General features: G+C 43.1%; 2 protein-coding genes and 1 pseudogene across 2 annotated transcripts; all 3 read right to left on the reverse strand.

The window, feature by feature from the left end:
• Nucleotides 1-7,654: 7,654 nt before the first annotated feature.
• Nucleotides 7,655-31,610, reverse strand: LOC124622809 (luciferin 4-monooxygenase-like). The gene is made up of 4 exons (XM_047148600.1): nt 31,362-31,610; nt 23,410-23,637; nt 11,889-12,054; nt 7,655-7,782 (listed from the first exon to the last, which is right to left on the reverse strand). Exons 1-4 carry the CDS (start codon nt 31,608-31,610, stop codon nt 7,655-7,657), a joined length of 771 nt encoding a protein of 256 aa, XP_047004556.1.
• A 293-nt stretch (nt 31,611-31,903) lies between these two features.
• LOC124622810 (4-coumarate--CoA ligase-like 5) lies at nt 31,904-69,404 on the reverse strand. The gene is made up of 4 exons (XM_047148601.1): nt 69,307-69,404; nt 63,360-63,636; nt 51,141-51,309; nt 31,904-31,978 (listed from the first exon to the last, which is right to left on the reverse strand). Exons 1-4 carry the CDS (start codon nt 69,401-69,403, stop codon nt 31,904-31,906), a joined length of 618 nt encoding a protein of 205 aa, XP_047004557.1. The 5' UTR covers nt 69,404.
• Nucleotides 69,405-86,803: 17,399 nt separating this feature from the next.
• Nucleotides 86,804-86,921, reverse strand: LOC124623393 (annotated as a pseudogene).
• Between the last annotated feature and the right edge of the window lie 36,816 nt (nt 86,922-123,737).

The raw sequence follows: 123,737 nt of genomic DNA on the forward strand, positions 1-123,737 counted from the left end.
ACCCGATACTCCAACTCATTCCACACTCTCTGTAGCATATCACGCGTAACAGTTTGGATAGCTGCTGTTATTTCTCGTTTCAAATCATCAATGGTGGCTGGGAGAGGTGGCCGAAACACCATATCCTTAACATACCCCCATAAGAAAAAATCGCAGGGGGTAAGATCAGGGCTTCTTGGAGGCCAGTGATAAGTGCTCTGTCAAGGGCTGCCTGGCGGCCGATCCATCGCCTCGGGTAGTTGACGTTCAGGTAGTTACGGACAGATAAGTGCCAATGTGGTGGCGCTCCATCCTGCTGAAATATGAATTGTTGTGCTTCTTGTTCGAGCTGAGGGAACAGCCAACTCTCTAGCATCTCCAGGTACTGTAGTCCAGTTACAGTAGCACCTTCGAAGAAAAAGGGACCAAAAACTTTATTGGCTGAAATGGCACAGAAAGCGTTCACCTTAGGCGAGTCACGTTCATACTGAGTTGTTTCCCGCGGATTCTCAGTGCCCCATATACAGACATTGTGGTGGTTGACTTTCCCGTTAGTGTGTAAAGTTGCTTCATCACTAAACACAATCTTTGAAACGAAAGATTCATCTGTTTCCATTTGAGCAAGGATAAAATCACAGAAATCGATTCTTTTAATCTTATCAGCTGCAGACAGTGCTTGAACCAATTTCAGACGATAAGATTTCATAACTAACCTTTTTCGTAGGACTCTCTATACAGTTGATTGTGGAATTTCCAGCTCTCTGCTAGCTCTGCGAGTCGATTTTCCTGGGCTGCGAGCAAATGCTTGCTGGATGCGTGCTACATTTTCATCACTCGTTCTCGGCCGTCCAGAACTTTTCCCTTTGCACAAACACCCATTCTCTGTAAACTGTTTATACCAACGTTTAATATACCACCTATCAGGAGGTTTAACACCATACTTCGTTCGAAATGCACGCTGAACAACTGTCGTCGATTCACTTCTGCCGTACTCAATAACACAAAAAGCTTTCTGTTGAGCGGTCGCCATCTTAGCATCAACTGACGCTGACGCCTAGTCAACAGCGCCTCAAGCGAACAAATGTACAACTAAATGAAACTTTATAGCTCCCTTAATTCGCCGACAGATAGTGCTTAGCTCTGCCTTTTGTAGTTGCAGAGTTTTAAATTCCTAAAGTTGTGGTATTCTTTTTGAATCACCCTGTATTAGTGGCCTTCATTCATTATGTTTAGACTGTAATTTATGGAATTAAGAGATCCTATGATCTGCTTCAGGGGGTAGTCAGACAGAACCAATTCATCATTTTAGCGTTTATTATTTTCCGTTGCGCACATTCATTTTACACCCGCCAGGAGTAGTATCTTGGATATGCCTTATCCCACCACGATCCTATTCAGACTCATCTGACAGTAGTCATAAAGTGGTTTGAAACCTCGGAAATTTTCAAAAAAAAATTTTTCCCATTTAATTTTTAGGTATTATTGATACTAATCACTAGCTTGCGTGTTTAGTTTGCAGTGGTAAAGTCACGTGATAACATTAAAAATAATATTTGTGTACTTTAATGTATTTCTTTTCATAGGCGTTGCGCTTCGGCTCACTGGCTATAATTCATTGATATTCATGTAATGTATTTATCGCTGTTTTTTGCTTTTATTGTAACGACACTGCTCGCTCACGACGTTGCCATTAGTTTAGCTTTTTTGTTGTAGATATTTATCTTACGTGCCGTTACATAATAAATGTGGATATTGTAAATTGACTGTGTTTTAAGAGAGAATTGTTATCAGGGATCAGTCTATGTTAACTAGGGCGAAAGCGCGCTTAGTAGCACAACAGAGCACTAGTTGTAACAGTATAGAAATGGCAGATACACGGGTAGTCAAGAAAGCCTATGGGATGAGAAAGAGTAAGCTATGTTAGCAGCACAAGGCAGTGGTGAGGAGAATACTGATCCAAGGGAATTTTTTGAGGATGATAGAAACAGTCAAGCCCTTGGTGGGCAATCTCATAGCAAAGATGAGAAACAGCGACACACTGAGGCCATCGTAAAGATACGGGAATATAATGTAGGGAGTGAAAGTGACCGCAGAACAAGTAAGAATAGTGGTAGATGGCCGTCAGTGGCATCGACACGAGGCAGCATATCAGGGGCACGCGGTGATGACTTCCTTGAATACCAAGAAATGGAAAGGGTAAAGGGGAGAAGATCATCTGAGAGTACAGGAACAGCAAGTCACAATAGGAGAGAAGATTTAGATAACGCAGGTGTGTTGGATATCCTTACATACCTAAATGAATTGGGTAGCCAAATAAAACAGGGGAATGATGAAGCACGCTCTGAAATGGGATGCAAAGTCCGAGGGTCAGCTCAGAAATGGGAAGTAAAATTCAAAACGTTAGTGCTGAAATTCAGAAGGTCAGCTCAGATATGGGAAGTAAAATTCAAAACCTTAACGTCGAGATTCAGTCGATAAAACATGAAACGAAGGAAGTGAAATATGAGGTAGTGATGCTCCGAACAAAACTAGAACGTGAGATTGCGGAGGTCAGAAGAACCGCGAACGAGGCGCTATTACAAGCGAGGAGGGCAAAACGGATTGCTCTTGAAACATTAGAGAAGACGGCAAACATGACAAAGATAGGTAGAGGTGCATTAACGAGGTTGCAGAAGCGCGTGAAACAAGTAGAAATAACGCAGCAGCAAAAGACAGAAATTGCACCAAATAAGGCATTGACCGCGGAGCTCTCCAAGTTTAAGCAAAACATAGAAAGCGAAATTAAGCAATTATCTCAGGAAGTCATGTCGCAACCTAGTCAAGAAATACATCTCAGAAAAGAAATAGTAGGCGATTTGGAAACATCAGAAACCGAAAGAGCCAATTCAAACTCTACACAATCATGTCCAAGCACAGACGAAATAAGAATGTGCTTGAATGTAAGAGTTCCTCGTCAACTACAGACTGAAAGCGTATCTGCAAAGCAGTGAAATATCGCTGGATATATGGCCCCGCGTCTACACAGGGCAAGACTGGGTCGCAAATTGCGAATAAAGAGAACAGCAATGAAATATTTCATATGCATAATTTTTACCCAACAATGGGCACCAAGGAAAATTTTCCCAGTGATGAAAACTTGACAAGGAATAGAAGAGAGGATGCCCAAATTAACGGTAGACCGGAAACGTTAGCGCCAAGTGAGAATGTGCTAGGCTGAGCGGGAAGAAATTCTAATGCAAATTTCGATTTTAAGCATTTTATCTCCAGTATTACAAAGACGAGGGTAATGTTTTGCACCCAAAAACTTTCATTGGACAATTTGATTTATCATTACCTCCTCACGGGCCTCTGGTGTACAAGCTGGAATTCGTATGTTCACATATTGAGGGAACATCGGCCGCATGCATGCGGAACATCGCAAGAATGTACACGTCATACAAAGAGTTTCGTGACGCATTCTTAAACAAATACTGGTCCAAGGAGACACAGGACAGGATGAAACAAAAAATAATGATGAGCAGAGATTTAGAGATTTCAGGGTTCTGTAGACCAGTGAAGCATTTCGAAAACCTGACCAAGAAAAATCAGTATTTAGACGACCCATGCACACCGGCTGAGATCATAAGATTGTGTTACATGAAGTTGCCAATTTCCTACCAGCAAACGCTCGTCGGCCGATGTGGAAGTGATGTAGAGGGATTCAAGGCTATCCTAAGAGAGTTGGAGTTCGCTTTCAACGAGCATCAGGCGTCAGGAAATCGTAGACAGAGAGACGTGCAAAGTGAAAGAAGGGAGAACAACAGAGGGAATAATAGGGGCCATCATTGGCAAAACAATGTAAATCAGCCGCCTCACCAAAACATGGAACACAGATATCGTAGTGGGAACTATGTACAGTGGAAGAACTATGGCAGAGAATATAGGCAACAAAATGAACGCAGATTTGAGCCACAAAGTAATGGTGCATCATGGGGCGACAATAGAGAAACTCGTCAACTGTCGGACCAAGGATGGGGTGGAACGAATAACACCAGGAAGCAGGAACAATTGATTGAAATTAGACCACCTAACCCTGGGAGAGTACGGCAAAATGACATAGAATAAGTAGGGAGAAATGAAGGGAGCTTTTATGGCAAAAGTATAGTATTGTATGTAGTTAGCAATTAAGTACACTATTGGCGATTAAAATTGCTGCACCAAGAAGAAATGCAGATGATAAACGGATATTCATTGGACAAATATATTATACTAGAACTGACATGTAATTACATTTTCACGCAATTTGGGTGCATAGATCCTGAGAAATCAGTACCCAGAACAACCACATCTGGCCGTAATAACGGCCTTGATACGCCTGGGCATTGAGTCTAACAGAGCTTGGATGGCTTATACGGGTACAGCTGCCCATGCAGCTTCAACACGATACCACAGTTCATCAAGAGTAGTCACTGGAGTATTGTGACAAGCCAGTTGCTCGGCCACCATAGACCAGACGTTTTCAATTGGTGAGAGATCTGGAGAATGTGCTGGCCAGGGCAGCAATAGAACATTTTCTGTATTCAGAAAGGCCCGTACAGGACCTGCAACATGCGGTCGTCCATTATCCTGCTGAAATGTAGGGTTTCGCAGGGATCGAATGAAGGGTAGAGCCACGGGTCGTAACACATCTGAAATGTAACGTCCACTGTCCAAAGTGCCGTCAATGCGTGAGCGACACGTGTAACCAATGGCACCCCATACCATCACGCCGCGTGATACGCCAGTATGGGGATGACGAATACACGCCTCCAATGTGCGTTTACCGCGATGTCGCCAAACACGGATGCGACCATCATTATGTCGCGATACGATAAAAATCAGTCGAGACAGGCTACAATCCGACCTTTATCAAAGTCGGAAACGTGATGGTACGCATTTCCCCTCCTTACACGAGGCATCACAGCAACGTTTCACCAGGCAACGCCGGTCAACTGCTGTTTGTGTATGAGAAATCAGTTGGAAACTTTCCTCATGTCAGCACGTTGTAGGTGTCCCCACCGGTGCCAGCCTTGTGTGAATGCTCTGAAAACCAAATCATTTGCATATCACAGCATCTTATTCCTGACGGTTAAATTTCGCTTGTGTAGCACGTCATCTTCGCGGTGTAGCAATTTTATGGCCAATAGTGTATTACACTGAAGGGATCTGTAGATTTAACTAATTTTCTATAATATTATCATGCTAAAAGAGGCACTACAGTACATGAAAGGGCAGAATGTCGTGAGTAAGAAAATTAGGATATGTTTCTTTGTGTAGGCTATAACTGTGTGCACAGGAAGCTGAGCGTACAATTTTAGAAGATGTTTAGAGTTTACGATGTGCTGTTTATCCGCGAAGGAATAAAGCAAAATTCAGAAACGTGTGGTACTGCAAAAATGTGTAAAGATGTGTGAATAGATTAAAAATTGCTAACCATTTGATGTGGAACGTATTAGCAGAGAACGTCAGTAGTTAAAATTTCAGAAATGAGTGTCTATTTTACATGTTTATCAACGGGATCATAAATGAGTGACTTGCTAGTACGGTATGCGGTGACACGCAGGTGTGTCGTCCAAGTATGATTTGTCTCTATTCAGAGAAACGGGAATTCAATAGGTGACCAGCTACACATGTCTACACGAGAACGCACCGTTATTTCTATGGGAATGTTGTATTTATGCTGTTCAAAGAGATGAAATAATTGTGTACATGGTGGCCAGTTCTGCGCAATTCCGTGTGAGCGCACCGAAATATTATTTGAGTGTTAGAGTGACATAAAATTGAACTTTAATAAGGGGATATAGACACGCAAAATTTAATGAAGGAGAACAAGAACGCTGTACGTTCAAAGCACATGACATAGGGGGTAATACATAAGGGCATGGCAGTCGTGTTCATGAGCAGTGATTTTATATAATGTACTAAATTTATATTTCCAGGTACCACTAGTAAAATAAAACGTACGTTTATTAAGATGAAAAGAAGAGACCACCAGAGAAAGGTAACAGCAGCAAATCCGAAAAAGGGGGACAGCGATAGAGAAGGTAGTACAGAGTAACACCATGAGAAAAAGTACATAAAAATATGACTAAAGAAGCTACCAGTAATTTATACTAAACTTGCTATGTGGTTTATAATTGTCCACAGGAAACAAGCCGGAGCACGAAAAGAAGAAGAGGCCCACCTGATCATTCATTTGTGTATGTTTGTGTGTGCAGACGTGCACTTTATTGTTCACTGATATTCACGACGACATCCTCGACGAAACCAAGAGCCACGAGATCGGATGATCTTGTGATACACAACGACAGAGTAGTTTTCTTTGAACAGTGGCGTAGTTAGTGTTATATAAACATCCTACTGGCCAGTAGTTAACAGTAGTGTAACAAATAGTTAACAAGTAGTTTGCAATTATTAACATTGGGTCTGGTGATGAGTATAATGCTACGGTTGTATGGACAACTAACGAATATGTATATTCTATAGGCATACAGGTGCAGACAGGTATTTAATAATTACACATTGAGGTGTGTTCTTTTATTAGTAACATTAAATTTGTACATAAAATTTTGATCAAAATAATAATAACAAATAAGTGAGCGTCTTGGCTGATCGTACAAATAGGACAATAATAAATATAAAACGTAAATACATAGACAATTGGGAAGTAAAGTCAGAAGCGCTAAAACAGCGGACCAAACAAGAATGGTCTGAGGAGAGAAAAGAGGCCCTCTCCAAGAGAATGAAGGAGTACTGGAAGGACAAGAAGAACAAGCCTTCAAAGTCATAAGCTTAACGATTTCCTTTTAGGGAAAATTCGCCAACAATAAATAAATAAAACGTAAATGACCTCACTAGTGAATACATCATAAAATTTTATGTTTCATAAATTTCAATGATTTTGTGTTATGTATTGTATAGTATTGGTTGTAAATCGGAAACTAATTGTGGGCATTACTGGGCACAGGATGCACAAACAAAACTTTGTGAGACACACTGGAAGCAACAAGGCGAGGTGAGGATGGAATGGACCGGAAGCAAGGGACGCTGTCACTCACAATCAGATTTTGATTTCTCAGATCTACAAAGATGTGCATATCGAACAGACAGCCGTTAATGTGATAATATGCTTTATTCAATGAATTAGGAAGCACGATTTTTACATTTTTTCCCAATGCTTCAAGTAGCTGTTATTAAATGGTAAGTACGTATGGAAAAATGTGATTGTACATATCTAATATGTTTCTTTGATATCAGTTTACAATTAAGCTGTATGAATCTCAAAAATTGAACCATTATTCTGATGAAGTGGATGCTGAAGCTCGCCAGACACTATATTTTATTTGTATTAAAAAGGGATCGATAGTACTCCCAAAACATTTGAACAACAACAATACAAAGAAATAAAATACTTTATTCTTTAGATTTGTACAGAGACAGGTATACTTTTATGTCTTCCACTAGAAATAATTTTTGCGAGAAATAGCCTACATAAAAGTTTTAGTTACAAAACTGTTCTTTCACCACACTTTTTAAGCCACGACTTGACCTGAAAGAAACAATGACTATGATGTATTCAACCATATTTTTCAGATGTTATTCACATTAGGTTTTTCTGTCACACTCCTCTCAGTTTGTTAGCTTATTATTATTATTATTATTCATCCACATCCTTTGTAGCCAGTTCTCTCAGGATCCTCTTAAACGTTTTTCCTGTGGCCGTCCTCGGCAGTTTGTCCAAGAAGATAACTCCTCCGCGGAGCTTTTTGTGATCAGAAACTTCCTCTGTAACACGTGTAATAGACACATTACCCTCTGTAGATAATTTTTTAAATTTTAACTTTAAGTTCTTATTATTGTGAAATGTCTCCATTCTTTTTAATACTTCTGCTGTCCAATGTGTATGTAACACTGTATTTCGAAACATTAAATACCGAATACTGCAGAGGGGATGGCAAGAAAGACTCTACTGCGAACCATTTCCAAGATTTTTGGCGGGATAAATTTCGACCACATTGCTGCATTGTTGGAACAATCTGTTCACCAGGAGAAGACCCTGTATGAAAACTGGTTCATGTAAGTTATCATCTGTAATAGAATGAACAGCAGTAAAAAGAAAAGACACATGGTACTGGACGAAATTTTTCTGAAAATCAAATGTAACATTACAGTTTGCCATCAAAGAAAGAAGAAATACCGGTAAATCACAGTAGCAGTTGTCGTCCTAGATTGAGCATTCGATAGAGTAAAGTCTGTGAAAAAGAAAAGGAAGGCTGTTGAGGTTCTGTTACCGCCGTTGGGATACAGAGTTCCAAAGCGACAATGTTTCATTAGCAGTGGAGTCAATACCCAGATGAGAATTTTCCACTAGTGATGCAATTCTGAATTGATTAATGAGGCCTGTGCCAACTGTGCAAATGAATGCCTCTGTCAAAAAGAGTATTAGTAAAAGAAGTCCGTCCGAAAAGGCTTCCGAATGCCCAACGGCACCGACCGACCGCCGTGTCATCCTCAGATGATAAGGGTCAATGGATGGGGACATGGGGGTGGGGGGTGGGGGAATGGTGCATGCGGTCAGAAACTTGCTCTCCCAGCTGTTGTCAGTTGTCGTGAGCGGAGGCGCTACTTCTTAGTCAATTTGCTCATCAGTTGGCCTCACAAGGGCTGAGTGCACACCACTTGCCAACAGCGCTCGGCAAAATCAGACGGTCACCCATCGAAGTGCTACCTAAGCCCGACAGCGTTTAACTTCGGTGATCTGACGGAAACCGCTCTTACCACTGCGGCTAGGCTGTTGACAACTATTAGTAAATGGGAGGTAAAAAATATGCCAACACCCCAGTCCTTCGAAAAAGGAAGACGAAACACCACACCGAGCGAGGTGGCGAAGTGGTTAGCACACTGGACTCGCATTCGGGAGGACGGCGGTTCAATCCCGTCTCCGGCCATCCTGATTTAGGTTTTCCGTGATTTCCCTAAATCGCTTCAGGCAAATGCCGGGATGGTTCCTTTGAAAGGGCACGGCCGATTTCCTTCCCCATCCTTCCCACACCCGAGCTTGCGCTCCGTCTTTAATGACCTCGTTGTCGACGGGACGTTAAACACTAATTTCCTCCTCCGAAACACCACCAATGGTTGTTCAGCAGCTATCTATTTGACGCTACTTGGGCGACTTGTACGTTTCTTGTAACGAGAGGAAATGACGACAAACTCACCAACAGACAGTCCACAAGAGCAGTAAATCTCCGACATGGCCAGAAATCGAATCCGGAACCATGCGGCCCAGAGTCAGCTACGCTAACCACTATACAACAATATGTGCCCTCTGCCCCCCACCCATCTTCCCTTGTCCTGCAGACGGAACTCTCTACTAGACATCCCTCCCGGAGAAAACATTTGAGTAGAATTTGTTTAGGCAGCTGAAATGGCACCGAGCGGTTTTATGCAACAATAATATTATGGACACTAACGGACAACATCTGAGGGTCGTTTACTGTGGAATCATGAGTTGGGATGTTGGAAGGCTTTGTGAAACTGTGTGGAAGACAACTACCAGAGTAGGAATGCGACACTATTTCAGAACGAAGTTTGGAAACCCCCTTTCAGTTAACGCACGCACCAGAAGGGGAGAAAGCAGCTGAGGTCAGTCGTCACGAAACGAAGTGGCCTGCAAAAGTCCCCGTCATCCTACCGAGAAAAGAGCCACAAATGTGTTTCGCTGACAGTGCAGTAAATTACCCGGCAATAAAAACGCTGCCGACATGGCGTCCTACGTGCGTTGAATGAAGAAGATAGTTGCTTCCTGATGGGTCCAGTGGCAACGATCAAATCTAGGTATAAATAAGTAGTCTGCTTATAATAGGGAAGGGCAGTCCTTAGTTGGTGGTGAAATATTAATGATAATAATGCAGTAACAGTAGCGACAATAATAACACCAGAGATAATCGCTCTTGCGGAGTTAGTGGAAGTTACATAATTGTGACGGTAATAGCAGTAATGAAGTTACTTGTAATTCTAGTACTTGAAAATGGAATAGCTGAAAGGAAGAAAAGTGAGAATATATATATATATATATATATATATATATATATATATATTTATTTATTTATAATGCTTATGTTGGTTGTGATAGATTGTCTTGTGAAATAAAATTTATTGTATCCTTACACTGTACAAGTAATTTAGTTTAGGACTTACATATCGAGGCGTCAAATCAAGTACTCCATAAATATGCGAAACCAAAATTATTCGTAGCATAAAGATTACAGTGACGACAGAATTCAGTTACTGACTTAGTGAAAGTGTCACATTATGATGTCTGTTGTAGTTTTTTCCATTATTTTTCCTCTCCAGTTAGGCATGATCCGTTACTGACCACTGGTTTTGTACTTTCACCTTATTATTACGCACAGAATGTTACCAGAGAAGTATCTATCGTATTGGATTAACAAAGCTCTGTCCTGTTAGTGGGCCATGTGCAGGGCCGTGGAAATGAATGAATCACACGAGTACGGCACCGATCGGGCAATGTCGTCTCTCTGTCTTTGAGTGATTAGTGTCTCCTAGTCCTCCTGTGACGTGTTTGCCGGCGTAAGAAATATTAGTAGATTCATCGTAATTTACTGCAGTTGATGGAGGTGCGGGTTTTGCACATTTTCTGACTGACAAAGAGAGGTCCCCAACGGTGGGATTGACTTTTTAAACCATCTCAGGTATCACACTACAGCCATTCACCCTGGTGGTCCCTCGTTTGTGAGTAATTAGGGGAAAAATTTGCGAATTTTGTGTGAAACTCAAAGTTATTAATAAAGGTCTGTTATACGGCATGGTTGGGTGGTGTAACTGTTTAGATAATACCTTCACTTGCAGCAAATTTTGGCTTCGAATCTAGTCAGATCCAGCAATTTTTTTTTTTTTTACTTTTGTTCTTACATCTTTATCTAAATGACTTTCATGATCACTTTTATTCAGTTAATTGATTTATATGCAATTTGTTATTTCCGTTCCTTCGTCACATAGTTTTAATCATAATATCAACTTCTTCATTTTCTCTCATTTTTCTTCCTGCCATTCTTTTCCCACTTGAAATCTTTGTTCATGAGTTTTAAATTAATTTTATGTATTAATTTCAATTCCCTTTGTTTCATCATCCTGTTTTTTCATACACATTATTACCTTCATTATACCTATTTCTCATTTTGCTCGACTTTCGTTTTACTGATACTCTTATTTCATTTAAATCTTCATCTGCGTTATTTCATCGTTAGTGCAATAATTATTTAGCTTGCGTTTTAAATGTTTGGAAAGATTACCGTGGAAAAAGAATCGCACATCTGGTAACGAAAAATACATTTTCACACCATTTCACCGTGAATATAAATAGATTATCGGGTCTTTTGTTTTTTAATTTACAAATCGGAATTTTTAAGTAATTTAATATTATTGCAGATAGATATAATTAAATTTATATTCACAAAAATTCCGACTGGAAAAAGAATGATATAAAAGATAAATTAAGCAAATGAAAAAATTCAGACGGTGATTAAGATTATCTGAGAAAGGAATAGAAATAAAAAATACGTGTCACTTACGACTTTTTTAATGGTACTGGCCACCACGTAAAATTCTGAAATTTTTTCACCAATTACTCGCAAATGAGGGCCTACCAGGTCGAATGGCTACAGGGTGTGATACCAGTGATCTTAACCCATATCACCGCATATTTGGTTTCCAAAACTCGCCCCCACCGCTTGTGAGTGATGAATAGAGATGAAATGACTGTCTTAGTAGCTGTTTAACAGAAGTAGATGACTGCACATAAAGAAACTACTTGTAAATAAAAGACGGCCATCATGTGTAAGTATACAGGTTTAGAAAATAGCGCTACTCACTGCTGACGAAACTGACTAGTTCTTCGGCAGAGACGTCCACGCCGGGCTTGACGACGACGTACGCTCGGGGCAGCTCCGTAGTCTCAGGGTTGGGAATCCCCACGACGGCAGCCTCCAGCACCGCCGGGTGCTTCAGCAGGGTTGCCTCGAGATGCGCAGACGGCACCTGCCGTAACAAACAGGTGTAGCTTAGCAGAAACTGTTGTTTACATATTTTGTTCTGCACTGCAGCCTAATGTTAGTTATCCTCTGTCATTCTAACTTCAATTGAAAGATGTGATCTCTTTTGTAAGTGGTTCATTTTTCATAACCTTCTCCACATCGTTATACTCGTATATTTAATTGGATACCAATGCAAATGAAAGATCTATTTCTGCAACTAGTTTCGGTATGTGACTACAGTCTGATTGACAAAGGCATTTTCCTTCACTACAGTGCAGTGTGTTACATTATATTTCTGACTGCCAGTCGATATTCGTTGACCAGAAGTAAAAAAATTCTGTCGTAACAATGATAACACTATGTAAAAAACGACGTATACAAAATCTTAGAGTGTTTAAAGGACATAAAAACATATACTTTCTTTCTGGGACAAAAATGTCGCAGTTGCACCGTGTGCCCGCTATCGGCACTCGGATGATATGACGCAGGAAATCCTTTACGCCAACGTTTGCAGTGGTTTTGAACAGCTTCCCATGCAGCACGTTCACAATGGACTCTTATTTGCAACTATGGCGGGAATGTTAACTGTTCATCACCGCTAGCAGCGTCCTCGTGATGGATAAACAATTACATTATTATTATTTTATATGAAATTTTCTACCAGTTTTTACGTCTTATTCATGGTTGATTATGAGGTAACTCCTTACGGGGCCGCATCACATTTTTGCCGTGGATCTCACAGAACATTTAGAAAATTTTGGAAATTTGTGGTAAGTTAATGGGGGACCAAACTGCTGAGGTCATCGGTCCCTAGGCTCACACAATACTTAATCTAACTTGAACTAACTTACACTAAGGACAACACACACACCCATGCTCGAGGGAGGACTAGAGCCTCTAACGGCGGGAGCCGCACGAACCGTGGCAAAGCGCCTAGACCGCGCGGCTACCCCACGCGGCAGAACATTTAGACAATGTTTTCCCCAGTTGTTGAATATTCCGAGAGACGGTCCAGTAGTGTGGACATCGCGTAATCTTGATTGGCGTACAACACACCGGAAGAACTGGTTGTCCGTTTGCCTGAAGATGTCCTCATTGTTTGTGAAAAATCTGGTTGTTTTGAGCACATTAGACATCATAAGTAAGCAGATGCGATTGGGCATTATTATTCAGGATCATCTCCAGAACAACTTCATTACACGGTAGTAGGACCACCGCTTCTGAACATCACTAGCGTCAAAACCTTCATGGATCTTTCTTCCCATAAGGAAGTATCGTGTGATATTTTCTGAACAATCTAAAATTCGCATGCATAGTTTTTTTACGTCCAGTCTGAGATTTATTGGCTGACAATACCCAAGGATAAGAGAATATTGTCCAGTATTTTATGAACGCATCCAAATATTTATGATCGAGTGTTTATGTAAGCAAGAAACTAACAACTGTTACCTTCAGGTCTAATAGGTGCCTGGGAAATGGCAGTCCGTCTCGTAAGATGTCGACGTTATCTGAAACCGGTAATTCCACCCACTTCATACCCTCGATGGAGACAATATTAAATGAATTATTGAGGTAAATATAAATATTCTAAGATTAATGCTGAGTTTGAAGCCAGAAAGTAAACTGAACGTAAGAAAAAGGAAAAAATCTGCAGAATGGGCTGAAGAAGAAATTGAGTTCTGGGAGAGAAACTGATCCATGTTCAAACCTGCGGTGGCTAATGATATTACCATCTTGTAGAGTGGCGAGACTGATAGAGTCATTGAGGCCTGAAGAAAATACGGTCTTGTCTGTCATTAGCAGAAGTAATTGATAATATTCTGAAACGTGTAAGTGAAATAGAGGTAGAGACAGTCATTACAGTGGAATTTTGTAGCAGATAGTAGGAAGACGGAGTGCCATGAGAAACGTAGGACAATAAATTACTTAATAATTGCACAAGGGTTCATAATTAACATCATTATCCACTAAATATTCACTTCTAGGTAAAGGCCACGATCATCACGCGTTAGACAAAGTTATAATGTTACGAGAAGTAGCAGAAATGAGAACAACAAGGAACAGAACAGTGCATCACGAAGTAGGTTAACTTAAGAAATTCTGCTACCTAGGCAGAAAAATAATCCATGACGTACGGAGCAAGGAGGATATAAAAAGCAGACTAGCACCGGCAAAAATGGCATTCCTGACCAAGAGAAGTCTGCTAGTATCAAACATAGGTATTAATTTGAGGAAGTAATTTCTGAGAGGGTATGTTTGGAACACAGCATCGCATGGCAGTGGGACATGGACTGTGAGAAAACGGAACAGAAGAGAATTAAAGCCTTTTAGATGTGGTGCTATAGAAGAATATTGAAAGTTAGATGGACTGATAAGCAAGGAATGATGAGGTTCTCCGTAGAATCGACGAGGAAACAAACATACGGAAAACACTGACGGGAGAGGACGGAATGATAGAACATCCGTCATCCTGTACTTACATAATCCCCAAGCTAATGAAATTAAAAGAGTAAATGGAAACCAACCGATAAATATAGTGAACAGGTGGAAGTGGATTTAGCTTGTAGTAGTTATTCGGAGATGAAGAGGCTTGCAAGAGAGAGGTTAGATTGGAGAGCTGCATCAAACTTACCTTCGGGGTGCAGACCTCCGCTATTGCAACAACAACGACAACAACAGTCTCTCGTATCTCACTTTCTTCACAGACACAATGCACTTTTCTAGGACCTTTTCATCAAAACCAAGTCTTCCATTCACATTTCCTAATAAAGACGGTACGTTGCAAAAAGCCAAACACAAAAATGCGATTTCTCAGGCGGTCGTATCTCAGGTTCTATTGACCACAGAGGTAAGCGATCAAATTATTTGGATAGCCCTTGGCCTAGTTACCATTTGTATACCTATCGCAAAAACGGGCATGCTGCACCATCCTTCAGTGCATGTTCATAATTTAAACATTACGCATTTCCTCTGATCCAGGCAAATTGAGCAAATCCGTTGTTGCTTTCCGACTTAGGCGGCTTATAAAATCACCATTTTTCATGAGCAGTCCCTGAGAAAAAAAAAAAAAAAAAAAAAAAACATGATTCTTGGATACCAAATGTACCAAAGTACCGATTGTGAGGATGGCCACTTCTATAATTTCTATCCATGGAAACTCGTCGAAATTCTTGCCATGTGTTTTAGGCTGATGTTCTCGAGGAACTTCAAGGTTCAAAGTTGCCGTACTTATCCAGAAAGTCGCGAGAACCGGTTTTCAGCCGTTGTTGCAGGGCACACCGGATTATCTAAATAACTAAGCACAGACAATGGCTCAAATTTTAATTATACATTCTTTAGACATTTATCTAGAAGATCCATTTTCAGTTTTCGAAAATATTCATTCGTTATCAAGATGCAGCCGAAACAGTATGATTATTGGATACCATACTCACCAGTTATAGCGATACCTACTTCTGTAATTTCTATTCATTGCATATAATCGAAATTCTACCATTTGTTCTGAAGACCATTTTCTCTGGGAACGCTGAAACGTTTTCCGATATCACTGTCCGCTACAGAGATCCAGGAGTCCAAATTTATCTTACTTACGAAGGTAAAATATGCATATACTATCCAGTCTGAACCGTAAATGTGGTCTTAACTGAAGTACTGAACACATGGCAGGGGTTCTGGGAACTTGATCTCTCAGCACAAGACAGGAGCATGTAGAGGAACTATAACTCAAGTTTAGAAGAATACTTGACAGTGTACCAGATACGTATGTACACAGATTAACAGTTAATAATGATAGGGACCCTCCATAGTAAACAGTCGCCGTAGAGAAACTTCTAAAGATATAGAGACTACTGCACAGTAAGAAAAAAACAAAGCACAGATCTACAAATAGATAGATGCCGAATGAAACGCATTTGCTGTCATGAAAGCAATGCATGAAGTTTTCACTGATTACTGTAGCAGAATGTTGTGAAATGATCTTTCACAAAACCCAGAGAAGTTCTGGTTGTAAGTAAAATCTGTTAGTGTAACTGACGTTAGTGTCCAGCCACTCGCGAATGAGATAAGAACTGAGACTGAGGGTAGAAAAGTAAAAATCTAAATGCTCAACCCCGTTTTGAAACGTTCCTTTACGAAGGAAAACCCGAGAGAATTGCCCCAATGTAATCCTTGTACCACTGAAAAGACGAGTGAAGTCAGTGTGAATGGAGTTGAGGAACAACTGAAATCGTTAAAAGTGAACAAAGATCCAGGGCGCGATGTAATCCCTATCAGATCTTATGTTGAATTCGTTGTTGAGTTAGCCCCTGTGTTAATTATAATCTATTGTAGACCACTCAAACAAAAAACCGCGTCCAGAAGTTGAAGAAAGGGCGAGCTATAATCGTTTACAAGAAGGATCCACAAAACTACAGTCAAATGACATCGATTTTTGAAGAATCTTAGAACGTTTCCTGAGCTCAAATATAAAGAGCGGTATCCAACAAAATTACACCCTCCAGGGCAACCTGCACGGACTCCCTACAGATAAGTGTGCGTGTGTTCACTTCAATCGTTCTCGTCGTATTTTTAATTTACCTGTCTTGCATATGGGGACACCATCCTACATTTTAGCGACTCAGTGAGGTTTACTGCCGGCCAGAGTGGCCGAGCGGTTCTAGGCGCTACCGTCTGGAACCGCGCGACCGCTGCGATCGCAGGTTCGAATCCTGCCTCGGGCATCTATGTGTGTGATGTCCTTAGGTTAGTTAGGTTTAAGTAGTTCTAAGTTCTAGGGGACTGATGACCTCAGAAGTTAAGTCCTATAGTGCTCAGGGCCATTTGAACCTTTTTTTTTTTTTTTTTTTTTTGAGGTTTATGGGCCACAGTTTTTACTCCAGACTGTTGTGGTTGCCACATCTTAGAGACCTGAAAGCCAGATCCCTGAAGGCACTGCCTTAGCCACAGGTCTTGGGGAGCAGACAGGGCTCGCCTCCTCCAGTTTTATACGGCCTTCGTGCGCTCGCAGCTGTATTATGGGTGGACGGCGTATGGGTGAGCGAGGCCATTGCCATGTCACTGTCTGCGCGACCCCTCTCGCCGGAGGTTCGAGTCCTCCCTCGGGCATGGGCGTGCGTGTTACTCTTAGCATAAGTTAGTTTAAGTAGTGTATAAGTCTAGGGACCGATGACCTAAGCAGTTTGGTTCCCCAGAAATTCACACGCATTTGAACATTTTTGAGCGAGGTCCTCTTATTTGCAGATCATTGACGCTGTGCGCCTTGAGGGGATTCGGCTGGCCACGGGCGCTTAGCAGGCCACCCCTAGTCCCAGCCTCTGTGCTGTGGCGGCGGAACCGCCACTTAGCATCTGACGCCAGCACCTCATGGTGCACCACGCGTGTAAGTTCCTTGCAAATCCTACTTCATCTGCACACCATACTGTTGCTCGTCCGCCTCTGTAGGCCTTTTTGCCAAACCGTCCAAAAGCCACAATGCCATCTGGGATACGCGAGCAGCGTGTCCTGGAGTCACTTGGTGTGGAGCCAGTACAGCCCCAAATGCAGGGTTTTAATCGTCTGCCACCCTGATTACTGGAGAGGCCCAGATTGATTTTAGATTTGGCGCGGAACAGGAGAGATAGAACTACCACTTCCGTTTTTTAATGCGATATTTTCTGACATTTTATCTGAGCATCACGACTATGTCGCTGATTTTACGAATGGGTTGAAACATGGAGATTCTACTTGTTGCTCTGTTGCTTCACGGATCGTGTCCTCAAGGTCCGACTGTTACTGTTTTTGGTGAAGAACTGTATGCAGTCTTGTGGGCAGTGGAGCACATTAGACTTTCTTCAAGTGATAAATTTCTTGTCTGTTCCGATTTTCTGGATGTCCTTCTCTCTCTGAAACGTTTGGACCCAGCAGATAAAGTAGTCCAGACTATCCAGGATAGCCTCTTCTGCCCACAACGGCTGGGGAAGGAGGTGTCTGTCTGCTGGGCACCAGGGCACTTGGGAATTGTGGGGAAGGAAGTGGCGGATCTAGCAGCAAAGGAGGCGTGCCTTGATCCTCAGGTATTTCAGTGTGCCATCCCCCTGCGTGCTATGACCTCGCTGTTGAGCTCGTCGGTGGGTGGATGAGTGGCTGGAAGTAACCGACAACAAGATACGTGGAGTAAAGCTCACAACTCGGCCTTGGTGTACCTCCTTCCAGCCAAGTTGGCGAGGCAAGGTCCTCGTCGCACGCCTTCGCGTAGGCCACAGCCCTATGACGCATGGCTTTTTGCTCCGGAGACAGGACGCTCCAGTGTGCGCCACATTTTATTAGACTGCATTTTATTTTCCGACAAGCAGGACGCAGCTGATTTGCCGACGGATCTGCAGTCTATTCTAGATAATGATCAAACGAAAGTGGTTCGAGTTTTGTGAATTGTTCACCGGTTTTATTAAGAATTTATGGTTCTAATATGTTCACTGGGTGATTTGTTCGCCCATATATTAAGTAAGTGGCCAGCCACTGAAATTTTTCTATTCCTTCCTTTAGATTCTTTGTCGTTTTACTTGTGTTTTAATCTCCTGTATAGAATCTTTTATTCTTTCCTGTTGTCTAACAAGTATGGTCACATTTTATTATCTTTCTCCACATTCGTTACTTTTAATATGAATAAGGGCGCTGATAACGTCACCGTTGAGGGCCCGTAGGCACTAAACGCACACACACACACACACACACACACACACACACACTGCACAGATTCCGAAAACATCGATCATGTAAAACCTAACTCACACTTTTTTTTACATGAAAAAAGGCAGTCAAGTAGATGCAGTATTTCTTAATTTTCGCAAGGCACTTGACTCAGTACCACATCTACGCTTATTGTAAGAAACACGATGGTGTTGGGTATCAAGCGGCTGAACTGAGGATTTTATGGTACAGAAGACGCAGCATGTTATCTTGGATGAAGAGTCATCGTCAGACGTAGGGTTAACTTAGTGTTTGCCTCAATGTGGTGTGTTGGAACCCTTGCTGTTCATGGTGTATATTAATATCCCTGCAGAAAATGCAAATAGTAACTTCGGACTTTCGCAGAAGTTACATAAATCTACAATAAGTTTCGAAGTGGTGCAAAGTTTGGCAACTCACTTTAAATGTTCAGAAATGTGAAACTGTGCACTTCACAAAACGAAAGAACGTAGTGTCCAGTGACTATAATATCAGCGAATCACTGTTGGAATCGCTCAACTGACTCTGTAAGGACTTAAATATCTTCAACATTTCGCTGCCCTGTCAGCAACTGTGTAAATATTAATTTTAATTTTAATAATTAACAGCCTCAGTTCCACCGTTTACCTAGAATTTACCTAGGTTTCAGTCGGGATAACCCAACCTTCTTCAGAATAACAGTAACTACTGTTTGTGCTTAGTGGAATTCGTCTAGCTAAAACTACAAATCCATAAATCATCGTCAGACTGTAAAAGTTATCTGGAACCGCCTCGTCCCCACTTCGCGACCGCGATGCGGCAGCTACGAGTGGTGTACTGGAACTGACCGTAGCGTCATGAGGCCCGCCTAGGCGCACACAGTACCTTGTGCCTGCGTACAAACTGTATGATAGTTACTTGTTGGGACAAGACGTGAACTAAACTCCTGACCTTGAACTTACTAGTGAAGTGAAATAAAATGTACAGCTGAGGAAAAGGGCGTATATGTTAACCTGTGCAGAACGTACTTACATCGACTGTCTTCACATTTATGAAGTATTCATTGGTCACGATTTGAGGAAGACATCATGTGCTTACAAGGTACGGCCTAACTAGGAAAATTTATGTGCTTAAGCACGAAGTTTTGTCACCTAAAACGAACTTAGGAGTGGGAAGGATACTATAAAGCCAACATCGTCATTATTACGACTAGGTCTAGAAATTTTTAAGACGTAATTGTTAAGCACTTGCTTAGCTGTGGTTACAACGCATGAACATCCTATTGACGTAGCACACAAATGGTCACGATTGAACTTATGAACAAGCCTGTATCTAATCTGTAACATCCGGCAATACTGGCCATATAAAATAGATGGTCATTATTCAATATTTGTATATTTGACCTTCAATATTAGTATATTTGACCTTTCAGGTAGTTTTAGCTTGACGATGTCCACTGTGGACAAACGGTAGTTACTGTTGTTCTTAAGAACGTTGGGTTATCCCGACTAAAACCTAGGTAAATGCTAGGTAAACGGTGCAACTGAGGCTGTTAATTATTAAAATTAAAATTAAGACTTCGTAAGGACATGAAATGGAATGATCATATAGGCCCAGAATTGTAGAATGCTGGGGAAGTGCAATCAGTCTTCAAAGGAGATCGGTTACAAACCACTCGTGCCCTCATTCTATAATTCTGCTCAAGTGTGTGGGACCCGCACCAGATATGACTAACTGGAGATACTGAGCGTATACAGAGAACGACAGCACGAATGGTAACAAGCTTGTCTGACCAGTGAGAGTTTGTAACAGTGATGCTGAAGGAGCTGAACTGGTTGACTCTCAAAGATAGACGAAAACCATCCCGAGAAAGCCTAATTACAGAGATTCAGGAACCGGCTTCATACGATTACTCTAGGAATATACCACAGTCCCCTAACTATCGCCCACACAGGGATCATGAGGATAAGATTAGACTAACCACAGCACGCAGAGACACATTTAAACAGTTATTCTTACCATACTCCATACGTGAGTAGAAGGGAGAGAGACCGTAGTAAGTGGTACAGTGGGATGTGTGTTCAAGTGTGTGTGAAATCTTACGGGACTTAACTGCTAAGGTCATCAGTCGCTAAGCTTACACACTACTTAACCTAAATTATCCTAAGGACAAACACACACACCCATGCCCGAGGGAGGACTCGAACCTCCGCCGGGACCAGCCGCATAGTCCATGGCTGCAGCGCTACAGACCGCTCGGCTAAACCCGCGCGGCCACATTGGGGTGTGCTCAATGTCATGCGTGTCACTGAGAGTCGAAAAGTGTATAGATGTAGGCCTACATGTCGACGTAGATGAGACGGATTTGCTGAAAAAGAAGGCTTTGCTACAAAAACTGGCTGGATAGAAGTATTTAGAAAGTCCTGTGTTAAAAGAGCACGAATACGTTCGCATGCTACGATTTTTGGTGACGAAGGCGGAATGAGGGTTTAGGCAGCTGGTTGCCCACTTTATTGTCTTTTAAAGTGGAGCATATTTTTGTGTTCCGACAGAAGTGTTTCTAAGCTAGTGATTTCTTAGTTAACACCCTCTACATATTTGCACGATACGAAGTAATCAAGATCATCTTGCAGTGAGATATCATTGGGTTATATACAGAGTGTTTCAAAAATGACCGGTATATTTGAAACGGCAATAAAAACTAAACGAGCAGCGATAGAAATACACCGTTTGTTGCAATATGCTTGGGACAACAGTACATTTTCAGGCGGACAAACTTTCGAAATTATAGTAGTTACAATTTTCAACAACAGATGGCGCTGCAAGTGATGTGAAAGATATAGAAGACAACGCAGTCTGTGGGTGCGCCATTCTGTACGTCGTCTTTCTGCTGTAAGCGTGTGCTGTTCACAACGTGCAAGTGTGCTGTAGACAACATGGTTTATTCCTTAGAACAGAGGATTTTTCTGGTGTTGGAATTCCACCGCCTAGAACACAGTGTTGTTGCAACAAGACGAAGTTTTCAACGGAGGTTTAATGTAACCAAAGGACCGAAAAGCGATACAATAAAGGATCTGTTTGAAAAATTTCAGCGGACTGGGAACGTGACGGATGAACGTGCTGGAAAGGTAGGGCGACCGCGTACGGCAACCACAGAGGGCAACGCGCAGCTAGTGCAGCAGGTGATCCAACAGCGGCCTCGGGTTTCCGTTCGCCGTGTTGCAGCTGCGGTCCAAATGACGCCAACGTCCACGTATCGTCTCATGCGCCAGAGTTTACACCTCTATCCATACAAAATTCAAATGCGGCAACCCCTCAGCCCCGCTACCATTGCTGCACGAGAGACATTCGCTAACGACATAGTGCACAGGATTGATGACGGCGATATGCATGTGGGCAGCATTTGGTTTACTGACGAAGCTTATTTTTACCTGGACGGCTTCGTCAATAAACAGAACTGGCGCATATGGGGAACCGAAAAGCCCCATGTTGCAGTCCCATCGTCCCTGCATCCTCAAAAAGTACTGGTCTGGGCCGCCATTTCTTCCAAAGGAATCATTGGCCCATTTTTCAGATCCGAAACGATTACTGCATCACGCTATCTGGACATTCTTCGTGAATTTGTGGCAGTACAAACTGCCTTAGACGACACTGCGAACACCTCGTGGTTTATGCAAGATGGTGCCCAGCCACATCGCACGGCCGACGCCTTTAATTTCCTGAATGAATATTTCGATGATCGTGTGATTGCTTTGGGCTATCCGAAACATACAGGAGGCGGCGTGGATTGGCCTCCCTATTCGCCAGACATGAACCCCTGTGACTTCTTTCTGTGGGGACACTTGAAAGACCAGGTGTACCGCCAGAATCCAGAAACAATTGAACAGCTGAAGCAGTACATCTCATCTGCATGTGAAGCCATTCCGCCAGACACGTTGTCAAAGGTTTCGGGTAATTTCATTCAGAGACTACGCCATATTATTGCTACGCATGGTGGATATGTGGAAAATATCGTACTATAGAGTTTCCCAGACCGCAGCGCCATCTGTTGTTGAAAATTGAAACTACTGTAATTTCGAAAGTTTGTCTGCCTGAAAATGTACTGTTGTTCCAAGCATATTGCAAGAAACGGTGTATTTCTATCGCTGCTCGTTTAGTGTTTATTGCCGTTTCAAATATACCGGTCATTTTTGAAACACCCTGTATGTGCACAACATCGTACGTGTAACGACGCATCCGTGTGGCCCAGCCGATGTTGAACATTATCTGTCTAATATAGCGTGCTGCGCACTGTTGTTAAATTAATCGCGTACCTGTGTAGGCACTCCGTATGAGCGTATTCTGGTTAGTGGCGACGATGTGGCACCGTGTCGAGAGCTTTTCGGCGATCTAGGAAAACGGAATCTACTTCCTGAAATCGCTCTTACGTAAGAGCATCCACACCCACCACCAATAAAAAAATTCTCATGTGTATGTGAATACCTAAGGGACCCAACTGTTGAGGTCATCGATCCATAGACTTACACACAACTTAAACTTAGGCTAACTTATGCTAGGAACAACACACACACCCACTCCCGAGGGAAGACTCGAGCCACCAGTGGGAGGGGCCGCGCAATCCGTGACATGGCGCCTCCAACCGCGCGGCCACTCCGCGCGGCCCACTGCCAGTACTCACGTGTTCCCCCTTGTACTTGATGAAGTCTTTGATGCGGTCTGTGACGTAGAAGAGACCAGATGCGTCGTAGTAGCCGACGTCGCCGGTGTGGAACCAGCCATCCGCGTCGATGGCGGCAGCGGTGGCGGCGGGGTCGTTGTAATAGCCGCGGGTCACCATCGGACCGCGGAAGCACAGCTCGCCCTCCTTACCCGGTCCCAGCGCCTCACCCGTCTGCGTGTCCACCACCTGTCCTCAAATAAAGCACGATTAGATGTTAGCCTGCTTCATTCAAAAAAATGGTTCAAAATGGCTCTGAGCACTGTGGGACTTAACATCTGTGGTCATCAGTCCCCTAGAACTTAGAACTACTTAAACCTAACTAACCTAAGGACATCACACACATCCATGCCCGAGGCAGGATTCGAACCTGCGACCGTAGCAGTCGCGCGGTTCCGGACTGAGCACCTACAACCGCGAGACCACCGCGGCCGGCTTGCTTCATTCCGTCTGTAGTAGTTACAGGAGTGTATTTTAATATATTTTAGCCTTTCGCCCCGGCGTTTCTTGCGGCTTTGCCCGCGTAAGCACATTCTAAGTTTATCTCTTGCGGGCACCATTCACACTAGGACTCACGTGCATATCAACAAGCATTTGTCTGTCTCTAAGTACGTATAGCCATTTGTCTACTAGAGTAGCTTATCTTTGGGTGGGAACTGCGAGGCGTGTCTTCAGCAAGTCGCCTAAACTTTGGGCTGTGCAGGCTAGTAGATTTGATTGGCAGGCAGAATCAGTTAGCATGTGGGCTCATGCCTAGTGGGCCGGCCGCGGTGGTCTAGCGGTTCTAGGCGCTCAGTCCGGAGCCGCGCGACTGCTACGGTCGCAGGTTCGACTCTTGCCTCGGGCATGGATGTGTGTGATGTCCTTAGGTTAGTTAGGTTTAAGTAGTTCTAAGTTCTAGGGGACTGATGACCATAGTTGTTAAGTCCCATAGTGCTCAGAGTCATTTGAACCATTTGAACCATCATGCCTAGTGGACAAACCGGGACATTCTGCACTACCGCTTGCTGCTGCGAACACACTCGTTCTGCCTGCTGGAACCATGACGTTGTCGTGATCTGTTTCGTATAGACGCTTTGTCTTGTGGTAATTCAATGGTCACTTGTGACGACATCGTTCTGGATTGTGGTGAGACGTGTGTTTGGTTGCACTGCCTCTGCGTAATTGTATTTTGTGGCACATCAGATTTATTTAAACGAGATACTTTGCAACGTATTCAATGCGAGCAGTATCCTTTCTTTGTTTGAGTTCACAGCTTCGCTAAAACACGAAGAAAAATACATTCAACTTAATTCGATCGACCTTATCGAATTGCTTTTCTACCCGTTAAACGGTATTATGGCCGTTAATGTGAATATAGGCTGATTTTCCTTGCCTTTTGAAAAAGTTTTATGGGTGTCCCAGAAACGTTGCAACAAACTTGGAGGGTTTGTAGTGGCGTCTTGAAGAGCGAACGGACGATAGGAACCCGCGCTCGGAAACGTTATTCAACTATGCTACGGAGCGTCGAAATCATAGGCGCAGGTTTCTGCCATTAGGCCACCCCTTCGGCAGCAAAGTTTCCATGGTGGTGACAGTTGCAGACACCTGTCACCAACCCCATTTTATTTTTTTCTGTATACCGAAAACCACTGGGTATGTTAAAGGATTCCAGAAGAAAAATAAACTGCATGTGGAAACCTGTCTCCGAAACCATCAGCCACCAGGGCAACAGAGCGTTGCATTTATAGGACACAAAGCCTGTCTACGCAGCAGCTAGCTCCATCTTCTCCACTGGCGATCGCGGCAATCAGTCGCGATCACTGAATAACAAACAACATTGCCAGATGACATCTTGGGTTGTCGGGTGTTCTGCCGGATATCAGCGTCGTACTTGCACGATATTTCGGTCACGTAGCTCGAGACCTTCATCAGGTGCGACCTGAGACTGCTCCTCGAGTGGATCTGGTCCAGTATTTATGCCTATGGACTTCCCCCTCCACCAACGGCTGCAGGCGCTTCCTCTGTGGTCCGCGCCCATTCCCTGTGACCTGCTGGAGCGTTGCTGCTCCGTTTTCCGTCCGCTGCGATTCTAGGTGTTCCCTCTGCGGTCCGCGCCCACCAAACCCGCTCCTGGGGGTTTCATCTACGGTCTGGGGTACCAGGCGTTCCCCCTGCGGTCCGCGCCCGCTCACCACGACCTGTTGGAGCATTGCCGCTCCGTTTTCCATCTGCTGCGGCTCTGGATGTTCCCTCTGCGGTCCGCGCCCACCAGTCCCACTTCTGGGTGTTCCATCTTCGGTCTGGTGCTCCTGGCAGTCCGTCATGGGCTCGTTTACCATCTCCATGTCTCTGGTTCTTCTGTTTGTGTAGTGTTGCAGCTGGCCCCGTTGCTCCTTTAACAATTCCAGAGCCGGATCCCAGGCTCTGCTTAGCTGGTACCCTGTGTCACGATTCATAAGATCGTCAGCCATTTTAATCTCAATCGATTCTCTTATGACACTGTCCCAAAATCTGGGTGTTTGTGCTAGAATCTTGGTATCCTCATACTTCATGGCATGATCTAGCTCTAGACAGTGTTCAGCAATGGCTGACTTAGTCACCTGTCTTAATCTAGTGTGCCTCTGATGTTCTTTGCACCTGATCTCCACAGTTCTCGTCGTCTGGCCAATGTAGGACATGCCACATTGGCAAGGTATATTGTAAATCCCTGGTTTTCGTAACCCCAGGTCGTCTTTGACACTCCCCAGCAGTCCCCCGATCTTGTTGGACAAATTGAGAGGGCACTCCGACCAGCCACTATACCACAGGTTCCTGAAGAAGACCAAGATGAAGCAAGGAAGGTGGCATATCTGCCCTATGCTGCCTCTATTTCTGCCAGAATCAGTAGGATCCTGCGTAAACACAATATCAAGTGTGTTTTCTGTCCATCCAACAAGATCGGGGGACTGCTGGGGAGTGTCAAGACGACCTGGGGTTACGAAAACCAGGGATTTACAATATACCTTGCCAATGTGGCATGTCCTACATTGGCCAGACGACGAGAACTGTGGAGATCAGGTGCAAAGAACATCAGAGGCACACTAGATTAAGACAGGTGACTAAGTCAGCCATTGCTGAACACTGTCTAGAGCTAGATCATGCCATGAAGTATGAGGATACCAAGATTCTAGCACAAACACCCAGATTTTGGGACAGTGTCATAAGAGAATCGATTGAGATTAAAATGGCTGACGATCTTATGAATCGTGACACAGGGTACCAGCTAAGCAGAGCCTGGGATCCGGCTCTGGAATTGTTAAAGGAGCAACGGGGCCAGCTGCAACACTACACAAACAGAAGAACCAGAGACATGGAGATGGTAAACGAGCCCATGACGGACTGCCAGGAGCACCAGACCGAAGATGGAACACCCAGAAGTGGGACTGGTGGGCGCGGACCGCAGAGGGAACATCCAGAGCCGCAGCAGATGGAAAACGGAGCGGCAATGCTCCAACAGGTCGTGGTGAGCGGGCGCGGACCGCAGGGGGAACGCCTGGTACCCCAGACCGTAGATGAAACCCCCAGGAGCGGGTTTGGTGGGCGCGGACCGCAGAGGGAACACCTAGAATCGCAGCGGACGGAAAACGGAGCAGCAACGCTCCAGCAGGTCACAGGGAATGGGCGCGGACCACAGAGGAAGCGCCTGCAGCCGTTGGTGGAGGGGGAAGTCCATAGGCATAAATACTGGACCAGATCCACTCGAGGAGCAGTCTCAGGTCGCACCTGATGAAGGTCTCGAGCTACGTGACCGAAATATCGTGCAAGTACGACGCTGATATCCGGCAGAACACCCGACAACCCAAGATGTCATTAGATCGCCGGGAAAGCCTGAAGAGTTACAACATTGCCAGATGTTCCGCCTACGTTCCGTCAACGCACAAAATGGTTCAAATGGCTCTGAGCACTATGGGACTTAACATCTGTGGTCATCAGTCCGCTAGAACTTAGAACCACTTAAACCTAACTAACCTAAGGACATCACACACATCCATGCCCGAGGCAGGATTCGAACCTGCGACCGTAGCGGTCACGCGGTTCCAAACTGAAGCGCCTAGAACCGCACGGCCACACCGGCCGGCGTCAACACAGAAAGCCGCGTTTGCTGTCAATGGGATAGACTACTGGCGGGCGCCAGCGCCTATAATTTCGACGCACTGTAGCGTCGTTGGATGAAGTTTGCAGACACGGGGTCTTGCAGCTCTCCCACCCCCACCCCACCCCACCCCCTCCTTTCTTTCAGGAGTGCTAGTTCTGCATGGTTCGCAGAAGAGCTTCTGTAAAGTTTGGAAGGTAGGAGACGAGATACTGGCAGAAGTAAAGCTGTGGGTACCGGACGTGAGTCGTGCTTCGGTAGCTCAGTTGGTAGAGCACTTGCCCGCGAAAGGCAAAGGTCCCGAGTTCGAGTCTCGGTCGGGCACACAGTTTTAACCTGCCAGGAAGTTTCAATACTGGATTTCTTTGCACCCAGTATCGAGGACAGTAACCAGTCTGCCGTGGAGCGGTCGTCATGTACCCAATTGGCTGTAGCCCCCTGACAACACAGGGAGTGCACTGCTAACGCCTGAGCTGGAAACTCCGCAAGGAGTAGATGCCCATTTTGGGGCATCAGGACTACCAGTAAAGTAGCCTGCCAGGTGGCCTATGCTGCGGCTGTGTGGCACCTGTGGGAAGAGCCCCTGGACGTAGGGGGTGGCATCAAGCAGATGACAGAAGCAGACCAAGTCATCTTCTGCTGGTGACCTAATAGCCCCAGCAGACTCTAAGAATGGAAAGGTAGACTTCAGTACTGAGAAGCATGAACCCAAATCGTTCCCTTCCCTAGCTTTACATGGGAGGAACGTAGGGTTACAGAAAAGAGAGTGCCACATTCGTCTCAGTATTTTTTAGGCAGTAGAACCTATGGGGACTCCTTTCTGGCTACAAACAATATGTTTTTTGTTGAAAACCTGGAGGACAATTTTGGGGAAATGGTTCCACTGTCCAAAATGCGAAATGGGTCAGCCCTGATGCAGACAGCACCCCCAGTCCAGTCACAAGCATTGCTCGCCTCGATAAGAAGGGTGATATTCCCGTTTTGGTCAAACGTCCTACTGCAGTCTGACGACAAGATATGAGCTAATTTGGAACGACAGGGTGTTCACGTCGTCCGACGCGTTTATAGGGGACCTAAAGATAACAGGGTTGCCCTTTGAGGGTGATTCGTTACCTGAAAATGCCAAGGTGATGGTATACAAATGTGACGTAAAATCATACATCCCTCCCCCCATGTCGTGCTTTAAGTGATGGAAATTTGGGCACATGACTTCCGAGTGCAGTTCCATTATCATGTAGGGACTGCGGACGACCACTGCACCCAAATACTCCATGTGCTGCAATTGTGTAAACTGTGGAGAGAACCACTTCCCCCGTTTGTCAGACTGTGCTGTCCTCCAAAAGGAGACGAAAATTATGGAGTACAACTCGAGACACGTTTACTTACTAATAGGCTAAAAAGAAATATGTCAGGTAGAACCTCATTCGCTTGAAAGCTTCCTGTAGTGTAGCTACAACGACACTGCCCTCGCTCATTTCATTGTGGCACATGGCACATGCTCTGCCAATGATCTCTCAATTTGCTGCTTGGCCTTCTACCGTCTATCCACTGGCGAGCTTACGACGATTTGTGTGGAAGTGACCACTTTCCGCTCTTCCTGTCCCTCTCCCAGCGTCACTCATAAGGACGCTGGCTCTTACCAAGGCTGATTGGGACACTTTCGCCTCTGCTACCACCGTTGGATTTCCATTGCTCAGTAACATCAATATAGCGATCCAGGATGTTACTACAAACATTGTTTCTGCAGCTGAAGCGGCAATTCCATGTTCCTCAGGTTGCCCCTAATGGAAGACAGTGCCTTGGTCGTCCTTGTAAATCACTGCTGCCATTACGGATCGTAGGCGGGCCCCACAATGTATCATTGTGGAGGTCCTCCATGCGAGCCTGTAGCAAGGACTCTACTGTCCTTTGCCAGCTTCACATCAACCATACTTGGTTAACTTACGGCCACCTCCTATGCTGCGAGGACGCACCTCAGTATGGTGTGCTTGAAGCTTGACGGTGGACTTTCAACCTTCCTCACTCTCTACCTATACTGTTATGTAACAACTACACATGAGCTGGATTTTAGTTTTATTCGAGAGGGGTTTTTTATCACCCAATCTAAGGGTGGGTGTCTGGACTTCCCTATCAGGTCTTCGCCCTACCTACATTTTAACTCTTTCTCGGTCCTTCTGGTGCTGTCTTTTCTTCTTTCCACCATCGTTTCTGTTCCTTTTACGTATGGAAGGGGTTGGGTTTTACAGACGTCTGAAAAACGTTGCCTGTCATAGTGTAGTGTCAACACAGGTGATGTTTTGTATAAGGGCATGTTCCGTGGTTAGAGTTTGGACCCTTATTGTGCTTAATAATCCGGTAATCGCGGAAGTATATGAGCACATTTCACACCACTGTGTACTGTGTACAGTATACAAACAGAGTGTACCGGCATTGCAGTGCATCCCATCCGATAATTACCATTTATGAGGAAATGGTTTGTGGACAATAACATTCCTGCAATGAACTGGCCTGCTTGGACCACAAGTCAGTGAAAGACTTGGGATGAATTGTAATATCGACGTCATTCCAGACCCCAGAATCTAACCTCTGTTTTCCACTCTTCAGGAAGAATGGAGTGCCATACCTCTGCCAACACTCAGACACCTCAGTAGATTACGTCTCTCGGAGTTAAGTTGTAGGAATGTACACTGAGGTGACAAAGTCAAGGGACAGCGATATTAGCACATACAGGTCGTCTACATAAGCTATAGAAGGGTAGTGCAATGTCGTAGTTGACATTTGTACTCAGGTGATTTGTGTGAAAAGGTGTCCGACGTGATTGTGGTTCCGCGACGGGGATTAACATACTTTGATCGCAGAATGGTAGTTGAAGCTAGTTGCATGGGGTATTCCATTTCAGATCTCGGTAGGGAATTCGACATTCCGAGATCCACAGTATCAAGAGCGTACCGAGGATACCAAATTTTAGTAATTACCTGTCACTATCGAAAACGCACTGTCTCACGCCTTCACTTAAAGACCGAGAGCAGTGGAGTCTGTTTAGAGCTGTCAGTGCTAAGAGACAAGCAACATTACATGAAATAAACGCAGAAATAAATGTGGGACGTATGACGAACGTATCCGTTAGGACAGTGCGGTGAAATATGGCGTCGTGGGGTTATGGCAGCAGACGACCGACGGAAGTGTCTTTCCTAACAGCACGACATCGCCTGCTGCGCCTGTCCTGGGATCGTGACCACGTTGATTGGATCCTAGAAGACTGGAAAATCGAGGCCTCGTGAGACGGATCCCAATTTCAGTTTGTGAGAGTTGAGTCCTCTGATCCAACTAAACCTATAGTTGACTGGAAATGGTTATGTTCGTCTACCGGAAGACCATTTGCAGCCATTCGTGGTTTTCATGTTCCTAAGCAATGGTACAATTTTTATGATTGACAGTAAGCCATGTCACTGGGACACTATTGTTCGAGATTGGTTTGAAGAACGTTCTGGACAGTTCAAGTGAATTATTTGGCCACCCAGATCACCCGACACGAATTCTACTGAACAGTGACGGAACACAGTCGAGAGGTCAGTTCCTGCTCAACATAATGTACCGGCAACACTTCCGCAGTTATGGTTCAGTATTTCTGAAGGGATCTTCCAAGATCTTTTTGGGTCCATGTCACGTCGACTTGGTGATCTACACAGGGCAAAATGAGATCCAACACAATATTAGGCAGTACCCCGTGACGTATGGCACCTTAGTGTATCCTGGAAAACATTTTGTGTGAGACCTCCAACAGTGTTGGTCGACTCACCTTGATCTCCACGGTAGGCTGCGGGCGACCCACGGAACCCAGCGGCGCGGGGTTGTTTCTGGTGTCGCTCAGCGTCATCAGGACTTCCGTCATGCCGTAAACCTGCACCGCCCTCAGCCGGAACTTGGTCTCCAGCTCCAGTAGGGTAGGGCGGTCGATTGGCGACCCTACGAACATGATCGCGCGCAGCGGCTCCAAGTTGGGCTGCGGACTCATCTTGCCGAGCCGCACTCCGGCGTACGGCGACATTAGTGTGCTCAAAACCTGCAGACAGCAGCAGGAACAGCGATTGACAATTGATAAATTGAAAGCTTACTCTTTGCTTATTGTACTTCAGCTCTCCTTGTTAAATGATATTTTTGAAGTTCTCGTTTGAATTGTACAACATGGAAAGAAAGGTTTTCTAGTTTTCTTTACGAGCACCCTTCCGCCCCTACTGTTTCCATTCGCGACTATTGGGTTAAAGCCACTGCTTGTAGTTCACTGTCCCGTGTAGAAACAACCATCTGTACTAAAACCCAACAATTCTCAGTCACTGTTGATTATCCATCTTGAGCTGACTGCAATTTCGGCGAGTAGCATCCATCACAGTCCACAGTACAGTTTGAAATGAACACCTGGAGAGAAGAAACATATTCATATTTTTAAATAATATTTGGGTCTTTTTTACGGGGATTAGTATGTGAAGAACAGCAAGATTTTTTCTGGTAACCTCTGGTAGAAAGGACTCAAAGTGTACATCAGAATGATTCTGATATCATACCCTGTCGTGACGCACCTTTGATGAGGTGTCGTCTATTCACTTCAATGGTGCAACATTTGTTGGACACACAGTAGGGGAGAGCATTATAGCTTGAAATCCTTTTCAAAATTCCCCCTCTAGCCAACTTTGTCTTAGACATTTAGCATATTTTCTTATTCCAATTTTAAATGATATCATTCAGTAATCCTATATTTTCTAATTCCCTTTTTAAATGATAGCATCCACTTTCACTGTTCTCCAGTATTTTTACGAAATTACAAAAATTATTCCGAAAAATGTAAATTTTCTCGAAACGTAATAAAATGTTCCAGGTACAACACCGTCATGTACCTAGATACAATTATTCTATTAATATTTGAAAGCGTTACGATCGAGAAACTCTTGTCACTCCTGTGTTTAATAGTCTATCTGTTACACTACTACTCTACTACACGACAATAATCAGTTAGTGACATAAAATTAAGTAGATATATTATCAAAACCCAGTTACAAGGTAAATACATTTCTAAAATACGCGGGTCATTCTAGAAGTCCTAAGCAGTGCGCATGCGTGACCGTTAATGTGGCGTGATCGAGTTGAAATTCATGTTAATAATTGTGAGTGCGACTGTAGCCGTGACGTACGTGTATGTTTGCTTGTTCACGTAGCTGTGTCGAGAGTAATTCAGTTTTAAAATGGAAGCTGAAACACTGAAACCGAGTCAGGTAGTATTACACGTAGTGACCGACATTCTTACATGAAAATCGAATCTGTAAGTGGAAAGAACCGAAAGGAAATTTACAACGCTTTGAGAGAGGTGTGCAGAAATAGTGTATTGGATCGTAGCACGGTATAACGATGGTTTTCTCGTTTCCGCGATGATCAGGTTAGCGCTGAGGACAAGAAGTGGAGGGCAATAAAACGCAGTGGACTACAGCTCTCAGGTTATCATTAATGACATTTTGAGAGAAGATGAGACCAGAATGTCTGTCACTTCAGTTCAGAGAATCGTAACTGAAAAGGTAAAGATGAGAAAAACTGCTGGTTGCACTTGATCTGCGTGCAGACCGAAAAGCAGATCGCAAAATAATCACGCAAGAATTGCTTCGGTGTTATGGAACGGAGTGAGAACAGTGTCTGAAAAGGACTGTTGCTCTTGATGAAACCTGGATACGAAATTCTGAGCCACAGCTGAGTGTCTCAGTCGTCACAATGGAAAAGTTCCGACTCTCCATGACCGAAAAAATTCCGCAGCCAACGATCAAAGATGAAACTGATGATAATTTATGCAGTCCTGATATGAGCCCATCAGACTTCGATTTCTTTCTCAAATTAAAGGAACAACTTTGTGGAAAACGTTTTGATCCAACTGATGAAGCTTCCAGTGAGGCGCCAGAGTTATCTGAGTGCTCAGTTATGAAGGTGTCCTATCAGGGATGCAGAAGATGCCAAAACGTTGGAAAGCTGTCCTAAGCAAGAATGAAGATTATACGAGTATTAAACGCCTTTAAGGTATTTTATAAAATATTATTTTCTTCAATTCTTTCTTACAGTGTGCAGAACTGTTGAAACGACTCTCGCGGAAGCTATTGAAAACTCAACACAAATTTTCATTTTGAAGACAGGCAAAATTGCTAAGACATTAAGGAAAGTCACTTTAGTTGCAAATGTCGTATGTTCCATGGTAGAGGACCTACCGTTTCAAAGGCCAAGATGGTGCGTTACCGACGAAACATTCCTTGACTGACCACTTGATACGTAACTAGTTTTAAAAATATGTAGCATTTTACTCGCCATAAAATTAATTAACTGAAGAATTAACATCTTACAAATGCTCTTAATATATTAAACAACAGCACTTAAGCGTTTAGATGTCGAAATATTTACAAGTTCTGTACAAAACACAACGTCATGTCTCACAACAATAAGAACAGTCGGAAGTGGAAACTGCGTATGACGAATACTAGTTCACAATCCGTCTCGTGATCCTAAAATCTGTGACTACACTGAAGCTCCGACCAAGGAAATAGCATGTGTTCCTAGGCACATTATGCTCGTGAGACGATACTATCCCTTACATGAATTTAAGGATTGCCTACCCTGATCATTGCGATTCCTCAAAATATCTACTCTGAACATATATGCTTCGGGAAATGTAGTATTAACAATTTCACTTATATCATGACCTAGTAGCAACAACTGATATCCATCATGTTTATATGAAATAAAGAGATTTCATAGCGTATTTCCGGACATACTGTGAGGCAGAAATTCCTAAAATGCCATCCAATCGCGTTGTTAATATGAAACATTCAACTCAAAACCTGTGGCTGTACAGGTATGAGCAGCCCTTAGAGGCTCGCCTTCACACTTTCCTTTTAAATATTTTGTGACTAAAGCCCTTCTGGCCTGTTATTTATTTTATGCGTGAGATGTATGCACTGTCTCAGTCTTGCATTGTTAATCAGTACTTACACTTTTTTTTAAAAAAATTGTTTTCCCATAAACATGAAATTATGTTATACACCACTCTAAATGTCTAAATTTTGATTAAAGCACTCTTAGGAGTGTTGAAACCTGGTTAATAAGACTAAAAAATTGTGACCGAGGGCTCATTTGTTTCAATTTGGTTCTGTTAGGCTTTATCATATAGTTCTGGTTTGGAGACGAGAACGTTGTAAATTTGTTGCCAACGGCAAACCTTTCATAACAAAAGTATATATACTGGTGCAACGCTAGGAAGTCTTCACGTCCAAGTTAAAGAGCTGAAATAAGCAACAGGCCAGTGTGGTGAAAATTGTACCGTGTTGTGGTGACTTGTTTGTGGAGACATGGGCGGAAAGACCAGACGAACTGTGCATGAGGCATAGCATCACGAAATGTTAGTTTAAAATCTTATCCACATGACAGTACAGACAAAAATAGTCTCGTACTATGCTGAAAGGAAGATGTAGGTGTGCACCATAGCTGACATCTGAACCATGCATTGTGCGCACTTATCCAATTGAACCTAATACTTCTGACGTCAGCCTACCAGAACCATCAAGCCCAACAGTGACTGTAGACAATAACATCAGTCAAAAGCATGACTTGGTGGCCTGGTTTATCATTACCAAGAGCGATCCAGTGTAATTGGTAACCGGGGCCTGGTAGTCCAGCGATAGCCGGCACGGTAGGTCACGTTGTTCGGTCAGGGGACTGGCTGACCTCTGTAATTACAATGCTGAATGAAATTATTCTGATCAACTAAATTTGAAAAATGGCATGCGACATTCGCACAGAATTACTTTCGGACAAACGTCTAAGAACGAATCGAAAGAAAGAAGACAAAAAAGGTTGAAAAGCACGTGCCTGGAAATCGAAGGGTCGCTGAATCGAATCCCAGTCGAACCTCTGATTTTTCTTTCTTCATACTAGCCTAACCTACGTCTCTTAACGACAAGAACACTCCAGACAAGACACGTGGTTCAGCTTCCACATTAAACTGGAAGACCCTTTTCCCTAGTTGGATAAGTGGGGTAGATTAGGGACACGCAAGAGGGGTCCAGTACAAAGACTTGCACCAGGCAATTGAGTCACACGAAACCATTATTATTATAGTAACTGCTACAACGGGCAGTTGTCAGATGTCGAAGTTATATGGCTCTTTTAGTAAATTCATGAGGCTATAATGCGATAAATTATACTCGTATTGCAGCGAATACAGGGTGAGCCAAACTCCAAGGAGAGTCTTTGTAGAGTACTTTGGGGTATCCCTGAACAGTCCCGAAATTTTGTATGTAGAGTTTGTGTCCACTCTCAACACAGAGCTTCCTACTTGCATGAGGAACATCGCTTCTTTCGCAGTGTATCCATTTACTAGAGCAATCATAAAGTGGAATATTTCATTTACTGATCTTCCTATAGTAAACACATCTGTGTTTACACTCGAATATAAACTACTGTTAAAGGGCGCATCCAAAGCCACCAAAGCCGTGGAGTGCCGATGTTCCTCGAAGAGAAAGGGACACGCAGGAATTGGATGAGCAATTCCGTTACCCCTTCGCGGTCACTACACAAAACAGTGACAAAACGCACTGTTCTCTGTTGGAGCTTCTCTATTTCCTCTATGTCCTACCCGACGTCTCACACTGAGGAGCAATACTTAGGTGTATACTGAACGGCGGTTTTATGAGCTAACTCATGGGTGCGTGGACTACACTTCCTGAAGATTCTTCCATGGACTTTCACTCAGACACCTGCCTTCCCTGCGATTGGTTTAATGTGGTTATCGCACTATTAGGCGCGCCTATGCATACTCCAGACATTTAATGGATGTGACGATTCCCAGTGACTGTTCGCCAATCTCCTAATCGAGCAGTAACTGGATGCTTCGGTCTATTTTTGTGCAGCACTTTACATTGCAAGTCCCGCAACAGCCGTCGATCCTCTGCATGCCTTTCTATTCTCTCTCCGTCCGAACAGGCCTTGGAAGACCCAACGGTACCGACCGGTGGCCGTGGCATCCTCTCAGCCCAAGGGAGTCACTGGATGCGGATACGGAGGGGTATGTGGTCAGCACACATCTCTCCCGGCCGTTGTCAGTTTTCGTGACCACAGCCGCTACTCGTCAGTCAAGTAGCTCCTCACGGCGTGAGTGGACCCCGCTTGCCGACATCGCTCGGCAGACCGGACGGTCACCAGTCCAAGTACTAGCCCAGCCCGGCAGTGCTTAACTTCTGTGATCTGACGTGAACAGGTGTTACCACTGCGGCAAGGCCGTTGGCGCATGCCTTTCTATATTCCGCTTCAGTTCTCTAGTACTGTGATTTCTGTGTATGCAACAGTGGCATCCACGAACGGCCTCACGCAGCTGTACTCACGAGGCTATTTCTGTACAAGGTGTTTGTTTTAACCTGATACAACTAAATAGCTCGAAAACGACGCAAGAAAAAAATGTTGCAGACGAAAAGTTCAGATTAGCGACGGACATATTTTTCTGCCCTACAGCTGGCCACCTCCTGACAACCCCTCTTGCATGGGCGGGGACAACTTTTATTTTAAAATGGGGTGCCCAGACGCTACGCCAAAAAATACATCCGGTTTACGCAGACAATTGTTTCACACTCTAGTAGTAATCGACAGACATCAAGTGCGCCTGTGTTTGCCCTTAAGAATCGAAGCGTTCGATTCTAAATTTCACTTACGATGTAACTTAAGTCTTTTTGCACTAACAGGTTGATGGTGTTCAAACGGTATCTGAGTGCTGCAAATACACTACAAATAATATTTCTAGACGTCGACATTGCAGACGAATAAGCTACTTGTGTGGTAACGTAGTTTCAAGGCACTAAGAAATTAAAGACATTCTCTGGTAGTAGGCATTGGTTTGTACCTGTGTGACAAGTTGAAAATCTGTGCCTGAGCAGGGTTCAAACACGGGTCTCCTGCTTTTTAGGATACGCGTTGACCACTACGTCATTCAGACGAGCACAAATTTTAAACTGTCCCCATTGACATAAATCAATGCCCAGTGGCAGTTAATGTCTTTAATTCAAAAAAATAGCTCTGAGCACTATGGGACTTAACAGCTGTGGTCATCAGTCCCCTAGAACTTAGAACTACTTAAACCTAACTAACCTAAGGACATCACACACATCCATGCCCGAGGCAGGATTCGAACCTGCGACCGTAGCAGTCGCGCGGTTCCGGACTGCGCGCCTAGAACCGCGACACCACCGCGGCCGGCGATGTCTTTAATTCCTTTGTGTCTTGATTCTTAGTGGCTGCAGGATCAACAAACTGATGTCTGTTCTTCTGGACATGTCCAAAAGAACAGATAACACAGTTTTCCGTTCCCTACGAGGTTGATTGTGACGAGTCCCCAAATCATCAGAATACTTGATTCTGGTGGCCGCTCTCGAATCCCTCCATGAAAGTGTCTGATTTTGGCGTGTGTTTCCATACATCAGCCGTAACTCGCGCAGTGGCCGCTACGCGGCTGTCATTGGAATACAAATCACAACCATTGTTAATAACGTAAAATGGTAATGAAGTGATAGTGACAACACCATCTGACGTGGGTACTCACCAAAATCAAGGATCCTAATCGTGAGAGGCGTGGGAACGCACCGAAAACAACCATTCGAATGGTGAGAGGCAAGAAGACTCACCGATATCAAGCATCCCGCTGGGAATATAAAACTACTACGCCCCGGTTATTCGTAGTTTCTAACCATAGACTAAAATGGCTAACCGTATGGTACTGTAAAACAAAATTGGCAACACTAAAGTAAATTTAGAACTTAAATATCATCCGTTAGAACACAAAAATTTATGACCCTTCCTGACGGGTTAAAACTGTGTGCCGGACCGAGACTCGACCCGCCCTCCAGACCCGCCCTCACAGCCTTAATTCCGGCAGTTCCTCGCCTCCTACCTTTCAGACTTCACAGAAGCTCTCCTGCGTACGCGTGCTTGGCTAGCTCAAATGGTAGAACACTTTCCCGCCAAAGGCAAAGGTCCCGACTTCGAGTCTCGGTCCGGCGCACAGTTTTAATCTGTCAGGAAGTTTCATATCAGAGAACACTGCGTTGCAGAGCGAAAATTTCATTCTGAAAATAAAAATTTGTGTTTCCATCGTAAATGAAATGAAGAATCAAGTACGTTCGGTTCTAATTGCATAAAAAGACACACGAGATATTTTTCGATTACAGTGACATCTGTCACGACTAGGAAACGCTGGTATGACTAAACCGTACGTATTGTTTGGCGTGGAACCAGAATATTCCACAAAAATTGAGTTTTCTCAATTAAAAGTACGAAATTGACCATGCCCATCCAGGGAGGATGGTAAGGTTATGGCCAGTTGTAGTACAGGCAGATGTCCCCTTTACTAATGTTAACTTTTCACTTAGAACATTTTTTTTCGAACGATGCGTCGTTTTCGAGGTATCTAGTCGTCTCAGGTTAAAGTGACACCTTGTACATTGTGAACAGTAATAGTTCTACAAAACTCCTTTGGGAACGCACCAACCTATTGTTAACTTTTTACCGTTTTAGCTCATAGAATAAATAATTTTATATTAAAATATATGCATCAAAAGACCTAGGTCAAGATCGCGAAAAAAATATCTTTACTGATATCTACTTTCAGTTCACTGACGCGCCATCTACAGATATTAAATACAGAAAATTATTTATAAGAGGTGAGCACTAACAAAATACGTTTAATAAATGAACTTCTGTTATACGATACACATAAAATTATTTTTTTGATCGGTATGTATCCAAGCATTACACATCATCATGATCTGTTGAGATGAATCGTTCTGATTAACTCGAGGAATTACATGTACATATTGGAAACTATATTAGATCGTGACAAAAATAAAGACATATAAAAGTATATTCGATAAGTGGTATTACAAGTACAAGATATCTATACGTCATTATACACACTCACGAACCTGTTGCTTGAGATCTGTGTGCTACAAACAGCAATTTATTGAATAGTAAAAACCTTTACTGAAAACCAGGAACTAAACAACAATAATGCTCGTAGACAGAGGGAATATCCTCAAGAATTATTGTTTGTTAGTTCCTGATATTCTGTAAAGATTATTACTGTACACTTAATTGCTAGTTTTAGTATTAAGATCTCCAGCAAATAATTACTAAATATGTTTTATAATGTATAGATATGTTGTATGTTCGTCTATCGTATTACGTTTTACACACATATTGTCCATCATATTTAATCTTAAGAAAAGATTCTCTTATGTGACACACTTAAACTGTAAACTGTTTTACTCGATGCTTCGTTACATATGTATCACATTTACCTTGAACTACAGTGGGATTGCATTTGTTCTCTTTTTCTTGCGTCTCCCGCATATTGGTCGTTGAATACGCTTGACTTCAGGAGAGTGTGTTAGTATGTATCTGTACACGTACGATCAGTTTGTACTTTATTCTGTATTCACTATTTAGATACAAAGCTATTTCTAATTGTAAGTAATATCTAATCGTTCCAGTGTGCCACTTGCGAATTTAGATGTATTATTTATTGGTTTTTTTAACATCTTTCAAATATAGTTGCTGTTTGTACTTGACACTTAGACTTCAGGTTACAACATTATGTATCTTTCAGCAACTCGCTTGTTACATGAAGCATTGAAACTTTGAGTTACCTTTATTGATATGTCATATGTATGTAACATGTAGACCTTAAGCTACTTTTTGATTATGTATGAGAATGTACGTAGCTTCGTAGCGTTTTTGTTTTGCATGTTGCTATTCTGGTTGCTACGGCTTTATTTCTCGATTGTCATTTTTTATTTGCAGTTCATTGTTGCTATTTAAGTTTACATATTTTCACCTTGTCGTTAGTAGATAGTGACTGGAGCTGCGGATGCTGCAAATGGAGTGCCAAGTAGAGAAATCGGAACATTTCCAACATACTCTTCTGTATGAGTTCAATGGAGGCGTAACAGCAGCGGAAGCAGCCAGAAACATTTGCGCAGTATAGGGTGTAATGCCATTGTACAGAACACGGCAAGAAAGTGGTTTTCTCGTTTTAAGGAGGGTCGTTTTGACGTAGTGACTCTCCACGTTCGCGAGGACCGTCGGGGTTTGTTAAGATCGTTTAAATGCATAAATCCACAATTATCCACGTCATACTACTTGAGAACTGGCAGGTGTTATGAACTTCGACCATTCTGATCATTCCATCATCGTGCGACATTTGCATGCAATGGACGAGGATCAAAAATCGGATGTATGGGTGCCGCATGATCTAAGCCAAAATCAGCAGGTAACCATATGCGCATTTCTGCTTCTTGTCGTCAATTATCTCGTGAACAACACCGAGCATTCTTACCTTGTATCGTTTCTGGTGACGAGGAGTGGTGTCTTTATGCTAAATAATGAAAATAAAGAAATAGTTGAGCCAAAATGAAGCAGCAGTTCCCCGCACAAAGATCTGCGTGCATCCACAAAAATATAATATTATGCCTCTGGTGTGCTATGAATTCTTTCCGCAGGGATGTGCCCTTCACTACTGACACTTATTGTCAACACCTGAGACGTCTTGCAGGCAGATTCCAAGAACAATGAGCAGGAAAACTGCATGAAGTGATGTCACTCCACGATAACGTCCTCCCGCATTCTGCTAAACTGCCAAAAAACACTATACGGAAGTTTGGTTGGGGATTCATTTCGCTCCCACCTTATTTGTCTGATTGATTTTACTCCCTCAGATTTTCAGTTCTGCCTCTCCATATGGATCAACTTTCAAGGAACTTCGTTTCCGGAGAAAAATGCGCTCCCACATGTCTCGACGAGTTCTTCGCCTCAAAACCACGCGATTTCTAGGGCCGCAGAATGCAAAAGTTATTCCAGCGTTGGCAGATATTTGTAAATAGTGAAGCAGAATGTGTTACTGAAGACTTAAACGTCTGTATAGGTTATTTTTATTAAACTTACGGAGAAACGCTTCGAACTTTGTATCAACCTAATTCATTTCTGCGTCTTCTGGATCTTCGTCTTTGATTATGAGTGACTTCAAAATACTTGGGCATAAGGTACTATGATTATGTTCATGAATTTCTATTTACATAACCTGTTTTAATGTAACATATGATGGCTCGGTTGTACATATTTCAGATTTTATCCGTTTATATACTGATTTGTAGCGATAGCCACGTACAGCACTGGCTGTATTTGGAATGCAGAACTCGGGTTACAATATATTCAGTATAATACACACATCAAAAAAAGTTTTGCATCACCTCGGTTCCAAGAGTCTCGGAACCTGTACAGAAAATTGGACTAGAGATCAACATAAATATCATTTCTGCCCTGTTTTGTGTAGTGACCGCGAAGGGGTAACGGAATTGCTCATCCAACTCCTCAACGGTGATACGGTATAGATGCCTCAGAGTGATTGGTGGGTCACGTCGTCAATAAACAGCCCTTTTCAGTCCACCCCAGGCATGTTCTATAGGGTTCATGTCTGGAGAAAATGCTGGACACTCAAGTCGAGCGATGTCGTTATCCTGAAGGAAGTCGTTCACATCTTGTGGGGGCGCAAATTGTCGTCAAGACGAATGCCTCGCCAATATGCTGCCGATATGGTTGCGCTATCGGTCGGAGGATGGCATTCTCGTATCTTGCAGCCGTTACGGCGCCTTCCATGCCCACCAGCGACGTACGTCGTGCCCACATGATGCCACTCCAAAACAGCAGGGAATCTCCACATTGCTGTACTCGCTGGACAGTGTATCTAAGGCGTTCAGCCTGACCAGGATGCCTCCAAAGACGTCTCCGACGATTGTCTGGTTGAAGGCATATGCGACACTCATCGCTGAAGAGAACATGATGTCAATCCTGAGCAGTCCACTCGACATGTTGATGGGCCCATCTGTACCGTGCTGCATGGTGTCATGGTTGCAAACATGGACCTAGCCGTGGACGTCGGGAGTGAAGTTGCGCATATGCAGACTATTGCGCACAGTTTGAGTCGAAACACGTCGTCTTGTGTAATTACGTAGGCTTTCCAAGCGTAATAAGTCTTGAAAGTTTCTTCGGGTTTGCTGCCGGATCCTAAAATCAACTTGACTCGATATTTCGGCGATCCAACTGTTCGCCATCTTCAGGAAAACGCTGCTTATGCTGATGAGTCCCGCTGAGAATTGACGCCAGGTTGCAAATCGACGTCCTTTATAGGCCACCGTTCAGTACACGGCGCATGCGCCGCCCATCACGGTTTCTGCCTTCCAAAACAGGGAGGTGGCGCCGCCCTTAGTGAAACACTGCTGGCAACGATATATCGCAATCAAGGCCGCACCGAAGAACGTTCAGTTTTGATGCGAGATAATACAGGATTCCACGTTTTGCTAAGAGGAAACCCATTGTCTCTGTTGATTAAATTATCAGTCAACCTAATTTCAATCGCCTCTCTATACACACTGTTCCAAAAACCGGAAATGTTGGCAACCACAACAGTTTCCTCAAATTTCATTTTGTGCCCCTCATTTAGGCAGTGTTTTGCTACCGCCGATTTTTCCGGCTGTTGTAGCCTCGTATGTCGGCGATGTTCCACACACCTGTCTTGCACTGTGCGAATAGAACGGCCAACGTAAGCTTTCCCACATTGACACGGAATTTTGTACACACCGGGTTTCCTAAGCCCCAAATCATCTTTCACAGAGCCGAGCAGTGCCCTGATCGTAGCTGGCTAGGCGCCCAGCGGGCAGTGCGGCACCATGCTTTGTTAATTTTTTCAAACTGTTGCATCCTTGAGCCCCCGGTTCGCGATGTACGCTCCCCGGTTAATGGCTGTCGCTACAGATCACACTTTATTAATAACTGTAATACAATGTAATATCACCAGTAACAGTTCCATTTTCAGCAAGCACACCAAGTCCTTTCATCCATACATGTATTTTCTCATCATTAGAAACTTTCCTACAAGAACGAGTATACAGAGTAAAAGGCATATTACTATAAACAAAACTAGGTCTACTTTGAGTCTTCGGGTCGATTCCACAGTGCCATGTCTTGTAGGCGATGACATTTCCGTCGGCGAAAGATTCTAATCCAGGTAGCGATGCATTCTCACAGCAGTGCCCTAATCCTAGAAGGTGGACGGAACACACTCTTAATGTTAAAATTCCTTAAAATTCGTCCAGTCTTAAACGATAAGCCTCCAGCATAAGGAAGAAAGGCCACCGGTCTGTGTTCCTCTTCATACACCACCGGAGATGGTTCAAACTTCATAGCTCGACGAATCTGCTTCTCGGAGTATCCATTTTCCTTAAAAACAGCCATCAAATGCTCAAGTTCTTGGGTTAATCCAACTGCGTCGCAAATGGCATATGTTCTCCGTACCAAAGTCCTAAGAATGCCACTGCGTTGGTGTGGTGGATGACAGCTCTTAGTATACAGATACCAATCTGGGTGCGTCGGCTTTCGGTGAACACTGTGTCCCAAAGTGCCATCTGGTTTTTTATAAACCATAACGTCTAAAAATGGAGGCATCCATCGTTTTCAACTTCCATTGTAAATTTGATACGGGGATGAAGACAGTTGAAGTGGTCCAAAAATCTATTAAGAGCATCACGTCCATGCGGGCAGACGAAAAAGGTATCATCCACGTATCTTCAGAAGCACGCTGGTTGCAAAGCTGAAGTCCTCAGTGCCATATCCTCGAAGTCCTCCATAAATAAATTGGCAACTATGGGTGATAAAGGACTACCCATAGCCACTCCGTCATTCTGTTCAAAAATGTTACCGTTAAATAAAAAATACGTGGATGTCAGCACATGACGACAAAGCTTCACCAGCTCTTCACCCACTTTTTCACTGATCAAACTAAGGGACTCTTCCAGAAGAACTCGTGTAAAAAGGGATACCACATCGAAACTCACTAAGACCTGAAGGACTCAACTTCAAAGATCCCAATCGTCGAATAAAATCCATCGAACTGGAGATATGGTGTTCACACTTGCCAACAAATGGACAGAGAACAGATGATAAACACTTTGCCAGGTTATAAGTGGGTGCACCCAAATTACTAACAATAGGGCGTAGAGGAACCCCTTCCTTATGCAACTTAGGCAGACCATACAACCTAGGCGGAACGGCAGCACCAGGATGAAGTTTCTTACGTAAATCTTCCGACAACGAACTCTTTTTCAACAGTGAAAGTGTCTTACGCTTGATGCTTTCTGTGGGGTCACTAGATAGTCTTCTGTACGCCGGGTCGTTGAGTAGTAACTCCATTTTTAGGACATAATCATCCCGCGTCATTACAACCGTGACATTCACCTTGTCTGCTGGTAAAACTACTACTTCATCATCATTCCTAAGGGAACGAATGGCTGCTCACTCTGCCGAAGAGATGTTATCCCGCGGTGGTCGAGCCCGACGTAATGTGTGCGACACATCTTGCCTTATTTCCTCTGCTTGATCCTCGGGTAGGCTGTGTACTGCTTGTTCTGCAGGGCATACGAACTCTGTGACAGAAAGTCTCTTGGGAGCGGGTTGAAAAATTTAAACCTTTCTCCAATATCGACACTGTGGGCCCATCCAACGCCTTGTTAGAAAGATTAATCACAGTGCGCCGACGTTTGTCCGCTTCTGATGCTGTAGAACGAGAAAGAAGCCGTTCAAATTTCAAGGACTGTCTGGTAACGGCGCTCCTGTGTGCCCAATCTGATAGCGCCCATGTGGAATCATCAACCCACTGCCAAACATCCCTTGAAAACTGCGATGACAAGTACAAATGGAAGTAAAATAAAACTTTGGAAACAATATCCAGCTGTCTGCGTGTAAAACGAATGCGTTCTCTTATAAGTGCTTGTCTTGCACGTTCCTTAATCCTATTACCTCTCTTACTATTAATAAAATGAACAAATCTGGCGAAATTAGGAATAACACCTTCGTCATAGCATCTCAGCAAGAAGGCGAGTGTACTCGACAGCTTTCCTTTTTTCCTCCGAAGTTTATTTAACTTCTGTCCAACTTTCAACATTTCCTCCCCGTAGAGGTACTTGGTGTGATTACGTATGCTTTCCCGACGTAATAAGTCTTGATGGCTCTTCGGGTTTGCTGCAGGATCCAAAAATCAACATCATATTACGGCGATCCAACTGGTCGCCATCTTCAGGAAAATGCTGCTTCCGCTGATGAGTCTCGCTGAGAACTGACGCCAGGCTGTCTATAAAGAGGCGATTGAAATTAGGTTGGCTGATAATTTAATCAACGGAGACAATGGGTTTCCTCTAGCAAGACGTGGAATCCTGTATTATCTTTCATCAAAATTGAACGTTCTTCGGTGCGGCCCTGAGTGCGATATATCGTTGCCAGCAGTGTCCCACTAAGGGCGGCGCCACCTCCCTGTCTTGGAGGGCAGAAACCGTGATGGGCGGAGCATGCGCCGTGTACTGAACGGTGACCTATGTAGGACGCCGATTTGCAGCCTGGCGTTAGTTCTGAGCTGGACTCATCAGCAGAAGCAGCATTTTCCTGAAGATCGCCGAAGTTGATTTTAGGATCCGGCAGCAAACTCGAAGAGACTTTCACGACGTCCTGTGGCTGCACGAAGAGCATTATTCAACATGGTGGCGTTGCTGTTAGGATACCTTCGAGCCATAATCCGCAGGTAGAGGTCATCCACTGCAGTAGTAGGCCTTGGGCGGCCTGAGCGAGGTATATCATCGACAGTTCCTGTCTTTCTGTATCTCCTCCATGTCCGAACAACATCACTTTTGTTCACTCCGAGACGCCTGGACACTTCCCTTGCTGAGAGCTCTTCCTGGCACAAAGTAACCGATTGAACCTCGGTATTCACCGCATGGGCATGGTTCAACTGCAGACAACACCAGCCGAGTAACTCCTTCCTGGTGGAATGACTGGAACTAATCAGCTGTCTGACCCCCTCCGTCTAATAGACGCTGCTCGTGCATGGCTCTTTACATCTTTGGGCGGGTATAGTGACATCTCTGAACAGTCAAAGGGAGTGTGTCTATGATAAAATATCCACAGTCAACGCCTATCTTCAGGAGTTCTGGGGACCGGGGTGATGCAAAACCTTTTTTGATGTGTGTAGATACACTGTTCTTTTATCATTAGAACTGTTTATAATTTTTCTGCATCAAAAATTATTATATTGTTTCAATTGCGACTTTGTACTGTTTTCCTTTTCATTCAGTAGTATAAATAGAATTTGTTGATATACCTTATTTGGTATTAAAAATACATAGCCATAAGGCGGCTTGTATTTCTATTTAACATCAAATGGTTCCAATGTGCCACTTACATGGTTGTCTTTATTATTAATTGGTTTTTAGAGTAGCGTACGTCAATCTGTAAAAATGTAATCCGGATCGGATCACTTTGTTGTCCATCTCTTTGTCTGACCGTCTGTTTGTCTGTCCGACTGTTAAAGCTCACTTTTCTCAGGAGCGGGTTGAGGTATCAAGTTGAAATTTATATCACATACTAAGGTCAAAAACCCCTTCATAACATAATAAATGCAAGCTTGTAAGTCAATATAGGCAAAAGATGCGGCTATTTATGTCACAAATTTTGATATTCGCAAACTCCCTCGTCAAAACGTGTAGGGTACTTTCCGTTGACTTAGAATCATAAAATTTTGCGAGCTGCACGGTTTAACACTAAAAGTAAATGAGAAAACCGAAAGGTGTTAATTCATAATTATAACACACAAAAAAATATTTCTTTTGTCTTTTGCTGTCCGACTGTCTGTCCGTTCGTCCGTCTGTTAATCCTTTCGTCCCTGTAGCCGTATGGCAACGCTACTTTTTTATTGGCCATTCTTGGAAGCTTTCACCTCAAATCTTTTTCCTGCAGTTGCCTTACGCCTACACATACACGTTTTAACAAATAAACAACAGGTGGCAGAAGTATGCACACCAGGGAGTCTTGAAAACAATCATTCGTATGAGTAGCCATTTTGAGTTTTTGATCAGCCGTTGCGGCCCAGTTGTTGGTGTATTTTTGTACTGCTATCACCACGAATATTTATAAGGTAACTTTTGCATAATATTGATAAAACGACAGTGCTTTATTTATTAAAAAAAATAACGCATATGTAATAATTTACCTTCAGAACATTTACTGAAACATGACTGTTATTTGACAACTATGGGGATTCATGTCTTATACTGAGGTATCCTCGGAAACTGCTTCCTGTTTTACAGTTTCCTGGGACTTCAATTTCGCCAAAAAGAGTCTTACTGATGAGGAAATGCCATATCTGCTGCAGATTCCAAATGGCGGTATTTAAGAGTTTAGCTTTTCATCTGTTGCAGAAAATAATGAGTGACATTATTCAATAAGACTCCAACAGCATCTTAGGATGCCCACAAAATAATCGTATTAAAATACACATCCAAGGGGAGGGTTATAGTACTGAATATAAAGATGTCTTTAAACCACAAACATCAAACATAGAAATTAATAGTGTTCAACTTTTCTCCAGTAACGTAAGTTTTAAAACTTTTCAGTTTGAAAAATCATTCCATATTGTTAACTCAAAAATGCACTTACCAAATTGTTTATGCATTCATAATGTTACAGAAAGCAACTCAGCCTGCAGAAAGAGGAAGAAAAACTGCACATGGAAGAAAAATGATTTCATTCCACCACATACAACATGGGGAGGTGACATATCTCCACTACCATCTGAGGAAGACCTAACTGAAATGAAATATTATCAGATGTTCATTGTTAACGAAATATGCGAATCCATTCGCATTGAAACATATAATTACACAGACGTCAAAGATTGGGTTGTCATTGAAGTTTGTTCTAACGAAATAAAACAGTATATTGGTATTTTAATTTTTATGGATGCAATTCCAATGCCACAATATAAAATGTACTGGCCACAATAGTGTCGTTTCCCTCCAACTGCAGATGTTATGAACAGGAATAGATTTAAAACTGTAATGAAGTATTTCCAGAAACCGAAAGGTGATCCTGAGCATGGCCAGCTACTCATAGTGAGGCCCTTGATAGATTCTTTGCATAACCATATGTTGCAACTCTTTCCAGAGGAGAAACGGAGTACTGATGAACATATGATCCTTTAGAAGGGAAGATGTTCTTTAATTCAATGTCGCAAGAACAAACCTTATGAATGGAGATGTAAGATATTTATTCGATCTGGTATATCATTCCTAATATATGACTTTGAAAATTACATGTCTAAAGGCACTTGTGAAGAGAATGGTTATCAGGAGATATTGTTCTGATGCTGTGTGAATATTTATCAGAAGGCAAGAAATACAAGATATTTTCTGATAATTGGTTCAGCTCTTCAGAACTTGCAGACTACGTCCTGAAACAGAAAAGGATTTTATGTGCTGGGACTATTCGTTCAGGCAGAATGTCACACTGCCCTCCAGCAGAAGAAAAGGAGCTGCAAAAAACAGGAAGAGGAATGCTGGATTTGGCCATTGGTGACTCCATCAACATCACATCGGTAAGGTAGTACGACAATAAAGCTGTGCAGTAAATTTCCACATATTCGGGTATAAATCCACAGGATATGTGCAAGATATGTATTAAAAAGAATAATCAGTGTATTCAGGTAAACCGCTCACTGATTGTGAAAGAACATAATGAGCAGATGGGAGAGATGCATTTAGCAGACATGTCCACAGAACGCCATACAACAGAAGAAGGTGTTATATGAGGATGTTACAGCAAGCAGTTGTATATTCACGGCTACATTATAGGCGTCACTTGAATCAGCAGGGCACAACATCTCATTTTCTCCTCTGCATTTCCCCACAAATATTTCTTTTGGTCTTTATATGACAGGAGATGTTATCCAGCGCAAAAGAGGAAGGCAATTTACAGAAAATATCCGTGTTCCAAAGAAAAGATTGATAGCCCCCATACCTATTGCAGATGCCACAGATGATGACGTTGGTCACTGACCACAACAGAGCCACCAGAAAGGCCGCTGAAAGCTATGTCCCAAAGGGTTCAGCAGAGTGTCGAGCATGAAATGTTAAGTGTTCCTAAGTCCAACAAGTGAAAAAATATTGCATTAGGTCTTTCCACATCAAGTAATAAATGTAGTTTTCCGCATCTTATTTTGACACCTTGTTTATGTTATGTTGTATAAGCTAAACTTAGAAATAGTCATGTCATCCATATATTCTTTGTCTATCTTGCACCTGGATTAAATTTTATTTCTGTTTCCTATTTTTAAAAATAAATGATTTTATTAAATTCTTGAAAATCCTTTTGTTGAGTCTACAGTTGCTATATGGAAACTTTTTTTTTTTTAAGACTGGATGAGGAAAAACTTTTGAAACTCCTATTATATTTCCAAATATATCCTAGGTTACATTTTGGAAATAAACAATTTTTTAAATCAAATATATTAAGACCATTTTGCCAGAAACGGGTAAAGATATCAAGTTGATATCTGTGTTACATACTAGGAGCTGCGGTCTCTCGCTGGTATAAAAAAGTAAAGCTTTTAAGGCAATGCAGTCAAAAGATATGGTCATTTATCTCACAAATTTTGTTACTCGCCAACTTACTTATTAAAATCTACAGCTTTTACCATAGACATACAATCATTAATTTTGGTTGGAAGCAAGATTTTACAGTATAATAAAGAAAAAAACCATAAAACCGTTAATTTGTAAGTATATATTAGAAAAAATATTTTTTTCTCGTTTGATATCCGACTTCAGTCTTGAAATTGAAACATTCTGGAAGTCCCTGGAATTCCCGAGACCGGTATCTTGTCACTATCAGTGTCGACAACAGGCTAAAATCGTCGATATTCTCGCTTCTCTATATACGTAATTAAGCTTGTACAGAGCCTTGAGTGCGCGAGTCCTTCTGGCACCTGGCCAGATTTTGGTTATTGGTCTTTGAATGTGTTTGACTTCACGCATATGTGTTACAAAATAAACCTAACACTGTCTTTTGGTCATAAATTAACTTGTATCTTGACATGTATCATATGTGTTAGCAGTTCATTCTAGATTATACAGCATATACTTAGTCATAAGGCAGTATGATTATATTCATGAATTTCTAGTTTTGTAACCTGTATTAATATAAAATATAACGGCTCAATTATTTATCCATTTATTTGCTGGTCTGTAATCCAAGCCACATATAACACTAATTGTATTTGGTACCTAGACATCAGGCTACAGTATTACTTCATCTTCATATTCAAAATTACTTATATATTTATATATAGTTTTTTATCATTGGTACTTCCAGATATTGTTATGACAGATTATACGTATTTATAGGTTGACTCTTCTTTATGTTATCAACAGGCGACCCGCCCCAGTCTCGCACTAGCCCGAATCAGCGATGTACACAAATCTTACTCGTTAATCTGTCTCTCTTTTAGTGAAAACTATATCGAAATCCATACAGTACTTTCTGAGATTACATTTCACAAACAGACAGAGAAAAACATGGCTGGGCTCTTTAATTTATCATATGAACAGATAACTTAATAAGCACAAGTGCATCTACTTACCTGGTGTTCACGTAACACCTTTAGAAACAACTGTTCGTCAAATTTGCCCATGAGAAGTACTTTTTTTCCAGCGTTAATCGACATGAGAAGCAACATTGTGACAGAAATCCAGAAAGCTGGAGTTGGCAGCAAGAACGAACCCTCTAGCCACATCAGCATCCGTTGATCACTAATAAGAAGAACGCAAGCATATATCTAATTGAGACATTGGTCTAAACCAGTAAGCAATGGAACAGTATTTAGCAATATTTATGATGGCAATAAAAATTTTTAACTGATAGCTAATCAGATTATGGCATCATCATAACCTTTTGGCTCTAAGAACTATAGCTTCATAGAAGTTTATTTGCGTGGATTTAGTTATTTTACTCTCATCGATTATGCTTCAACGTCACTCACGTTTGAACAATATTTACCCGTTCTTCAGACAGTATGGATGGTTATTATTAATATAAAGGGTATCTATTTCTACAGAACACAGTAATATGAAGAAAATACAGAAGAGCAGAAGGTTTTCTTTGGAGACCACTACTAGCCAAAAATTTTATTTAATAAAGAAACGTGTTTAGAGACATAAACCTCATCGTCAGACGACAATAGTAATTTATAAAAAATTTAACGAAAGTACACATAAATACTAACGTTAATTGCACTTTACAGTCATGCCATGAGCTGCGGCCTCTCTGATGAGAAAAATAAAATAACCTAATATCAGGGAATATTTACTTCGTTTGTTTCTGTTGACATTTTTTTAAACAATCACTCAGTTTGTTCTTATGAAATGATTGTCTTCTTCAGACGTGTTCAGTTAATTCCTAAAAATAATTTTTATACTGTTGTTATTAGCATCAGTTTGTCACACTTCTCTTTTATTGTAATAAAACCTGAGCACGCTGCGTTGCCCACGTATGTATTTATTACAATTTTATGTTAAATAATTAAATAAATGTCATGTGACTAGGGTCTCCCATCGGGTAGACCGTTCGCCGAGTGCAAGTCTTTCGATTTGACGCCACTTCGGCGACTTGTACGTCGATGGGGATAAAATGATAATGATTAGGACAACACCACACCCAGTCCCTGACCGGAGAAAATGTCCGATCCGGTCGGGAATCGAACCCGGACCCTCAGGATTGACATTCTGTCGCGCTGACCACTTTTTTTCTTTTTTTTTGCTGACACTCTATCTCTTTTTTTAATTTTTTTGTTTGTTTAATGTAGTGGACCGGTGGGGGCTCGGGGGGGGCAAAGTGGGCAGGGGTCGAAACCCGAGGCCTGGCCACAGTGTCCTCTTCACCACCACCGAGCCTGTGGTGCTTAGGGAAATGGGAGACACAGGAATCAACTGTTTTCTCATGGTACTCATGTACAAGGCTGCAGCTCGCACACGGACATTGACGAGCCCGACGCCACCATACCGTGAGGGCAGGGTAAGTGTCTCATAACGGACTTTAAACATTGAACCAGCCGTGAGATAATAGCCAACAGCCGCCTGAAGGTTGCGCCCAATTGCAGTTGGCAGAGGGAGAACTTGCGAGATGTGAACCAATTTTGATGCCACATAAAGGTTAAGAAACTCAACCCGTTGAAGTGTGTCCTGGCGGCGCAAGAGGTTCTGGCGGATGTCGTTGCGGATGACGTGTAACAGGCGGCGGAAATTAGTTGTCGCTGTGCGTGTGACCGTGGGGGTAAAGGTAATGCCCAGGTACCGGAAAGTCCGCACAAGTGGCAGGGGTGCCACTTCACCCTCCTGGAGGCCTCGTCCAATGTGCATTGCAGAAGATTTTGCGACATTCATGGTACTGCCAGCGGCAGCCCCATAACGGGTAATCAATTCGAGGACTTCCCGAATCTCAGAGCCGGAGCGAATGCGGAGGAGGAGCCGGCCGGTGTGGCCGTGCGGTTAAAGGCGCTTCAGTCTGGAACCGCGTGACCGCTACGGTCGCAGGTTCGAATCCTGCTTCGGGCATGGATGTGTGTGATGTCCTTAGGTTAGTTAGGTTTAAGTAGTTCTAAGTTCTAGGGGACTGATGACCACAGAAGTTAAGTCCCATAGTGCTCAGAGCCATTTTTTTGAGGAGGAGGAGGTCATCAGCATATGCCCGACAGTGAAAAGTGTGTTGGCGTAGGGTGAGGCCAGAGAGCTTGATCGTCAAGCCACCAATAAGGGGCTCAAGGGCAATGGCATACAGGAGGGTAGAGAGGGGGCACCCCTGCCGTATCCAACGGCAGATAGGTACCGGCCCTGCTAAACGTCCATTAACTTGGACACGTGAACTGGCACTGTCGTAAAGACGCCGGATGACGTCGAGAAACGGAGGGGGGATGCCCATTCGGGCTGCCACCGAAAACAGGAAACGATGACGCACTTTATCGAAGACGCTGTCGAAGTCTATAGCGACGACCGCTGCCCGGAGTCTGCAGGCCGCCGCTATGGCAATTAAGTCGCGACATTCCCCTGTGGCAGTCTGTATGTTAACCTGTCCGCCAGGCGTCGTTTGCTCTGGCGAGAGGATATGAGGGAGTGTTGTTCGGAGCCGCATTGCTAGTAAGCGCGCGAAAATCTTGTAATCGGCATTGAGTAGGGTAAGCGATCTGTAACTCGTGACAATCGAACTACGGGCTGGATTGTGGACTGGTATGATGATGCCCTCAGCAAAGGCGGGTGGGAGTGCTTGGTCAGATGTCATCAGTTCTTGATACATAGTCGTCCACCGTGGTGCCATGAGGTCCCGAAAGGTACGGTAAAACTCAATCGGTAAGCCGTCAAAGCCGGGCGATCTGTTGACTGCACCCTTGGCGATGGCGTGGTTGACTTCGTCTAGCGTGACCGCCACTGTCAAAGCATCCGCCTCCGTGTGGGGGAGGGTGCGCGTGACGTAATGCAAAATGGAGTCGTCTGCTGCAGTTTCAGCGTCTTCTTCACTGTAAGTACGACGGTAGTGCTCGACGAATGCGTGGACGATGTCATTCTGAGTGGTCACCTGCGTGCCATGAGGCGTGGTCAGAGTGCTGATGATCTGCCGACGACGCCGTCGTTTGTCGGACACTATATGATGCATGGATGGAATTTCTAAATCCGCGTGATCGTGGCGCCGCGTCCGTATCACGACCCCTTGCAGTTTCCGGCGTGCCAGCGCAATTATCTTCGCCTTAGTTCTTTGCCGTTCCAACTGGTTGTCCGGGGTTGGCGGTTGAGCGTCCAGATCTCGGAGAATCGCGTAATAGAAGTCAACAGTGGTGCGATGCCAGTCGGCCATGTCCTTCCCGTATCTCATCAGTGTCCTCCGGATCGCCGGCTTGGCGCAGTCCAACCACCATGTCAATGTCGAGTGGTAGCGGGGAAGGCGTCGTTCGCAGGCTGTCCACGTTTCAGTGACTTGTTGGTGACACCCCAGGTCATGCAAGTGTGAGGTATTAAATTTCCATGGCGCACGGCTGCGCCATACTGATTGCGGCGGAAGGAGGACCGTACAGATGTAAGCGCAATGGTCGGAAAAGGCCAGCGGCCAGCGCCCCGTATCGCAGATCTAAGAGTTTGTGAGATATATATCCTGTCTAGCCGGCTTGCGGAATGACTTGTAAGAAAGGTATGGCCAGAAAGGTCCCCGTGTTGAACTTCCCAGGTATCGTGAAGCAGGAGGTCTCGCACCACTATACGTAGCTCCTGGCATGTAGTATAGTGGGGAATCTGATCTTTAGGATGCAGAACGCAGTTAAAATCACCTCCTAGTAGGTAATGGTCATAACGCCCTAAAAACAGGGGAGCGATTTCCTCGGAATAAAACTGGGCTCTGTCATGCCGTCGGTCGGTGCCTGAGGGAGCGTAGACATTAATGATGCGTGTCCCCATGGCAGTGAGTGCCATGCCCCGAGCTGATGGAAGGAAGGCGACATCGGTCACAGAAATCCCGTGGCGGACGTAGATGGCCACCCCGCGGCCCATAGGATCACTCGCGGAGGCGTGGGCGGTATAGCCATTGATACCCGCGAGACTAGCCAAGTGCCTGCAGAAGGGCGAAATCAATATCCGAAGCCCAGAACATCTCCTGCATAAGGCGGATTTTCACCCTGGAGCGGATGTTGTTGGTGTTGATGGTTGCTATCCGGTAGGCCTGGTGTCGAATTGCTGGAAGCTGGTCCACTCCGCCGTCCGCGCAAGGGTGTGGGCGTCGCAGCGGAACGTTATCCCGCTGGCCCGCAGGGGAGTCTGGGGAGAGTATGATTAGTGGTGCGGCCGTGACGGCGCAGGGTCCCGTAACGGGTCCTGCTCCTTGACCTCCTCCTCGTGCCACGCCGTGGAAGCGGAAACTGGTGTATCTTCCATTTTGTCCGCAGAAGATGTTGTAATTGTGCGTGGTGTAGTGTCGCCTGTGATACGTTCATGATTTAGTTCAGCGTCAGCACGGGGCACAGGCACACCGATAGATGTCTCCGCGCTCACGACGTCTTCGTCAGCAGTAGCGGGTTCTGAAGCCTCGTGCTGGTCGACGGTTACGTCCTCCTCGACTTGTAACGTCTCCTCTTGGCCGGAAACGGTGCGACGTCTTCGCTTGCGACGTTTCGGAGAACGTTGTTTCCTTGTGCGACCCTCCGTGTCCGACGACGGAAGGGAGTCGCGTCGTTCTGGCAGAAAGGCCGCTGTAGGAACGATGAGCGAGTCGATCTCCATCGTGTTTCCGAGATCAGGGTCAGCGTCTGGTTGCGCCGGCATATTCGGAGCGGCGTCAATGGCCGGCCGAGGCGGCGGGCCGTCCGAGGCGCTCTCCGTCGGTGTGTGGTCGGGCTCGTTGGTGGCGTCGTTTGTGGTGACCGGGTGACGTTGCAAAGCGGTAGGAGAAGCGGCATAGGTCACCGGTAGCACTGTAGGTTGCGACGTGGGTGGTTCTTCGGCAGCTGGAAGTTGCGTAATACGCCGTTGTAGGCATTCGGATCTAAGGTGGCCTTCTTTGCCGCACCCGGAACAGGTCCGAGGCTGGCCGTCGTATATAATTATTGCACGGCATCCGCCGATCTGTAAGTAGGACGGGACGTGGCTTCGGAGATCAATGGTGACCTGTCGGACCCCGTTTAGAACAGGATACGTCCGAAACTGTGTCCACTTCTCCGCAGTGTGGCCGTGGACTGTGCCGTATGGGCGTAGTGCCGCGACGACTTCCTCAGCAGGAAGTTCGAATGGCAATTCGAAAATGCGTATCGCTCGCATATCTAAGCCTGCGTGGTCGACGGTTACCTCCCCCACATTGCCATCAGCGTGTCAGAAGCGGAACCCCTGTTTGGTCTCACGTAGTATGCGTTCGCACGCCGCGTCGTTAATGATTTTCACATAGACCGTGCTGCTCACGATGGACAAATGTATGCCGATAATATCGGTCGCCGGGATCTTCACTTCCTCTCGCAGAAAACGTTCCACCTCGAGTGCTTTGGGTCGGGCATAATCGTTGCGGAAAATAAATCGGAGTGTTGATTTACGGTAACAGTTCGCCATGGATCGTACAAGGTAAGCCGGCACTTAAGCAACGGCCGTCGGAATGTAAACAAGGCGAGCTCGCGCTCCGCACGAATTCAACACGTACGCGTCCGCTCCGTTGCCCTGCCTAAGGCAGACTGACCACTCAGCAACCGGGGGCGTACAATTTTATGTTAATACATCTCCTCCTTCCTCCTTACATGTCCATCTCCTCCACCCCTTCTATCTGTCCAACCCCTCACTCTCCATCTCTTCCACCCTCCCTCTGTCAATCTGCTCCTCCCCTCTCTCCCCATCTCCTCCTACTCTCTGTTCATCTCCTCCTTGCCCTTTTTGATCTCCTCCTTCCCCTTTCTTTGTCCATCTCCTCTCTCTATCCAGTTCCTCCTATCCTTAGCTCTCTCCATCTCCTCCTCCCCCCTCTACCTGTTCGTCTCTTCCTCTTTCCTATGTCTGTCCATATCCTCCTCATCCATCGCTCTGTCCATCTCCTTCTCTCCCCTTCCTGTGTCTATCTCCCCCTACCCTCTCTCTGTTCATCTTCTCCTCCCATTCTTCTGCCTATCTCTTTCTCCCCCTGTCTGTGTCTATCTTCTCCTTTCTCTCCTCATCTCCCCCTGTTTCCTTTCTCTGTCCATTTCTCTACATTCCCCCTATCTGTGCCATCTCCTCCTCCTCCCCCTCCCCCCCATCGGAGGTTCAGGTCCTCCCTAGGGCATGGGTGCGTGTGTTGTCGTTAGTGTAAGTTAGTTTAATTTAGATTATGTAGTGTGTAGTACCCCTAGGACCGATGACCTTAGCAGTTTGGTCCCATAAGAACCTACCACAAATTTCCAAAATTTCCTCCTTCCCTCTCGCTGTCCATTTCCTCCTCCCTCCTTCTGGCTCCATATTATCGTGCTCACACCAATAATGGGCTGGTGGTTCTCACTACGACAGTATTTATTTTTAGACTGTAACTAGTATGTGTACTAAATTTGGCTCAAATACTTCCATGGCTTTTTACCTGCGACTTTGCCTGCATACGCACATGTCAAAGATGTTACACATATACAAGTCGAAAAAGTTTTGCATCACCCAGGTTTCCAGAACTCCTGAAGACAGATGTTGCCTGTGGATATTGTATCACATATACAGTCCCTTTGACTGTTCAGAGCTGTCACTAAACGCCAAAAGATGTAAACAACCACGCATGAGCAGTGCCTGTTAGACGGAAGGGGTGCGATAGCCGATCAGTTCCAGTCATTTCACCAGGATGGAGGTACACGGCTCGTGTTGTCTATAGTTCAACCATGCCTAGACGGTCAATACCGCGGTTCGATCGCTTTACTTTGTACCAGGAAGTTCTCTCAACAAGCGAAATGTCAAGGCATCTCGGAGTGAACCAAAGCGATGTTGTTCGGATATGGGGGAGATACAGAGAGACAGGAACTGTCGATGACATGACTCACTCAGGCCGCCCAAGGGCTACTACTGCAGTGGATGACCGCTGCCTACGAATTATGGCTCAGAGAATCCCTGACAGCAACCCACCATGTTGAAATAATGCTTTTCGCGCAACCACAGGACGTCGTGTTACGACTCAAACTGTGTGAAGTATGCTACATGATGCACAACTTCACTCCCGGCGTCCATGGCGAGGTCCATCTTTGCAACCACGACACCATGTAGTGTGGTACAGATGGGTCCAACGGCATGCCGAATGGACCGCTCAGGATTGGCATCATGTTCTCTTCACCGATGAGTGTCGCATATGCCTTCGACCAGACAATCGTCGGAGGCGTGTTTGGAGCGAACCTGGTCAGTCTGAACGCCTTGCCAGTGCAGCACGGTGGAGGTTCCCTGCTGTTTTGGGGTGGCATTATGTGGGGCCGACGTATCCCGCTTGTGGTCATTGAAGGCGCCGTAACGGCTGAACGATACGTGAATGCCATCCTCCGGCCGATAGTGCAACCATATCGGCAGCATATTGGCGAGGCATTCGTCTTCATGGACGACAATTCGTGCCCCCATCGTGCTCATCTTGTGAATGACCATTCAGGACATCGCTCGACTAGAGTGGCCAGCATGTTCTCCAGATATGAACCCTGTCGAACATGCCTGGGATAGATTGGTAAGGGCTGCTTATGGACGACGTGACCCACCAACTACTCTGAGGGATCTACGCCGAATCGCCGTTGAGGAGTTGGACAATCTGGACCAACAATGCCTTGACGAACTTGTGGATAGTATGCCACGACGAACACAGGCATGCATCAATACAAGAGGACGTACTACTGGGTATCAGAGGTACTGGTGTGCACAGCAATCTGGACCACCACCTCTGAAGGTCTCGCTGTATGGTGGTACTACATGCCTCATGTGGTTTTCTAGAGCAATAAAAAGAGTGGAAATGATGTTTTTGTTGATCTCTGCTCCAATTTTCTCCACAGGTTCCGGAACTCTCGGAACCGAGGTGATGCAAAATTTTTTTGGTGTGTGTATACAACATATTTCACACGTATTTGTTTCCAAATTTCACCTGAGTCTCTAGTGAATTTCGCCCTGAATTTTCATTTTCACCCAGCTCAACATTTATGACGTCACATCTCCTGAACTATATGTTGCACAATGACGTAGTTTTACGGGCACATACAGTGGTATATGTGGCTACTGTTTGTCAACGGTGGTTGGTTGATTGTTTTGGGGAAGGAGACCAGACAGCGAGGTCATCGGTCTCATCGGATTAGGGAAGGACGGGGAAGGAAGTCGGCCGTGCCCTTTGAAAGGAACCATCCCGGCATTTGCCTGGAGCGATTTAGGGAATTCACGGAAAACCTAAATCAGGATGGCCGGACGTGGGATTGAACCGTCGTCCTCCCGAATGCGAGTCCAGTGTCTAACCACTGCGCCACCTCGCTCGGTTTGTCAACTGTGAATAGAGTTAGTAGTATAAAAAAGGAATAAATTAAAACGTCATTCGTGATGGAGCAGTTTTTCGCTCATCTCAGTGTTTATGACGTCATATCTCCTGAACGATGTGTCGTACAGTGATAACATTTTGCTGGTATATTCAGGGGTGTATGCGAATACTGTCTGCAAAGTGTGTCATGAATGCGGCCTGTGGTAAAGAAGTAAAAAATTGAAAGATCATGTTTCATGCGACGTTTTACTGAATAAACAGTGAAAACGTTGTAATTGATAATTTTGTTTCTTTGCATCAGTTAGAAAATGTTTCGTAAACGTAACAAACAACCTATAGAACGAGTGGGTGTGAGATTGAAAAAGCAGTCTAGCACACGACGAGTGAGTATCTATAATTTAGTCATCCAGTATTCGAGAAAGAGAGTACTTAGATTCTTGAAACGATCTTTGCACATAATAACTTTGTTGCAAGAGTCTGAGTACTCTCTTTCTCGAATACTGGATGATTAAAGTATGGGTATTCACTCGTCGTGTGTTACGCTGCTTTTACAAGCTCATCCCCACCCCTTCTATAGGTTGGTGATTCTCACCCCCACAGCGATGATTTCCAGACAGTAAGTGACATGTGTACCAAATTTGGTTAAAATCGGTCTAGTGCTTTAGGAGGAGATGTGAACATTTATAAATGCATCAATTTTTATAGTGTGTGTGGTTGGATATTTCGTGAAGCAACCCGAGATGTTCGTCAGTAAGATGCGCAGAAAACAATAAAAGTGACAGATATAACCAGAATCGACACATCGATAGTTAAATCGAAACATTCTTTTTTGATGACCATCTTCCTTATACTGACCTAATACAGTTGATTGCAATGACGTGATTTAGGCACCCTTTACAAGTTTATAAACAATAGTTAACAAGATTCTGCGAGCCATAAAAATGGATGTAACTAAACAACCCACAACAAGACAGCCTTTTAATATGAACAAAGTGAGTGATTATTTTTTAAGAAAAATTTTGCGAAGGTCGAAGCAACAAACGAAGCACATGCTCCCTCTGATTAGGTTACCCTTCTGTTTCTCTGCAGTATGGCCACAGCACAATTTGAGTACCTATGGGAACCTTTGTTAAATGTTTTTATAGCATGAAGATGCATTTTGTGCCTCGAAACACGTAATTGTCTCTAACAGTATGTAACTATATATATCATTATTTATGTAGCAAATAACAGCGATGTGTGTCTCGAAGGATTCAGTATTTTACTGTATTGGTAGCAGTTCGTTACCACCAAATTTCAGCCCACGGTATTCCATGTTTAATAGTTAGAGCGTGAAAGATTCATTGAAGGCTACTAAAAAACAAGCTCGACCTAACAGAATCTTTCATGCCGCAGTGAGTGCTGTTTTGAAACTTCCTTACAGTGTGCTGTACCGGCACTCGAACCTGGGTACATGCCCTTAAGCCGTGTTTGCACAGATGAGGCGGTAAGAGAATTGCCGACGAAAGTCCAGATTCTGGATTCGGATACGACACGAAAGACGGTACGTTTCAGAAAACTTACATGTTGACGGAATTAAGACGCAGAATAACTTCCTACCGTACCCATTGCTCGTGCTCCACTAAGACATCCTTGCTATGGACTGCCGTTTGTCGAACATCATATTTCAATCAAAACTCAGTTTAACTCTTACGCCTGTTCCTTAAAAGATCACTCCTTGAAGTTCGAACGAATGCACTGGAAGATACAGTTGCCGGCCGCGGTGGTCTAGCGGTTCTAGGCGCTCAGTCTGGAACCGCAGGACTGCTACGTTCGCAGGTTCGAATCCTGCCTCGGGCGTGGATGTGTGTGGTGTCCTTAGGTTAGTTAGGTTTAAGTAGTTCTAAGTTCTAGGGGACTGATGACCACAGATGTAAAGTCCCATAGTGCTCAGAGCCATTTGAACCATTTTTTTGAAGATACAGTTCACGCTGGAAGTAGAATAGAATGGTGCTATCCCCTTTCTAGACGTCGAAGTGTACAGGAGAACGGAGGGCACACTGGGGCACAGAGTATATCGTAAGCCTACACATACTGACGGGTATCTGCGCGCCCAACCCTACCACCACCCAGCGCAGAAGAACTGTTGTCATCCGCTCTTTGGAAATCCGTGCACAGCGCGTAAGTGATGCTCAAACCATCACACCTTAGCTTAAAAGGTTACGAACAACTTTTCAAGCCAATGGCTACAGCCATAAGTCGATAAACACAGCCTTGTCGACGAACACAAGCAAGAAAGATAAGCAGGAGATAGACAAACTGCAGGCAACAGTGCGCTTGCCCTATGTGAAAAGCGTTACTGACCGAATAGGCAAACACCTTCGCCGCGTTGGGGTGCAGCCTGTCTCCTATAGTGGTCGTAGGATCCAGGACGTGCTAGGCGCCACCAAGGACAAGGTGGATGCATTACACACTGCAGGCGTTTACAAGGTGGAATGCGAATGTGGAGAGGCATACATCGGCGAGACTGGTAGGCCAATAGCAACGCGCATTCGGGAGCACGAGCGTTATATTCGTCTAGGGCAACACAACAAATCCCCAGTGGCAGAACATCACCATGATCGCGGAAAAGAAATAAAATTCAGCGAAGCCTGTCTGTTGGCCAAGCAGACAACTATGACGAAACGCAAAATCAGAGAGGCCATCGAAATACTTAAACACCCTAACAACATGAACAGGGAGGATGGACTCAGGCTTGCCCCATCTTGACTGCCAGCAATCAGAGCCCAACAGACCACACTATCACCACGAGGTACGAGCACTACCGGCGAGTAACTGCCGCCGTGCGGCCGACGTCCAGCAGTTGGTAAACAGCAGCAAACTTCTCATTCGACGGTGGCCACCAATCATGGTACATAACACAAGAGCCAACGGACAACAGAGGTCACGTTCTCCAACGCAATAACCTATTAAAATAAAGTTCCCTCTCCTTCTTTCTTATGTGACCAATGAACTATCTGCCTTTTAAAATTATGACGTAATGGCATGCGCAGTGAACATTAACAACAAAATATGAAGGACACTGCATAGCTAGAACGCACCATTAGACCCAGAAGAAGGCCGCTGCAATCGTGGCCGAAACGTTGGTTTTTTTCTATAGCAGCAGTAGTTTTTACATTATGACGTGGTACCAAACCCAGAAAACTTTTATGTCGACTGACCCTGGCCGCGGAAGCCTACGCAATTATGAGAGACAGTGCGTCTGTAATGTGGAGGACAGAGGTTCAGTACCCAATACTGCTAGAAGTTTTTTCGTCCGTGGGGGCTGGACAGGCTTCATTCAGCTTCGTGAGACCAGTTGAGAAGATGCTTGATCGAAAAAGTAGGGGCTCAAAGATGTGAAGAGCTGAGAACGTTAGCGTTGTGTAGACCTCACGTCTCTCCATACCTCTCCCAAACGAAGCTAGTGGGCAGAGGCTGACACGGTGGTCGGCTCTCTAGACTTGATCGTGGAATTGTTTTGTTGCAATTATGAATGCAATCTACAATATACTGAAGATATGTGACTACGAAGGCTTTCCCGGCGTAATAATTGATAATATTCTTCTCGGGTATGCAGCCGGATCATAACGTCTTCATGACACAATATTTCCGCTCTCCAACTGGCCGCCATCTTCAGGTGAGAGTGCTGCTGCACGATCTCGCCGGCGAGATCGTGCACCAGCTCTCTCACCTGAATATGGCGGCCAGTTGGACCGCGGAAATATTGTGTCATGAAGACGTTATGATCCGGCTGCATACCCGAGAAGAATATTACTGAAGATATACACTGCGGAATAAGTTACGAAGATAGCAGCAGCACACTTACGTCGCAATCGCCACCAACTGTAGCAGTGACCTGTGTGAAACCTCGACCCCCTTTGGATAGCCCGTGGTGCCAGACGAGCAGAGGATAATGGCTGGAGAGTCCAGCGCTGGAGCCTCTTCCACCTCTGGGTCTGCATCTTCGACAGAGCTGTCCGAGAACCATGCGTCCACCTCGTCGTAGCTGACCACGAGGGGCGTCAACCTCTCGTACAACGGCTTCGATTTTTCGGCAATCAGCACACGTGGCCGCAGAAATCCCAGTACGTGGCGTGTCTCATCTGTTTCGAGATAGGAAGAGAAGAAACAGACAGTGAAACAATTGTAGTATACGTGGACTGTTCTAATTTTATTGTTTTTATTCGTCCAAAGGAGTTTCTGAATACGACATTTATGGAAATGAATTAGAGGGTTGAGTGAGCCACTACACATAGAAATACAGGCTCCCAGGTAGATGCTATTTTCCTTGACTTCCGGAAGGCGTTCGATACTGTTCCGCACTGTCGCCTGATAAACAAAGTAAGAGCCTATGGAATATCAGACCAGCTGTGTGGCTGGATTGAAGAATTTTTAGCAAACAGAATACAGCATGTTGTCATCAATGGAGAGACGTCTACAGACGTTAAAGTAACCTATGGCGTGCCACAGGGGAGTGTTATGGGACCATTGCTTTTCGCAATATGACCTAGTAGATAGTGTCGGAAGTTCCATGTGGCTTTTCACGGATGATGCTGTAGTATACAGAGAAGTTGCAGCATTAGAAAATTGAAGCGAAATGCAGGAAGATCTGTAGCGGATAGGCACTTTGTGCAGGGAGTGGCAACTGACCCTTCACATAGACAAATTTAATGTATTGCGAATACATAGAAGGAAGGATCCTTTATAATATGATTATATGATAGCGGAACAAACACTTGTAGCAGTTACTTCTGTAAAATATCTGGGAGTATGCGTGCGGAACGATTTGAAGTGGAATGATCATATAAAATTAATTGTTGCTAAGGCGGTTACCAGGTTGAGATCATTGGGCGAGTCATTAGAAAATGTAGTCCATCAACAAAGGAGGTGGTTACAAAACTATCGTTCGACCTATACTTGAGCATTGCTCGTCAGTGTGGGATCCGTACCAGATCGGGTTGACGGAGGAGATAGAGAAGATCCAAAGAAGAGCGGCGCGTTTCGTCACAGGGTTATTTGGTAACCGTGATAGCGTTACGGAGATGTTTAGCGAACTCAAGTGGCAGACTCTGCAAGAGAGGCGCTCTGCATCGCGGTGTAGCTTGCTCGCCAGGTTTCGAGAGGGTGCGTTTCTGGATGAGGTATCGAATATATTGCTCCCCCCTACTTATACCTCCCGAGGAGATCACGAATGTAAAATTAGAGAGATTAGAGCGCGCACGGAGGCTTTCAGACAGTCGTTCTTCCCGCGAACCATACGCGACTGGAACAGAAAAGGGAGGTAATGACAGTGACACGTAAAGTGCCCTCCGCCACACACCGTTGGGTGGCTTGCGGAGTATAAATGTAGATGTAGAAAAGGAGCCTATTGTAACGCGCTTGTCTGTCGGGCTGCCGTCGATAACTTTATTGAAACTCAAAACAGTATCTCATGTTAAATACAATGTACAACAAATTTTTCGCTAACAGAATTTTAGAGAATTTTGAGCAGATGAAAAGAAACACTTTCTTATGTGACAAATGTCGCAAGTGCACCGTTTCCTCTTTAGGGGTCTACGAAAGCTTTGAATCTACTGATGTTCAGAGACGGTGTTCAAACTGTCTTACCGAGCGAGGTGGCGCAGTGGGTAGCACACTGGACACGCGTTCGGGAGGACGACGGTTAAAAGCAGCGTCCGGACATCCTGATTTAGGTTTTCCGTGATTTCCCTAAATCGCTTCAGGCAAATGCCGGGGTGATTCCTTTACAAGGGCACGCCCGACTTCCTTCCCAATCCTTCCCAAATCCGATGGGACCGATGACTTCGCTGTTTGCTCCCCAACAAACCAAATTGTCTTGCGATGAAAACCGTTTTGGAGATTTGCTGAAAATATTTCAGTTTATGTTAATGCACAACTTCTATCTTCTTCCTAATGATTGTCTAACACGCTCAAAACAAACAGCTGAGTTCCCGAATACTAGTTACTGCTTCAGCCTAACGGACATCCAGCTCTCGTGGGGTTTCGATCATCAAACGCTTCATCTCCCCCCCCCCCCCCTACACACACACACACACACACACACACACACAAAGGAATGAATAGGACTGGGAGTACTGACCCACCGCTCTCAGTCCAACAGTTGGGGAAAACTTCGTTGAAGTATTCTGACATCAAAGATGGTGGAGGTCCGTCATCTTGGAACCATAATTGTTGCCTGATTGCCAGCGGAACAGTTCGACATTTCCGCTAGTACTTCAGGAAGAAAATTACGGTAATTTCCTCCACAAAGCGTGTTAGACGGAAGATATGATGCAGTCAGAGGTCGTGAACAGTATCAATCCACACATCTGTTGTAAATCCCTGCTGTTGGTAGAGTACATGAGTTGCCTTAGGATTTTCCTACTCGCAGGCTTGGTTATTGTGGCTGTTGGCAGTCAAAAGTAGGGTGAACGTTGGCCTAAGGGAAGTCCAACGTAAGACCCTTCAAAGACCCCCAGCAGGGAAATTGTGCGCAAGTGGGATTTTCGTCATATAAAGTGTTTCTTTTTATATCCTCGAAGACGCTCTCAGATTTTGGAAACACGGTTTTTTACATCTGTATGAACAAGAACTCTGCCTTTTGCATATAAGGAGGAGCGCTGGCCCCGAGACGGATAGTCTATTGTCGATTTCTATTGCTAGCCTTTCGTGGAGCCATTGCAGTGTGATATTTGCTGTTGTATTCGACTAGGCTCAGTACACGGATTACTCTTGGATATTTCTTGGACTTGTATTGCTGGTGCACGTTTCGTCAGAAGCAAAGATAAGCTCTATCTTCATTCTAGCTGGCGCAATTCTTGTCATTAATTATTTTTCGGCCAACGGACATAGCTACATCCTGGTCACTACCCACGCTTTATATAATATGTGGTGGCTGCCCCAAAAGTACCGCCAAGGACCTTGGGTTTTGGAGCCGTCACAAAAGTTTAAATCCGTGACCTATGTGAGCACGGAAAAAGGGACTGATGACGAAGCTGTTCAGCCCCTTTACCCCACAAACCAACCAACCATCCAATCCGTAATACCTCACTTTATAAGCTACGTTTTCGCCTCACATCGGATTTTACATGCATATTTTACATGTACAAGTTGGGTAGCTTTGAGCCACTGTATCTTAGGAACGGGTAAAGATATGAAGAAAATTTTCAGAACTGTTCGGCATTGGGTTCTTAGGAATATATCGTAAAAATTACAGCCAACTGCTCTGCACAGCAGTCGGGACGCTCGGGTAGGTATTGGTCCGCTGGTGACGGCGAAAATAGAGAGTCAAAATCCTTTTTTTGGGTTTTTGGAGATGAGCCACCCGTGAACTAATGGTGCTTCCATAAGTCCCATAAAATCTATTGTAGATCACATCGAATACATAAAGAGCCAACCGAGTTTTCCCATTTTCCAGAGCAGGAAGATATGAATAATATACATATTTTGACCGTGTGCTGTAGGATGACACTAAGGCGATCCTTCTGTTGGGTAAGCTGTGGTAACACATGTCGCATCACAGTGGGCAAAGGAATTACAAGCTTCTGTCCAACGCCGACGCGGTCGTGCGGCGTCCGGCGGACCCAGTGGAGCTCACCTGCCGAGTTACTACACCTCCTGCAGCTCTGTACCACAAGCGCCCTCTGCCGTCGCAATGTAGGTGGACCGGCGGCAGCACACTCGCGCTCTGAGCTCCATCGCTGCGCATACACTGTATAGTTGGTCCTTGTAAGCTGATAATGGCGTACACTAGATGATTAAAAGTTTCCCGAGAAACTTATGTGAGCGAAATTGACCACAAGATGTCGCAGGAGGCAGACCCACCGGTGTAGAAAAATATGGGAAGTATTTCCATGTTAGAAGAGAAGCAGTAACAGCAGACGCTGCGTGATCGGGGTTCCGTCTTCTTCGCTTATGCATTAGTACAGAGAGACCTTTCCTTGTGGACATTTTGATAGCTGGACTCTGTTTCTTGCTGCACTATTAGTACTGAGCTTTCGTACGTCTGGAGAAATACAACTTAAGTACACTACTGGCCATTAAAAATTGCCACACAAAGAAGAAATGCAGATGATAAACGGGTATTCATTGGACAAATATATTATACTAGAACTGACATGTGATCACATTTTCACGCAAATTGGGTGCATAGATCCTGAGAAATCAGTATCCAGAACAACCACCTCTAAACGTAATAACGGACTTCATACGTCTGGACATTGAGTCAAACAGAGCTTGGATGGCGTGTACAGGTACAGCTGCCCATGCAGCTTCAACACGATACCACAGTTCATCAAGAGTGGTGACTGGCGTATTGTGACGAGCCAGTTACTCGGCCACCATTGACCAGACGTTTTCAATTGATGAGAGACCTGGAGAATTTGCTGGCCAGGGCAGCAGTCGAACATTTTCTGTACCCAGAAAGGCCCATACAGGACCTGCAACATGCGGTCGTGCAGTATCCTGCTGAAATGTAGGGTTTCGCAGGGATGGAATGAAGGGTAGAGCCACGGGTCGTAACACATCTGAAATGTAACGTCCATTGTTCAAAGTGCTGTCAATGCGAACAAGAGGTGACCGAGACGTGAAACTAATGGCACCCCGTACCATGACGCCGGGCGATACGCCAGTATGGGATGACGAATACACGCTGCCAATGTGCGTTCACCGCGATGTCGCCAAACACGGATGCGACCATCATGATGCTGTAAACAGAACCTGGATTCATCCGAAAAAATGGCGTTTTGCCATTCGTGCACCCAGGTTCGTCGTTGAGTACACCGTCGCGGGCGCTCCTGTGGGTGATGCAGCGTCAAGGGTAACCGCAGCCATAGTCTCCGAGCTGATAGTCCATGCTGCTGCAAGTGTTGTCGAACTGTTCGTGCCGATGGTTGTTGTCTTGCAAACGTCCCCATCTGTTGACTCAGGGATCGAGACGTGGCTGCACGATGCGTTACAGCCATGCGGATAAGATGCCTGTCGTCTCAACTGCTAGTGATACGAGGACGTTGGGATCCAGCACGGCGTTCCGTATTACCCTCCTGAACCCACCGATTCCATATTCTGCTAACAGTCATTGCATCTCGACCAACGCGAGCAGCAATGGTGCGATACGATAAACCGCAATCGCCATAAGCTACAATCCGACATTTGTCAAAGTCGAAAACGTGATGGTAAGCATTTTTCCTCCTTACAAGATGCATCACAACAACGTTTCACCAGGCAACGCCGGTCGACTGCTGTTTGCGTATGAGAAATCGGTCGGAAACTTGCCTCGTGTCAGCACGTTGTAGGTGATGCCACCGGCGCCAACCTCCTGTGAATGCTCTGAAAAGCTAATCATTTGCATATCACAGCATCTTCTTGCTGTCGGTTATATTCCACGTCTGTAGCACGTCACCTTCGTGGTGCAGCAATTTTAATGGCCAGTAGTGTAAATCTCCTGTCTGCAGTGTTATTTGTTCACTAATGACGATAACATTTGCCACACGACTTTGTAGCACACCTCTCCTTACCACTGAGTACGAATTCGTGCAGAACATACACAGATGGTACCTAGCCCACGGCCTGTCCAAAACACTTGACCCTACCATTTTATCACGAACTGAACCCGAGTTACGAGTGCCAGAAAATCTAGTTTTTACGCGTGGTGGTTTAGAGCGCCTGATTTCGCATGCGTATCGATTTATATAAATGGAGACAGTAGGTTCGAGCAAGAGGTTACGGCTGAGCTGTACGAAACGTGAGATGTATGATAAACAAGAATGGCTCACCGTCATCGAAGGAAGGGTTGAAGGGTGCGAAGATGACACCGGTGAGGAGGCAGCCGATGAAGAGCGGCGTGTGCTGCGGGCCACCGTCGGTGGCCATGGCCAGCGCGTCTCCAGGTCGCATCCCCAGCCGCCGCAGCCGCGCCGCCACCGTGGCCGACAGCCGACGCAGCTGCCGGTACGTATGCTGCGACCCGCCCCGCTGCGGGTACACCTGCAAAGGGCGCCACACTTTGAGACAAGATGGTACCTTATAGCGTCCCCAGTGCCATATTACGAAAAGACTCATAAATATAATAATATTTTTTTTTCATGTAGCCGTAAAACAATAATCTCTCTGTCCAAGTTTCAAATGCAAAGAAATAATTTATGACAAAGTGATCTAAAGAGACGACAAGATACGCTCTTTTGTTAATTTTCTAGTCGTCTTCACTTCCATTTTTGTCTTGAATGTGTAAAGAGGGACATCTTGCGAGTGCTGGAAAATGTAAGCATATTTGTATGAGTTAAGCATATAATACACTGATTTAATATTATTGTGCACTTTTAATTTGTAAGAGGTGATCCCGATTTCATGTCCGCCTTCCTTGAATTAACCTGCATTCAAGTAATTTACAGTTCAACAATCGCAGCGGCCGATGCAGCCAACGACGCCATTACGTGGCGATATTAACTTATGAAAAATTAGCGGAAGCGGAAAACTCGCCCGCTATTAACATAACATTAATTTTTCTCCACAGCCGCCCGACGTTGCAAAAAATACTTAGCTTTAAGATTCTTATTTTCAGTACCATAGCCGAGACCCAGAGCCAGGACTCTGACTACAATACAATGGTTAACGGAGGTAAGAAAAATACTCTCGCGCGTGTGTGGGCCGCAATTTTAATTATTAACTAAAGATCTTATGCTTTAAAGTGAACTGACTAGCCGAGGAAATTAATATGAAAAGTTTATTACATTGTACACCTTATATGCTCATGTTTTAAGATTCAGCGAGTCTAACATTCATTAACGTAACAAATAATTTAAGATTAATATTGCTAAAATGGAGAACTTCAGGAAAGCATTTAATCGTAAAATCAAAATTAAATGAAATATCATTTTTATGAAGGCCCACCACGTAAGTCGGCAACAATCAAATAATAATAATAACAATAATAATATATATATTAAATTACGACGGCCGACGGACTCGAGATCGGCGCAGCAACTTTGGGGCCCGATTAAAGAAAATACGAAATTTACGAAATCTGACTCTATTGTAATGAATGTAATTATGTAAGTGTCTAATTGTTGTAAAAATATTAATGCTTGTATGAATTCTTTTACATGTACAACAACAAAACCACACCCTGAGGAGATCTGGAGAGGGAAAAGCGTAGAAAAGAAAAAGGATTGCGAGAAAGAAAAATAAGTAAGGTAAGGCCTATTGTGCAAGCATCCTCTGTAGTTCTGTGCGGAATATCGAACCCATGTGCACATGAGATACCTTCGGTGTTTTGTGTATTTATGTGTTTATTTTTGGAGGGGAAAATCAATCGTGTGTGTATCAGTGTTAAAGATTCGTCAGTGGCTTAAAGTGAATTTAGTATGGGTAAGATAGGACAACCTAAAGCATCCGTACCAGAAGAACAAAATTCTGTTAATATGGAAAGTGAGGATCATTTGCAATACGTAAACGAATCCCAAGCCACCGCCTCGGATAACATAGTTTCCGGAGCGGGGGGCGAGGATCTGTGGACGGTGAATGACGCTCCACAGCAGATTGGGAATAGAGTAACAACTCCACTGCCTGGGCAGGGGGGCCAATCGAGTGCTAGATTAAGCGGGGCACCAGTATGCTCACCGATTGCAGACCCATTTGCAGAATTTCTGCGCAGGTTAGAAGAAAGAGATAGGGAAAGAGATCAGAAACTGGCTCAGATGCTCTATGAGCAAGAGCAACAAAGAGAACGGAAAGAAAGGGAAAAAGAAAGAATGTCAGAACAGAGGGAAAAACAAAGAGACGAAAAACTGGCTCAGATGCTGCATGAGCAGGAGAAAAAATTAACGCAAAAGCTCATTGAGCAAGAGCAGCGCAGTGAAGCAAAACTAGACAGTATCCAAAGCGAACTTGCCGAGATGAGGGATGCGTGAAAAGAAATACCCGATCTTGTGCAAAGCTTAGCCGGCGAAATGCAAAAATTACAGATATCGCAGGCTAGGCTTGAAGATAATGTCCAGACTTTAACCAACCGCGTAGATAATGTGGAGATAGATGCACGGAAAAATATTGACGCATATTTGGAAGTGCAAGCTCAAAAAGTAGAAAAAGAATTAAATGAATGGCTAGAAGTAAAGGATCGCGATATATCTGCAAAGATTGAAAGCGACGTAAAAACAGCTGTAGAAAAAGCGACTGCGGCCGCGAGTGTAAATATTGACGCACTGCACGCCGAATTAACACAGATCAAATCCCGTGTGACAGCGGAGTTGCCAAACTGGCAACAGGAGGTCGCGCGGAGACTGTCTGCGTTGGAAAGCAATGTAAACAGTGGCGGACAGATCATGAATCCGACTCCGCGTACTGATTACTGTAATAACGCTGACGGTAGGCAGGGTGCGAGTGCGCAACCGCAACCTAATGCGAATTATGAGCACGAACAACATGCGATACCGTGCAGAGCACATCACGAAGTGATGAATGTCCCAGAATGTAGCAAACAGATGTGCAAAACAGAGGACAATGTAATAAAACACAGGACATTCCAACCCTTCAATAGCGAAAAACGAAATGTCCACCCTGTTGTATTTATTAAGAGCTTCAGGAATGTGTTTCCCAGGACATGGACGGAAAGACAAAGAATACAGTTCGTGGTCTCTTTTATTCAAGGTGACGCGGCACTGTGGGCCACCGACGTGTCCGAAAAATATCTAACGATGCAACAGTATGAAGGTGCACTCTTGCAAAAATTCTGGTCCGATAGCGTCCAAGAAAGACTACGAAAGGAGTTGTACAGTCCAGAAATGTACAATCCTAAGATGGGAACGTTACGCAAATATTTCGAAAAGTATATAAACAAAACCAGGTACTGGGACGAGCCAATGTCCGATCGTGACATAATCAGATTAATAAAAATGAAGTTGCCCAGTGAAATTAAAAGATATTTCATCAATGTGCCGGAATACGATATAGAACAATTCATGGAAATAGTGGATTCTGTTGACTTATTGATCGAAGATATGAAAACCGAAAACAAGTGGAACCATGCAGGCTGTAATCAACAAAAAGCCGATTACAATAGCAGCCACAGTAACGATAGTAACTTAGTACCAAATGGTAACGGGAATAAGCAAGAGCACCGGCAACAGAATCGAGGCACAAACAATGGCAATGGTTATAACGGCAACGGTTATAATCGTCAAAATCGAAAGAGACATCATGATGGACGCATGAGTAATGGATGTAATGGTAACGGCAATCCGCAATGGCGGAACAACCGAAACCAGTGGCGTGGTTGTAATGAACCGACACCACAGTGGCAACAAAATACAGCGCCACAATGGAACGCCAACCCAGGTCCGTCACAGAACATGTCAGGAATTACGACCGACCACCGCAAAACCAGAGCCATACACAATATCAAAATACACCATCGGGGAGGCAGGGCGGCCAACCCAACAGTAGCAACAACAACAACAACCAGAACCACAATGTGAGGTTAGTGGAAGTGTCAGAAAACTGTCAACCCACTAATGCTCATCCATTAAACTAAAGACAGCCACAATACGCTCTCCGTTGTTGGCTGCAGGATGGTGTAGTGAGGACACATTCACGAATGACAGTCATAAACTTTGTATGCTGAGATACAATGAGGGAATAAAAATAGAAAGGGAACTTGTAGACATACCGCAGAAATGTAACCGAACCGACAAAGGTGTTGTGCAGGCTATATTGCAAGCAGATATGTACGGAGCACCAATACAGATAATAGTCGATACCGGTGCGTCAACCAATGTCATGAGTGCAAATTTTTACAAGTACTCGAGTCAAAATAATAGAATACCCGTATTACCAGTGAAGAATTGTCGTGTAACAGGTGCAATAGGCGCACAATCTCATATTATAAAGCACCAGGTGCAAGTCGAGTTTACGGTAGGAAATGAAGCAATGAAAAGCTCGTTCCTAGTAGTTAAGGGATTAGGTGTTGCTTGCATCCTGGGGATGGAATTTTTACGCCAGAGGGACGCAAAAATCGACCTCTTGTGCGGGGAAGTAAGCCTTATGAATGAGGGTAGACGTGTAATTTTGCCATTGTTGAGGTCACGGGAAGTGCACGGTAAATATTGCCGGAGCTCTCAGTCGAGATTCGAAGGAATACAGGTAATGAATGTATATTCTGACTTAAGTACAAGACAAGCATGTTATAGAGAGTTTATTACTGAAGACAGAGAGGAAAAAAGGGAACTGATAGCCATGAAAGTTAGGGAGTCGGAACATTTGACTGAAGCACAACAAAACGAATTGACTCAGCTACTTATAGATTATGAGCATGTGTTATCGGAAAAACCCGGTGTTATCGAGGGCTACACCTATAACATCGAAGTGGTACCTCACGATACTTTCTGTCACGCAAACTACATCATCCCGTGGTCAAGGGAGGAGGCAATTACGAAGGAACTAAGAGAAAATATTTGCAAAGACTTAAAGAAGTTCGCTCAGTAGAGCAACGTTTACATATGTGAATAATAGGTTAAGTTTATAGTGTATTTTTTTCTATGTGTAAATGTTCAGATTTTAGTGTAACATTTAAAGACAATGAGGCACACAAGATTAGTGCGATTCAATTTTGTAGATGTTAAGGATTAATAGTATTTTCAAGCAACTGCATTTTGAAGAAAAAAAAATGAACGTAGGTTTAAGAATATTTTACAAATTTCATGTTAAAAAATGTTTTTAAAAATATTTTTAAAAAAATTCAACAGCATGTAATGATGAAAGAATTTTTCATTAGTGTGTCATGAATATTTTTGAACTGTAGTAGTAATGAAACTTATGAAATTCAATATTATAGTGTATATGTTGTTCCATGTATTTATGTCTATACCGATCTTGAAATATGCTCAATCATAATTTACTAAGCAACATGAGTGCAGGGTGTACATCACCCAAGGTACCTCATGTGTTGTGGACAAGGTACAAAGCAAATCAGTAAATGCGACTACCGCTAAGCACTGGTAAAATATATTGCCATCTGCTAAGGCAGAGATTTGTACGAATTTATCGTGTAAACAAAAGTCACAAATCTAACATTAATCTAGGAACTTGCACGCTAGGCCTAGATTATAAAATGTCTACAATAATGCGAGGGGCAAAGTTTTGTAAAGTCGAGCCTGGCTCTGGAGGGCAAGCACGCAATGAGTGGGCAGACATGACATGGGGACTTACTTCAGATGAGACGGAAATACAATTGTATAATCAAAAAACCTGAAGGCAAGTACCACTCTAAGTGGAAAATGAAAAGAGATAATTAGTGCGAGAGACTGGTAAAATTCAGCACGAGCCAAAATCCAGTTGAGACTGAATGAAATACATTAGTGTTTGTGAACTAATCGAAACAGTTACTTCAAGCAGTGTGAAAAACTGTGAAGGTGAAACTGTGATACGGACAGTGAAGTGCTAGTATTGAACGTTCAACAGCGGTAAGGACGCCAAACGCCAATATTACGCACGAAAAACTGTGAATTTGCTTATAAATGTAAACTGTTAACGTGAAGTGAACCCACAGTCAATATTTTTGGGACAGACTGTAATTTCAGTGAGTACAATAATGTGAGATTGGAATGCGATGCGTGGACTGTTGCAAAACAGCGACCGCAGAAAAGGCGAAGGTTTGTGCTAAGCACGTATTGGGACACTCACCAGTGCCTGCGAGTGCGGCGAAAACATAAATAATTTTGTCAAGACAAAAACTGACGTGTAATGGAAACAGTATTGCATCAAAACTGCATTCACGGGAGAAGGTCCATGTCATAACAGCTGATTCTGACGTTCTGCGACGGCGAGAGACACGCTGGCGTCAAACGGGCGTTGACCTCTACGCAGCCGCCGCAACCACCGAGCACCGAACACACCAACCGACGCCGTCGTGAGCTAAACGCCGCGGCGTAGATCAACGACACCACAATCAATTGTTATAATGACCTCATTTCTTTGCGTAGTGCAACAAAACATTATTTGTAATGTATACACATCCTGTACTCCAATGACATCCCAGAAACGTTTAAGTGAAAGTGACCCAAGCAGTTAGTCTGTCGCTCCGCCGAGGTTTTCCGCAGGTTTCCCTACGGCCGCGCCAAATGTGGAGCGAACAGTTGACACCCCTGGGACTTCAAATATTCCAGACTAACTCGTGGTTGTATACCTTGAACTTCATCTGTATTACACTTTGTGGGCAACACACCTCAGTAATTTAACGATTTAAATATACGATGTGACATAAATAGACTGTGAAAGAAAAATCTGCGTGTGGACACTGTGGACATGAAAGAGGAAATGTTTATGTCAAAAAACACAACATTTTTTATGACATAAACATTTCGGGGGGCAATATAGCGTCCCCAGTGCCATATTACGAAAAGGCTCATAAATTTAATAATATATTTTTTTTTCATGGAGCCGTAAAACAATAATCTCTCTGTCCAAGTTTCAAATGCAAAGAAATAATTTATGACAAAGTGATCTAAAGAGACGACAAGATACGCTCTTTTGTTAATTTTCTAGTCGTCTTCACTTCCTTTTTTGTCTTGAATGTGTAAAGAGGGACATCTTGCGAGTGCTGGAAAATGTAAGCATATTTGTATGAGTTAAGCATATAATACACTGATTTAATATTATTGTGCACTTTTAATTTGTAAGAGATGATCCCGATTTCATGTCCGCCTTCCTTGAATTAACCTGCATTCAAGTAATTTACAGTTCAACAATCGCAGCGGCCGATGCAGCCAACGACGCCATTACGTGGCGATATTAACTTATGAAAAATTAGCGGAAGCGGAAAACTCGCCCGCTATTAACATAACATTAATTTTTCTCCACAGCCGCCCGACGTTGCAAAAAATACTTAGATTTAAGATTCTTATTTTCAGTACCATAGCCGAGACCCAGAGCCAGGACTCTGACTACAATACAATGGTTAACGGAGGTAAGAAAAATACTCTCGCGCGTGTGTGGGCCGCAATTTAATTATTAACTAAATGCTTTAAAGTGAACTGACTAGCCGAGGAAATTGATATGAAAAGTTTATTACATTGTACAACTTATATGCTCATGTTTTAAGATTCAGCGAGTCTAACATTCATTAACGTAACAAATAATTTAAGATTAATATTGCTAAAATGGAGAACTTCAGGAAAGCATTTAATCGTAAAATCAAAATTAAATGAAATATCATTTTTATTAAGGCCCACCACGTAAGTCGGCAACAATCAAATAATAATAATAACCATAACAATATATATATTAAATTACGACGGCCGACGGACGTGAGAACCTGGAAGGTGGCAATGGCCTACACTACCTTATCAAAAGTTCCCTGAGTCACATACGCATGCGTTGACCACCAGATAGCACGAGAGGCGGACCAGCCAGTATAAAAGGAGACGCGAAGTACTGTTGTGTCAGAAGAGAAGCCGTAACAATAGAAGGAGTCGGTCAGTAGAGCTCAGTAACTTCAAACTTGGACTAGTCATTGAATGTTACCTAAAAAAATCCGTCAAGTATGTCTCAACGCTTCTACAGCCGCTTAAGTCCACTGTTGTTTGACTGTGAGGTGTAAAAGCGAAGGAACAGTCGTCGTGAAACCAGGACGAGGAGGACCTGCGTTCTGACGGATGGAGACCGTCGAGCACTTCGGAGGTTGGCTATAAAAACCGCATGACGTCTGCGGAGGGATTCACTCGTGAATTCGAAGGTGCTACGAGCGGTCCAGCTGGCACAGTGGCTGTGCATACGGAGTTGAAAAGAATGGGGTACTTTGTTTGAGCAGCTTGTAATGGTTCTTTATTTACATGACCATTACGGCACTCCAACCCCAGTTCTCGATACCAGTAATATCGTACTACTTTTCTGCGAAGTATCAGACATATTCTTGTGAGAATATTCACATTTGGTTTTATTAATGTATAGGTACTCCGATGTATCGATATATTGCAGTGATATGTCTTTCATTGTTGAAAAGAGAAAATATGAAAATGCAATAAATGAAGGAATACAAACGTCTCAAAAATGAGATCGAGAGGAAGTGCAAAATGACTAAGCAGGGATGGCTAGAGGACAAATGTAAGGGTGTAGAGGCTTATCTCACTGGGGTCTAGATAGATACTGCCTACAGGAAAATTAAAGAGACCTTTGGAGAAAAGAGAGCCACTTGTGTGAATATCAAGAGCTCAGATGGAAACCCATTTCTAACCAAGGAAGGGAAAGCAGAAAGGTAGGGGTATATAGAGGGTCTATACAAGGGTGATATACTTGAGGACAATATTATGGAAATGGAAGAGGATGTATATAAAGATCAAATGGGAGATACGATACTGCGTGAAGAGTTTGACAGAGCACTGAAAGACCTGAGTCGAAACAATACCCTGGGAGTAGACAACATTCCATTAGAACTGCTGACGGCCTTTGGAGAGCCAGTCCTGACAAAACTTTATCATCTGGTGAGCAAGATGCATGAGACGGGCGAAGTACCCTCGGACTTCAAGTAGAATATAATAATTCCAATACCAAAGAAAGCAGGTGTTGACAGATGTGAAAATTACCAAACTATCAGTTTAATAAGTCACAGCTGCAAAATACTAGCGCGATTTCTTTACAGACGAATGGAAAAACTGGCAGAAGCCGACCTCGGGGAAGATCAGTTTGGATTCCGTAGAAATGTTGGAACACGTGAGGCAATACTGACCTTACGACTTATCTTCGAAGAAAGATTAAGGAAAGGCAAACCTACGTTTCTAGCATTTGTAGACTTAGAGAAAGCTTTTGTCAATGTTGACTGGAATACTCTCTTTCAAATTCCAAAGGTGGCAGGGGTAAAATACAGGGAGCGAAAGGCTATTTACAATTTGTACAGAAACCAGATGGCAGTTATAAGAGTCGAGGGGCATGAAAGGGAAGCAGTGGTTGGGAAAGGAGTGGGACAGGGTTGTAGCCTCTCCCCGATGCTATTCAATCTGTATATTGAGCAAGCAGTAAAGGAAACAAAAGAAAACTTCGAGTAGCTATTAAAAACCATGGAGAAGAAATAAAAACTTTGAGGTTCGCCGATGACATTGTAATTCTGTCAGAGACAGCAAAGGACTTGGAAGAGCAGTTGAACGGAATGGATAGTGTCTTGAAAGGAGGATATAAGATGAACATCAACAAAAGCAAAACGAGGATAATGAATCGTAATCGAATTAAGTCGGGTGATGCTGAGGGAATTAGATTAGGAAATGAGACACTTAAAGTAGTAAAGGAGTTTTGCTATTTGTGGAGCAAAATAACTGATGATGGTCGAAGTAGAGAAGATATAAAATGTAGACTGGCAATGGCAAGGAAAGAATTTCTGAAGAAGAGAAGTTTGTTAACATCGAGTATAGATTTAAGTGTCAGGAAGTGTTTTCTGAAAGTATTTGTATGGAGTGTAGCCATGTATGGAAGTGAAACATGGACGATAAATAGTTCGGACAAGAAGAGAATAGAAGCTTTCGAAATGTGGTGCTACAGAAGAATGCTGAAGATTAGATGGGTAGATCACATAACTAATGAGGAAGTATTGAATAGAATTGGGGAGAAGAGGAGTTTGTGGCACAACTTGACAAGAAGAAGGAACCGGTTGGTAGGACATGTTCTGAGGCATCAGGGGACCACAAATTTAGCATTGGAGGGCAGCGTGGACGGTAAAAATTGTAGAGGGAGACCAAGAGATGAATACACTAAGCAGATTCAGAAGGATGAAGGTCGCAGTAAGTACTGTGAGATGAAGAAGCTTGAACAGGATAGAGTAGCATGGAGAGCTGCATCAAACCAGTCTCAGGACTGAAGACCGCAACAACAACATGGTTCTTTTGTGTGTATTCATTTCTGTGAGACTGTCATAATCTTTGACTTACTTGGAACCGTTTCGGCGCGAATGCGCAATAAATAGTCTTTGTTTCACTTTGCAGAAGTTAAGTTGTTATTTCGCTTTGTAAAAGAACAGTCAAGTCTTGTGATTGGTTAAAGTGGAAATTAAATATATGAAGACTGATGTGACAATTAAGAAGAAGTATATGTGAATTTACAAGAAGTTTCATAAAAATGTGGAATGTGAACACCAAGTCAAAAATTATTTCTACCGTACCATTGTTCTGATCTTGAATTGTTTGATCATTAAGAATTACCTGAAAAACGCATTTGTTAGGTCTTCAAATATTGCTAAAATACAGATCTGGACCTTCTAGTAGTCAAAGTGGAATCACCCTAGAATCAACAAGATGAGCCATAATAACTTGGACGAAATCTACGTGGGAATCCATTCAAGATAAGTCCCAAAATTAATGACTTTTTTACAGTGACTTCATTATTTCCATTCTGACGATACCATCCATAGTCAATAACTTTGTTGTTGCCCAATAAAGCGAACATATGCTACGTAAGCAACATTATTAATCTGATTTCTAACCTACTTTGCAAGTGTTGGTATATTTTAGAAGCTCCACACATTTCTGTAGACAGCGCTTTGCGACAGTTGAGGCAGTGTTCTGAGTGATGCCACTGGACAGTGGATGACTGGAAACAAATTATTTGGAGTGATGAATCATGCTGTAACCTGTGTCAATCCGATGGCAGTGTTTGGGTACGGCGAATGTCTGTAGAACGTTACCTGCCGTCAAGTGTACTGTCAACAGTGAAGTACAGAGGAATTGGAGGGGTATTTTTTGTGATTATGGTCTGATCCCCTAATTGCGCTAGACGTGGAGGTACAGGTACTCATTTTACAGTGTTATATAACGGCGTGCCGTAGAGGTACGGTTCGGTGAGAACGATTTTATCAGAGTGAAAATTTATCCTGTCATAACGCAGCGTCTGTGAAACAATAATTTATGGACTATAACAGTCTCGAAATCAAGGGCCCCAATAGGGACGGAGACAAGGGAGACTGCGGTCCCCCACCTTCCGCCCCTCCCCCTCCTTCCTCTCAGGGAAAGGAAAACAAAGTTCAAATGTGTGTGAAATCTTATGGGACTTAACTGCTAAGGTCATCAGTCCGTAAGCTTACACACTACTTAACCTAAATTACCCTAAGGACAAACACGCAGACCCATGCCCGAGGGAGGACTCAAACCTCCGCCAGGACCAGCCGCACAGTCCATGACTGCAGCGCCTCAGACCGCTCGACTAATTCCGCGCGGCTCAGGGAAAGTGAAAATCAGTGTAGTCACCTAGCTTTCCTTCAAGAATCCGATTTAAAACTCGGCATTTGGCGGATTTGTGACAGATTACGAAGTGGAACATTTTTATGACTACTTACAATTCGCCATAGGTCTTCCAGAATATTAAAAATACTCCACACCCCCAGGTCTTAGCCACCCCTCCCTCCCCTACGAACTATCGTATGGGAGCCATTGCTTAAAGTGGGTTGACCTGCCCATAGTTTCGACCTCAACCCAATGACAAACCTGTGGGATGTGTTAGAACGTCGAGTTTGCTCCAGACCCTAGCGTCCAACATCACTTACTTCTCTTGCTTAGGCTCTTGTTGACAAATGGGCTGGCATTCCTCCACACCCATTAAGACACCTCATTGCAAGCGTCCTCAGCAGATTTCAAGCTTCATAAAGGTGAACACATCCCATATTAATGTCTACTAACAGGGGGATACGATATGATCAGAATCCAGACGCAGCATCTCACTAGCACATTTTTGTTAATGTACGGGGGAGCGATTGGCTGTACGGCGCCTGTTGAATGGGTCTCGCCACAGACTTGTTGGAAGAAGGTGTGGTATCATCTTAATCTTCGTGTACTACCAATGACGATGGCGTCCTCGTGGTATCAAGCAGTCCACAACCTGTTATTCACCAATGAGCAGCTATTTCGTATTTGTGACACAAATCGGTGGATTCGCGCCACAGACAGGCTGCAAAACAGACATACCTGTCTAGTGCTCCTAAATCAATCCCTTCAAACAGCCTTTTCGGCTGATATCCAGACCCCTACTTTTCGAGGTCAATGCCAAATATGACTGTATGGTTGTTGGGCCACCATGTTCATGACATTGTGGAAGAAAGGGGTGCGGGGGACGATACGGACACACTTGGCTTCCACTAATATAGGGTCACTGCATACTGGAAGTGTTTTCGCCTGCCATGGCACCGCAACTTAGTTGCTCAAGCTGGTATTTCGCCGTTAAAGTAGCGGTTGAGTGAGCCGGTCCTTGTCGTTTCCTTGTCATGCACCGTTTCCAGCTATGTTTTTTTCACAGTTTATTTAATTTTTGTGGCACTATTGGCTACATTGTTTTTTTAAATAAAAAAAGTAGTTGCAGACAACAACTGGAAGGGCAAGAAGGAAGGAAGATAGGGTTTAACCTCCCGTCGACATCAAGGTCGTTAGAGACGGACCACAAGCTCGCATTGCGTCAAGCACAGGGAAGGAAAATGGCTGTGCCTTTTCAAAGGAACCAACCCGGCATTTGCCTGGAGAGATTTAGAGAAATCACTGAAGAGCTAAATCTGGATGACCGGAAGGAGGCTGAAATGTCGTCCTCCGAATGTCAGCCCCGTGTGCTAACTACTGCGTGACTGTAACGGAGTAAGTCTAAAAGCAAAATTTGGGATTAAAAAAGCGGTCGAGACGTTAGACTAGCAAACCGCTGGTCCGTGTTTGATTCTTGGTCGTGCTTTTTGTTTCATTCGATACTTTTTTCGGTGTAATTGATAATATTCTGATAATAGGAATATTTTTTTTTAAAGAACACGTAGGGAGTTGTGATTAGTAATTAAATAATAAGTACAAACATAATGTATTTACAGTTATTTTCATCATCATGCGTAGTACAAAAATATGCCTAAAGTCTATTATTGTGTAATCCTAACTGAGAAAAAAGTGGTCAGCGTATATGTCTGCCATGCACAGGACCCGGGTTTGATTCGTGGTACTGCCAAAGATCTTTTTCTAGGTGGAGGACTGGTGTTGGGTACAAGCGTGATTCAAACTGAAGAGCTACTTGACCGACTAGTAGCTGTTCTACGATCTGGAAAGTCTGCCAAACGGCCTAGAGAGCAGTGTGCTCAACGTATGCCCCCCCCCCTCCCCTCACACACAGACATCACATCTGCATGGCTGCGCAAGTTAGAGAATGACACGGCGACCCGGTAGACATCCTCCTTCACGGCCTGAACGAGCAGCTCGTTTCTTTTTTTTGGATCTGCTGCATGTACTTAGTCCCTAGTGTGTTAACTGTAGCAACATCAACGCATTTTCCATAACGCATACAACCAAGGAGGAGTACTTTGTGCTCACCAAAAAGAAATTTAAAATTTCATTACTTTTTGTTAACTTTCTCTTACAACATACATTTTAAATAGGTAATGATGTATAAGTAGGTCTAGAACTTGAAAATACCTTTTACCTCTGTCTTAGCTATACCGTCGCATTTCCTGTAATGTGCACATCAACGAGAAGGGTACTTTTGACCACCACAAAAAAGTCTGAAAACACTACATTAGGTAATAACTGTCGTTGACTTTTATTCACAAAATATTTTTTGTTTAAAATATTTTTTAAACATATACAGTGATGTAAGAAGGGTCCTGAACCTGAAAATGTGACATTTGATGGCTCTGAGCCCTATGCGACTCAACTTCTGAGGTCATCAGTCGCCTAGAACTTAGAACTAATTAATCCTAACTAACCTAAGGACATCACACACAACCATGCCCGAGGCAGGATTCGAACCTGCGACCGTTGCGGTCACGCGGTTCCAGACTGAAGCGCCTTTAACCGCACGGGCACACCGGCCGGCTGACATTTGATGTGCAAAGTTACATTCACTACTAAAATTTAAATTTTTGGGTTACATTTTACTGAAAAATTACGAAATCAGATATAATAAATCAATCAAAACTTTTTACTTTCGAAATTTTAAAATTTCGTTTCAAAGTACATGACTTGGTTAGGATATTTTGGAAATGTTTGCGTAAGTACCTCGTACCACCCCATTTCTTTCGTATTGCGAGAGTTTATTATGGATGGATTAAAGCAAAGACGACAAATACTATGTTAAAAAGCGACAGCTATAGTTTTCTAAGCAGAAACGGCAGCCCAATGTGGCGCTGTCCACGGCATTACGAGTTACAGGGATAGGGAACGTCGGCAGCGTATGGTGTGGGGCAGAGGCAGACTCTGCACTGGCGATACGGTAAATCGTTTTTGATCCCTCCCTCTCTGAAGAGCGCATTACGCACAAACCTTCTTAGCCCACGGCACTGTAGCATTGTACTGCCTCTGCTAAGCAGCTTGTAGGTCTTCGCCAAGCCGTCACTTGCTGTCTGCAGGTCCAACCTTTGAACCTTTGCTTAACCGCAATCACAGCTCCGCTGCAGCGATCCTAAGTGGATTACACTTGCTCTTTCTTCCTACCAATGACTCCCCTCGTGACGACTTTTACTTACTTCTGGTTATCGGTTGCTGTACCGAACTACTTTGGAAACCTACTTGCTAGTTGGTCTGTGTGTAGGTCATGCTTGCAGTGCTGTCACGGTTTCGTAGCTTCACCTTGTGTCTTACACGGTTTTCCTGCTCTACTCATGTCGCTAGACGCCCTAGTGTCTCCGTTGCAACCGATGGAAAAACAATACGACAAGTGTTTTCCGTGAGAAATAAAGTTTTCTTACAAATTTTACAGCAGTAATTGACGAATACGACACACATTTTTGGTGGTCACTGATTGATAAACACCTGAGCGACAGAAATTCCTCACTCACTATAAAACTTACAGTTTCGAAAATTCTTAGCGAATTAGAAAACTGGAAATTTGTGATTATAGAGTAGTTACTAGTACATCTATCCTGTTCTTAATTACTTGCCGATGGTGGAATTTAATTACTAGAAAAACGCTGGATAAAACGCATTGTCCTAAAAAGGGATTAAGTCTAACATTATCGCATTTTTGGCCTGATTGGCTCAGTGCTAATAACGTGCTGCCCGGAATCTCAAGGCTCTCGTTATGTGATGGTATGTCACACTGTCACCGATGGTCCAGCTGTCCAAATGAGAAAGATAAAGTCGATAGCTCGAGTGGCGATCTTCGCGACGATTAGGTCACGTGCTCTCACTGGATTCGCCATTTCTTTTTATTTCATTCCCATGATCACAACAGAACTACATATCAAAATCACGGAAATCAGCCAAAACGATCAGATCCATAATGAACATACAAATAAAATACTAGCGGCATATAGACATACAGAGGGGAAAAGATACTCGTAACAACGGATTATTTCTCACAGTTCATTCTGCCGGATGGTATACTTAATTTCACCAGTACACTGTTCCAAAGCTCGCTTTAATAGACAAGTGAACTACTCACTGTTACAGACATTATCTCTGTAGAACAGATAACCAAACACTCGAGTTTTCCTAAGGCCATTAAGAGTGGTTCAATCATCAGCATTGTACTCCTACAAATGTTTGTGGAGTTGGCATTCGAATAAGATTCGTGCGTGTAATGTTTTTAATGCCAAAGAACCGACAGCTCTGTACAAGAAAATAGGAAAGAACGTAGTTTGCCGAGGCACTCTCTGAAAGTACAGAAATTATTCCTACCAAGGTTCTTTCAGTTTGCCCTGCCATATTTATTTTTGGAAATTTGTGGTAAGTTCCTATGGGACCAAACTGCTGAGGTCATCGGTGGCTAGGCTTCCACACAACTTAAACTAACTTACGCTAAGGACAACATACACACACACACACACACACACACACACACACACACACACCATGCCCGAGGGGGGACTCGAACCTCCGATGGGGCGAGCCGCGCGAACCCCTGCCATATTTGGAGAACATCTTGAGGACAATGTGGCCAAACATCAACAGCACTTTTCCGGAAAATTACAAGATTTGGAATCCAGGTAGTGCCTGTTGCAGCTTTTATTTACTAAGATTAAGGTCCGAATGTCGGTAGTTATTACTCTGAGTGATCCGAGTGTTTCAAGAATAAATTAATATCTTACTCCTCTATTTTCTTGCAATAATTCCCACGTATGAACCAATGGCGTTGCAAGGTCGGTTATATTTCGTGCCTCAACGGTACAGCACTACACGGGCATCAGCTGTTTCATTAGTAGCACGGATGTTTCACTGATCTGTCCTTGTAACTAACCAATTAGCCTTTCTATGTTGGTATTGAGAAGGTAAGGGAAAACTACAGCCATAATATATTCCGAGAACATACAGCTTTACAGTGTGGCTTAATGTTAACTGCATCATCTTGGTTAAAATATTTCACAGGTGAAATGTATCCATTTCGTATCCTGGTGGGGCGACTACATACAAGAATGTTGCTATTAAGAAAACTGAATCTGGTGTTGTACATCTCGGAGCTTGGAATGCTAGATCTCTTAATGGGAGTGATAGTTTAGAGAATTTAAAAAGACGAACGGGTAGGTTGATTTTAGATGTAGTGGGTACAAGCGCAGTGCGCCTACAGGAGGAACAGAGAAGGTACAATCTATCAACACGAAATCAAACACAAATATGCAGGGGTGGGTGTATAGAAGTAAGTACGCGGAAGAATTGAGGAATATCACGTCTCATAATTGTCTAGGCAGGTTAGAGATTTTAAAAAGAGAAATGGATGGGATCAAAGCGGAGATAGACATAATGCCTACACCACTAACAATAACACAAATTTATATGCTTATTGTCCTCAGATGATGAAAAGATTGGAAGGATGTATAATGAGACAAAAGAAAGTGTTCATATCGTTAAGGAATACAAAAATTGAGTTGGATGAGGCACTGTAATTCAATAATAGGAAAAGGAAGAGAAGGAAAAATAATAGGAATACATAAACCAGCGCAAAGCAATCGAAAGAGAAGACACCTAGTAGAATTTGACTCAGAACTCAGTCATTGCTAACATTTGTTTTAAGCATCATGAAAGATAGCTGTATATGTGGAAGAGACCTAGATTCACGACAAGGTTTTAGATAGATTACAGAACAGAAAGATAGAGATTTTCAAACTTGATTTTAAACTGCAAAATATTCCCACAAGTGGATATACATTGTGGCCATAATTTACTGGCTGTTAACTTTTGATTAAATTACCATCCGACTGCCGTGTCATCGTCAGCTGAGGATGCGGATAGGAGGGGCGTGCGGTCAGTACGCTGCTCTCCCGGACGCTACAATGGTTTTCTTTGACCGGAGCCGCTACTATTCGGTGGAGTAGCTTCTCAATTGGCATCACGAGCCTGAGTGCACCCCGAAAAATGGCAACAGAGCACGGCGGCCCAGATGGTCATCCATCCAAGTGCCGGCCACGCCCGACAGCGCTTAACTTCAGTGATCTCACGGGAACCGGTGTATCCACTGCGGCATGGCCGTTGCCTTGAATATCACATGAGACATAGAATTTCATTGACGCAAGGTGACAATAGAAAAATGCAGTAGATGAAACTATCAAAAAGGGATACAGACGACAAAAAATTAGACAAACAGTGAAAGTTAGTTGTTGAACTACCATTTTTAACTATGTAATCTGCAACTTTCACTGTTCAGTCATGTAGTGTATTAGTTAACCCAGGTCTGCTGCAAAGTCACAATTCTGTGATCCGTTATCTATTATAAACAGCAGAGTCGATCTTTGGGTCGGTCCTTAAAGTGCTCAGGAACTACGGAGCTGACCAACCAGCTCGTATCCCGCCTCGAGGCATTCTGGGTTGCAAGTTTGAGAAAGCACCTTTGGGTTCTGGCGTGCTTGGATTAAGTCTTGTCTTTGATAGAGTAGCTGCCCACTTGCAGCTTTGCTGTGATTTTACGGTGTCCAGTGCGAGCGTGCAATTGGAAGAACTTGAAAGATTCCTCACTGCAGTTAGTATCAAATCTAGGATCTGTAGGTGTGAACATTACACTTCGTGTTTCTATGAATGATCTTTTCAGCAAAAGAGGTAGGCGCAATAAACAGACTGGGTTCATATTCCCTTGAGCACTGCACAAGGCGAGACCTTTTATTCTGGTTCATGTAAATACAGTTTCCTTTTGCTGTGCCCATTGCGAGAAAGTGAGTTCTCAGTACCTAGGTAATTTTCTATAAACTCTTTGCAGCCATATTCGATTAAAAGTTTGACTCATGGGTCTGAAGATTGGACATAAGCTGTGATACGTTATAATCCATGGCATATCAGGAATTATTTTCATAGGTAGTTCGTTTTCAAAAGTCCTATCAGTGACCCTACGAAAGAAAGTGCAAAACGACGAAACAAGAAATGTTGGAGAAGGAATGCAAATCTGTGGTAGCATCCACAGAGTGGAAAATATAGATGCCATAGATAATAAAAAATCCTTTCGAAGTGTATAGCGTCTTGGAAAGCGGTTATGTGATGAATACCTGTAAGAGTAAAACGTATATAATGGAATGTAGTTGAATTAAATATAAGGAAGCTGAGGTAATTACATTAGGAAACACTAAATCAGTAGAAGAGTTTTTCTATTTAGGCAGCAAAATAATTGACGATAAACGAAGATAATTTGAAATACTGACTGGCAATAGCAAGAAAAGCATTTCTTGAAAACGAATATCTGTTAACATTGAATATAAATTTCAAAATTAGGGACTCTTTTCTTTCTGAAAGCAGTTAACCGATTGGACGATTAACAGTTCAGAACAGAAGTGAATAAAAATGTGGTTCTGCAGAATAATCCAGTTGATTAGATGGATAGATCGAATAACTACCCGTAATTAAGAGACGCAGACTCTAATTGGGATGAAAAAAAATTATGGCACCATTTCACTAAAAGCAAAGTTTGGCGGCAGGAAACATTTTCAGTCATCACAGTATTGTCTGTCTGCTATTGGACGGAAGTGTGAGCCCTAAAATTTATAAAGAGAAACGAAGACTACAGGAAGCAGACTTAAATGGATGTAGGTTGCAGTAGCTATGCAGAGGTGAAGAGGCTTTCACAGGATGGACTATGCATGAAACCATTCTTAGGGATGATGATCTTTGATCTTCACAAAAGCAACATTCCGTAACGATAGCCTTAACATAGTCCACCTCTTACTCATTACGAACATTCAGAAGCTTGATTTATTATTATAATAATCTCAATTTCCAAATAAAAATTGAAACCCTATGAATGAAAATGCACATTCGAATATTCGAAGATTCTGTTGCGATACTATTTAGTCCTCAAATTGTTACCATTCAATACGGGTACGGACAGTACATTTCTTGCGTTATGGTCTCTGTAATGTTACGATTGTAACCTAGTTCAGTCACCACTTAATATCCTCGAGTATGGTATGGATAGGTCAAGGTTAGCATGCCTTTCTCAGGAACGGAAGCTTCCTCTTCGTTAGTGCCTTGAGAGGAATGATTGCTGAAGTAACTCAAGTTGACACCTAAACAATTTAATGGCCGACAACATTTTAATCAAAATAGTTCAAATGGCTCTGAACACTATAGGACTAAACTTCTGAGGTCATCCGTCCCCTAGAACTTAGAACTGCTTAAACCTAACTAACCTAAGAACATCACACACATCCATGCCCGAAGCAGGATTCGAACCTGCGATCGTAGCGGTCGCGCGGTTCCAGACTGTAGCGCCTAGAACCGCTCGGCCACTCCGGCCGGGAACATTTTAATCGCTTTGATGACGACTTCAAGAACTTTGTCTGCTCTGTGTTCTATTTCACAAGTAGAACAGAAATTTGGTTTTCCTTTAAGTATATTACAAATGTAATATAGAAATACGCGTGTTGAGGACAGTCCTCTAGTCACACGCGCTAGGACAGCAACGATGTCGCAATACACTGTGTCTCCATTACAGATTACAGAGCAAAAATATCACATGAGGTCCACAATTTTGTTAGCTCGACATATCAACTCGTTCGTTATATTTCATATTGTATGCACATTTCAGCAAAAGTTAAGTTCAAGTTATCTTTCCTTACGCAGTTCACTACAATCTGCAGTTTCAAATAAGACATGAAATCAAGGTTCCAGGGAAGTATATATAATTAGCCGTCCTCTTAGGGGTTGTTACGTAAATATGGTATCTTTTGTTAACCACTACTTTCATTTGGTGCTACTTTCGAAATTAAAGTCATTTTTTGTCGATAACACTAACAGCTTACAGCCACAGAATGAGCAGTGGAATACCCAGTACTCTGTTTCGTTGTTAGCCACGTGAAGTGTGAGTAATTGGAGATTACATATCAGATGGGCTCCAAGGTTATCTGTCAGTCATCTCAATTGTTTACTATCTTAACAAAGTAAGATATGCCATGTAATTCAGACTACGTGACCTATTTCCGTTCGTTACGTTATTAATGTTACGGTCTTTTTTAAGTAATCGTTCTGTCGTACGCCAGCCTCTTCATCTGCCCACATCTGTCAATTTCGAAACTCAGTTACATATTTCAGGTGTTGTCTCCAACAAAAGAATTTAGAATCTATTCCTGTAACAAAATATAATGTAGTCTTCAACATATTGTGCTATTTATTTCCAGTTGAGTTCATTCATCCTTCATATTACGCTAATATTTGCGAGGGAAGTCGTCGTCTCTGTAAAAGACAACCAATCGCTTCTGTTCTCCACTGCATATGTGTCAAATGGTAGGCCCTCTAGTCTCTTCATAAACTTATTAAGTGCCATCAAACCAGCATATCTTGTATGTTAACCGGAGGCCTAGAAACGACGCAGTCCACTTCACCCATCCTCCGAACCACACTGAACCACTCTTTCAGGTTTATTGTGCATTTCGGCTCCCGGTGGACCCTCCCCCCGCCCCCAGGGAACGTCTCACACCAGACGCGTGTAACCCCTACGTTTGCGTGGTAGAGTAATGGTGGTGTTCGCATACGTGGAGAACTTGTTATCGCAGCAATCGCCGACGCAGTGTAGCTGAGGCGGAATAAGGGGAACCAGCTCGCAGATAGAAAACCGCCTGAAAACCATCAACAGACCGGCCGGCTCGCCGGACCTCGACGCAAGTCCGCCGGGTGGATTCGTGCCGGGGACCAGGCGCTCCTTCCCAATCCGGAAATATCTTGGATTTCTAAAATCTGGATTTGTGTACCTGCAAATTAATGTCATTTCGCAGCTGTGTTACACTGTTATGCTAAGTAGGTATTAGGATGTCATGTACTGGGTTGTCCATGATTGGGAGCAGGATGCATGCATAAAATTCAGTTCATTTCACGTTGGAGACGAGCTACAGCAGCAGAACATGTTGGTTGGGAACTTTTGGGCACAGAGAAGGCTTGCCGTTCACAATAGCAACGAACAGTGAGAAGGCAGGGGGAGTACCCGAACCCAGGGACCTGCCGACAGAGTTCCGTGCTGTAACTGGTGGTTGGGTCTCACGGGCCAGAGTGAGGGACGCTCGCTGTTTTTAAAATGGCTGGTGTAATTTTCTCGCGAAATCCTTATGTTTTTGGTGCAACGCGCCAGCTGAGAACCACATCTGTGCTACTGTTTGGCACGTTTTGTAGCCGACAGAACGCCACATATAGCACTCGAATTACCATATTCCATTGGCGCTGTCGCCGGAAAGCTTCATGAGCATAATCCTGGTAGACGCGGACGCTCGACCGTTACATCAGCAGGCGTTTATAGTCACCGTCGGCAGTTGGTGGGAAAGAATGATATTAGCGCCTCAGTTGGTGGAGTATGGTAGTGGGAGCCTAGACGAATTTGTTGTAATTCCATAATTGGTGAAATCTTTGTTATTGGCCACGATTGGCCGAGTTCTGGAACAACGAAGCAGTCACTCTCTGGACGCGGTGTGACAGAGAATTTGAGGGTGTTACTTTCTGGCCGTAGCAGGATTCGGTCTCGCACTTTGTCGCCCTAACCACAGAGTAATTTCATTCACTGTTTCACTTGTCAGGCCACCTGACTAAATACTTATAAGGAACCGCTTGAGTGCGAGATCGCAGTTTCAGTCTTCAGTGAGACTTATTTGAAACCGTTGTGTTAATAATTTTGACAGGAACATTATTAGCTGCTAATGACGCACCATGAGTGGCCTGTGGGGTGTATGTGTTACACTTCACAAAATGGACATCGTTGACATTCAACAAATGTTCGAAACAAACCATTACCTTACATCATGAACACCGAATGTAAAATGGCGAGTGCAGTGCAGAGTCGAGCCCTGCGCCTCGGACTGCACCTCCCAATCTAATATCCTAACGGCCAGTTTCACGTGGATGCTGGTATGCCGCTCCTGGACAACATCTTCCGTCAGACTGCACATCTTTTCCATGAAAGGCCGCTACTGCCTGATAACATTCTCATCCGATAGCTAAGAGATCAGATTCATTTTCGGGTGTCCATGCGATGGACATGCTGGAGTCGACTATTGGTGACGCAATCTTTAAAAGAAAAAGCACAGGTATAACTACTGCTCAATCAAATCTAGACAGACCTCATATACTGACGGCACTGCACGGTAACATCGAGAACTGTTGACGGTTGTTGTAAAAAAATGCATAAAATTAGTGAAAGGAGTCACTGTTGAGTTCCAGAGTTCTACCTGCAATACAGCTGCCACAGTGTCTGAGCGTAGGGAGTTAAAAGGGATGAAGTGCAATGGTTGAGTAGCTCCTCATGTCACACGTTTCCGTAGTCAATGTTAAGTGACGTTTGAGATGATGTTAACAGTGACCATTTCTCAGTGGGTGACTGGAAACGAGTGATATGGAGTGATGAATCACGCTATACCCGAGGCAATCCGATGGAATGGTCTGGATTTGACGGGTGCCTGCAGAATTTTACCTGATATCGAGTGTAGTGCCAACAATGAATTGCAGAGGGGATGGTGGTACGGTATGGGATTGTTTCTCGTGGTTAGGGTGTGGACTCCTTATTTCAATTAAGTAAATGCATAGTGCGGAAGTATGTGAACACATTTTAAAGCATTGTGTAGCGTGTACAGTAGAGGCATAGTTCGGAGATGATCGATTACGATCTTTATAACAGTGCACCCTGTCATAAAGCAACATGTGTGTGACAGCCTGCTCAGGGTCCGAACATGAACCTCTGAGGCGAGTTAGAGCGTCGACATCACTCCAGACCCCATCGTTCAGTATCGCTACTTTCCCTCTTTTGGCTCTCAAGGAAGAATGGGCTGCCACTCATTCTCAGATATTCAGACACCTTATTAAATGTGTCATCAGTGAAGGTTAAGTTGTCATAAAGGCAAGGAATGGATAGACGACAAAAAAATGTGGACCAGTAGATATCTGGATACGTTTAATCAGATAGTGTATGTTCCTGCCACACACTTAGTGTCACTCTCAGAACACGTGTGCCACCAGTCGCAGCAGCGGCACTTCCATAACAACAATTAACATTCGTGAAAGTGAACCATTCGTATCATTCGGATATGTATCACCTCCACAGCCACACAAGGCTCAACAATACAACACGTATATCTTGAGGACTAATTATGAATAGTTCATAGTTCTAGAGTAAATTTACGTAGCATCTCCAACACACAGCCTCATCTGCCTTGCACACAAAAAAAAGGCTACTGTTCGAGTACAGTACCACTATTGACAACCGCAAAATTTTCTCCATAAGATTTTCCGTTCTCTGACCGTTCCCCCAAAAAATGGCTCTGAGCACTATGACACTTAACATCTGAGGTCATCAGTCCCCTAGAACTTAGAACTACTTAAACCTAACTAGCTTGGACATCACACACATCCATGCCCGAGGCAGGATTCGAACATGCGACCGTAGCGGTCGGGCAGTTCCGGACTGAAGAGCCTAGAACCGCTCGGCCACCCCGGCAGCACCGTTCTCCAGATCATTTAAACTGCCATACAAATATCAATAGGGGAGGGTGTTGGCCCTTACTACACTTTTCATACTTTCTCCTCAAGCCAGCCATGCAATAGAAGTCAAATACGGGGGTCATTCCATAAGCCACGACAACTGTGGTATATCTTGCTGTAAGGCGACAAGATGACAACTACACGACTTGCATTGAACCGCTACGACAGTGCATATCTGAATGCCAACATAAAATATGGTTTCAGTGCAGGAGGTGACGGTAGAGGTTGAAATGAAGCACACGCGTCGGAACTGCGCACGAGTAAAAATGGAACGAAAATGAATCAAAATCAGCTACGATGCTTCAAAACAATCCCCCAGACCATACATACAGTATTGCCAACGATGGGGAAGGCTTGGTTCAAATGGCTCTGAGCACTATGGGACTTAACATCTGTGGTCATCAGTCCCCTAGAACTTAGAACTACTTAAACTTAACTAAACTAAGGGCATCACACACAGCCATGCCCGAGGCAGGATTCGAACCTGCGACCGTAGCGGCCACGTGGTTCCAAACTGAAGCGCCTAGAACAGCACGGCCACACCGGCCGGCTGATGGGGAAGGCGATGAATGCCATTGACACTGCCATCAGCATGTGCCACCTACAGCCGGAACGCCGTGAGGACACTTTCTCTCTTAGTAAAACGCCTCCCACAGAGCGGTTTCCTCACTTGTTGAAAGAGGCCGAAGTCGCATGGACTGAGATCTGGTGAGTAGGTTGGGTAGGGGAGGACCCATTTTGCAGCACGGCCAACCCCTTACTGAATGTTTCAGTCGGTTCTACCAATCCATTCTCGCATGCGGTTGTAATCTGTCGGTTGATGTAAGTAGCATCTGCCACGGCCTTTCGAATGTGTTTACTGCAACTGCGCTGATGCCATACGTTCGTACGATAAACCATAGTTACCATGACTTACGGAATGACCCTCGTATGTTTTCTTATTCCATTTTTAAATGATGGCATTCACTTCGTATGTGCTGCAATATTTTTCTGAAATTATTCCATCAAATTAAGGTTTTTCCAAAACAGAAAACTGCTCCGGCGTAACGACAAGCGCATGCTTGAAAATGAAGGACGATACAGCAGACAGCTGTGAGATGACGTCAGCAAATAGCACGCTGACTATGACGTCACCACATCAGGAGCGGCCTCTACACGAAGAGAATAAAAGAGACGCGCAGCCTAGCCGCGGCCGCACTAGAAGAGCCGCAATGATATTAACGATAGCAGTGACTGCGGAACTTGTGTGATTAGCTTGCATGGAAATTGTATACAGCGAAGGACACTGATTATTTGCATATCGCCAATTGTTTGCGACACTTCAGTGTAGAAGGCAAAGTTAAGTATTGTCAATTCAATTCTTGTAATTGTGGGATCAACGTTCGATATCACACTTGTTCCGGGTTGCAGATATCGACCGCAATTCGCGACTAGCGCCGCTCCGCGGCTTGTGACAAGTATCTAGCGAGCTCTCGTCCGCTCTTGCTCGGAACGTCAACTAGGAATGTAGCATAGCCTTCAGCTGATAGGAAGCAACCTCTGACAAGGCGCTTAGTCAAGTATGGCATAAGTAATGCCTCTCTAGATATCTGTTTGTATGCAGCAAATGAAAAAGCCTGTAACATAAGTACAATATATATTATTTTTTACCAACGACTACTAATTATTTCAGTCGTTGTAGATACAGGCTATGCAGCCAACTCCTTACCAACTTCACTGCCAAACCTGCAATGTATGTTTCTATTTAGCATTGGCCACGTGTCATCATATCAACTGACGACGAGAATCATAACAGTAATAAAAACCTAGAATGAAATTTTCACTCTACAGCGGAGTGTGCGCTGATATGAAACTTCCTGGCAGATTAAAACTGTGTGCCGGACCGAGACTCGAACTCGGGACCTCTGCCTTTCGCGGGCAAGTGCTCTACCGACTGAGCTACCCAAGCACGACTCACGCCCCGTCCTCACAGCTTTATTTCTGCCAGTACCTCGTCTCCTACCTTCCGAACTTTACAGAAGCTCTCCTGCGAACCCTGCAGAACTAGCACTCCTGAAAGAAAGGATATTGCGGAGACATGGCTTAGCCACAGCCTGGGGGGTGTTTCTAGAATGAAATTTTCACTCTACAGCGGAGTGTGCGCTGATATGAAACTTCCTGGCAGATTAAAACTGTGTGCCGGACCGAGACTCGAACTCGGGACCTCTGCCTTTCGCGGGCAAGTGCTCTACCGACTGAGCTACCCAAGCACGACTCACGCCCCGTCCTCACAGCTTTATTTCTGCCAGTACCTCGTCTCCTACCTTCCGAACTTTACAGAAGCTCTCCTGCGAACCCTGCAGAACTAGCACTCCGCGAAAGTCAAAGGTCCCGAGTTCGAGTCTCGGTCCGGCACACAGTTTTAATCTGCCACGAAGTTTCAGTAATAAAAACAATTAATATGATTTGCTTGTAAGTTGTCTAGCTATCCGAGAAAACAGCTTCCTAGGCACCCTATAAGAAACGAATGGGCAGGATCCCATAAAAACATGTTCCTTGGTACAACATTGGCATTTACTACTCGTAAGGAACAAATTTTCGAATGAAATTCAAAAGAGTTTTAATCGAGACAGCTTTCTCAGTTGTGCATTTAATAGCCTATCTTTTAAATTTTTTTTTCTACAACACATCAGTAACCGATACGTAACAAAGCCACATTAATGTTATAAAAAAGCACTTACAATTTAAATGCACTGTGCAACAGAATTAAAGGATCAGTTTTACAAAACCCTGTTATTGCCTCCCAGTGAGACGCGTAATTTTGAAATGTGACTCAAAGGTCCGTTCACTTTCCTCTGTAACGGTGCAGAATCGTGCCGCCCTGCGACATCACCCTCGGGTTCGACGACGTTTCAGAAACCAAGGTGTCGACACGTACGAAAAAACTACCACAGCGCAGAAGTTCACGTGACGTACTAAGTGGATTAATGATGTCACATTGGCACTGAAAGTCAGCAATATTCTGTCCAACGCCTCTGTGAACGTATAACTCAATGGGAAGGCCATCACAGCCCTTGTTACCCACGTTTCTCCCCTTCTTACACCAATAGACACCCATCGGAGAATGAAGACTGTGTATGAAGCGACACGTCTATGGTTAACCACCGTTGTGGAATGGTGCGCCAAATTCCGTGCTGGTCGCGGTTCCACACGGGACGCCGGCCCCCATATAGCAAATATCGTAACACAAAAGTAACGCCAACGCAAGTGGGCACCCGACCTGTAGTCCTGATCTCTCCCTACTTTGGACCCTTGAAGGGTAGGCGATGCCTGCCGCACCAGGATATGCAGTACACAGTTACGAACTTCTTGACGCACCAGCACACAGTGTTTTACCAAACAGATATCTTTAACCTCGTACATCGGTGATATGATTTTGTCTGACTGGCACAGCGATTTCGGACTGTATGGCCTTCGAACGGAAACTTTTTCATCGTCACTTACGCTAACGTCAAGGGACCGTCGAGGATTGTGGACGGTCATTGTAAGAAATCCCATGAAATCAGTGGGAGGAAACATACAGTCTAACGGCTCCTCGTAGTCATAAGCCACACATTTCTCCAGTCAGTGCTAAGCGACGCTTGAGATGGTGTAAAGGGCGACGCACTGAACAGTCAATGACGGAAACGAGTGATTTGGAAAGATATCAAGCTATATCCTGTGACAGTCGGATGGAAAGGTTTGGCGAATCCCTGTGGAACGTTACCTGCCATCATGTAGTGCCAGTACTGAAGAATGGTGGAGGTGGAGTTACGCTGTGGGGATGTTCTTCGTGATTACGATACGGTCCCTTATTGTGCTCAAGAATCTGTAGTGCGAAGGCGACGATTGCTTTTATCAACATAACAAGGCATCGTATCATAAAGCAGCGTCTGTGAGGCAATAGTTTCTAGACGATAACATCCCTGAAATGGACAGACCTGCCTGAATTCCCTACCTGAACCGAACGGAATATCTTTGGAAGTATTGCAGCTACAATATCAAATTCACTTGAGACTAAAGGGTCCAACATCACTACCTCCCTGATTTCGGCTCTTGAGGAAGATGGGCTGGCATCTTTCCACAGACAGTCATATACCTTACTGATTGTTTTCTCAGTAGAGTTCAAACAGTCATAATGGTGAGGTGTGGACACAACTTATGTTAGTATGCACTCATAGGTGTCTCGTTACTTTTGATCAGACACCGCAAGTCATCCCCTAAACACAGCAGCGCTTTGAAGGCTTCCTTGTAAGAGGGGACGCTGAGCCACGCACTGAGCAAATTCACCAAGTCCTCTATCGATCGAGATGACGCAGTGGTTAGGCAAGCCTCGTATTCGGAACAACGGCGGTTCTGGTCACAGTCCAATCACGTAATTAAGGTTTTCTGTGTTTACCCCCTAATCGCTTAAGCTAAATGTTACGTTGGTTCTTCCGAAAAGAACATTGCCGATTTTCTTCCCATCCTTTCTCAAAACAGGCTTACGACCGTCTTCAGCCACCTCAACATCGATAGGATGTCAAACCAAAATTTTCTTTCCTTCATTTTTTTTAATTGCTCTGGTAAAGCGAACAACATTACGTCGAGTTTTGGGGAGATCTGTAGTCAACAGCCGCGCGAACCAGCAACAGAATTTCTGTCAAACGGAAACACACAGTGGAATTCATAGATTGAAACACTAGCGCCACTTTCAAGCTGTTCCTCCTCAGGTTGTGACCTTTTGCGGAGAGAGAGCATGTCTACGGAACCAGATAATGATTATAATGCTCCTAACGCCTATTTACCTCGCAGGAAAGTAGAGATAGCACCAGAATGAAAAATCTCAGTATCGCTAAAGGCATTCGAAAAAGTTCATGGTTGCAGCCGTGTGTCGTATACAACACCATCAGGATGACTGGCAGGTGACCAGTCGAAATATCGTGAAGTGCAGTAAAAAAACGACCGGTTGCAAGCCCGAATGTTTTTGTAATACTCAGATCGGCGGTAAAATTTTAAAATTCGCAACACTATGTGCGCCAGAAGCTACTCACCACAGCTACTTTGTCGCCGTGCTGGTGCAACTTGTCAAATACGTAACGGGCCAGTCCGTCTGGAAGCGGCGTATTACAATCGGGGCCACGCATAATTTTGTCCTCTGCTGAAAACATCATTATGGCTCCAGATTCTGTCAGCACAACACTGTAACCGAGCTCTGAATATTCTCCTGTTCTCTGACAGTACCTGCAAGCTCCATGACTGATATGGCTCTTTTATCGAAGACTCTCTGAAGAAGAGGAGTGTTTCGATTGGATAAGCCGATAACAACGGTATCTCGTAACGTGGAAATTTTACTGAAGTATCTGCTGCAGGCATAACTTTCCAGATTACTATCCAAAGGACACGGGTTATTTCCGACTGTTCTTTGTCAGTTTGGCCACGCAGCTGGGGACACGACAAGTGGTAGTGTGACCAGGTAAGCCGGCCGCGGTGGCCAAGCGGTTCTAGGCGCTTCAGTCCGGAACCGCGCGACTGCTATGGTCACAGGTTCGAAACATGCCTCGGGCATGGATGTGTGTGTTAGGTTTAAGTAGTTCTAAGTTCTAGGGGACTGATGACCTCGGATGTTGAGTCCCATAGTGCTCAGAACCATTTGAACCATTTACCAGGTAACTGTAACTGAGATGAGGTGGATTTTCGCCGAGAGTGAAGCACAAGTAGGGTGATACACTTTAATAGATACACTCCCCATGTGTCGACATTTAATCTGAATGGGTGAAGGCCTATCGTACACAGAGATTTGGTAGGAATTCTGTTTGTAGGAATATGACATGCATTGCTTTTAGGTTTTCTGGGCATTTCTTAGCAGCACTAGACGAGGTGTTCCATTTGATCCTTTGTCAACGATGACAGAACGTTCGATGTATATCTTCACTTTTGTGTTGTCCCACTAGGTGACGTAAATGGTATAGCCATACTAACCCATTCCAGAAATCAAACCAACAACAACCGCCAAAATGAGTAATTTAGAAGCAGATATCCTCATTGTAGCAAAGCAGCTTACCAGTCAAATTCTTTTCGGAGAATGCTGATATAATAGCTCCATACTTAGCAATCACATACAACCGCTCGCTCGTTGATAGATCCATACCTAAAGACTGGAACGTTACACAAGTCACACCGATACCAAAGAAAGGAAATAGGAGTAAGCCGATGAATTACAGACCCATATCGCTAACGTCGATTTGCAATAAGATTCTGAAACATTATGAGTTACCTGCAAGAAAACGATTTATAGACAAACAGCCAACACGAATTTAAAAACTATCGTTCTTTTGAAACACAACTAGCACTTTATTCTCGCAAAGTAATGAGTGCTATTGACAGAGGGTATCAAATTAACTCCAATTTTTTTTTTTTTTAGATTTCTAAATGGCTTTTGACGCCGTACCTCGCAAGCGATTTCTAAAGAAATTGCGAGCCTATGGATTATGCTCTCAGTTGAGCGACTGCATTGTTGATTTCGAACAGAAAGGTCACTGTTCGTGGAAACTGACGGGAGATCATCGAGTAAAACAGATGTAATATCTGGCCTTCTCCAAGGATGTGTTACATGCCCTCCACTGTTCCTGATCTACGCAAACGATTTGGGTGATTGTCTGAGTAGAACTCTTAGATTGTTTGCAGATGATGCTGTCATTTACTGCCTTATAAAGTAATTAGATGATCAAAAGAAATTTCAAAAGATTGAGATAAGATATCTGTATGGTCTGAAAAGTGAAATTTGGGAAGTAATCCACACAAGCATCAAAAGTAATCCGCTAATTTTCAGCTGTATGATAAATGACACAAATATAAAGGCTATAAATTCAACTAAATAGTTAGGGATCACAGCTATGAATAACTTAAGTTGGAACGATCACATAAATAAGCAAATTAAATTATTGGCTGAACACAAAAAATGCAACAGGTCTACTAAAGAGCCTGTCTGCACTACTCTTGTACGTCCTCTTCTGGAGCATCGTTGTGTGGTGTTGAGTCCACATCAGACAGGATCGACGGAGGACATCAAAAAAATTCAGAGAAGGGCAGCTCGTTTTGTACTATCTTGAAATAGTGGAAAGAGCGCCACGGATATGATACGTGAACTGCTGTGACAATCATTAAAACTAAAATGTTTTTCGCAGTGACAGGACCTTGTAATAAGCCGGCTGCGGTGCTTTTCGAGCATTCGAGAGTAGAAGGGTAGATAAATACCTTGAAGGTAGTTTGATGAACCCTCTTCCAGATAGATAACTGCGAATGGTAGAGTAATCATGTAGATGTTGATGTAGATCCGTTCTTGTCTGGTAACGAATAATATACCTCATCAACGTTAAACCTGGCTTCCAGTGAGACTCTAATGTGCACATAGTAATGCGATAGGCTACTGCGGTCAGAATTTAAAGAGATTAGTGAAAGACAGTAGACTTTAATTTATAAAAAGCATTTGACTGAGTGGGCCACACTCTTCTAATGTGTAAGTTGTAACATTACAAATCTACGGGAAACACTGAGCGGGAACCGATTTATTTATGACAAATGTGCCGTAAAGTGGGGGATAGAACAGGGTTCTGTTTTGGGCCCGTTACTTCTTTAATACATGTCAATGATCTACGCCAAAACGTAACAAATGATTCTATCTTTTAATTTCAAATGACACAAGTGTTATTGTGAAAGACGTGAAATGTAAAGCGTATTATACAACAAATACGATATCTCATGTTTTACTGACAAAGTGGGTACAGTTTCTGATGCGTAACTCCCGTAGAGTACTGTCAAAAGTTGATGCAATATCAAGTCGATCATCCCAAGTCCTTTTGGACTGAATATACACTGCATGTCCGAAAGGGGAGGAGGTAACGAAGTGAAACTCCACGGGTTTTAATGGTATGCGATGTTATTTCAGTGAGTAGAATATCGAATCAAATTTCCGGAGAAGTTGGCAATATGAACCCACTTATCAGTGTGAAGTTGCACACCCTCTGGTCGTGATTCGTACACTGATTCGGTTGGAAAGAGTGTCAAAGGCCGTTGTATCCTCGTCTGAGGCATGCTAATCCATAAATGTTGTAACCAGTCCCTGATCTACTGGATACTTGCACTGGGACGGAACTGAGGCCCGAACTGGTCCCACACATGTTCTACGGGGAACAGATACGTGGATCATGCTGGCTTGACGCAGACAGTTCACAGAGACTCGTGCTATGTGTGAACCAGGTTGTCCTGCTAGAAGTAGCACCCCGATACTGTGAGTTGAGGGGTAACTCCAGAGGTCTAGGGCGTCCCTGACGTACGATTGTGCCGTCAGAGGGCTCACTACCAGTCGTAACAAGCGATGCTACCCCACACCGCGAACCCAGAAGTAATACCGCTGTGCCTTTCCAGAATATTAGAAGAAAGGGCCTCTCCTGAGTCTGCCGCCATACTGGCTGACAATGGTCATCTGTAGTAGTGCAGAACCTCGATGTATCGCTGAACCCCATGCGATGCCATTTTACAGCAGCCCACGCTTCCCTATCACGGCATGACTAGGAACGCAGCCATTTGTGTTGTGGTGTTGGTGTTAACGGCAGCCTACACACGGGACGGGAATTCCCTGTTTCGCCCAGGGGTGCAGGACGACACAAAAAATTGCACGGAGTGCAGTACTTGTTTCTGGGAGGCAGGTGCAGATGTGGAGGGGTGAATATGGGCTTGGTACACAATACCGTAAGCCTCCCTTGTGGTGCTCGAACGTCGTCGACCTTGAAACGTCCATGAAACGTCCCCTTTGAACAATTATACAAGACTGTGCTTAAACTGACACACAGTATTTTGTTAGCGCAACGCAATCTGACTTTCAAAATTCCCTACAAAAGAATGGCCCTGACTAGCATTAAACTATACCTTTCACAAATCACTTACCTCACAAAAATCTTCGCTGCTCAAGCTACTGCAATACAGTGAGCGCCACTACTGCCAGCTAAATAAAAGATTCAAACTACTGAAGGCACTAACTACTGATAGGGATAGTTAGCAAAATGAAAGATATTAATAGAGAACAAACAATGTATTTACCTTGATATCATCATATATAAATATAGCAGTTCATGACAAATTTCAAAACTCCGCCATCTCTCTCCCCACATCCACCACTGCTGGCGGCTCACCTCCAACTGCGCAACGCTACACGCTGTTCACATCCAGCTGCCTAACACTACACTGGCGAGAATTACAACAATGCAAAGCAGCCACAGACTGCACACAGCACAGCCAGTGATTTTCATATTGAGCGCTACGTAACGTTGCCAATAAGAAAGCATAAACAGCCTACTTACATAGAGAAAACATAAACAGCCTACTTACATAGCCCCCATGCTCCCCACAAAAGTTTTACAAATTTTTTTTTGGGCAGTGGCCAATAATGATTTGATAAAATTTTTCATAATTACAATAACAAAGAAATCAAATGCACACACTTATTGATACAATGTTGGTCAAAAGCTAAAATTTTCTCACAGTCCATAAAGATAGTCCTGATCATTCATCATAACAGTAATTACAGGTTTTTTTTCACAAAGTCTCATTAGTAAAAGAAATTGCACACAGAAGTAGTGGATTTCCATGCTGTCTTGAAGAAGTAGTGTTGTCCTTCCAACGGAAAGACAGTGCTGACTCTTGACATGCATACAGGTAATGGGCCACAACAGAGCAAACCCACAGCAGAGTCATTCGAAGTTTGGAAGAATATTAGTAGGTAGGTCATCACAGAGCAGACCCACTGTAGTCCTGGTAGAGATTACGGTACTGGTGGGCCACCAGAGGTGCAGACCCACTGTAGTCCTTGTAGAGATAATGGTAATGGTGGGCCATCAAAGATGCAGACCCACTGTAGTCCTTGTAGAGATGGCCAGCAGCCATCTGTTGCGATTGTGCAGGTGCACACTCACCATCAAAGAGTCTTGCGGAGAATATAGCAAGCCCATAAACCACCACTTGTGCACTCACAAAGTTTTTGGAATTGTCCTTAGAACCAGCAATGCTGTTATCCAGTCCCTTGCAGAATTATTAACACACGTGCAAACACGAACAGTCCCTACTTCTCACATATTGTCCATATACTATGACCAACAGAAACGTGTGCAGTGAAACATAACTTAATTTGAAGAACTGGTGTCTGTACAATTATAAATTTACAACACGAAAATACAATTACAAAGGTACAAAATACATCATTAAAGAACATAATAATACAGATAACGTTTGTAGTAATAGGGGCTTTACAAAAGAATAGAAATAAACATATACATCAGTGTTACAGGAATTATGACATAAGTAAATACATAAAAGATCAGAATAACTTTTGAAACATCAACTTTACACATGAGCATTGACCAGAACAGAATTAATAATGTCTAACATCTTTACAAAGTAAATAACATATTATTAATGCCAATTATATTCGAGGATAACAGTATTCCTCATCATAGTGAATGTAGCTTAATATTAAGAGAAGAAAAAATTCTATGAAACTACACAGAGACAGGAAGAAAACAAATACACAAGGGTACACAAACACATAGTGGGATAACACCAATAGGAAAGGACAGGGTTCGTTTTCAGTGTCAGATTTGGTACTGCAGTCCAACCCAAAACTTCATATATCTTCCCTCTTATTTCATCCTTTGTTTCCACCAAAAAAATTCTATCTAAGCATGCTTTCTGTATTTATATGTTCACACATTTCTCACCTCAACATTTATTTCCAAGAAAATCCTACCTAAACCTGTTTTCTGTATTCTAACCATATTTCTTTCAAAAGAAATATGGCTCATTGTGCAATACTCATTTAGGCCCAAATCGTTTTCATATAACTTTCAAAGCATTCTTTCCCTATTCTCCATAGTTAGGTTCTTATATAGTCTACCCCCTCTTAAGCTAACTTAAATCTACTGAGCTCAGATACTAAACTAAGGAATGAGGCAATGCAGCAGCACATAAAACAATTAATATAAACAGCAATAAAAAAAATGGAAAATCGCAAAGCAAGCTACAGTAAATCTAAATTACCAAGCAATTCAACATTACAACTAATATGAGGCAATGCAGCAAACAAAAAATAAATCTGGCTTAGCAGAGTAACACAAATTAAAGTTCAGTAGCACTATGCCTGGCAAACAGCAGTTTATATCTAAACATGACATAGCTCAAGCAGAAAAAATAGTACACTAAAGATAACAATGCAGATAAGGGAAATGTATATTCACATCTTAATGTCTATGCAATTAAAGTGGTGCACCACAACAACTGATTGTAAAAGAAATATTACCATGTACTTGAAAAGAAAATTATGTGTTACTGTTACTAGTTCCTTCTTATTGTTCTTTCCTTTCCAAGTGCTCCTTTTTTAAAGAATGTGGATTATAAAATAATTATTTAAAAGATCTGTTGACAGAAAGTGTTCACATTAGCAAATGCATTTCATTTTATAAAAGCAATGCTGCAACACAGCTGGAAACCAGATATCAAATGAAATAAGCAACTATGAAAAGCAAAGCATAAAAATATCATTCAGTAGTCATGTGACATTTCATAAGTTAGTAGAAATTCTCTCAACTCTCATAGAAAGACGCTTGTCATAATCAGGTGTGCAGATGTAAAAATATTTCTTGTCATTTTATTAGGCATTTCAGTAAATATCAGAAAGTACGATATGTTTCCAAGTAATCAGCGTGTCGGATTTGCGATGCTTTCTCTAAAGGAATGGCAATGGCCAGGTTAATGGCCTCCCTTTTTTTTTTGTTCTACCTGTGCCGCTGAAAAGGGCTCGCAATAATGGCTTTTTCTCCAGGCGTCTGACACAGCTGGGTGCCCGCGACGCATTACGTGCAGGTGGTCACTTAACTTTCGTACGGAAATATTTACGACAGCAGTTTCTGCTACCGTTGCAGTCTCATATAAAAATATTTCACAGGTCAAGAATTAGCGTTGCAAATCTGTAGAAACACAATCCTATAAATATAAGTGTCCAAAAAAAATATTCGTCAGCATTGTGATACAGTCACACATTTCATAACTCTTAAAGTACGTTTCTTGGTTTCCAACATCCTTTTCATAAATCAGAGTCCCTAAACACTACTCATTATTCCTTACCTCATTATACATATACATATTCGTCGACACTTCTTCAATATTTCATCGTGAGAAATACGTAGCATAATAAACATTCCTCAACAACATAATACACATCGTCGTCGTAATAATAACATCATAAAACTTCAGTCAAATCTCAAAATCGTCGTAACTTCCTCCAATAATTTCTAAGCCTAAAAAGAGTTCTCTGCTCATTTAAATAGTGTCATCTACCTCAAACGTACTTTAAAAATCATGATCTCATACCAAATACATCATTCAAAGCTCTCATAGTATCACAATGGTTCCGAAAAATATGAACAGTTTACAAAGTACAGACAAAATACAGTTTCATAAGTGTGAAGTTATCCAACTGTGTAATTGCGTAAACATGTGTCACTGATGTAGTAAAATAAATGTTTGTCTCTCTCAGTTAAATGATCAGATAGCTGTGTAATTTGTGTGTTAGAGAAATATGGTACCGATGTGTAAAGTTGTATAAGCAAATACCATATTAGCTAGGGTTCCTTGTGCTTGCCAAACACATGGTACACAAAGTAGGCGTGTACCCCCCTGAGGATTAATGTAATTATACCCTCAGGTGTTACAGATTACACCAATGGAATGAAATATATCACGGAAAACTTTCTTTGTAATTCAAAAATTTTTAAAAATAAATGTTTTAAGTATAAAATTGATCACTGAAATGCGTGTCCTGTAGCGCCAAATGTGCATCTTGTTGTAAGATAATCTCTGTGGAAGTGTCGTAGTTATTTTCCTCCGAAAGCTAAGTTCTGCAGAAGCCAATGTACTTACCTCATGATAAACAAAAGTGAAATGCTTTGCGTATAGATATCGTAGTTATTATGCTTATTGGCGTGATGAAGAAAGTACTGTACAGTAACGTAATGTTGTGCCACGAAAAAGGCTGTCTCATTGTTGCTATACCACAAAAGTTACTACTAAAACATGTTTTTATTTCCAGAAGAATTCAGAAAACTGTGCAGATATAAAACAGATACACCGCAAAAGCAACATTGTAAATTGTCACTCATTAGTAGCGTCGTGATAGAAATCGTGTAGCTGTCACATAAACTAACCTCTGTGTCATCTGGTATCTCTCAGAAAGCACTTTAAATTCAGAATGTATTTTCAAATAAACCAAAATGTTGCATTAAAATCTCATTAGCAGTACTGGTAAATGTTCTAAGTATGTGAGCCTTATAGTCGTTACGTAATCGTGCAACAAACAAGCAAGAATGTACACACACAATAACACTGTGACGTCTGTTCACTATAACAATGCATTCGTCATTTCTGTTTAAATAAGTTCTCTTGGTTCTTGACTGGATATTTCACTTCAAACATTGTTGAATGTTAACAGTTCCTTAAGTCTTTCAAAGCATACTAGTAATGTAAAGTGAAAAGTTTTATGGCAAAGACAAAGTTAAAAAGCAGATTATCTCTCAGTAAGCGGTTTTACATGTGAAGTGTGGTGCAATCCTTTACTCTTCCTAGTACGCAGACTTTCAACTTCAACGCAATTATCATGCGGTATACGTCGTTAAAGAATACTGGAATTTTTCTTAATGTTAGCGTCTATGTTATTTTCTCCTGAGCCAGCCGGCGCAGGTGGCTGCCTGCGGCGCGAGTCATTGTCTGCCTCTTTGTTGGCGCGCGTCGTTATTGGGATTAGGAGACCTAACTTCTACAAATTCGCCTTGCCGAGAGGGCCCAGCTCTGTTAGAATCCCGCCAGTTCTGATGAAATTCACGTCTGTCGTTTTGTCGGTAGTTTACATAGTTTCTTGTTTGTCGGTCATGTGGTGGAGAATTTCTCCCCGAATCGTACCTCTGCGCCGAACTGTTGCGTCTGAAGTTATTCTGCCTCCCTTGATAATACTTGTTTTGGTTCCCATATTGTCTGTTTCTCTGATTGTCTCTGTGATAGTCATTACTACGGAAATGCGATCTTTCTCTGTAACTATTATTACTCTGCCAGCGGTTGTCATATGGGTGGTGTCTGTTTTGGTCACGATTTGCGTTGTAAGAATAGCCTTTTCGTGTCCAGTTATTATTTCTTTCATCGCGGAATTGCGACTGATGTGATCTGTAATTGTTGTGCTCCTGCGTTCCGTGATTGTCAGTGTCACTTTCCAGTTCTTGTAACAGTCCCTGAAAAGCTTCAATGTCGTCTTTGCAACGTCCTGCCAAAATAATATGTCGTAAATGTTCAGGTAATTTGATTAAGCAAATGCGGATGAGTTCTGAGGGGCTGTATGGGTTTGTCAGGTACTGATTCTTGTGCAACATGTCTTCAAAATATTTCACAAGACTGGAGAATTCAGATTGTTCGAAATGTTTCATCATTATGATACCATGTTTTACGCGGTCTTGTGTGGCTTGAGACCAATACGCTGAGAGGAAGGCATGGTAAAATTCTCCTTCGCTGTGGCAGTCGTGAATGACCGATCGCATTCTTACAGCTGGTTCATTCTCTAAGTAGCCACAAATAAATTCTAATCTGTGCTCTAATGACCAGTTGGGAGGAAAACAATGAGAGAATTGATGGAGCCATGCTTGTGGATGAATGTCGTTGCCAGAATATTTAAATGTTTTGAATTTACGTGTAGTAATGAACAGCTTATAGTCAAAATCATCATGTCGGCGAGTCGCATGTCGGTCATTGTTACGTCGCTTCGGCGGTTCCAACTCAAAATTCGGTGCACATTGCCAATTTCTTTCATAACTTCCGAAATGCCCTGTGTTATTATTTTGCGGCTTTTCCGTATTTCTAAGTCCCTCTTCCCGTGTTGGAGCGCGAGTGTCCTCTGAAATACGTAATTCTTGTATTACCTGCGTCAGCTGATCTTGTACTTCCCGGATTTCTCTTTGGTGTTGCGTATTAATTTGATTCTGATTTTGTTTGAATTTCCTAATTTGTTCGCACTCTTCTGTGTCATTAAAGACTACCGGTCTTGCGTCAATCAGATTATCATCTACCTTCGTAGATAAATTAGTGAACTGATCCAAGAGTTCGGCTACTTTCTCCGATAGTGTACTTATTTCCTCAGTGTGTTTTTCTGAACCAAGTTTCAGAGTATCTACTGTGTCCTTAAAGTTTTCCTGAGTTTTTGCAAGTTGCGTAACCGAATCGTTAGATGCAACTGAGTCAAATTTAGCTTGCAAGGTCTCATGATTTTCATGAACAATAATTTGCAGTTCTTTTATGGCTGCTTCGTGATTCTGTAATGCATTTTCATGCCGCGAAAAAATAGGTTGAAAATGCTCACAAATTTGAGTTTTTACGTCATTACAGACTTTTTGACATTTCGATTCAATGTGATGTAACTCAGTAGTTAAATCTTCACGCGTTTGTTCAAGAGTTTGTTCCAATGAGTCTAACTTTTGAAGCTGTTGCTGTGTTTGTCTCTGATTTTGTTCCATTGTGTCTAACTGTTGCTGTGTTTGTCTCTGGTGTTGTTCCATTGTGTCTAACTTTTTAAGATTTTGTTCCACTGTGTCTAACTTTTTAAGATTTTGTCCCATTTGTCTCTGATTTTGTTCCATTTGTTGCATTAATTGCAATAATAATGTATTAGTGTCTGGAATCTGTTTCTCTGCGCTTTTCGGCAGTGCATTTGCACCGGCAACATTCACATTTTGACAAGCAGAAAATGTGTCTTGACTTATTTGAGAAAACGGTGATGACCCAAAACCTGAATCTACAGTATTTGCGATATTGTGTTCTGTCATTCCCGATTCCTGAGGCGAGCTGTTGCCGACCAATCGATCGATAACGCTTCCCTGTTCACTACCTGTTTCACTGTCTACACCATTGTTTGCCGCCCGCTCCATTTCCCTATGCGCAATTACCAAATTACTACTTTGAACATTAGTTAATTCATTACTCTGCGGCGCTAACACATTGCCTTCGTCTTCACTGTCATTTCACAGTTTACTTTGGAGCCTAGTATTACGTTTTTCACACGCCATAATTGTCACAATATTTCACGCGATAACACAGAAAAGCACAATTTGAAGAGCAAAATAAAATAACATAGCAATGGAAATAATGTCTACTTAATTGCCAGCGCAGCTGCGAAATACTTGGTGGAAATCTACATGCATGCCACAACTGTTTTACTGTACAACAATGAAAGGCTACAACTACAAAGGAGATTCTCTCTACAATTACGCGTTAGCAATAAACAAAATCTACACTAATTACACAAACTACAAGAAAAATCAGAAGATTCCAGTGAGGTATCCTCGGCTTAGGGTCGACATATGAAACGTCCCCTTTGAACAATTTATATAAGACCGTGCTTAAACTGACACACAATATTTTGTTAGCGCAACGCAATCTGACTTTCAAAATTCCCTACAAAAGAATGGCCCTGACTAGCATTAAACTATACCTTTCACAAATCACTTACCTCACAAAAATCTTCGCTGCTCAAGCTACTGCAATACAGCGAGCGCCACTACTGCCAGCTAAATAAAAGATTCAAACTACTGAAGGCACTAACTACTGATAGGGATAGTTAGCAAAATGAAAGATATTAATAGAGAACAAACAATGTATTTACCTTGATATCATCATATATAAATATAGCAGTTCATGACAAATTTCAAAACTCCGCCATCTCTCTCCCCACATCCACCACTGCTGGCGGCTCACCTCCAACTGCGCAACGCTACGCGCTGTTCACATCCAGCTGCCTAACACTACAATGGCGAGAATTACAACAATGCAAAGCAGCCACAGACTGCACACAGCACAGCCAGTGATTTTCATATTGAGCGCTACGTAACGTTGCCAATAATAAAACATAAACAGCCTACTTACATAGAGAAAACATAAACAGCCTACTTACAACCTTCATGACAAGTACAACCGCTCTCACGTTCTCACGCTGCGAACACCGAGCCCGTTACATCCGAATGCCCCAAAAATTTAAATATTATACAGTTCGACCAGCCAGCCATATGAAGACCCATAATGTGGCCTTTTTCAAAGTCTGTCAGGAACTAATAACGATGTTTCACACGAGTACGCAGCATCTCCGTGTCCTTCATAGTGCCCAATATACGTTTGACACTGTTCGCCCCACTTACATACCCCACCAGGCCTGGTAACAACACAAAAAACGAACAAGACTAATGTATTCTGATGACACACAGTACAGCAAGTCTAATTTTACATAACCACCGATAGTGTGTACGTGTATTAAGTTACAATAACATCCGACCTTGTCTTCGCGGTGCTTCAGTCTTTTCTGTCAGACAGTTGCATGGGGGCTTAATAAAAAAAAATACAATATAAAGTGATTACGAAGTCTCGTAACCGGTTGGCCCTGACTAGTATTAGTACGCAATCTGACTGCATAAAATAACAATAAAGAATGAAAGGAAATTTCCGTTAACACAATTGATTAATTAAGTCCCCTGCAACTATAAAAGCTACGGAACAACAAAGCACAAGTGTAACTGTTCTGTGTATGGTAGTGAGGTTCATCGAACATGTATCTGGCACGGTTCCTCCTCAATACAACAAGAAATTTTAAATACCATTTACAATGAACTAATTGAAAAACCACAAATACTATAATTGCACATAGAAACCAGAATTACAAGTCTAATACATGAACACGAGCCAGATGCTTTGTTGACTGAACCTGTGGCCAAGAGGCGTTATTATTAAGGAGATTTGAAATAAGAAAATTTTTTGTTACCTCCATATATATGACGAAAAATACACTGTGATCATTGCAACATCTTCCATATATACATTACCCCAACCGAACAGCATCTACTCTCTCGCCCAACAGATCAATAACTGCACACGACATGGTCTCAACTAGTACTGCTCTCGACATCCTCTCAACAAGCACTGCCCACGGCAACCTCTGAACTACTACTGCTCTAGTGGAGGCGGCAGAATAATACTCTTTGGCGCAATCTCCGGCGCTGTGACTCAGTGTAGCCACCTTTCATATGCCCCTCCTCCACGGGCTAGAATTTGATGGTATTTTTTCGAGCATTGGTGGTGAAAACACCACCAAATTCGTCCAAAAAAAATACAGACAAAAATAAAAGATATTATTAATAAGTAAATATCACATAACTAAACAAATTTTGGCTTTGCACTGCCCTTCAATAACCTAATATATAAAATACAGTAAGGAATAAAAATGCTTGCATACATGTGATTTTACATAAAAGTTTACACAAGTATCATTTGTTAAACAATGTGGTTAAACAATTCAATCAATTGCGTCAACAATAACGAATAGGTGCAGGTAAGAGTCTCAAAACATTTCATAAACAGTAAATACACAAAAAATCAGTTTATACAAATATTCACATAAAATCTTTTCAATAGTTCAATAAACAAGTAGCACTCCTCAGAGTAGTTGAAAGTTCCAACAGTAGCACCCAGCAATGGTCAACAGGCGCAAATACAGTCTCATAACATTTCATCAGCAGTATTTAAACAGCTCCAACAGTGGCACCCAGCAATGGCGAGCAGGTGCAGACACCAACAAGTGACATTATCTCAGTAGCAGCAGTTCCATCAGTGGCACCCAGCAATGTTGAACAGGTGCAGACAGCTAAAAGTGACATTATCTCAGTAGAAGCAGTTCCATCAGTGGCACCCAGCAATGCTGAACAGGTGCAGACAGCAACAAGTGACATCATTTCAGTAGAAACAGTTCCAACAGTGGCACCCAGTAATGTTGAGCAGGTGCAGACAGCAACAAGTGACATCATTTCAGTAGAAGCAGTTCCAACAGTGGCACCTAGCAATGTTGAACAGGTGCAGACAGCAACAAGTAACATTATCTCCGTAGAAGCAGTTCCATCAGTGGCACCCAGCAATGTTGAGCCGATGCAGACACCAACAAGTGACTTCTTTTCAGTAGAAGCAGTTCCAACAGTGGCACCCAGCAATGCTGAACAGGTGCAGACAGCAACAAGTGACATTATCTCAGTAGAAGCAGTTCCGTCTGTGGCACCCAGCAATGTTGAACAGGTGCAGGTAACAGCCAATAATATTCACTATCACTAATTAAACAGTTCATCAGAGTTCATCAGCAGTAATTAAACATTTCCAAGTGGCACCCATCAATGTTGAACAAGTGCAGGTAACAGTCCATAATATTCACTACCACTAATTAAATAGTTCATCAGAGTTCATCAGCAGTAATTAAACATTTCCAAGTGGCACCCATCAATGTTGATACGTGTAAGCACGAACAACAGTTTAAATGCACACACAATTGCTTTTACGAAAATTATTATCAATGCTCTTACACTAAACATACAAATTATAATAAACACACAAATGATATCAGATAATTGTTATATTAACTATTACAAATACACAAATATCAGTAAACCTGTAATATTTATGGGTGTCAGTGCAAGCCACAACAAACAAGTAAAATAATATTTAGGAGATAGGTCGGTACCAATCATTTGGGATTAGGAAAGGAAAACACACAAACACACTCACTCATCTTCATCCACATATTATGTACTACTGTGTAATTGAATAGTGTTAGCTGTGTAAATGCAATTCCATCAAAATTTAATGTTCAACATGTGTATCAAGTAGTAGTGGCAACAGTGTATAATAGTCAGTAATACTTAGTCAACGCCATAGTCATCATGTCAAGACCAAAGTTTGCCAAGCCAAATCAAAATGTACGGTTGCTGAACAACTGTCAGTGTGCCAAGATATGCAATTACTTCCTCTCTCCAAAAAAAAGTATATACTGCTTATTGATTTAACAAAGCGTGTGTAGACACTCTTCCTTCCACTTGAGTGCTCTAGTCTGCCATCTTCATCCTCCTTGTTCCATATAAACCAACAAAAAAAATATGCTCCTCACTTACTTTACCTCTTATCCACCAAAACTCCAATAATCATCAGCATCACATAATCTTAATACTTCAATAATACCTCTTACGTCGATACATATAAACCTTATCACCAATATCATTTCACTTCCATAAGAACACTTTCCTCTAGTCAGTCTCCTCGAATAAGTACAGATAAAATCCTAGTGCAAACTTCAATTCATCATCCCATACAATCCGAAGACACAATGTCCACATACAACCTCTGTGTAGTCCACCTGACCCAAATCTTCTACTCATTATGAATTATAAAATACATTTTGGTTACCTTGTGCATCATTAAATAAAAGAATTGCATACATGACCTCTAACAGCCTTTAGTTTGAATAACTTTCAGTAAGTACGAGTACGGAGTGTGAATGATCGTAATATTTCACAGTGTGTACACCACTTCAAGAATCATGGCAAAACAGTAGCAAACATGTGGAGTATTTCTTGTGTCAAGTTTCACTTGCTATTTCAATTGCTCACGAAGAATGCAGCGTAATAACTGTCAATGGTCTAAACCTAGTGTTGGTATGTCATGTCGTTAGCTTCCTTTCTATTAGCATAAATTTATACAGCTTCCATAAAACCTCCAGCTCATGTAACTTCAATGAAGTTTCTTGTACCAATGTCGTTCGTAGAATTATAGCAGTTCATTTTCTAATCTTAAAATATAAAGCACTGAGCATAAGCAAAACATGCAATAGCGAGTAAATATACCAGTAGAACACAGAATGTCAAAAAGTGGATGTAGCACAATCCCTACAACGAGGCTCTGCCAAGCGAACTATCTATAATTAATAGCATAGTGTGACCTAAACTCCATGTTCGTACACCGTATATCAGCATTTCAAATATAAAGCACTGAGCGTAAGCAAAACATGCAATAGCGAGTAAATATACCAGTTGAACACAGAATGTCAAAAAGTGGATGTAGCACAATCCCTACAACGAGGCTCTGCCAAGCGAACTATCTATAATTAATAGCATAGTGTGACCTAAACTCCATGTTCGTACACCGTATATCAGCATTTCTATATACCAAATTAACATTTGTGTTGTAGTGTCGGTGTCAACGGCAGCCTACGTACAGGACGGGAATTCCCTGTTTCGCCCCCTGCAAGTCTCCGGCAGTGGTGCAGGACGACACAAAAAATTACACGGAGTGCAGTACTTGTTTCTGGGAGGCAGGTGCAGATGTGGAGGGGTGGATATGGGCTTAGTACACAATACCGTAAGCCTCCCTTGTGGTGCTCGAACGTCGTCGACCTTCATGACAAGTACAACCGCTCTCACGTTCTCACGCTGTCAACACCGAGCCTGTTACATCCGAATGCCCCAAAAATTTAAATATTATACAGTTCGACCAGCCAGCCATATGAAGACCCATAATGTGGCCTTTTTCAAAGTCTGTCAGGAACTAATAACGATGTCTCACACGTGTACGCAGCATCTCCGTGTCCTTCATAGTGCCCAATATACGTTTGACACTGTTCGCCCCACTTACATACCCCACCAGGCCTGGTAACAACACAAAAAACGAACAAGACTAATGCATTCTGATGACACACAGTACAGCAAGTCTAATTTTACATAACCACCGATAGTGTGTACGTGTATTAAGTTACAATAACATCCGACCTTGTCTTCGTGGTGCTTCAGTCTTTTCTGTCAGACAGTTGCATGGGGGCTTAATAAAAAAAATACAATAAAAGTGATTACGAAGTCTCGTAACCGGTTGGCCCTGACTAGTATTAGTACGCAATCTGACTCCATAAAATAACAATAAAGAATGAAAGGAAATTACCGTTAACACAATTGATTAATTAAGTCCCCTGCAACTATAAAAGCTACGGAACAACGAAGCACAAGTGTAACTGTTCTGTGTATGGTAATGAGGTTCAACGTACACGTATCTGGCACGGTTCTTCCTCAATACAACAAGAAATTTTAAACACCATTTACAATGAACTAATTGAAAAACCACAAATACTATAATTGCACATAGAAACCAGAATTACAAGTCTAATACATGAACACGAGCCAGATGCTTTGTTGACTGAACCTGTGACCAAGAGGCGTTATTATTAAGGAGATTTGAAATAATAAAATTTTTTGTTAGCTCCATATATATTGACGAAAAATACACTGTGACCATTGCAACATCTTCCATATATACATTACACCAACCGAACAGCATCTACTCTCTCGCCCAACAGATCAATAACTGCACACGACATGGTCTCAACTAGTACTGCTCTCGACATCCTCTCAACAAGCACTTCCCACGGCAACCTCTGAACTACTACTGCTCTAGTGGAGGCGGCAGAATAATACTCTTTGGCGCAATCTCTGGCGCTGTGACTCAGTGCAGCCACCTTTCACAGTGTAAATTAAATTTAACTGTTGATGTAGGCTGGTAAATTCTCAGCTCACCACTGGCTTTGCCTATAGATTCTTTATTATACATACGTCTGGTAGCTCATGTGGAATATGGCTCTTCAATACTGCAGGTCCAATGTCTGGTAGATCAAAACACAAAATTCTCAAAAGGAGCTTTGAACTGCTCTCACGACTTACACATTTTCTTACATAAAACATCTTTCTCAATACTCTTTTTATCCGGAGAGATTGTATAGTTTCATTCTCAGCGCAGGTTGGTGGAAAGCACTATTTCTCCAGTCGTGAATGGGGCAATATTGCCTGTACAGATTAGTCTGTCATCCAGCCTCGAAGGGTCATTTAACTATTAGACAATAGACGCCTTGTCAGTTTAAACAAAAGGAGATCTTAGCGCGCAAAATAGTCCATCGAATTGGCTTACCCTACAGTGTCATCATTAGAAAATTCACACCTGTCATGGGATATAAGAAACTTAAAATGTGGTTGCTCGCTGTCAACACCAGCTGAAGACAGCTGGCTACAAATTAGGGCTCACAGGTGGCCTGAACAAAATGGAATGCCACTGTACACAGCATTTTTGGGTCGACGCAGTCAGTATGCTACCTGCTCCACCGGAACGGTTTTGCCTCTATCTATTAGGAACGATAGCACAAAACTACCAACAGAGAGATGCACGAAGAAGGTGGGCAAAGGAATTCCTGGAGAGGAACGTGGATCGATGGCGTCGGCTGCTCTTCACCGTCGAGAGCAAGGTTGCGCCCATACCTTGTGATCGCCTCATACAGCCAGGTCACATAAGTAATGGGACAGCGACATGCACATATACAGATGGCAGTAATATTGCGTACACAAGGTACAAAATGGCAGTGCATTCACGGAGCTATCATTTGTACTCAGATTATGGTTCAAATGGCTCTGAGCTCTATGGGACTTAACTGCCGAGGTCATCAGTCCCCTAGAACTTAGAACTACTTAAACCTAACTAACCTAAGGACATCACGCACATCCATGCCCGAGACAGGATTCGAACCTGCGACCGTAGCGGTCGCGCGGTTCGGGACTGAAGGGCCTAGAACCGCTCGGCCACATCGGCAGGCTACTCAGATTAGTAATTCAAATTCCCGACGACCAAAACCTTGTTTTCACAAAGCGCCTGGCATCCAGCACACGTTGGTCATATCGACTATTCAGATGATGCTGAAACGCATCCCTGGTGGTTTTGGAATATTTTTGATACATCCTAAGTTGATTTCTGAATGAATCATAAGCTGATTTTTGAATGCGTGCGTAGTGTACATGTCTCTGCCAGGAGAATCCCTGTCCCAACTAGAAATAAAAAAAAACTTTCCCGCACACAAAAGGGGACGCGAATGTGTGAATGCCTATCACTGTTTTTTTTTTTTTTTTTGTTAACTGGATGTGCGAAACATAAGCATTATTATAATTACTAGCGAAATCCATGTATTCAGACTACCACAGTGGAAATAAACAGCAGGAGCAACAGGTAAGAAAGGTTACGTATTATCTTCTCGCTGTCCACCCCGATAGCTGAGTGGTAAGCATGACAGATTGCCGTCCTACCGGCCCGGTTTCAATTCCCAGCTGGGTCGGAGATTTTCTCCGCTCAGCGACTGGATGTTGTGCTGTCTTCATCCTCATCCGGCGTGCAGGTCGCCCAATGTGGCGTCGAATGTATTAAGACCTGCACCAAGGCGGCCGGACGTGCCCTGCAAAGGGCCTCCCGGCCAATGACGCCAAACGCTCGTTTTCATCTTCTCGCTGTATCCAAGAAAATGAAATTTTGACAGAAAACTTTTGCCAGATCGCTACACTACTAAGGGCCAGTTGTACAGTCCCTGGCTAGCAGCCGCCTAAGTTCTGTTCTCGGAATAGCGCGGAAAACGCGTTTTACGAACACGTAATAACGCCTAACAGGAGAATAAATGCGGGATAACTGAACCGGTGGTTAGAACGAGGAAGGAGAAGAAATGGGGACATCACACAAATTATGTGGAAGTATATGGCAGTTCCAAAGTTATATATAAATTTCATACTACTACTAGCTTCCTATCTCTTCCTTGTGAAACTGGAGCATATGAATGAAATGTGGAACCATCTCCTAACATAAAACTTCTTGCTTGTGGTTGGGCTAATAGGCATTTAATATTGGTACTTCGTGAATTACATTCTGTCGTGTTACTTATGTAAATGAGATAGATAAAAATGACCACTCGTGCCAAAACTATCTCGATTACTTGTATGTGTTACAACTCCTGCAAAATTGGAGAGACTTATTTCGTTTTATCTAGCAGGCAGTGACAATATAGAAGTAATCAAATTTAGGAACCACACTAATCTCAGGTACTATCACTTAACAGGTACTAATTAATGGAAGATAATCACGTAATTTAATTTTGATTAGTTCGGAAACTTTATGGTTGAATTTTACATGTTTTATTATGTTGGACTGGCCAAGGAGAGCTAACAACGGCTTTCAAAGGTACCAGGAATCACTGCATTGAAAGATTCAGTTTTATGATATTAGTCAATGTTTCATTAACTAGTATTCACAAGATGGCCGCACTGCATCGTTTGAACGTGGCTGTTTCGTTGAATCTCCCCTCTGCCACGGACAGTCTCCAACAGTCCCACACAAGGCCTGTGGGTGGCTGTAAGCGTTTGCACCAGTCGCGCTATAGTGTTTGTTGGGTGTAGACTTGGGCGGTCACCTGGTGTTTGAGAACCAGAGAAATAAAACTGCGAGCACACTCCGCATTACTCTGCGCCAGCGCTTCGTTCGGTTTAGATCTTGGTGGAGACGAGAACGTCCCATGTGGGGCCAGAGGAGGATATAGGAAAACCCCAAGGAGAAGGCGCTAAAGATATCTAGAGCTACCTTTACTTTTACCGTAATTAAAAATAATTAACTCCCTTGCAAAGTTTAAGAAAGTTTTATTTAAACTGATTACACACATATACAAGACGATGCCATCTTATGGTATAAAAAAGTTACAATTGTGGTTCTCTTCCTTAAATGATGAATTCTATGCGCCTATTCTTCCTGGCAAGTTGGTTAATTACATCGTGAAAAGGGCAATCAATGTCAGGGCGAATGTTCAACAGAGCTAAGCCTCCTTCATTGTCGCCCTCAGCCATGTCTTTGTACGCAGCAATGTTGAAAAACCTCTTCTTACTGCAGTAATAGATGCAGGTAGACAATCAAATATTTTTTACAGCGTGTGCAAAGTAGGATAGTCAGATCTAGAAGAAACAGACAATGCTTGCATAACAGAAGTACGACCATTAAGGGCGATTATGCTCGTTTGCTTGTGTTGAAGAATGTCTCACATTAGTCTCTTTTTAATCACAAAGAGTGATTCCTGTACAAAGAACGGTAGTTCAGTTAAGTACTGATTGAATTCATGTGCTAGATCACTACCGTCATGTTTCAGTAGTTGTGAGAGCAGAAGTATGTTGAATTTTAAATGATAAATATTTTCTTTAGCAGAAAGTTCTCTCATGTCAGTCGTAACAAGGTCCAGTGTTAGAATAAAAACAGTTCATTTCCAATATGCCATAACATCATCATTATGATCGCAGTTTTTCCCATATTTTTGTCTGCCTGTAAGACGGGGAACACTCTTCTCCACGTCTAACCCTTCCATAACTGCCTTCGCCTCTTCAACAATACGAGCAAAGTGGCTAACAGCATTAGCTCCCATGCCGTCGTACACCTTGAACGTCGTGTCTAATCGAAAGAAACGAGTGAACAGAGTGCGGGCTGACACTGGCGGGGGCGGCGTGGGTGGCAATGCTGGCGGCCCCGCAAGGGGGGGGGGGGGGGGGCGTCGCCACTGTATAGGGAAAAGTAGGTCAACCGTTAGTACAACAGCTGTTAGCCTAGGGCGTCAATCTTGACCTGTTTTCAGTTACAGATTGATCCACATGTTCAGCAACTGCTGGCGAACCGAGGAAAGCAAGCATTCTTCTGCAATTTATGCCATGTTTTACGGAACGTCAATTTCAGGAACCGTGTCGAACTGTTATTTGTAATTCACCGCTAGCGTAACAGCCGCAACGCTAAATGCTACCGCGAATACCCCATACTTTTTTCCTAACTTTACTTGTAACCATTTTAAACTAGGTTTGTGATGGTTTGTTAAGACAGTACGTTAAACAATTAATTGGAGATATTCACGGTCACCAGAAAACTAGAAACAGTGACAATCAGTCGGTGGTCTCGGGGTCGTGGCGTTCGAACTCCTTACTACTCCGTTCCGATGTACTACAATCCCTTATAGAAAATTAATGGAATAAAAACACAGGAAACTCACTTTGCCTGACCATCAGTTTCGTGGGTCAGGCCTTTCTTCTAATTTTCTCATTATTCCAAGTATTGCATGTTACAGCTCGTAATAGAAGATAATGATTCTTACCGGTAGTTAATAATTCGTTAACCATTAATCGGTATTAGTTTGTGCTGCTTACATGTATGTATAAATAAATCATATAATCGTATTACTACGTGAACATTACGAAATATTGTCATTGTGATAAGTTGCAGAACATCGTATTTATGGCAAATCGAATTACCTTGAATTGAACAACCACATAGTCGTAAAACACAACGATATACATTGTAAATAATGTATAATAAGAAATATTTGGCTTTTCTGAAATACAGATAGCGCCCTGTGGGCAACGCCCAAAATAAAATACTACCACACAGCAGCTTTTGTAGAACACTTAATTAATAATATGAGGTACTGCTAAAGAACCTTCGTCGGTAGTTCAGTGCTCCATAATGAATTCTGATCCTTGCTACGCCTCCCCTTGCTCTTTCAAACATTTATCAATACTTCGGCTTTGGGTATCCGTCATTTGGTGTGTTGAAGTGTGCTCGTCATGTCAGTGCCTTGCTATGGTCAGAAGCGATAATTGTTGAGCGAACTACCTTGCTTGCAGTAGTGAGAGACCATATATTTATTTTATGTTTTAAATTTCTGTTAATGATTTCCATCATCATTAAGATGCAGTACCTGTTTTGTGAAAGATACTGTATTAGGTCAGTGATCCCCTGTTTGTATAAATTTCATTGGTTATCGAACAATACAAGCAAGTTGTTTTCCATATGTGTGGCTTGCTATTACGTTTATCTGTGACCTCACTATACTTGTGCTACCTTATTTTCTGCTATGTAATTATCCCAACTACGGTCATGTATTGAACGAAACCCTCATACCTGGTAGTGACTGACTGATCCGATTGCCCATTCACAGAAGTTTTAGCAAATAACTCCAGCCGCTAGCCACACTAGCATACATGTAATATCAGCGTCATTCTTTCGTGCAAGGTACTTTAACAGTTCATTCAGCTTATCGTGCAACCCTACAATCAACATTTCGATGTTTCAGACGGTAACGTACGAGCGCACCGGGTTCACCTCGTAAAAACCTTCCTCCAGGAGGCGAGAGTGAAACTAATGGATTGGTCTCCGGTATCTGCTGAATGAGCCCAACTGAAGATGCTTGGGGACATTTAAACCTAGTAGCGGGTCACTGTAGCCACCCACTTCAGAAACTGTGCGACATCTGGTGGGCCAACGCCAACTGCGAGACAGCTTTTAACAGGAGTGCGTCGACCCCCTTGTGGAAAATACACCAAGGGGATTTCAAGTGTGTTACTTTACGAACAATGGTAAAAACGAGGTGCAGCTACGCCATCGATAATTTCTGACGTCGGTCATCTTTGGTTTACGATTGTGCTTGTGTTGCAGCGTGTGCGTGTGCGTGTGTGTGTGTATGTGTGTGTGTGTGTGTAGGGTGTGCTCCTGTTGAAATATCGGCCGTTGCCGACGACGTCACCTGGCTGCATTTCCGTATGTTATTTGAATAGTATATACGCTTGGAGAAACTGAAGCTTCACACTGATTGCCTCTACGCAGAGGAAACGTATCTTTCCCCGCGGAGTTTGGATAAGCTTCGCAGCAGCAGAGTAAGATATCAATATGCGTTGTCGTTTTTGCTGAGGTGTCGTGATTATAATATCGTTCCAACGTATGCGAAAGTCGTGCTTCATATTGATTCTCGTGCCGCCAATCACATCAAGCAACATGCTGGACTAGCTCTTCGCGAAAGGATCGATTACGTTTGGCGTCACTTAATGATTGCTTCTAAAACTTCGGTTTTTCTTGGGATTGGCTGACCAGTGCATGGACAATTTTTTAACGTTTCTGTGACTCAGAGTCTACTACTATTTCTCAACGTTCTGTGACAAATCTCATGGAGAAAGCTTTTGACAACACAGATTTATCCGTGCTAGAGAAAGGTTCAAATTTTGCACCTACTCCCAAGCGTTTTCCAGTGGTCGATTTTATTGCTTCTATTGATCAGGCTATTTTTAAACAATGTCTTGTGACGTTGCAGACGAAGCTAGGAGGTGGCATGACGTGTGTTGATGGGGCATGTTCACCCAAGAGTAATATCACAGTGGCTGAGAGGGTTGTTCCATAAAACTTTTCTCCCCATATCCAGTAATCAGATATTCACAGCCTCTCACGTTAAATAAAACATTTACTTCTAGCTCATTAATCTTTTTAAAAAATTAGAATTGATTGCATTATTAAGCTTCTTCAGAAAGACTTCAACATATATAGAAAAAATTTAGTAATACTAAAAGAATAAAATAATTTTTTGGGTTCTAAACAGAGAACGGTGGTAACATTAAGAGTGCAACGGGAATTCAACTGTTAAATGCAGAGGAGAGAGCAGATAGGTGGAAAGAATACATTGAAAGCCTCTATGAGGGTGAAGATTTGTCTGATGTGATAGAAGAAGAAACGGGAGTCGATTTAGAAGAGATAGGGGATCCAGTATTAGAATCGGAATTTAAAAGAGCTTTGGAGGACTTACGGTCAAATAAGGCAGAAGGGATAGATAACATTCCATCAGAATTTCTAAAATCATTGGGGGAAGTGGCAACCAAACGACTATTCACGTTGGTGTGTAGAATATATGAGTCTGGCGACATACCATCTGACTTTCGGAAAAGTATCATCCATACAATTCCGAAGACGGCAAGAGCTGACAAGTGCGAGAATTATCGCACAATCAGCTTAACAGCTCATGCATCGAAGCTGCTTACAAGAATAATACACAGAAGAATGGAAAAGAAAATTGAGAATGCACTAGGTGACGATCAGTTTGGCTTTAGGAAAAGTAAAGGGACGAGAGAGGCAATTCTGACGTTACGGCTAATAATGGAAGCAAGGCTAAAGAAAAATCAAGACACTTTCATAGGATTTGTCGACCTGGAAAAAGCGTTCGACAATATAAAATGGTGCAAGCTGTTCGAGATTCTGAAAAAAGTAGGGGTAAGCTATAGGGAGAGACGGGCCATATACAATATGTACAACATCCAAGAGGGAATAATAAGAGTGGACGATCAAGAACGAAGTGCTCGTATTAAGAAGGGTGTAAGGCAAGGCTGTAGCCTTTCGCCCCTACTCTTCAATCTGTACATCGAGGAAGCAATGATGGAAATAAAAGAAAGGTTCACGAGTGGAATTAAAATACAAGGTGAAAGGATATCAATGATATGATTCGCTGATGACATTGCTATCCTGAGTGAAAGTGAAGAAGAATTAAATGATCTGTTGAACGGAATGAACAGTCTAATGAGTACACAGTATGGTTTGAGAGTAAATCGAAGAAAGACGAAGGTAATGAGAAGTAGTAGAAATGAGAACAGCGAGAAACTTAACATCAGGATTGATGGTCATGAGTACACAGTATGGTTTGCGAGTAAATCGAAGTAAGACGAAGGTAATGAGAAGTAGTAGAAATGAGAACAGCGAGAAACTTCACATCAGGATTGATGGTCATGAAGTCA

The sequence above is a fragment of the Schistocerca americana genome, chromosome 7, assembly GCF_021461395.2.
Source record: "Schistocerca americana isolate TAMUIC-IGC-003095 chromosome 7, iqSchAmer2.1, whole genome shotgun sequence".
Taxonomy (NCBI): Eukaryota; Metazoa; Arthropoda; class Insecta; order Orthoptera; family Acrididae; genus Schistocerca; species Schistocerca americana.

Excerpts from the sequence above, each read along its gene's own strand:
- LOC124622809 (XM_047148600.1), bottom strand. The coding sequence starts at position 31,610 with ATGTCGCCGTACGCCGGAGTGCGGCTCGGCAAGATGAGTCCGCAGCCC. Across the intron at positions 23,638-31,361 it reads AGCCTACCGTGGAGATCAAG|GTGGTGGACACGCAGACGGG; the intron begins GTGAGTCGACCA and ends ATTTGAGGACAG. Across the intron at positions 7,783-11,888 it reads ACTAGTCAGTTTCGTCAGCA|AGGAAGTTTCTGATCACAAA; the intron begins GTGAGTAGCGCT and ends CACGTGTTACAG.
- LOC124622810 (XM_047148601.1), bottom strand. The coding sequence starts at position 69,403 with ATGGCCACCGACGGTGGCCCGCAGCACACGCCGCTCTTCATCGGCTGC. Across the intron at positions 63,637-69,306 it reads CAACCCTTCCTTCGATGACG|ATGAGACACGCCACGTACTG; the intron begins GTGAGCCATTCT and ends ATCTCGAAACAG. Across the intron at positions 51,310-63,359 it reads CAGTTGGTGGCGATTGCGAC|TGATCAACGGATGCTGATGT; the intron begins GTAAGTGTGCTG and ends TCTTCTTATTAG.